Consider the following 144,179-nt stretch of genomic DNA (forward strand, 5'->3'; position numbering starts at 1 on the left):
AAGAAAGTGGTCCAGTTTCATTCTTCTGCATGTGGCTGTTCATTTTTCCCAACACCATTTGTTAAAGAGACTGTCTTTTCCCCACTGAATATTCTTTCCTGCTTTGTTGAAGACTAGCTGACCATATACTTGTGGGTCTATTTCTGGGTTTTCTAGTCTGTTCCATTGATCTATGTGTCTATTTTTTTTTTTTTTTTGCCACCATCATACTGTTTTAATTATTACAGCTTGTAATATAACTTAAAGTCCAGATATGATACCTCCAGGTTTGCTTTTATTTTTCAAGATTGTTTTGGCTATTTGGGGTCTTTTTGTGGTTCCATATAAATTTTAGGATTGTTTGTTGTAGTTCTGTGAAAAATGCCATTGGTATTTTGGTAAGGATTGTGTTAATTGTGTAGATTGCTTTGGGGAGTATAGACATTTTAACAATATCTGTTCTTCCAATCCATGAGTATGGAATGTCTTTCCATTTCTTTGTGTCTTCCTCCATTTCTTTCATCAGTGTTTTACAGTTTTCAGAGTACAGGTCTTTCACCTCTTTGGTTAGGTTTATTTCTAGGTATCTTATCAAGTTTGGTGCAGTTGCAAATGGGATTGTTTTCTTAATATCTCTTTCTGCTGCTTCCTTATTAGTGTATAGAAATGCAACAGATTACTATACATTGATTTTGTATCCTGCAACTTTACTGAATTCATTTATCAGTTCCACCAGTATTTTGGTGGAGTCTTGAGTTTTCTATATGTAGCAGCATGTCATCTACAAATAGTGGAAGTTTTACTTTTTCCTTACTGATTTATATGCTTTTTTTCCCCTTTTTGTTGTCTGATTGTTGTGGCTAGGACTTCCAGTACCATGTTGAATGAAAGTGCTGAGAGTGGACATCCTTGTCTTGTCTGACCTTAGGGGAAAACCTCTGTTTTTTTACCATTGAGTATGATGTTTGCTGTGGGTTTTTTATATATGGCCTTTATTTTGTTGAGGTATGTTCTTTCTAAATCTACCTTGAGGGTTTAATTTTTTAATTTTATTTATTTATTTGAGAGAGCGAACCTGAGTGTGTGTGCACAAGCAGGGGGAGTGGCAGAGGGAGAGGGAGAAGCAGGGAGCCCAATGCTGTGCTGGTACAGGGCTCAATCCCAGTACCCTGGTATCATGCATGACCTGAGCTGAAGGCAGATGCTTAACTGACTGAGCCACCCAGGCACCCCTTGAGGGCTTCTATCATGAATGGATTTTGTACATCGTCAAATGTTTTTCCTGAGTCTATTGAAATGACCATAGGGTTCTTATCCTTTCTTTTATCAATGTGATGCATCACATTGATTGATTTGCAACGTTGAACCACCCTTGTAACCCAGGAATAAATCCCACTTGATCATGGTGAATATTGGATTTGGTTTGCTAGTATTTTGCTGAGGATTTTTGAAATTATGTTCATCAGGGATATTGGCCTGTAGTTCTCTCTCTCTCTCTCTTTTTTTTTTTTGGTGTGTGTTTGTAGTATCTATACTGGTTTGGTATCAGGGTAATGCTAACCTCATAGAATGAATTTGCATAGAATGAATAGCTTTAATCAGGTGTAATTTATATCCAATGACATTCACTCACCAGAATTGTCTGGTTCTATGAATTTCATTATACATGTACCATCCTTAAACCTGCACCATGATTAAGATATAGAACATTTCTTTTCTATTTTTGGAATAGTTAGAGAAGAATAGGTATTAATTCTTCTTTAAATGTTTGGTAGAATTCACCTGTGAAGTCATCTGGTCCTGGATTTTTGTTTGTTAGGAGTTTTTGATTACTGATTCAATTTACTTATTGGTTATTGGTCTGTTCAAATTTTCTATTTCTTCCTGCTTCAGTTTTGGTGGTTTCTATGTTTCTAGGAATTGATCCATTTCTTCTTGGTTGTCCAACTTGTTGGCATATAGTTTTCATAATCTTCTTGTATAATTGTTTGTATTTCTGTGATTTTATTTATTTGAATCTTTTCTCTTTTTTTTCTTGATAAGTCTGGCTAGAAGTTTATCAATTTTATTGATTATTTTTCAAAGAAGCAGCTCCTGGTTTCATTGATCCATTCTATTCTTCTTCTTTTTTTTTAATTTCTATATAATTTATTTCTACTCTAAGAAATTATTATTTCCTTCCTCCTGCTGGTTTTAGGTTTTGTTTGTTGTTCTTTTTCTAGCTCCTCTAGGTGTAAGGCTAGGTTGGTTTTGAGATTTTTCTTGCTTCATGACGTGGGGCTGTGTTGCTATAAACTTTGCTCTTAGAACGGCTTATACTGCATCTCAGAGGTTTGAGACCATTGTATGTTCATTGTCATTTATGTCCATGTACTTTTTAATTTCTTCTTTGATTTCCTGGTTGACCCATTCATTGTTCAGCAGTGTGTTATTTAACCTCCAGGTATCTGTGGTTTTTCCAGACTTTTTCTTGTGGTTGTTTTCTAGTTTCATAGCCTTGTGGTATGAAAAGATGCAGAGTATGACCGCTCTTACTGAACTTGTTGAGGCTTGTTTTGTGGCTTAACATGTGATTTATTCTGGAGAATGTTCCATGTGCACTTGAATGTGCATTTTGCTGTTTTAGGATGAAATGTTCTGAATATATCTGTTAAGTCCTTCTAGTTCAGTGTGTCATTCAAAGCCATTGTTTCCTTGTTGATTTTCTGTTTAGATGATCTATCCATTGATGTGAGTAGGGTGTTATTGTCCCCTACTATTATTGTATTATTGATTAGTTCCTTTATGTTTTTTATTAACCATTTTATGTATTTGGTTAATGACTTAAACTTCTTAACCCAATCTAATTTTCTGCTTTTAGTGCTGCCATAGTAGAGAGAAAAGATAGGATCATTTATTGTGATAAGTAGTGTCATTTAGGCCAACATTTGCTATTTTGCTTTATATATTGGAAGGGTTTTCTTTCTGTTTAAATTTTTAAACTTAGCTTTAATCAGGTGTAATTTATATCCAATGACATTCATTCACCAGAATTGTCTGGTTCTATGAATTTCATTATACATGTACCATCCTTAAACCTGCACCATGATTAAGATATAGAACATTTCTCTGATCCCAGAAAGTGCCTCCCTCTTCCTCTGCAGTCAAGCTCTGGTCCTATCCCAGCCCCAGCCCACCACTGATGTGCCCTGTACAATTGATTTTGCCTTTTGTACAATTTCATATAAATGGCTTGAGAGAGCAAGGGAAAGAAGCTGGCTCTGGGTTTTTATTGTGGTTGTTGGGTGGGGCTGTTGTGAGAATTCTTGCCAGAGGGCAGGGGTTTGTGTGGTTTAAATCTTGCGCTGGATCCAAAGGAGGGAGCACCTGCTCTTTCTGACCAGCTTGTCAGGATGTGGCACACAAAGGAAGGAGAGGTGAGGCCTAAAAGCTGTGGGCAAACATCAAAACTGGAGCCTGACTCTTTATTATAGCTACAAATTCAGTTTTAGAGGAGTAGGGTCCTCTAAATGTTTGGAAGCTTTCCTGGAGAAGGTAATGTCAGAGATAACATGATTATTAAGAAAGGAGAATTTTTTTATTCATTTATTATTTATTGTTTGTGTCTGCTCATAAATACATTGTACTTATAGAAAATGGAAAAAATACAGGAAAGTATAAAACAGAAATTAAAGTTCACTTATAACCTCATCATCCTAAAATAATCTCGGTTAACCAGTTAACACTTTTGCCATCCCTTCCTCTAAGAATTATTTTGATAATTAAAAAAAGTAAATTATCAAAAAAATTAAAACAAATTTTTTTCTGGTGTACTTTTCAGCACATTTACCCTTTTCTCATCGAAGTTGTGGTATAGTTGTTATTTTCAAACTTTTTAATAGAAAAGTTGACATTTCTTTTTTTAAGATTTATTTATTTATTTGAGAGAGAGAGAGAGAGAGCATGCTCACACATGCAAGCAGGGGGAGGGGCAGAGGGAGAAGGAGAGAGAGGGGGGAGAGAAGCAGACTCCCCGCTGAGCGCGGAGCCTGATACAAGGCTCCATCTCATGACCCTGAGATCATGACCTGAGCTGAAGTCAAGAGTTGGCTGCTTAACTGCCTGAGCCACCCAGGTGCCTTAAAAAGTTAACATTTCTATCCAACTCTGCTTACTGTCTCTGGTGATGCTTTTAACCTATTTTCCTGTTTTTATAAACATGGCAGATCTGAACCTACTGTATTTTTTAAAAGTTTGCAAATTTAAAAGTGTGTTTCTTTGTTAGAAAAGTGTTAATTTGGGCGCCTGGGTGGCTCAGTTGGTTAAGCGACTGCCTTCGGCTCAGGTCATGATCCCGGGGTCCTGGGATCGAGTCCCGCATCGGGCTTCCGGCTCAGCGGGAAGCCTGCTTCTCCCTCTCCCACTCCCCCTGCTTGTGTTCCTGCTCTCACTGTCTCTGTCTCTGTCAAATAAATAAATAAAATCTCTAAAAAATAATAAAAAATAAAAAAAATAAAAAATAATAAAAAAAAAGAAAAGTGTTAATTTTACCACATCTATTTTCATTTTGCTGCCAAGAAACCGCTGGGATTCCAACTTGCCCTTTCCCATTCAGTACCTCTACTGGAGCTCAGAATCACCGAAGGACTGAACAGTCCTACACAGCGCCCCAGGGAATGCACTGTGCATTTGGATATCCACATTCTCTCACCACTTTCATCTTTCAGGTGCGTAAAGAACTTGTCAGATTTGAAGGGAAGACCACAAACTTTCATGTTTCAAAGATTTCAAACAGGCTTAGCGATGATGCTTCTAACAGCTGACAGAGTAGGCTCTGTTTATCCCTGTTAATGCTCCCCTTTTCAAATTCCTTCCTGGTATACCTCAAGGTATTTTCATTGTGACCACTCAGGGGCAAATAGGAAAAAGAATTCCCTGTCACATCTTGCCTATCACCTATCCTTCCTTGGTCATATCTATTTTCCTGAATTCTATTTAGTGAATATCAAGCCACAGAGTTCAACTGTAAAATGAATGAAGTTAGCTCTATCATAATGCAAAAGCAGGCATGGTCTTGGGTTTTGCAAAGAGAAATGTCAAATGTGCAAGGACTCCAGTTCTCAAGGTGGTTCCCCGTAAATCCCCTTGTGGCTTATCAGTGAAGGCAGACGGTGTTCATGGAAACTCTGTGACATGTTGCCCCTTCATATACATCAGAGACCTCTGTTTAAAGTATATTGTATAAATGTATGCAGACTGACGGGTTTTTTTTAAAGGGAGAAATTATGGACTCTGGAATCATCAAGCCGAATATTTTTAGATATTTATGTAGCACACAAAGCCTAAAACATTTACTATTGGCCCTTTACAGAAAAAAATTGTTAATTCCTGCCCTAGTCATCCACGTTCACATAGAGAGAACTGTTGATGCCAGTATTTGTTAAAAATTGGTGGTTAATGTGACATTATAAGTAAATTTTTGGTAGTTACGGACTCGTAAAATAATAAGATTATACCCATTCAAAAATGTCTAGGAACGGGGAATATCATTCCAGGGCAAGACATTGAAATTATATGGTACAAAAAATGAAGCAGGTGACTTTGAAAGAAGGCATGTGGGGTTGATGTTTAACTTATTCTTAAGGCCTCCTGTACCCTAAACTATATTGTGAGAAAAATGAGCATAAATTCTATATACCATTCGGGTAATATACAAATAAGTTTAAATTCATCAACAGATGTTAAGTGACCTTGGCTCTGTGCTCTGTATACAAAGATATATATAAAATAATATTCACCAACATTTATGGAACTCTTACTATGTGCCAAATGATATTCTAAGCACTTTATCTGATTTATCTAATTTAATTCTGTAGCAGCCCTATGAAGTAGGTACTATAAGCATTATCTCATTTTAAAAAGGAAATCCCATGGCTTCAGCAGGTTCAATAACTTGCCCAAGGCTATGCAACCGTAGAGATTCAGGGTCAGGACATGAAACCACGCAGTGTAACTAAAAGCTCAGAGACTTAACTGCTCTGTATACCACTTCCCCAGAGATTCCAGTCCTGTGGGATAAATGCTCTGATCAGGGATAATAAAACACCGTGGGGAGGGTGGGGTTATGGGCAAGGGCTTCCCAGAGAGCTGAGTCTGGAATGACAAGATTTGGTGGTAATGGGAAGACACATTTCAACCTTCTCAAGTAATTCTTAGCTTCAGACCTAAAGACTTTTGGGCCACAGACTTATCTCTACCTAACCTCCGAACAAATCCTATTCAAATTGGAAGGTATATTGGGAGCATAGTAGGCTTCCTCTCCCCGCCCTTTCTGTCCTAAGCCTGTGTTAGAGATGACTCTTCCTCCCCCCCACTTCTCAAGTACGCCTTCCATTCTGAAGAGGGCTGCATCCCTACTTCCTCGTTTTGTGTCTCCATTATATGCTGTTGTACCCACCGTGTTTTTACCTTTCCCCCTTCCCAATATGAGTAACAGGTTGCTCCCAAGGCCCTATTATCACAAATAACATTGCAAGGAACATCGTTATAGACCCTCATGAGAGTTTTTGGGGGATACACACACTGGAGTAGAATTGCTGAATGCTTGAACCAAACTCTGCCCTGCCCCCCAGCAAGGCATGAAGGCTTCTGTATACCAATTAATAGCAATATATAGCATAGGTATCAAACTTGACATTTTATTTACTTGGCGAGGTAATACTTGGCATTCTCTAGCTGATTCTTCACTTTGGCGTCAATGTAGCCAAGCTAAAAACCACAAGTCAGATAGTTCATCATTACCTATGGCTGCAGGCCCAGATGCTCAGCTTGGAACTGCCTAGACACCTGCAGCTCTCCATTCTTATAATCAGCTTAGCACTTATTTATTATGTTAATGTCAGCGTTTAGGCCTCTGTGCTTACCATTGTGCAGCAGGGCCTCCAAGGTACTGAGTGAATGTCTTTCATGTCCCTAGGGCTTTTCACCACCGCCTGTGTAGGGGTACTTAGTATAAGGTTGTTGACTCAAACAGAGAACAGAGGACAAAGAACTAACTTGCAAAGAAAGATGATTCTATTTGTAGCAGATGGAATTAAAGGTCAATTTAATTGGTAGTGAGACATTATGTGCACTTGTCCTTCAGCAGAATCTAGAACTTTGGATTTAAAGCAAAAGAGATAGTTTGGGGATGGAGCTGAGGATCAGTGGATTGCGTGGGATAGAAGGGTATTGAGTGGGTGAGGGAGCACAGGTTTATTTGGCAATCAGGGAAGGATGGTGGCTGCGAAATTGGGGCCAGAGGGGAGGCTCCGTAAGACAGGCTTACCAGCAGGAAGGGCATCAGTGCAGTGTTATCAAAACTACAGGAGGTAGGGATGAGAGGAGGGACCAGTGTCCCATAGGGCAGGCAGTAGGCTCAAAATGAGACTAAGCAGGGCTGCTGGGTCTGAAAATTCGTATTTCACTGGTATCTTTGATAAAGCTCATTAATTTGTGCTAATATTAAGAAACGTGTGACCTTTTCTCCTACTTACCTATAGAGAATATTTTGAACTTCCTTTTGTCTTAACTGTTGTACGACACTTGAGATAGCTATATTAAAGGGGGCGCCTGGGTGGCTCAGTTGGTTAAGCGACTGCCTTCGGCTCAGGTCATGATCCTGGAGTCCCTAGATCGAGTCCTGCATCGGGCTCCCTGCTCAGCAGGGAGTCTGCTTCTCCCTCTGACCCTCACCCCTCTCATGCTCTCTCTCTCATTCTTTCTCTCAAATAAATAAATAAAATCTTTAAAAAAAAAAAAAAAAGAGAGAGGGGCGCCTGGGTGGCTCAGTTGGTTAAGCGACTGCCTTCGGCTCAGGTCATGATCCTGGAGTCCCTGGATCGAGTCCCGCATAGGGCTCCCTGCTCGGCAGGGAGCCTGCTTCTGCCTCTGACCCTCCCCCCTCTCATGTGCTCTCTCTCATTCTCTCTGTCTCAAATAAATAAATAAAATCTTTAAAAAAAAAAAAAAGAGATAGCTATATTAAAGGGAAATTTGGAATGCAATATTATTATAGGGAAAATGGAATTTTACTAAAAGAAGTCATGTTAAAATATTTGGCTTATAGATTACTCTGTACTTTGTGAGGCCCCTTTTTAAAAAAAAAAAAAACAAAACATTAACTAATCCCCTGTTTCACAATAGCACGTAAGAGTTCCTTTGGAAGTGTAAGAGCTCTGTGTGTTTTGAAGAAAGGCACAGTGGTATTTTCTAGCACAGGCTAACCTTGATACCACTTGTGTTAGAGAAATCTGCCTTATCTGAAATTCCATAGGCACTAGAAGATATACAGGCATAAATTCCTGTAGGGTTGCACAATTTATTGTTATATTCTTATTTATCACCTAGTGTTCTCCTCATAGACTTCCCATTTTTTAATGGACATACTGAGATTTTTGTCAAAAAAACTTAAACACTTTCTCCATTAATCTCATAGAACTTGTTGGAGAACAGTTTTTTCAAAGATCCTAAATTTCAGTGTCTTTGGAAAAAGCTACTTTATAGCTTTTATATTTTATAAATCTTTCATGGTATTTTTTGTAAGTTATTCCCCTTCTACCTACCAAAAGCATAATCTTTCAGAACTTTTTGGAAAGAAAAAAAAATTGCCTTAAGTCATTTTCACTATTTCTATGTATAGAATTAAATTAATGCAATAAAATTTAAAGAACAGACTCTTCCTTTCATGTAGCTTTGGTGCTCATTTCTTTTATTTCCTTTGTGCCTGAAGTTTATGTCCCTCTGTGCTCACAGTGACTTGTAAATCGTCTTTCCTTGTCTATGCCACTCATCTCGGGCCCTGGAAAAAAGATTTTTGAGTCCTGTGATTTCCTTTCCTGCAGCGCTTTCAGGGTGATAGGTTATATTAAGGAATTTCAATTAGAATGTAAGTTGGGTTATCTGGAACTCTATCAAGTATAATCATCTTTTCCTTGTCTCTCTACCATCAAGACTAATACTTTTTTTACTAATACAGCAATTGATGCTCATAGTTATAACCCCAAGGTACCACATTGCCTTCTGAATCAAGGTTGCCAGGATGGTTGTGGTAGGTATTTTATTTATAATAATCCATTAAAAATTTATAATCCTGGGGCGCCTGGGTGGCTCAGTTGTTAAGCGTCTGCCTTCAGCTCAGGTCATGATCCCAGGGCCCTGGGATCGAGCCCCACATCGCATCAGTCCCCCTGCTCCGCAGGAAGCCTGCTTCTCCCTCTCCCATCCCCCCTGCTTGTGTTCCCTCTCTCGCTGTCTCTCTTTCTGTCAAATAAATAAATAAAATCTTTTAAAAAAAAAAGTATAATCCTGTACTACAAAGTTTTTTATTAGTCAGATCATTTGATTAAGTAGATCAATTCTTTCTTTGTTTTATGCCAGATAACAGATAGACTGTCCAGCTTCTAAGTTTGATTGTCCCAGTTTCTCAGTCTCTTTCTTTATATGTAAATCCTGTATTGCATTTTACTCTTTGTTCTTCTCTTAAGTCCAGGTTTGCTCAAAGCAAATGCTCCACCAGCTCTGCCCCTGCACCTGAGCATCTCAACGCAGCTGAAGGAGAACACACAGTCCTGCTGACTGGTCTCGTTACATTGATGACCATCAGCCTCAAATAGGACCCCAGGATTGCCAGCATCCCTGCAGTATTTCTCTAGTCAAGTCACACTCCCATGCTCTAGCATGACTGAGTCTACACCATTTCTTAGCTCCCCTGCCTTCCTCCCCTGTCTTATCAGATGACCTTGCCTTCCGTCATCAATCAGAACTTCCACATCCCCTCACCACCAAATCTACTCACCTCCCTGCATCCGTCCCCACAGACGCTGCTTTCGCACCTCTAATGAATAAAGTGAACCAGCTGGGCTCCCCTTCAAGGCCAGACTCTCCACTCATGGATTCCTTCCCCTCCCCCCCAGCCACCCAAGGGCTCTGTTCCAGCATCTGCTGCTTCCCCTCTTGCTGGACCATTTTCTCCGTAGCCCCGCATTGTAGCAATGTCTCCTGTCACTGAGCAAGACCTTCCTCTACCAGGTATCCTGCTCTAGCCCTAGCCCCATTTGTCAGCTCCCTTACAGTTACACCTCTGAAGCTGCTGTTTACCTTGCCACCTCTACTTTCTTCCCTCAGTCTCTCTGGAGCCCACTTTGGCTGACACTGTTCCCAACAAACCAGAAACCGGCCTCTCAACCTGAGTCGGTTTTAGTTCCCACCTCTCTGGATCCCTCAGCAGCCCTGGACACAGTCACTCATTCCTTTCTCGCAATGGCTTTATTCACAGCTCCCAGAGCCACATCTCACTGGCTTCTCTCCTGGGGCTCCTCAGAGTCTCTTCCAGATTCTCCATGTTGGGGGGGCCCTAGATTTTCATCCTCCACTTTCCTTAATCCAGTCTCATTTCATGACTTTAAATACCAACTACAGGCCAAAATGGCCCATTTGCATTGCTTCCCTACTCTTCTCCCCTAGCGACAACTCCCCCCCCCACACACACAACTCCACTTAGATGTGTTAGGTCTCTGAAACTCCATGTGTCCAGACGAAGAGTCTTGCTTCCTCTCCACCACCACTCCCAGACTCACTGCTCTGTCTTCTCCATTTCAGAATGTGGCAACTCATTCTCTTAGTTGCTCATGTCAAAAATTCAGGAGTCAGCCTTGGTTCCTCTCTTTTTCACAGTCCACATCCACCAAGTACTATCAGAATATCACAAAGTCTGAACACTTCTGATCATGTTTGCCCAGGTAGTAGCCTAGCCCAAGGCCTTGCTGGACCCCCTGAAGTAGCTTCCTGCATGGCCTCACCTCCTCTGCTCTTGGTCCCTGTGGTCTCTACTCCACCGAGCAGCCAAAGTAGTCTGTTAAATCACTAACAGCTCAAGGTCCCCTGCTCAGAACCCTCTAGTGGCTCTCCATCACTTTGAAACAATCTCCAATGTCCTTGTGGTGATTTGGTCCTATCTCTCTTTCTATTCCAGTGGCCACCACTCTCCCCCACTTTCACTTTGCTCTAGTACACAGACCTTCTTGCTTCTCCCCAAATGCAGTATGCTTGGCTGCCTCAGTACCTTTGCATTTGTGGTGCCCTCTACCCTGAACACTCCTTCCTCCAGGTATTTCAGGGTATTTTTTCTTCCTTTCTATATTTTTCTTCATATTATTTATCTTCATCTGAAATATAGAGCTATTGTTTTAAGCTTCGTGAGGATGGACACTCTGTCTCTCTTAGGTACTGCTGTATCTCCAAGCTTAGAATGGCGCTTGATACACAACAGGCATTTAAGAAATATTAAATGACAAACAAAATAGTGTTATAAGGTACTTTTCTAACTTTTAAACTCTAGTTCTGCCCTACTGGTACACTGAACATGGACTGTATATAAAGCTGCTTTCAACAGTTCTGGTTCCAGTCCTTGACAAATCTGACCTCGACATAATATCTCTGATCTCTGTCACTGTCATTGCCCATCTCACCCTCTGAGAGATGGTAAGTGTTGTGTTTTAATTACAATAGGCCATCTTGTGTCTGTCTGCAGGGTTGCAGGTCGTCCCACAGGACGGTGTGGAGTTTGCATCACCTATGTATTTGCTTAACTTGTTATTATGGACATTTGAAAAAATGTAAATAGAAAAGAAAATAATATAATGAGCCAAATGTACTATCAACCAGCGTCAACAATGAGCTCATGGTTAGTCTTGTTTCATGTATTGTCACATCTTACCTTTCCAGATTATTTTGAAACAAATTCCAGGCTTAATATCATTTCATTTCTAAAATTTTCATCTCTATAGGATGTCTACATTTAAAAAAAAAAAAAAAGGAAAACGCACATAACTACAGTACCGATATCACACCTAAAAATTATCAATAATTTCTTAATATCAACAAATTTTTAGTCAGTGTTCACATTTTTCTCATTTTCATATAACAACATTTAACTGTGCTTACTTGAATCAGGTTCCAGAAAAAAAAAATTCCATATTTTAAAATTGGCTGATTTGCTTATTTCCCGTGTCAAATCCTCTCTGTCTTTCTCTCTCTCTCTCAATTCCTCTCCCCACCCCAACCCTATGCTGCCATTTTTGTTCAAGGAAACTGGTCATTTTTTTTCTGCAGAGTCTCCCTCAATCTGAATTTTGCTGATTGCATCTCCCACATTTTCATGTGGTGCATTTCTTATAAATCAGTAGATGTAGAGGCTCTGATCAGAATCAGGCTCCATATCACTTTTGGCAAGACTACTTCATAGATAGTGTCTACTTCCAATAGGAACTAATAATAATGTGTGAATGTCACTCTTTTAGTGATGTTGTCAGCCATTGACATTACAGAGCTTCTGTTTATGTGGATTTTATCTACTGATATTTTGTGTTAGAAATTAAAACTCAGAAAACTTTAAAATAGTTATTTGTTTAAAATAACAATAATAAACCCTTACATGTTAGCACAAATGACATCATTTCAAGGGAAATAACTACATTTTCCAAAATAAAAAGTTTGTAAGAAAGGGAGCATTGTTTTACATTTTTACAAATCTCTTTAATGTCTAGTTTAATAAAAAAGAAGACAATATTCTTCTCTCTGCTTCTGTATTCAATCTGTTGCGATATGTTGCTTTAGTTGACGTACATAAAAAAATCTAACATCACAAAGATGTGTTGTTGGAAGTTGAAGGATTATTTTAATACCCTTTTCAGATAATTGTAGATATTCTTCTTAGACACTATACCAAAATTTGACAAATGGCCATTTTCTAAAGGTTAGTTACAGTGTGAAATCTGAAACCATGTCAATGAGCTTTTCATATTCTGTTATATTAAAATCCACTGGTTTATCTTGTTCTTTTCATAGATCTCTTACCATGCATGATTTTGTGACAATATTTGGAAAATATTGAGTCACTGATATATGTAGATCTTCTAAATGTGGACATATTTCATTATTTGATATCCAAAAAATTCATATATAACCATTGATTTTTTTTTAAAGCCTGTAAGTATTGGGAAGCTCTCCAAACTTATGGTGGCAAATTCAAGTTTCCCAAATTTAAATTTTTATTGGAAAGCCTAAATCTAACCATTGGCCACAGAGTCATTGTCTTGACAACCACTTGTCATTCCTTAAAGTGAAAATAGTGTTCCATGGCTAGTTCAGCTGGCAACTCAAACAATCACACAAGTGGTTTTCAAGGCAATGACCATCAGAGATAGTATTGAGCCTAAGTGCTCTATTTATGTTTCCCATTTTATTACATGGAATACTTTTTTAAATACTCAAAGTCAAGATTTAATACAATTAATAATTTTTACTGCTTCATTAGGAAATTCTTAAATGAAACTGGCTTATTTTCTTCTTGTAGTGTGTGGTAGTAGAGCATGCAGACTATTAGTATCATTTGTGCCACTTCCTTGATAGGTAGGTGCTGAGGCACCAGTAGTTTTGCCCACTGTTACATTTGGTACCATCAGTGTAAATATTAAGACAGTGAAAAAGGTCAATAATGTCTTCATATTGCCATGAAAATAATACTGAATTTCTGGTGCCCCTAAAAGCGTCTCAGGGAATCTTTGAGATTTACTGGTAAATACATTATTTTATTAGCAGTTACATTAGTGATATTCTACATTTTCATAGCTGGGATGCTCTATGAAGAAATTTCCCCCCATTAATTATTTTGTTTCCTGAGGTACAGATCCCATAGGAAAAGCAGGAAACTAGATTCATTCCCTTTATGTACCAGTTTTTAAAATAATGAAGTGCTTCTCTAACATCCTCTAAAGGCTACCAACTAGGGTTTTATTAAAATATCATAGGAACTTATGAATTTAAACATATTTGATCAGTTTTAATTCATTACACTTATGATCATGATTGATAATGCTCAAATTATTCCATCTTTGGTGCGAGCTTATTCAGTTGGTTCCTGAGTCCTTTTGGCATGTCTAGCAGTCTTTGATAGATACTTTGCCTTCTGATATGACAAAACTCTCCAGAATAATCTTAATCATTTCCTTCCCCAAATCCGGAGTCAGGCTTTTGTTGTTGTTGTTGTTTTGTTTTGTTTTGATTTTCATGCATTTCTTTAAAGAACCATTGTTCCTTTTAGCTAGAAACAGTATTAGAAAACACAGTTTGGGTTTTAGAGGTCTCATTACTATAGGGTCAGTTTTTTTCTAAACCATTTTGTAGACAGAGCTAAGAAAATATTTTTGGTTTTTTTTGTTTTTTTTTTTTTTAAGATAAAATACATCATATTGACATTGTAGATTAAAATTTAGGACTACAGAGTTCTTTGGGGTTTTTTTAATTTATTGATCTTATAACTCTATCTCCTTTCAGTCGTGCCAAAAATATTGGATCTCAACACCAGAAATTACTCATTTGATTTATGCCACATTATACACATAACAATCTCTGCATAATAATTCAAATACTACCAACAACAGTCTCATAACTGAAAACAATTTACTATCTTTGCTGTTCTTTTTCCCTCAGGGTAATCCCATCAGACATGCATGGTCAAATTACTACTTTTAAAAGACTCCTGGATAGCTCCAGTCTATGTAGTTATACCACTACAAACCAAACAATTTCATTTATTTTGTTTTATTTCTAATTTGTGGAGGTTACCTTTTAAAATTTAATTTTATGATTATGTTTCATGGTTTCACAGTCAAATCTATGAAACAAAATTATTTAAAGTCTAAGTCCTATTCCTATCCCTTCTACCCTTTTCATCCATCTCTACTTGGGTAACCATTTCTGAAATTATAGGGCATATATTCATGCCTCGTCTTCCTTAAATAAAGAGTAGCATACTATAAGTACTTTCCTCCATCTTGCTTCCCCCCCTCCCCCAAATAGTGATATATCCTGGAGATCGCTCTGTGCTAGTATGTGGAGATAGCCTTCATTCTTTTTAACAGTTGCCAACTACTTCACTGTGTTAACTTATTCCATAGCTTATTCCATCAGTCCCTTATTGATGGACATTTGGCCTGGTTCCAAAATTTAGCTAATAAAAACAGTGCTGGGATGAATAGTCTTATCCATAAATAATTAAAAACATTTTTTTACTAATATTATTTTGGGGCCAGATTCATAAAAGTAGGACTGCTAAATTGAAGGGTAAATGAACATGAGATTTGCTGGACATTGTCAAATCTCCCTCCATTGGGGTTGTGCTGTTTTTTGTTGTTGTTGTTGTTTTGTTTTGTTTTCATCTCTCCACCCACCATTTTATCCTCCACTTTGAGATGCCGGCCCTGGGACTCAGCACACCACATTTCTGCTGTACCAGCAGGCACCCTGTCGAGTTTTGGTAACAGTGTGGTAGAAGTAGACTGCGAGGCAGGAAAAAGGAGGAGAGACTTGCAGCCTCTTCCTGTCAGAGTCACCCCCAAACAGTTTTTCATCCAGTAAGGATAGGATACAACTTCTAACTTTCTATACTCCTAGAAGCCTCTCTGAGGTTTCCGCCCCAGCCAGTCTCTAATCCATCCTAGAAATCTAGGCTCTGTGGGGCCTTCTTTGAACTCCTGGGGTACCTGCATCAGCCAGACAGTGCCCTTTCCTCAAATGTCTGATCCTAGCTTGCGGGGTCCTTTCTCCTAACAAATCAGGTAGCACAGCTTCCTCCTAACCAATCAGGCAGCACGCCTTTCTTAGGATTCTGGGTTCCAGTTTAGCAGGGTTTCCCCTCCAAGTTTCTGCATTCTAACCATCCCAACCTCTTTCCTTGGTTTCCTCAACTTTTAGGGATAATAGCTACTTCCCGGAGTTACTACATAATGATACTGCAGGGTTTACTTTTTGTCTTTTAGATTCAATACTTGGTTAACAGTTCTCTTTTAATTAGATAATGTGAACTTTATTTTTCTGAGTCCAACTAACATAGAAGCTTTACCATCTTGCATTTTTACTCTCAATCTGTGAGAATGTCTGTTTCTCTACAGCCTTGGCAACAGAGTTTGTTCCTAAACTTTCAGGTTTTTGCTACTCTATTAGGTAAGCCATGGTTTCTCAGTATAGTTTGAATGTGCTTTTCTTTTATTGGGAGAAGGTAGAGAATAGGTCAAATGAATATCCATTTGCATTATTATTCAGAATTGTCTGTCACATTTTCTCATAGGTCTTCTGCCTTTTTCCTTCTCTATTTTTAGATTTTTTTTTTTATATTAAGTGTATCAGTCCTTGATTGTCATCTAAGTTCTAAATATTTTTCCACAGGGTGTCATTTGTCTTTTTACTTTGCTAATGACAGTTGATTTTTTCATTTTTATTTTGTTTGCCATGCAAGTATTTTTTATATTTATGTAATCAAAGGTATTAGTCTTTTCCCCATTGCTTCTGGAAATTGAAGCAAAATTAAGAAAGTTTTCCCCATGCCTGGGTTATAGAGGAATATACTTATGTTAAGTTTCTGATCCATTTGGAATTTCTCCTGGTGTACAATATAAAGAATGTGTCATTTGTATTGTTTTCTGGGCAGGTCCCTGAAGACCCCCTTTCTTTGCTCATGACACTAGCAAGCTCTCTGAGGTCAGAACACCCTGACTAAGAGCATGCTACCAAGACCATGACCATCCAAAGGGGGCGGGGCTCACTCAGACAAGAGAGCTGAACAACCCCAAGAGAGAATCTGAAACATGACTTTGGTGAAACGGATAAACTGAAAAGTTTTAAAGATGTAGTTAGAACATCTACTATTTCTAGATTTGTCAACCATTCTTTTAGGAATGGGGCTTTGCTATTCTAAGGATCTGATGCTCCACTCAGGTTTTATGGTGACATATTCATAAATAAAAGTCTGAGATTTCATACACATATCACAAGTGATCTCAAAGGTCGGAGTTTCAAAACTGCAAAGAACACTACCTATCTCCAAAGCTGGAAAAGTGACAAGAAGTTCTAATTATGTGCCAATTTCTTGTAAGTCGAGAATTTAAGAGTTTTAGAGTATATATTCCAATAGCAAATTTTTTTTAAAAAAATTTATTTTTCAGTACTCTCTACACTTGATATGGGGCTCAAATTCACAACCCCAAGATCAAGAATCACATGCTCTGCCGACTGAGCCAGCCAGATGTCCCCCAATAGCAAATTTAAATCAAATAAGAAGGAATAAAGATTTAAAAAAACACGCACACATGAAATTATTTTGCCTCCAAAGAGATGACCTACAACCTCCCAGTCATCTGGAACCAAGTGTATATCAGGAAGTAGTCTCCATCAAATTGTTTGTCCTAAGTCCTGAATGGAAGGCAACTGTTAGATGGGGACAACTAATATTTTTTCAGTTTGTACACCTGGTCATAAATGGAGTGATTCCATTGTTGTGATTCCATAAATAACTTGCACTTGTCTGAAAGAGCTTTTATCAATATCATTTCACTTGTATGAGATTCTCCAACCTAACTTTAAGGTAATTTTGCTGACTTAGATTAAAAAAAAGAAGAAGAAGAAATAAAATCCTAAGAGCTGCCTATTGTTATCTAACAAAATACTCCACCTATCATTTTTACCTTAGGAGACATTGGACTAATACTTTCCCCCTCTTTGTGGGTGCATTTAAAAAAAAAACTAGACTGTTTGGGGATTACCAGAGATAAGAGGATAAGAATTTTTAAAAATGAATCTCATTTTATTGTCTATCACTATGAGCTTCTTGCTTGGCTCTCTTTCTGTGAGTGACCTCCCGGTCTCTGACTTTGTGAACACTTTTTCTTTTTACCCTTTGTTCCTTCCTTAAAGAAAAAAAGGCCTGTTATAATAGAAATGAATAATCTAATGGTATCCAGCTGCTACTCCCCACAGCTAGGCTCCTTGTCTCTCCTTCTTGCATATACGTGTTGTCACACACAAGTATAATGTATACAGCTCAGACATCTTAACAGACGCCTCTACCCAGCCTGCCCTGAATGTAGTTGCCAACCCAACACCTCACTCCCGGTCACTGGAGAACAGATTGCCCGTTACATCACTCAAGTGGATTGTTCTCATTTCTCCCTATGGCTTATGTTCCTTCTGGATGCTTTTGAGCTCGTAGTTGGGGAGAGGCGAAACATATTCTGCATTTTAAGATTAATAGTATATATAGTCGACTTTTACAAGCCTAGCACACCCTAGGGACTGACGTTTAATAGATGTTAATGGAATTTAATTTTTACACACCCTATGTGAGAACATTTATCTTTGAAATAAAATGCTGTGAAACCTTACGTGGCACCATGAAAATTTCAAAGCACATTATTTTTTACTCTATATCCTTAAATCAAGTTACAGAGTCTGAGCAAAGTGGAAAAGCTGTTTCTTGATATTTAGAATTTAAAACCTGAATATAATTATCATTAATTTATTACACTGAGAGTATCAATAGGCATTTTGCCAGACTTATTACCAACACAAAACAATTCTAAAATGGTGCCTAAAAAGAAAGTTTTTTCACAACCTACTTTTCCATTGATTTTCATTAGGCGAGAAGTTCTTTCTGCAATAAATAAATGAATAAATAAATAAATCTGGCCCCAAACAAATTAAATAATTAACAGCATGATGAATGTTGCATAAATTTCTATGTAAGGAAAAAAACCTCTAATAAAGCAATACCACTCAAAAGTACTTGTAAAATTGTAGGTACTTGACAGTGCGTGTTGAGTACATTAATTTGTTCTAAGGCTATGCCTAGGAGCATAATAGCCACTTGTTTTTAAAGTACATTTTTGTCTGGATGTGAAATATAGTTTAATTTTAGATTTTGGTTAATGTTATAATTCATAGAATTTGGATAATTAATTAAAGATATTAGAAAATGTCACCTTTGTAATCTTCCTAATTCATGAACTAATATATAAAAAAAACTATCCATTTATTCTCTACATATTTAAAATGCTGAAATCTCTCCAGTTCCAAGTAATGAAGAAAACTCTTCTCTTTTTACTTCAGTGACTGGCACTGGAATGCCAACCTAATAAACATTTGATGAGTAAATGAATGATTTTGACAGGAGCCAGGCACTTACAGAAAAAATGAGGTAATATAGCAACCTTGCAAAGAGCATATGAGGAAACAGATCTGGTTCTTATCCTGCTTCTGTCATGGGCTAGCTGTGTGATCTTAGGTAAGTAACTTGACCTTCTTGAGCCTTGACCTCCTCCACGTAAATGGGGATGTCTGAGATAATCTCGAAGGGCCTCCTACCCCTCAAACCCTAGTTTGAGATCTTAAAATTAGCCAATCATTCTTGCCAGTTTGACTTTGGACTTTAGCCATAGGTAGAGACACATTTAGGCTAAAAAACCTCTGCATTTGAAATCACATGTAGTAGCCTCTAGAACTAAATCTGTTTAGGTTCACTATGCTAAGGCAAGTAGTAGGACAGGAGCCCGGGTGCCTGGGTGGCTCAGTAGGTTAAGGGTCTGCCTTCGGCTCTGGTCATGATCTCAGTGTCCTGGGGTCGAGTCTCACATCGGGCTCTCTGCTCAGTGGGGAGTCTGCTTCTCCCTCTCACTTTGTGTTCTCCCTCTCTCTCTCAAATAAATAAATCAAATCTTAAAAAAAAAAAAAAAAAAAGACAGAAGCCTGAGGGTTCACACATAAGAGATGTGAGCAAGTGTAGGAGACAAGAGAAGTAGAAGGATATCTAGAAAAGGCATCATAGTTCACAAGTCTCCAGATAACAGGTTTTCTTAGAGGTAACAGCAAGTTTTATTTATGACTGATTAACAACTGATTAATTTATAAAAGGCTTCGCTTCCAACGAGAGCACCAGAATGCTTTATTTCCTAATTGGATGGTGACTTTGCCCATAAATAAAAGAGAATCACTGCTTCCTGTTGGGGAGACAGTTTGACATGGCAGGTTTGTTCTTGTCTCTGTCCTGATTTACTGTATGACCTCGTGCCAGTCATTTATCTTCCCCCAAACCAGTTTTACTAATTACAAAATGGAAATAAAAATACTTGCTGCCTTCACAGAGGATTAATGAGACAAGGTGAATGTCTCAGCTCCCAGGGGGTAAAAGGCTGTAGATAAGTAAGTAGAGAACTGCTAAGTAGAAGTGCAGGACTTTCCACACCACTTGGGAAAGAAAAAAATCCACAACAATAAAACCCTGGAGCTTTAAGTTTCCTAGTCTAAAAAAGGGGGGGGGGCGCCCCTCTTACAAATGGTCCAATTTTCCCTCCAGCATACACTGGAGCCTGGGAAGGTCAGCCGCCAGGAGACAGGCGCGGAATTCATTCCTCCAGAGTTCTAACCCTTGCTCCATCGTGAACAGGAACATCCTGGGGGGGAAATTAGTGCTCTGCTTCCTCAATGTCTTCTTCTGTAAGATACTGGTTATCATACTATGTAGAGACATGGAGACACAACTACAGATGCCTGACATACAGTGAGTTCCAAATAAATACCTCTTCTGTCTTCAGCAGCATAATTCAAACTGCTGGAATATTTTCCTCCTCAAAATCACAGGTTCTGATGAAAGACCGTTGGGGAATAAAGGTAGACGTGATGTAACATCTCTGATTTAAAAGGGGCGCGGGGAACTAATATAAAGCTTTGATTCAGCTCACTTTCTTATGCTGAATAAAATGTGTTTGGACAACGCCTTAAAATTCGCCAGCGCGACCGCAAGGGGGCACTGTGAGTCTGCTTTGTCGTGGGAGAGGCGCCCTCAGCGCGGGGCGGAAAGGGCTGGACGCTTCTAGCATCCCAGCGCCCAGGAGAAACGCACCCCGTAGCTCGGGCTCCGGAAGGAGTGGCCTTGATGACCCAGCCGGGGCGGGGGACGAGGGGGCTACAGGTAGCCCGACAGCTCTACGCGCTCGTTCCCCTCCCACTCCGCAACAGGTTCCTTCCTGGCAGGTTCTTCCTGGCGGCTAGCTGTTCTTGATGGGGGATCCGCTAGTGCCTGAGCTTGGGAAGCCAGACACCCTTCCTCTGCCACCCCCCAAACTGTAGGGAACATTTGGGGTGTACCTGCGTCGGGTGTTTTGCTAAGCAAAAGGGGTCAAAGCTGTTTGTCGTTTGGTTCTTTAAGGGGTCTGTGTCCCTAAAGGGGTTAAGCTCTTCTGATTTAGGAAAAGAGGACCTCCTCTCCCTAAAACCAAAAAAAAAAAAAAAAAAAAAAAAAAAGGCCAACTGCGCGGTTCTGGAAACGACTTTGAAATCACCAGTTGTCTGTGGCCAAGGTCCGGGCCAGCGGATGGCACTCCCCACCGGGACTCCTTCAGGAACAGCGCCCAATTTAGGTCCTGAAATACCTCAGCTGCGAAGTTGAATCGCCCTTCTGCGAAAGGGGAGAAGACGGTGAACTTGCCCCACCAGGTACCTGGACCAAAATTCTCTCAGCCCCAAGAAGAGTCAGATGATTAAGGAAATTTAGGCCATGTACTCGATCTGTCCCCCTGCCGCTCGGGTCCCCACCCCCAGGCGTTTCCCCAGCCAGGCACCGGCAAGACGGAGAAACTCGATTGATCCCGTTCCCTAGAGAGAAGGTGCCGCGGGCAGAGATGTCCGAGCGTCTCCTCTAAAGCGAGCTGGGTGGTGGAGCATCCATGTCCCCGCGATCCCGGGCGGGAGGAGTGAGCTCTGCTTCCCAGGCTCCGGGACGGAGCGCCTGGAAGCGACCCTGGGGACAGCTGCCCGGCGAGCTCGGGCAGAATTCACGGTGGGCGGACCGGCGTGGAAGCACAGTGGAGACTAGGGTGAAAGAACCCGGCCGATAGTAGGGTGGGGGGCCGGGTGGAACGCGCCAGCCGAGGGGAAAGTGTGACCCATCCCAAACTTTCGCAGACTCTGGGGCCCTACGAAGGAAGAGCCAGGCAGAAGCACCAGCTTCTTCCACCGCCCGGCGCGCCCAGCTGCAGCGAGAAGGGGCGGCACGCAGCGCCGGCTGGACGCGGGCGGTCCCCTGGTCGCGCCCACCCGCCGGGCTCAAGTGCCCCCGCGCGGGGCTCGGGGCCGGCCTGCACAGAAGCAGCCAGACCGCTCGGCCTGCGCGGCGGCTCCGAGGAAGGGGCTGCAACTCGGCTTGGGCCAGGAGGAGGGACACTTGGCCTCGCAGCCTCGCCCGACCAGGTCGGGGGGGGACGTGCCCTGGGGCGGCGAGCGAGCCCGCCGGCTGAAGTCGGGGAGGCTCGGGAAGAAGTGAGCGCAGAGATGTCCACGCGCTAGATGATTCGGATTAAAAAGAAATGTACAAAGCGATCCAAGGCCACCGCGCGAGCCCGGCCGCTTAGAAGCCACCCCCCTGCGCACCAGGACGGCGGCGACTGGCACTCGCGAAGACGAGGCGCTCCCGGGCGGCCGCGGGTCTGCGCGGAAGAGCCGCCTCCTCAGCGTGGGGCGCGCATTCAGACGCCGGCGGCGGCCAGAAGCCGAGATGTGGCGCGCGGCTCCCGGCCGGCCCCGGCCGGGCAAACTCCGGGCGCGCCCCGCGCGCCGCTGACCCCGCGCGAGTCCAAGGGCTGTGCCGGCCCCGCCCGCCTCCGCCCCCTCCCGCGCCCGTGCGCGCCCCTCCCCGCGGCGGCGGCGGCGGCGGCGGCGGCGGCGGCGCATCCAGGGGCGGCGCGGAGAGGCTAGCCCAGCCGCCAGTGCCTGCGAGCTCCAGGCTGCTTGGGGACTTCACTTCGCCGCTTCTCCGCTTCTCCCTCCCGGGGCTTCTCCTGGTGGCTCCCTGGCTCCGGCCCTCTCCTTTCCTCTGTACGGAAAACTTCGCTGCTATTTTTTTCCCCTTGGAGGAGAGGATTAAAAGTTCCCAGAACTGGTGCCGCCCGTGCGGCTCGGGCGCTGGGACGGTGCTCGCCGGTGGGGCTCGGGTCCCACCATGTGCACCAACATAGTTTACGAGTGGCTGAAAGCGCTGCAGCTCCCGCAGTACGCGGAGTCCTTCGTGGATAACGGCTACGATGATCTGGAGGTGTGCAAGCAGATCGGGGACCCGGACCTGGACGCCATCGGGGTGCTGTTGCCCGCGCACCGCCGCCGCATCCTGGAGGCCGTGCGCCGGCTGCGGGAGCAGGACGCCGCCGCCGCCGGCCTCTACTTCACGCTCGAGCCGCAGCCGCCGCCCGCGCCGCCCGCGGTCGCCGTCCCCACCGGCCGCCGGGGGGAGCCGTGTGGCAGCCCGGCCCCGGGCACCCGCGGGGACCCCCGCGGCCAGACGACCGCCCCCCGCAGCAGGGAGCTGGTGAGCTACCCCAGACTGAAGCTGAAGATCATGATCAGGGACAAGCTCGTCCGCGACGGCATCCACCTGAGCAAGCCCCCGTACTCCCGCAAGGTAAGCGGGCGCCGCCCGGACCGCGCGGGGCGCGCGGCGCGCGGCGGGAGGGGACTCGGCCCCACCGCTGCGGCCCGTTCCCGGTGACGACGGGGAGGCGAGGATGCTTTGGGTATTTGGGATTCTCTACTCTGTTCTTTCTGCATTCGCTCTTTATTCCTTCTTTCCTGGTGTCACCAGCGGTTGGTAAGACGAGATCCCACACCCCGATGTCAGTTCTAAACTAGGACCAAGTCTCCGCTTAGTGCCTGGTGCTCTCCTGTCAAGACCTGGATGAGCGGCCCTTCTCCAGGAGCAGAGGGCAGCTCCTGATACCCCCGGGAGTAGTAATTAGGTCGGAAGGGTACCAGAATGTCAATGCCACGTGGGTTCCCTCTCTTTTTGAGAAACGTCCAAAGGGAAATTAGCTAACTCTTTAAAGAGTGGGAAATCACGCCCTGTTGCTCTCAGTTCCATACAGTCGAATGCCTTCACTGCTGCACATTTGAAAAGTGAACCACTGACATGGCCATTCTGGGGGAAAAGTTAAATGTCAGTCCTTGGGATGAGTTTCTTCAACTTAAGTGCAGAGAGGGAATCGGTGCTAAAGACATTGGAGGTAATGGGGCCAGTGAGGGTGTTCTGCTGAGGTCTTTGCTGGGTCATCAGTTTAGTTTACTCTTAATCCAGATGAGACGAAGGAGGTACAACTAAGGGTTCTAGAAAGTCCGAGTGGACTCCTGTTTGGGAGGAGAGAGCACAGCCCAAGGAAGTGTGATTTTCAGTGGCCAGTGAGGAATCCCCAGGGAGACATCACAGGGAAGGAGCTGGGAGGTTATGGAAAGGACCATGTGCGGAAAGCTGAAATATGGACTTGGGCGTGGAATAATTAAGTAACAGAAAGTCTTGTTTTCGTACAAGGTCTGTCCCTCCAGCCGAGTATTCAGTTTAGGTTTCTGGAGCCATCCAAGTAGAGGGTCCTGCCTTGAAAGGGAGAAGTAGGCAGCACAGGTACTCCCCAAGCCTGCGTGGAGTTACCCAAGAAAAGGAGCCCCTCAGCTGGAAATCATGTAGAGAAGCCCAGAGGGAAAAGGTGGTGAAGAAGCTGCAGCTGGGGGTGGGGGTGGGGGACAGCTGTAAACAGCACCTGAACAGAGAAATATGGGTTATCTAAATGTTTTGTGCTCATCTTAGTCACTTGAGTTGCTTTATATTTTTAAGTAAAGATCATGATGTCTGGATTTAAGGAAGGGCAAGCGAAAACTTTCTTAAAAAGTGGATAGGTAGATGGGAATGAAGGGTTTAATATTGTCCGTAGGTTATCTTGCAAGAAAGATAGGCAATTCAGATAACGTGCTTGGGAGTATAAATTTGTTTTATAAGGCAGGTCTGAAGGACAGTTTGCCTCAAATTAAACACATATTTCGGTTACCCACGCTGTGTTACCGATGTGTGCCCTAGACAGAGGAATAGAGAGGAAAGCACACTTTTCCCAGGCAGGTAGCATTAGTCCTGTTTGGTGTGGATAGATGGACTGGACCATTAGTATAAAGGCTCATTCCTGGAGATAGCGGGTCAGAGGAGTTCAGTCGGGTCAGACTTTTCAATTTACATCCCAGGAAGTGAATTGGGTGTGAGCTGAGAAGATGTGAGCACGTGGGCACGCAGTGAGGGTGAAGGTCAGGGTCTGGCCAGAAAGGGCTACCGAGAATAAGGTGTGTCCCTAGGGCTTGCTTATTCTTCAGGAACAGAGCTGCGTCCAGACAAGAGGGTAGAGGAGAGGGTGGGTTGGAGGGGAGAGTGGTGTGCAGGAAGTATCATATTTTGGTTCTGATACTTAAAAACACAGGCATAGATATCAAACTTTAGAGGCTGAGAAAGATTCTTGTGTGGACATGAAATGTGTGGGTGTAGGTTTCGGACCTAGATCAGTGTGGGATATGGTAGTGCGTTTGAGCAAGTGTGATTTACAGAAGACAGTTTCACCTTATGTCGTAATACTGTTTACTTTCCGTGTAAATGATTACTTCAGTCAACTCCTATATAAATCCTCTAACAATGTTTGAGAATGAAGATACATCCCATTCACTTCCCATACACATTTAATTCTGGTTCTTGAACTGATGAAAGAACAGAGTGGGGGCAGAAGTGGTTTTGTACCTCCATTGATACTCCGCCTGTGAACCAGAAAAACAGAGATGACAAATTAAATTGTAAAGAAAAAGTTCTATTCCTGTATTTTTATATATTTGTTACAAGAAAAACACACAATAGGAACTGAAATATAATGACTGTATCCCAAACGGAGCATCTCAGTGTATAGTGCCAGATCACGCTGGTCATTCTGAATTTGTTGCTTATGTGTACATTGCCTCTAAAGTTTTGGGTTTTAAATTATTTGAGAATTGTCTTCTGACGCAGCTAGTTTCTGTGCAGATAGCGCTAGGACTTTTCTTTAAAATGTGATCCATGTTATAATATCTCCAGGTTCCTTGGCTCTGTCATGATCAGAATGCGTAGGTGTTCATTATGTGCATTTGGGATTCTGCTTATTGGAGCGAGCCTCACGTCTCCTTTATAGTCCTTTGCATCATTGATCCCTGTGATTTTTTTTTTTTTTTTTTTTTTTGGTATATTGGTAAGAATGTAAGATGGCTTGAAAGCGAGTTTATACCATGGATGGTCAAGGCAGGAATAGCAAATCTTTTATAGAGGAAAATAAATTGAGGAGTTTTCCTAAGAATACCAGAAAGGGCTTCAGGATTGTAGGATTTGCTTCAGGAACAGTTAATGTTTGGGGTGCTGTTCTGGCTTCATCTTACCAACTGCTGCCACCTTCCCCTCTTAGGTGAGTTGCAGTGTAAGTAAAAGGTAAGTTTCTCTTTGTTTCCCAAAGACAGTAATTAAAATATAAGTTCAAAGTAAGTTTCCCTTTGTTTTTCCAAAGAAAGTAATTAAAATGTAAGTTCAAAGTAAGTTTCCCTTTGTTTTCCAAAGCAAGTCTGCAGCTTTGGAAAACCAGGAGCCTGGAAAGAACACTGCTTGAAATCAAAAAGCATTGGAGGAGTCCCTCTTCTGTCCTGTATTTAACTTCTGTGACTGCTGTGATTTCTGCCTTAGTGGGATGGGATATGTTCTCATAGGGTGGGACTTAGATATAGCTTTATACATGAGATCTCAGTACTTCACCAGGCTTCCCTACAAGCCCCTAGGCTCCAGGTTGCTGTGCTTGGCAAGATGCAGAAGCCCTGCCCTCAGGGAAGACCTAAAGGGGAACAAACAGTCATACTAAAGTGTGATGATTACTTCGGTGGGGAGCGCAGAATGCCATGGACAGGTGCATCCAACTTCATTTGCAGGGAGGTGGGTCGGGGCAGGCTTTCCAGAACTGGCGTTTGGTCAGAGAACCAAAGGTTGGGAGGGTTTGGCCTGAGGAAGAGCAGGGTCCTAAGGGGAAGAATGTTCTAGACAGAACAGTATGTGCAAAGGCCCGGAAGGCAGGAAGTTGAGCATGCAAGAGGGCAACAGGAATTGAAGGGAATTCAGTCTGGCTGGAGCACAGAATGCTCGGAGGAAAAGGCAAGAGATGGAGAGACAGGCAGTGGCTGGTTCTGAATGGCCTTGAACTCCTATTTAGGAATTTGGAGTGTATCTTGAGAGGGGGGCTATTGATGGATCCTGAGCAGAGACAGGGTGAACAATTAGGTTGTTGCAGAGTGTGGGGAGATTTGCTGGTGGCAGGGACTGGGTGGTGACAGTGGGGGAGGAGCAGTGGAGGTAACTGATGACTCTCTGGCTGCCAGGGGTGCGAGGGGAGAGCTTGGGGTGACCTGCAGATTTCTGGGTTAGGATTACGATGCTGTTCCCTGACGAGGTAGGGGACCCGAAAGAAGAGCACGTTTAGGGAGAAAGATTTTGCCTTCGGGTATAAACATACAGAGCATTTTCACTCCCTTAAAAATCCTCCTGTGCTCCACCTATTCAAACTCCCCCAAAACCCCTGGCAACCACTGATCTTTCTCCTGTTTCAATAGATTTGTCTTTTCTAGAACATCCCACCGTTGGAAGCATATAGTATGCGGTTCTTTCAGATTAGCTTCTTTCCCTTGGCGATGTGCATTTAAGGTTCTTGCATGTTTCCTTCTGGCTTGACAGCTCATTTCTCTGAGTGCTGAATAACATTCCATTGTCTGGATGTACCACTGACAGCCTTCTAATGAAGTACGGCTGAGAAGACAGAACTAAGGCAATGGAGAAGGGAGACTAAGTCAGGGAAGGGTTTTGCGGGATTATGTTTTTTTTTTTTTTTTTTTTTTTTAAGGTTGAGAGGAGATGAAACATGTCTGAGTGTTGGTGGTGAGGAACCAGAGATAGGGAGGCGTCCCACAGGTCAAGGTCTTGGAGGAGGTGGGAGGGAATTGCGCCGAAAGCACTGGAAGGAGAAGGTGGATTTGCTTTGAGGGGGAGGGGGTGCCTCCTCCATAGTAGGAGAGAGCAGAGGAAGGATGGCTGAGGTGGGGGTGACATTGAGGAGCCCTCGTTTGTCTGTTTGACCATCTGATACCAGTGAGGAGGGGTAAAGTGGAGGGATTAGAGGTTTATGGAGAAGGTTGTGTTCATATGCAGATATTGGGTGCTCTGATCTGGTGCTTATGGCTCTGCATAAACATAAACATCACACAGTAGTGTTTATAGGGTATACGTAAGTGCACGAATGGAGATGGCGCCCTTGTTGTTCATATGTACGGGGTGCAGGTGACAGGCTGTGCATGAGCTTGTGCTGGGTGGGAATGCTAGAGGGCTATAAAGGTATTCTGTTCACTAGCAGACTGGGCAAAGCCAAAAGCAGCCCTTAGGGTGGATAGTGGATGGGGCAGGCTTCTCGACTTTTTCACTTGAAACGTATCTCCTTGCCATACATTACCAGTTAACACTGTTTGAGTTAGTATAACCTTATTTAATAACACTGTAAGAGTGTTAGGCCTCATTTCCACCTCCGCGTGAATCTAATTATGTGACAAGACTCCCGTGGTAATAGGTCTGGGAATGGGTGTTCGGGAGACACAGGATGAAGGAATATGGAGACAGAGGTGGCACGAGGGCTTCTATGTCTGTGCCAGGGTGAGGATATAGAAGTATTTAGAAAAACAGAAGTTGGGGAAGAAAACTTTTGAGTTTTGCCGTGGGTTCTGGCAGAGCTGAAATGACAATAAATATTCCTCCCCCAGAATTCCTCTGCCTTCAGGGAGTTATCAGGGACAGATAGGAAGCTGGCAAAGTTCAGTTCTCCCAACTCAAATCATCCTCAAGCATCCTCAGCCTAGGCAAATGAAGATCCTTCTAGGCTTTTGTGGTTCTTAGTCCCTGATTGGAACATGGTGGAAAGAAAGGGCCTGGAAAGAGGCGACTTTCCTCATGCTCTTTGTAGTTGACTTTCTGGAGAGTTTCCAACATGCAGACTCTTAGCCCATCCACCTACTTCTGGAACACTGGGCACCATGTGCCCATGTTGGTTTACAGCCTCCAGAATTGCCAGGAGAAATTGGAAACTGGCCCCTGTCCACCGAGGGCAGAGAGAGACCAGAGAGAGAGGCAGACCAGGCCAGGCTGACAGGTGGCAGGTTTGGTAAGCAAGGGAACTGACGTGGGAGGCTTGTTTGGGGCGGCTGCACAGTGAAGAGCTCTCTGCACCTGCCTGCCAGAATCTTAAAGGTTTATAGAGAGGTTTTAACCGGGTATAGTCCCGATTGTCATTCAGATGATCTCGGTATCACATTAGGCTCTCAAGGCTGCGTTCTCGAAGTGCCTCCCCCTGTGGGAACAGTGGGAGTAATACTCATTCCAAGGATAGGGGAGGAGGTGAGGAGCCCCTGATGGCTAGGGTCCAGCTCTTGGGTCAACTGGTCCCCTCACTGACCTTCTTCAACAGCTAGACCCTTGCATAACCACAGCGAACCAGACAGACAAATCAGACAGATGAACCAGACAGATGTGGTTCCTGCTTACAGTTAATGGATGTGTATGCGGAGGGCCTAACCCCGCATCTGATGTACAGGAGGAGTGTCATATAAAAGTTGAATGTAGGATGTGAAGGTGATCTGGCTGCAACATGTCACCCCATTGATCGCCAGGGTTGATTCGGTCGCTCTGGCTGGTGAGGTGGGTGTCCCCTCCCCCACTCACTGCTCCGCGTGCGTCCCTCCTAAAGCCACCCGCACTTGGTCTAAGAGGATGACCTTTCCTGATAGATAAAGGAGAACCGTTCTTTGGTCGAGTGTATACAAAAAGCTGCACTCCCCTGCTAGAACCTCCAAACAAGCTCTCAAGGTCCATTTGTAGGAGAAAGTAGGGTACTCAAGCTTCCAAGACTCCAGACACATCCAAATGAGGCGCTGCACCTGGCAGTCTGCCCTTCGAAACAAACAAAACAATTGAATGTTGTTTCTACAGATGCCGAGGATTGGTGAATTTTGCACTTGTGTTTGTTTCAAATGTTAAAAAAAGATCAACTTCGGTCAAAACTGGAATGAAGATTACCAGTGATAAAATTTAAAATCAAAGTATGTTTATTCATTAAGTATTATCGAAGAACTGGGAATGAAAATGCTAGTTGGGCAGGTCATTTAATAAGCAGACCTCTGGGGGGCGCCTGGGTGGCTCAGTCAGTTAAGTGGCTGCCTTCAGGTCAGGTCACGATCCCAGGGTCTTGGGATCGAGCCCCGCATCGGACTCCCGGCTCACAGGGGAGTCTGATTCTCCTTCTCCCTCTGCCCCTCCCTCCTGCTCATGCTCGCTCGCTCTCTCCCCCCTCCTCTCTCTCTGTCAAATAAAAGAATATAAGTAAAATCTTAAAGCAGACCTCTGAAGCAGGGCCAGAACTGGGGTGCAAGATTTAAGAAGGTGCTCCTCGTCGGGAGTGTGCAAGTCTGGGCCCTGCTCGTGGGCCGGCTGCCATTGACGCAATAAATCCATCATCGTGAACTGTCAGGTATTCGCGGGCATTGCCAACAGCCCTCCGATCACACACTAGCAGTCCCTTGCCACGCGTCAGCCCTGTCGGCAGCAGCCGTGTGCTGTGGGCGGAAACGGGCCAGGCTCCCCCACGAGGCCGGCATGCTTTTCTGTGCATTATGGCAGCTCGGGGAGCTCCTCCAGGTGGGACAGCTCTGTGCATCCGGACGAGTCCCGTCTGCCGACCCCGTGCGGCGGCAGTGAAGAGCCCAGTCTCTTCACCTGGGTATACTGCGGGATGCAGGTCCCAGCTCTGCTCCATGCTAGGGCACCTCGGGCCCCTCTGCCCAAAGCGGACAACGCTAGGGACTGCTTTATAAGGTCCTTATGGAGATGAGATGAGCTGGGAACTTCCTAGGCTATAATTTGTATCAGATCCCTGGGGCTACTGTCCTCACGTACCATGAGGTAGGTATATAAAACAACAGAAACGTATTCTCTCACAGTTCTGGAGGCTGCAAGTTGCAACTTAAGGTGTTGGTAGGGTCTTGCGCCAAGATGCCAAGGGTCTGCACTGTGATTTACCAGTAGGGGCCACCAAAACCTCCAAAGGCCATCTCTGTATCTGCACCTGCCACTTCAGGCACCCCGGGGTCTGCTGGGACGTATGGTCCACGTGGCCGCACGGCTGTTACAGAGCCTTCTCTGGTTCTGGGCCGCACTCAAAACTAGCAGCTTTTCTAGTGTCTTGGTAAATGGGCTGGGGTAGCACATCCCAATGAGGGATAGGTTGCCTCCAAAGTCCAAAGAGGCCCATTTAGGCGTTGTGCCTCTTTTTTGGGTTGGGGGGGGCAGATTCAACAACTTATCCTCACTTAGGAAAGGGTATCTCAATATGGTCCCCACCACAGGATCCCTGAAAATTTCATCGAGGTAGAAGACCCCTCAGCTTGTGTCAGATGTCTCACCTTCTGACATGCAAAGTCCTTACCATTAAGTCTAGCGTAGTTGTTACTTCTTGTTCACTAGGTCCAAGCAGCATAATGTCAATGTAATGAACCAGTGAAAGGGAAAGGTGATCAAGAAGCCTCTGAACTAAATTATGACATAGGCTGGAGAGTTGATATACCCCCTGGAGGTAGGACAGTGAAGGTATGCTGCTGGCCTTGCTTGGTGCATATTGAGACATCGAGGAAATAGCACTGGCCAGATATACAACCTGGCTCATGGTAAGTGCTCACCTGTGTTAGCTCCTATTACGCCATACCTAATCGTGTTCAGATATTTCAGCCTCCATCAGAGTAGTCTTACATCAGCTTTGTATAGAAAAGTCCATTGGCTCAGGTTTCATTCCTGATGATAGGGGTGTTTAGTAATTAATCAGTGGCAGATTTTTTTTTTTTTAAGATTTTATTTATTTGACAGAGAGAGAGCACACAAGCAGGGGGAGTGGCAGAGGGAGAGGGAAAAGCAGGCTCCCTACTGAGCAGGGAGCCCAGTGTGGGGCTGGATCCCATGACCCTGGGATCATGAGCGGAGCCAAAAGCCAACGCTTAACTGACACAGCCTGAACCCAGGTGCCCCAGTCAGTGGCAGATTTTTACTACAAATGATGCCCAGTCATTTCTTGCCAGAGGATACAATAATGAAAATAATTTTTAAAAATAAAAAAATAAATAAAAATATAAACACTTCAGAATTTAAACATTCAAAATTATGTTGTAATCTTCAAAACAGTCACTTGGTAGATCACAGCGTTTCCGTTACTCAAAACATTTCTGAAGGTCTAGTGCCTGCAGAACACTCTTTAGAACATAGTGGGGACGAGTCTTCATTCTTCTAAGGTAGACCTGGTTTGGGGTAAACACCTAAAGTGATTTGGAATCAAATCTGAGAATTATGACTAATGACAGTCAATAAAATATGAAATGGAAGACAGAATCTGACAAGAAAATGGATATTTTTTTCTTGGTATGACTTCTAAAGTGGTTTTAAGTTTTGTGATATTTATCACTCTTTTCCTACTTTTGAATCCTTGAAAATAGGCTCTTACTGTGTATTTACGTCATCCGTATGGAATGCCTCAACAAAACACAAAAGTCAATTCCCTACGTATCTGCAAAGAGTAAGGCACTAGTCATGGACTCTCCCAATAGATAATTAGTGTAAAGGTGCTTATGGCCCTATAGGGCAGGACTTAAGTAAACTGGGCATAGATATTAGTAAACTGCAGCACTCGATGGGTTAATCTGGATTTGGGTGGTCTCTTGGTGTTCTTACAGCTTTTCCTTTGCTTCTTCTGCTGTTCTTAGAAAGCTCTGCTCTACGCTGCCTTCTCAAGTCTTAGAGAAGTCAGAGTCCTCATTTCCCCTCTCACGCTTGAGTGAAAAAAGATGCTAAAGGCAGGAATACCAGTGTTACGAATGCCCTCATGAACCTTGTATGCACTTCAGTAGTTGTCTAAGGTATATATGACAAAGAAAGAAGAATTAAGTTTTGATAAAAATGCCATTCTTTTTAGATTATAGAACTGCTCAGATTTCAGTTCATTGGAAGTATGTTCTGAAATGAATTTTCTTAAAATAAGGTGAGTCAGATGACATGGACTTGACCAGAGCTGGTCCTCGAAATAGGTCCTAACAACATTGCCCATAGCGAGGACAAGTTCACCAGAAACCATGATAGTCATAGCCTCTCAAGGGTATAGCCTGTTTAGAGTTAGAAGCAGCATTGAGTTCTTGTCTTATTACTGCTACTGCCTGAGCTTGAGTTGATGGTTTTTTAACAGTTATTTTCTAAGTTTTATGAAAAAATGTTATTTCAGATCAACTGCCGATTCGGACTTGGAAGGCCTGGGAGGGATAGGAAGGAAATTCTCGTTTTCAGTCAATATAAAAGCTATTAAGGGTAAATAACCGTGGGTCATGCCAAAAGGCATTAAGGATACAATCTGTCTTACATAGAGACTAAATGACATCTAATAGTTTAAAGAGATTTCATTACTGCTGCTAATTGAAATAAATGGTCTGATGAGCTCCAAAAACTTTACTGTTGGGTTTCCATAAAGTTATAAATACAAACGGAATAAGACCTACTTCATTTGGAACATGTTTGAAAGATAAAGAAGACAATTGGTATGTATTTTTTGTTTGCCCAAATCATAACAAATAGCACTTCTAAGTTTTAAGATGTTTTCCCTAGAACTTATAATTCTATAATAAGACTAGAGGTATACCTACTCTGTTTGACATGCAGAGTGTATAATTTTTAATACCCCCCTTCTATTTGACAATATTTTCTTAAGTAATGGTCATGGGATAAAATACAATAAATATTTTCTTGATTACTTCTTTAGTTTTAAAGCAATTAACAATGAAAATAAGGAATACATTTTAATATTAAAGTATTCAAACTTAGTAAACGTATTTTATCTATGACATAAAATTTGCACTTAACCAAACTAAAGTATCATACTTTGCAGTTTGTGCTGTCTCACTGTTTTTGAATTTTCAACACAAATAAAAACTCAAAGTGGTCACAAAAGAATAATAAAACTGAAGTACTTCAAGTTTTGTTTGTTTTTTGTAAATCATGGTTCTGTCATTGTTTATTTCAAACCTACTGTTTACTAGGAATATATTATACTATAAGAAAGATGTGACAACTTTCACAAACTTATTCTAGGAAAGGACTCTTGTAAACCAAGTCTGTGGGTTGGTGCCAACTGTGTAACCATGAGTTCTCTGAATTAACTCTCGTGCAGAACACAGTGCTTATTAAAAGGACAGGTAATAACAAGATAATTAGAAGTGAATACACATACCATTAAAACTCTGCAGTAAGTAACTACAGCATCCACAATTTAGACCAATGATTTTTTTTAGGGAGGAGGGTCTTACCAGTCATGTTATTTAGAGTTGTCTGTAGGGCATGTTTATAATTAAAAGGCTTATTTTGTTTTTAGGGACCTTTTTATTGCCTGCAACTGGGGTGAACCATTTCCTCTGCCCTGCCCTGGAAGACATAAAGAAATGTGATCATTTTAGTTTAAGAAAAGCTATTTCTTCTGTAAAGTGGTGCTGACATCTCTCTCACAGGGTTGTAGAATGAATGAAATGGGATCATATTTATCAAGTGGTTTCATAAGTTCTAAAACAACTTTATAGATTTAAGGTATTCTTATTGATAGTGGATAAGTCATTATGCTTATCATAAAACTTTGAAAACATTTCTGACTGAAAATCAATCATACTGAATTGAGCAAATTTGGAGAACACTGAAGCAGATCTAGAAGAAATTGAAAATGGTCTACATTACAATTTCTAATGCTTCAATGTATTTTTTTAAAAATAATTTATACGTAAGAATATTTGTTTTGTGCATGTGCACAAATCTCGTAGTATACTGTTAGTGAGTAAGGGGAAGAAGGCTGTTCCTAAGTCTCAAGTATCACTTGAAAAATGATTTTAGGGGTGCCTGGGTGGCTCAGTCATTAAGCGTCTGCCTTCAGCTCAGGTCATGATCCCAGGGTCCTCGGATGGAGAAGCGCATTGGGCTCCCTGCTCCTTGGGAGGCCTGCTTCTCCCTCTCCCACACCCGCTGCTTGTGTTCCCTCTCTCACTGTGTCTCTCTCTGTCAAATAAATAAATAAAATCTTAAAAAAAAAAAAGAAAAATGATTTTAATACTAAGACATAGTCTATCTTAGTTTAGCACCACAATCTAACTTCTAATCATTTCTTATTGGGTTGAAACCTTACCCATATTATTATTGATTATTATAATTTTTTATCATTTGAAAATGTCATGTTTGAGGAATAGTATTTCATCATTCTTTGAATTAGATTTCTTAGATTACCAGGTTACATAATTTCATATTTGTGGCTTTTAATATTTATAATTATGTATTGCCTGTTCATGGTGCTTGCCTGTTTTTTTCCTGTGGTCTCAGTCTACTCCCAGTTGCTTTGCAAGAGCTCTTTATAGATTAAAGAAAATAATCATGATTGCATAGAGGTTGCAGAGATTTTTCCCAGAGTGTGGTTTACCTTAGAATTTTGTTTTGGGTTTTTTGTATGCACCGAATTTTAAAACCCTTATATATTCTACCTTATCAATAATTTTAGCAATTTCTTTCAGACTGGAGGAATAAAAAGGTACAAAGTCAGAATTGTTTGAATTATTTTTTACCATTTACTTGGACAAGTTATTTAATCATTCTAAACCTGAGTTGTCTCATCTATAAAATGAGTGTAATATTACCTACTTCTTAACCTTATGATTATTACGTTCTTCTCAGGACGAAGATCTTATCTTAGATTGTTAGTTCACATCCTTAGCATTCTGTTGAGGCTAAATGTTCTTTTTTAATTTCTTTAAATCACCACAACAGATGTAATTTGTTTGCCTGCTATCACCATCAAGAATATTTTGCTCAATGGGGCGCCTGGTGGCTCAGTCGTTAAGCGGCTGCCTTCGGCTCAGGTCATGATCCCAGAGTCCTGGGATCGAGCCCCACATCGGGCTCCCCGCTCGGCGGGAGGCTTGCTTCTCCCTCTCCCACTCCCCCTGCTTGTGTTCCTGCTCTCGCTGTCTCTGTCTCTGTCAAATAAATAAATAAAATCTTTTAAAAAAATATTTTGCTCAATTTATCGTTTGCTTTTTAGGTTTTCCTTTTTTTAAAATAGAGAAATAGAGTTAATCTCTATTTTTGTGATCACTTTTATCCTTATAAATCCCTTTCTTGAGTCCAAAATCAGTTCATATTTACCTATATCTCCCATTATTCTTTTCTTGTTTGTTTCATTTCTGCATTTCGCTCTCTCACCCACCTGAAAATTTATTTTGGCACATGGCATAAGGTAGAGCTCTAATGCTCTACGTAATCATACATGACAGTTATGTGCTTTACAGGAACTCCAGCTTCTATTTCTGCATCTTGTCTTATTCCAAAATTTAACGGAAATGCTGCAGGTATTTTGCTGTTACACTGCCACTGGCTGTCAGTCTAAGATACTCCTCATGATGTTAAAAAATCACCTTCGTTTTTCTAATTTTGTGGGAATTTTTACTGGGAATGGATATCTGATTCTAGTAAATATCTTTTCAACGACTTAAAAGTAACTGAGAGCGCTCTTCTTCCTGGGCTTAATGGTGCAGTACTGAGTTAAGAGACTTCCTAATAGTGCACCATCCTTACGTCGCTGAGATGCAGGAAATTGTGAAGCGATGTCTTCCGAAGCAACCAGAGTTTGAGAGGAGGGATCATGTCGTCTTACTCCCAGTGTATGATGACATTCTTTTACATTCCATATCTTTTCTCTCATGAACAACGGTTGACATTTACCTGCAGTTTGGTAACCCCTCCGACGGTTATTGTCATGACATTATTACATGGACTTTGTGCCCGTAGCTTTGTGGGAGTTGTGGTCTCTGGCTACATAAGCACAGGAGGTGGCCACAGTGGGGAGACGTGGGACGAGCAGCGCAGACCTGTGGCTCAGTAGGTCGCAACCACATAGCTGTGAAGACTAGATCTACTCCATCTTCTGGTTTGTGTAGACACTTTATGTTTGAACCACAGGGTAGAGACTCTGAGGACGGTGTGTGTGGGGGGGGTTTAACTCAAATCCTTATTGATTTTACTGTTTTTGAAGAGTTCTCCCCTTGTCTATTCACCGGCCCCCCCACCCCGACACAAGGCACCTGCTCCCTTCCTGCGCCCCCCCACCCCCGCCCACACCAGGCCTTTTAGTGTGAAATACAAATGAAGGCTGCTTGCCAGATGCCATGTTAAATTGAAAACCCTTATAAAAGAAATTTCTGTGGCATTCATTTTAATTTGAGTCTTTGACTTTGCATAGAAACAACAGCCCCATGTGTAACAAAGATACAATGGGAAGATGCAATAAGAAATATTGTAACAAGTCCTTGATTTACATTTAAACATTCCTTGACAGGTCAAATAGAAGGATTTTTTTGAAAGGTCATTGAAGCAAGAATTAACAGTGCAGTACAGGAATGTAATGTTTCTGGAGAAAATACCTCTATCAGGTGCTGAATTCAGCTGGGTTTGCAGAAATGGAGGCACCCAGCACTTCCCAAGCTAGCCATCAATCTCACAATAAAGATAGAGCCACTTTAAAGTAACCATGTATCAACACAGAATGGAACACTGCTATGTGATGAAATGCTCCTCTGGGAAATTCTTGATTGACAAAAGTAGTGCTGCATTAAGTAATAGCAATATTTTCATGGCCAGAAAGTAATAAAGCTATAGATAATATTTATGAAGAGAAAATATTTTACATAAAGAACTGCCACACAATCTCAAGACTTGCTTCCTGTGGTATCCTGCTCAGGCGAAAAGTAGCTCTACCTAAATGTGAAAGAAAAAAACTGGTAATTTGATAAGTTGTTAATTGCATCCAAGGTTGGTGCTCTAGTCTGTGACATTTATAAGTCATCTCAAGAAAAGATGATATTAGGTGCTATCTGGGATCACATAAATCCACTGTATCTCTGCTTGATTAGGTTTATATAGTGGGAGAAAATTCAAGAAATGCGTATTGCATCCATTATAGATTAGAGTTGTGCCAAAGGGTATGCAAAGTAATTTTACTCTTTTGAGATCTACTTCATTACTGAGAGGTGGTAGAGAGTTGGAGTTAGGTCGGTGGCATTAACTTTGAGTTTTATTGCTGTGTCATTTTCAATCAGAGTTTTTCTTTTTTTTTTTTTCTTAAGATTTTATTTATTTATTTGAGACAGAGAATGAGATAGAGCATGAGAGGGTCAGAGGGAGAAGCAGACTCCCCGCCGAGCAGGAAGCCCGATGTGGGACTCGATCCAGGGACTCCAGGATCATGACCTGAGCCGAAGGCAGTCGCCCAACCGACTGAGCCACCCAGGCGCCCTCAATCAGAGTTTTTACTGCCACTTCTTGACACAGCAGTTTGGACCAGTGTATATTATCTCTGTTAATATGACCCGTTATACTGATATACTTATCTTGAAAATGGTGGTGAACCGAATCCTGTGATCTTTTTCTGATCATTTATTAAAACACTAAGACAGTAACATGCTTTGCCTACTGAACCCTATCAGTCCCTCTCTCTGACAGGAAGTACAACATTCTTTGTCACCCCCAGTATTGTGGGATGAACATGCTAAATTATATTAAAAATGATTTCTGAGGAAAGAGGGGGAGTGATGTTGTTCCTCTGAAGGCAGGAAAATGGAAAAAAGCAAGAGGTCCTAAGGTAGTGAATTCAATCCATACTCTGAAAACCTTTTCATTGTGCTTTGATTTCATTAATTGTGAAAATTAGATTTATTCTTAATCCAACCATATGGTCATTAGTTATGGATATTTTGATTTTACTCTTCACATCTGGAGGAGACTTCTTATTTAAACCTCCTCCCTCATTCTCCCCGTGGAGTTCAGAAAGCTAAAACATAATCTTCCATCCTACCTTACTTGTTCAGTCAGACTTCCCCAACTTAGGATAAGCTTCTTGCTGTTGGTAACTTTTTCAGATAGAACATAAAGAAACAGCTTTGAAATACACACTAATAATAATGACTGATCATGGTCGCTATTTATTATTTTTGTTGAGTGCTTTACCATAGCATTTCATTCAGTCCTCATTACAACCCTCTGTGGTCATGTTTTTGGCATCTCCGATTTACAGATGAGGAAAATGAGGCCTAAAGAGCTTATGTAACTTGTCCAAAGTCACAGCTAGCACATCTTATCTGGAAACCAGGTGTACTGACCCCAGGGCCCATCATCATCATCACTGTGCCATTCTGCCTCAAACCTTGCTTTGGGGATTTGGCAGCTGTCTTTCAGTTGGTGAAAAACAGCTGTGGGGTAGGGAGTGGGTATGTCTTGAGATTTTTATTTTTTTAAACTTAATGGCATACCGATTAGTGTAGATTTCAAAGACGTTATGCTAGAATGAATCCATGTTTTATATCTGATTTAAGTCAAAGAGAATTCCTTCATTCTTTCAACATGTATTACAAATAGTCATCAACAGAAGGAGACTGGAAAGAAGGTCATATGTAGATTAAGTCACACCAATTTGGTGAAAAAAGTTCCTGTTAAACTTGGGTATCCAGCGTCTTGTCCTGTATTCTCTTATAGGATGACAAAGTGATTAGCAACCATCAACTGTGTGTGATTGCTGCTTGTGTTGCAGGGTGCAAACAAATACTGGTTCTCTGTGGTTCAGCTCCTCAGGAGTTTTTACCATTTTAATGTCTTTGCTAACTCCATACCTTGCAACTTTAGTTTAAGATAACTTCTTAATATCTAAAGCTTTCTATCTTTTAGATGGAGAGGAGAATAATATGGGAACCAGGCATTTAACTGAGTGGTTCTTTTTCTTACACAGACTACTTCTAGAAGCTAATTGGGGTTGCTTCCTTAGCCTCCAGCAGTTTTTCAGTATCTATAATGGCATATTTGGTGTTTGAGGTAAGATTTGGAAACAGTTGAAAGTCATTTTGATAGATGATAGCTCGTGTGTAGTCCTGTTTTTAGTGCCACATCCCAAACAGGCAAAGAAAAATAAAACAAAAATATGGTTACAAAGTGATAAGGCTAGTTTTCTTAGAAGTGGGCATTTCCAGGGGGAGGTGGTTCATTAATATCTTGATCATGTAGGTGGTTTCACTGTTGTAATAAGCATAGTCTCCCAACAAAAAGTACTTTTAGAGATACTTTTTTGGCAAATAAGTCTTGATTTGTTTGCTTAAAAAAACTACTTAACCTTTTGTAATAAGTATCTCCTTTGAATGGTCTTATTTTGCTATTAAAATTGAGAATAAATATTTGAAATTCAGTGGCTAGCAAATATAAACCTGGGACACACGTTCCCTTCTAGGCCTTAATTGTGAGAGGGGGAGTAACCCTGTTCTGAAGAATTAGTTGCCATATTGTACAGTTCCAGTAAGATGGAGGCCCATGTTACATCTATGAACATCATGTGGGTTTTAGTGGAACTGTGTCTAGGATATCTTTAGATCATCTGAGTGTGAACAAAAAGGTCATATGCTGAATAGTGGCTTCATTGTGTTGGGAAGAAAGGAAAGGGGAGTTTCAAAATAATGAGAAAGTATTTGGTTAGACTGTAATGTTCTATAGAATCAATAATTCCTATAGGATCCTTGTTTTAAATGATCTTGAACTCTGTAATTCTCCTTTCGCATAGGGTGTAGAAAGCCATAAGAAGACATTGCTCCCACTTTAACCTACAATATGTTGCCTTTTTCATCCCATCAAAGACCTGAGGTCTAAAAGGGGCAGGTGATCCAAATTCCAAGGAGAGAAGGGACACATCGTTGTTTTATCTTTGGCAGAGCCCAGGTGAGGGAGGGTTAGCAACCATTAAAACAAATATAAGGAAAACAACTAAAAATTTTTTGTGACTTTTTAAAGGCCAAGTATGGGCTGGCATGATCATTTCAAATTTTTAGGAACCCCAGACATAACGAGGGTCTGTATCCACTTATCAGCTCTTGACCACAGGCCTCCATTAGATGCTCATGAAAGAGATTAGAAGTGGAGTAGGAAGCCAGAGAGAGCCCCTCAGTGGCACAGACTGACTCATGATGACAACTACCTTTGGGAGGTAGGCACACAATCTGCTAGTGTCCCAGAACTTCTGTCATAGGACACAGAGGCTGTCACAGACAGGGGGCGGGCAAGAAACCTGCCCAGACACCTGGATCCAGGCAAAGGTTGTCAGCTGTTGGGATTGCAATAGAAAACATGCTATTGCACCCTGCATTGACACTAGATAAATCCCATCTGTACCAGGGGAGGGGTGAGAAATCACTTATGCCTGGGATCTGAACTGATATACCCAGTGATCTGCTGTAACTGGGGAGGAGCGGGCTTGAGCCCAACACCCACCAACAATACTAGGTAGAGACTGGCTGTCATTCATGCTTGAATGAGGTAAGAATGCTGAGAAAGCCTTACTGCTGAAGCTCAGGTCCATGAGGTCTATCAAAGACAGAGGCTGCAGCAGAATAAAGAAAACCTCTCTGACCCAACTATGTGACTTGCATGGAGTAAAAATCTAAAGCTGAGGGAAGGACATGGGCACTGGGAGAGGCCCCCTCTGTGCTATAAGTGTGGAGGAGGAACACTAAGAAAAACCCTCTGTCACTCCAGGCTTCACACAAAACACAAGCTGGTATCCACTGCTAGATGAATTCATGGCGTTTGCTGAACTGAAGATTACTATAGCAACCACGAAATCCAAAGCTACCTCAACTACTTTTATTTTGACTCAACCACTCACAAAAATAGCCTGACAGCAGAAGGGATATGCCCATTCCAGAAGTAAATTCAGTTTACCTCAGTCTTGGCTGTCCATTTACATATGGTGTTTTGTATTTAATAAAAAAATTACAAGACATGCAAAAGAAAAAGGAAACAAACAAACAAACAAAAAAACAACAGTTGACCTACCAAGAGAAAAAGCAGTCAATAGAACTAGACCCAGGAATGGCTAGGATGTTGAAACTGCCAGACAGAAACTTAAACAATGGCTATGAATTATAAAGAAGTATACCCTACTAATGTGAGATGTTAATAGTAGGAGAAACTGGGTGAGGGATTATAAGGGAATCCTCTGTACTATCTTTTCAATTAAATCTAAAACTGTTTTGAAAAATAAAGTTTATTTTAAAACTTTTGTTAAGGGATACGTTTAAAATATATAGTTAAGGAAATAAAAGGTCAAGCCAGAGACCTGGAGAAAGAATTTGCTAAAGCACATATCTGATAAAGGACTGGTAACTAAAATATATGGAGAACTCTTACAGTTTACTAATAGGAAGAAAACCAGGTCCACAGGAAAATGGACAAACATTTGGACCTTCATCAAAGAAGATTCATGGATCTCAGTTGTGCACAAGACACTCAACATCATTAGTCATTAGAGAAACATAAATTAAAACCACAATGAGATATCATTAGAATCACTAGAATTAAAAAGCCTGTTAAAACTAAGTACTGTTAAGAATAGAAAGCAAGTGGAACTCTCACACGTTTCTAGTGTGGTTGCAGGATGATCCGACCACTTTGGAAAACAGTTTGGGACCTTCTTATAAAGGTGAACATAAACTTACCTAGGCAACCAAGCTGCCCCACTCATGGCTGTCTACCCAAGAGACACTAAAATAGATGTCGCTACAAAGACTTGATGTGTATATACATTGCAGTTTTACTTAAAACAGCCCCAAACTGGAAACGACTCAAACCTCCATCTACTTGTGAATGGAAAAACAGATTGTCATATTGCCATACTATGAAATACTATGGAGCAAAAAAGGGGAACAAATCACTGATATTTACCTAATGTGGATGAACCTCAAAAGCATTGTGCAAAATGAAAGAAGCTAGACACAAAAGAATACATGGGATATGAGTCCAGTTACAAGATATTCTAGAAAAGACAAAACTGTAGTAACAGAAAAGATCTGTTGATTGCCATGGGCTAGGCTAGAGAGAGGGGACTGACTGCAGAAGGGCAGGTGGAAAATTTTTGAGCTGTAAATGTTATATATCTTGATTGTGATTATGGTTACATGAATATATACATTTGTCAAATCTCATTGAGATAAAACCAGCAAATTACTGTGTGCAAATTATGTCAACAAACCCGTCCAAAACATACTATGAAAATATATAGTAGGCTTTCAGAAAATGATTTAAAATGGAATTTTAAAAACTTTGACAATCTCGGATAATGCTGTCCTCTCTGAGTGACCTCGAATAAGTGACTTCACTTATTAGTGCTTTATTTTCCTATCTATAAAATGAGATACCAGTCCTACATCTTGGTTGAATTTTTTTGAGAGCATTAATTAAATAGTACACTTACAGGCCTTAGAAAAATTCCCAGAATTTGGCAAGTACTCAAATGATGCTCTCTGTGATGATGTGGATGTTGCTTTATAGCTTCTGTGTGTATGAGTGGGCTGAGTGAGATGCCGGGGCTCCCTGCGTTGTTGATGACCTGAGCTAAAAACTTAGATGCATGTTAGTATTTTACTTCAAAATTGATGTTTGCTTGTACCATTGCATAGAATCACTTCTGCAATCATTCAAAGTTCAAATTAAAAAAAAGCGTTTTTAAAAAATTTTTTATTAAGCACTCTTTGTATGTCAGACAGTGTGTTAAGAGGTGGAATTACCTTAAATAAGACTCAGTCTGTGCCCTCGGGAAGTTATTGTGAAGACAGACCAAGCAGTAGGGGATTATAATGCACAGACTGTGATAAACAGCATGGGTAGGCGTGGGAGCATGTAATGGGAGTCTATGGGATAGGCATCTGATCTGGAGGAAAGATTTTATGGGGGAGGTGACGATGTGGCTGAACCCTAAGGAGTGTGTGTTGGAGGCAAGTTGGCTATCAGTTTGGCCTGTTTGGATTGGGAATACATTTTTTAAAGTCCATGGAACATTAAAACAAAAGGGAAAAAACAAAAACCCTAAAGAAGCCCCCTGAATCTGTGTAAATAGTATTTCATCTCTTACTCAGTTGATATACAAAGTACAGGTAGCTAGAGGTTCCAAGGGATATGACTCTAACTTTCCCATTTGTGACTTGGCATTGTTGTTAGTCACAGTGGAAAGGTCAAACTTAAACCACAGCCATCAACCTCCTAAAGAGAGCCGTTAAGATTTTAATTGAGGTGTGAACCACCATGGTTGGTTCCTATGGAGGCAAAATCAGCCAGTCCCTGTGTCACAGTCTGATGAAGACAGAAACATCTGCCAGACTGTGTTAGAGAGAAGCACTGGTGACTGTCAGTGTCCCTGAATGTGCTCCACAAATTCTGCTTCTTGGCAGGATCCATCTGTTGATACGCTTCTCTACAGGTAGAAGAAAACACGATGGAGAAAGCCGGCATGCCTTCTGGAAAGCTAGATGGTTTTATGATGGCGATAACACATCAATCTCTAAACCAATCTTAAGTTCCCAACAAGCAGATACAGGTCCAACCTTCTGGCCGTTATTCTTGGATATACCACAGAGACCGCACCTGGCTGCTTTTTGACATTTCATTTGTGTCACCTACACACCACACTCTTCAAATGGCCTGCTAGAAATGAATTCCTGGGGCAGAGTTCAAGTGTGATGATATAGGCTTGGTGCAGTTCAGCTGAAAAGCATGAACAATTGCAGAAAGAATGGGGGACAGTGTTTTGCAGAGAAAACATTGTAAACTTAGAAGTGTTTAGGCTTAGGGGCATTTGGGTGGCTCAGTTGGTTAAGCCTCTACCTTTGGCTCAGGTCCTGATCCTGGGGTCCTGGGGTGGAGCCCCAAGTTAGGCTCCCCGCTCAGTGGGGAGTCTGCTTCTCCCTCTCCCTCTGCCCCTACCCCGATTCATGTTCTCCCTCTCTCTCTCAAATAAATAAAATCTTAAGAAAAAAAGGGAAATGTTTAGGCTTAGATTTGGGGAGTTTCATATTTTTGTCTAGTTCTGCACCTTAGCATATTACTGCTTATTCTTAATTAATATTACTAATTACATTCAGCAAATACTTATTGACCACAAAGGTTAGGTGTTACATAGGGAGTTTAAAGATAACTAAAGTATAATTATGTCCTAATGGAATTTATAATCTGGAGGGGGATCTTTATCAGTTTCAGTATCTAGACACATGGGTGCACACACACAAATACATTCACAGATCCATACATAATAAATATGTAATTAAGTAAGTATACATAACATTTTAATATGGAGTGAATGCCAAAGTGAGATATAGACAGAATTCTATGGGAGCACCAGCGAGAAGACTATTTGTTTTGATTGGGGGTTTGGAGGAACTTTGGAGAACAACTAGAAAGGGAGGGATCAGTAGGATTTCACTAGGCAGAGCCACAGTGTGGGCTAGGAACTAGAAGCTGAGGGAACTGGATTGAGTTCTACAAGGATCTTGTCTGTTTTTTTTTTTTTTTTATTTTTGTCTATTTTTATAATATATTTGGTACCTTGCTGCAAGTATTTGTTGAACGAATGAATACAGGAGACAGCATAAACAAGTCTCGGAGTAAAGAAAGTATATGATATGGATTGGTGAGTGGTCCACCGTGGGTGGTAGTAGGTTGGGGGCCAGTGGTTATATGGTGTAGAGTGAAGCATATGGTTGGGCTGAATTATTGAGGAATGTTCCTGTGGTGCTAGGGGTTTAGAATTTTCTCCACTCACTGGGACCTGTCAGATATATTTGACCTGGAGAGTTACTTCATCCTACTTATTTTACCAAGCTCCTTCATACTTTTCATGTCCTTTGAATTCTTTCCCGTTCTCTCCTCGGGAGTTCCTAATCTCTTTTTTTTTCACAGATACCCCATTTATTGTGTCCCACCCCACCCACCATCTTCTGGCTTTGGTTTATAAAACTTTGGTACGTTGCTCCAGTGGTAATCAAAGTTTTTATTGGTCAAGAACATGTACTCAAGAAGAGGGTATCCTGCAAAGGTTGAATGTGGATTTACTTGCTGACCGTATTAGTCTGCTAGGGCAGCCATAACAAAATACCATAGTCTAGGTTGCATAAGCAACAGAAATTTATTTTCTCCTTGTTCTGGAGGCTGGAAGTCTGAGATCAAGGTATCAGCAGATCTGGTTTCTTGAGGTCTCTCTCCTCAGTTATGGATGACCATTTTCTTGCTCTGTACTCACATGGTTGCCCCTCAGTCTGTGTGGTCTGTGTCCTAATCTCCTAATTTCTTCTTTTTAGAAAGATGCTAGACATATTGTATTAGGACCTACCCATATGACCTTATTTTACCATAAGTACCTATTTAAGGCCATGTCTCCAATACAGTCACATTCTGAGGCACCAGGTCTTAGGATCGCAACCTATTAATTTTGGAGGGGACACAATTCAGCCCATTACAGTGACCCAGTGAGTTAATTTCATGCTGTATCACCGGGCAAGAAGTCATGAGGTTGGGTTTTAAGCCAGTGGGGGTTACCTATGGTTGGAATCTGAGCTTGAATCTAAGACTTAAGGGGGCTAGTTGCTCAGAAATTGATGAAACTAGATTGTTGCCTAGTGAAGGTGGTCCCTTCTGAAAACCCCAGTCTCTACCAAATCCAGGAGCAGTCTATTATACTAGTATGAAGTAAGTTTGGAAATGATGAACACAAATGCATAGCATAGTTGTATGACATCTGCTAGAGAATAACCAACTAAACAAGTATGATTCATGGGATCTCAGGCTCTCTAGTCAGATGCCCCCGGCTCCATCACTTTTGATCTGTATGACCTCGGGCAGGTGGCTTAACCCTTCTCTGCCACTCTTCACTTATCTTTAAATCGAAGATAATAATGCTTTCTACCTCATAGGATTGTTCTGAGTATTAAATGAGAAAATCCACAGTGCATAATACATAGTAAGCACTCAGTAAATTAACTAATCTAATATGTATTCAGTGTTGGCTATTAAAGACAAAATGGTAGATCTGTTCACAATCATGTTAGCTATAGAACTATAGCAAAGTATTAATCTTTGGCAGTTACGTTGATGCAAATTGAAGAAATAATTTTTCTCAAGTTGTCAATCATATATTCTAGGTGTTTAAAAAATATCATAACTATTCCTCTAGTTTATTTTGTAAGGCTATTCTATAGCCTTATCAAATAAAGTATACTTTTTATTCCTGTATACACCCCAGTAATATTCAAGAATACTTTCCTCCACCTTAACCCAACAGTTTGATGAATAGCAATTTAAATGTAATTTAGGTGGATTTATCTTCTAGAATTGAACATTTTATTCTCTTAATGGTATAAACTTTAACTGTCTTATGAGGTGTTAACTTTGTATCAAAGTTAACTTCTTTGTGTCAAGATGGAGTGTTTGGAAGCCATTATTGCTTCACTGCAGATAACTCTTAGGAAGTCTGACAAGAGTTTCCTATAAAGAAGGGGTAGCATTCGTAGAAAATGCTGAATAAATTCATCAGTAATGATTTTATTGGACCTTTTGTGCTTTCTGCCTATTCCATCTCTACCTTGAATAAAACAATTTATCAGTGCTTTCCTTACCATTTTGCTAGTATTAATGCTCATTTTAGAATATTTTGAAGTATCCAATAAAACCAAATTGGGCACTTAGAGGGGCACCTGGGTAGCTCAGTCAGTTAAGCGGCTGCCTTTGGCTCAGGTCATGATCCCAGGGTCCTGGGATGGAGCCCTGCATTGGGCTCCCTGCTCCACGGGAAGCCTGCTTCTCCCTCTCCCACTCCCCCTACTTGTGTTCCCTCTCTCCTGTCTCTCTCTCTGTCAAATAAATAAATAAAATCTTAAAAAAAAAAAACAAAACCAAATTGGGCACTTAGAAACACTTTGTAATATAAGGCTGTTTGCATATTGTCATAAACTAATTCTTTCAGGGTTTGCCAGTTTATACAATGCACATGGTAGCTGAAATATGATTTATCTTGCCCCGTTTAAAGGAATAAAGTTAGTAAAAAAAAAAAAAAGGTTTATTAGAGTTGGGTTGAGAGGACATTTAAAAATATATACCGTTGGGATTTTTCAGCATTTTTTCTTACTGTGGTCTTTTTTTTCCTTTGAAGTGGTTTAGTTTTTACATATACGGGGAAGATATTTTTCCAATATTTAGGTTCTGTTCAAAAAACTACAGACAGACCTATCAAGCATATTAAGAAGTTTTGCTGCAGGAAGGGAAATCTTTGTTGTTTGTATTCGAGAGTTCTCTCTAGTCAGAATTAACCTTAGAATTTTAATTATAGGGCGCCTGGGTGGCTCAGTCGGTGAAGCGACTGCCTTCGGCTCAGGTCATGATCCTGGAGTCCCGGGATCGAGTCCCGCATCGGGCTCCCTGCTCGGCGGGGAGTCTGCTTCTCCCTCTGGCCCTCCTCCCTCTCATGCTCTCTGTCTCAAATAAATAAATAAAATCTTTAAAAAAAAAAAAAGAATTTTAATTATACATAGCGGCGTCATGGACAGGAATCGCATTAATACCAGCGGAGGAATGTTTGTTGGTGATGCAGTCACTTACTACCGTGCCGTGTGCACACGCGCGCACGCGCACGCACACACGCACGCACGCGCACGCACGCGCCCTGACTTGTCGGCATTTACCTGGGAGCAGGGCCTGTGTGCAGTGGGAGGAGGCAGGTGCAGACAGCTTTTTCTAAGTGATAGGGCATGTCAGCTCTCATTTCCTTTCCGTAGGGAAGTCCAAAGTGAAGCAGCCCACGGTGCCCTGTGGCGCAGGCAACTCCTTCCTCTAGCTGGGATCTTCCACGCATGCCATGGAGCCCCAGCCCCTGCCTCCTCAACCACAACTGGCTTGCGGTTTTGTTTTTGTTTTGTTTTAAAATCCCTGTGGTTATTATTGAGGATCGCGTAATCAATTTAATAAGCAGAACAGCCAGTGAGATGCAAACCTTGCAGACCAAGGCCTTGCTGTGAATGCCGAGAAGGACCAACTGAAAGGCAGAGAGTAGGCGTGCCAAGTGTTTGGGTGGAGGTGAGGTCTTAGTGAGGTGCAGGCCAGCCCAGTGGTTCCCAAACACTGGGAGAAGCGTCAGGTTCTGGGCTCGGAGCCCTGGGCGTTTTGCATCATCAGCCTTCTTTGCAGTTTTCTGCTATGTGATGTCTTAATCTGTTATTCCGAGAACTACAAAGTCATGGCACACAGATCCAAGTTAATCCAAGTTAACCTCTGAACTTGGCCTACTTTCATCCAGAATTAGTCTTATTTAAAATTGTAAACTGTCTTGACTACGGCACATTAAATAGTGCTCTGTTTATAACACATGGGCCTTTTTTCTTTTCCTGCTGTAGATCATTTCTGGCTTGAGAAGGCTATGTAAGAAAACCAGAATATATATTTCAATTATCCCAGACATTGAAACTTTGAGGGATTTAAAAATAATTTTCTTTCTTTCTTCCTTTCTTTCTCTCTCTCTCTCTTCTTTCCTTCCTTCCTTCCGTCCTTCAATTTTAGAGCTCAAAGAGGATCTTTAGGCTCTAAAATGCTCAATTCATTTTGTTCTAATGTCTTAGAAAAATAATTCTTGTTTATGTGAATAAAGTTCAGTCCACATGTGAGATCTACACTAAAGTCATAATAGTCAGTTATGATCATGTAAATTAGAGGAGTGAATTTGGCCAAGCATTTGTAATATTCTGCCTGAAATTGCAGGTAATTATAATCTTAGATTATTAGCAGGATAATTGCTTTTTTAAGTCTTCTTAGTTCCTTAAGATGTGAAGGCAGGCCCAGGTCTCCTTCATCTCTTCAGTTTCAAGGCCAGACACCATGCCTGATACTTGGCAGACACCCCATGAGTGTCACACTGAGTGGAATGTATACTAAGAGGACACTTGTGTCCGTTTTCATCTTGCTCGTTAGTGTGAACAAACATATCAACCAATATTCATGTCACAACTATTCTCATTATCATAGAGGTTGGCTTCTAATACAAGAGTTCAGCCCAGATCAACAAAAGCACTCTGTGGGAATCAGTTGGCGATATGGATTTCACAATAAAGGGTATTCTGTAGTTTATTATATGTTTTGTCAAATGTGTGTTACACACCCTTTATATCAGTAAAATTTGTAAGTATGTGAACATGTATGTGTGCGTATACCCCCTCCCTCAGCAAGTCAGTTTTCAAATATTTAGCAGTGCCCCACTGAGGAGGTCTTATTATTATAGTTACTTCTAGGATTTTGGGTCGTAAAGGTTAACTTTCGTTCTTCTGAGCTGAAATTCAAAGGAGCGATCTTATTTTATTCTCCTTGCTGTATGCATCTGCAGTAGAGCTTGGCCCCAGGAATGGTCAGGCCTCGGGCAGGGAAGGAATCCAGCAGCACTGCCAGAGGCAAGTTTGTCCCGTTCATAGCTCAGACGCCAGTGTAAGAGCCCACATCCAGCCACTGAGCCCAGTGGTGGAGCCAGGTCTTACGGAGATGAAGCTTGTAAATTGAGGGAGCCCTGTTTAAGGAACAGAGTACGCAGTGAGGCACACGGCCTGAGAGAACCCAGGTAAGAAGCCCTGAGGCTTCAACTTCATGACAGATCTGACTTTGATCAAGGAAACAGAGCATTTAAGAGACCAAGCTTGCAGACCGAGATGGGAAGACAGACCAGCAGGATTCTCAGGAACATCAGTGGTGGCAAAAGACTGTGAGGGAGTCACAGTGAATCCAGCAGGAGGGAGGGCCCTTATTGCAGAAACAGAACCAGTAGAGAGAGAAAGAAAGGTAAGAAGAGAGATTGACTGATTGATTTTAAGAAATAGGCTCACATCACTGTGGGGGCTGGCAAGTCTGAAATCTGCAGGGCAGGCCAGCAAGCTGGAGGCCCAGGGAAGAGGTGATATTTAAGTTTTGTCTCCAAATGCTGTCCAGAGGCAGAATCCCTCCCTTTTCCCTCTTCAGTCTTTGCTCTTCAGGCCTTCAACTAATTGGATAAGGCCCACCCATATGCAAAAAATACCTTCACAGCAACATCTCCACTGTTTTTTGACCAAAAACCTGGGCACCATAGTCAAGCCAAGTTGATACATAGAATTAACCATCACAAGCCTGAGGGCAAGTTCTCTGCCTAGACCATGACAAAGGGCTAGGGGGGCAGCTCAGCTCCTGCCACACTGTGGAGGTGCCCTGCTGCCCCCAGAATGGAGGAGAAGGACTGTAGGCGGAGTATGGTGGTCAGGTCCCTGCTCTGCCATTGGCTACTTTAATTTTGGGTCCTGAGGGAGATGAGCCCTTTTACTTTTCCAGCCTGGGTTTTGTGCTATGTAAAATGAGAGCATTTGCAGAGACATGCATGTCAGAGGTGAAAAGACTGGACTTTTCAGTTTGTTTGTGTTTTTTTTCCCGTAGATAAGTTTTTTGAGGCAGAATCTCACAAGGAATCTCAACCTTGAAAACAGAGTTAGAAGGAGCTTGTCTGAGTGACTGGTGAGGACAAGCAACAGGAACCACCTTCTCTCCCCCTTTCACTGCCCCCCCCCCCCACCTCCAGCAGGTGTGAGAATCATCGATTTTGATTCTAACCCTGATCTCCCATCCAGGTTCTTTAAGCCAATGAACCAGTGTCCCAAGATCATAGAATGACAAAAGCAAGATTTGAAGTCACATTGCTTCTGGCTGCAAAATTGTTTTTCTCCATTGAAAGGTATAGTTTGCCCTCGCTTGCATTGCTTTGCTTTAACACATGCATACATTTTAACATCTAGAAACATTTTTGCAGTTTCAAATGAGAACTCATGGCAGAGAAGCCTGCTCTGGAGAAAGTTCTAATGCAGCGAAATCTGAATTAAAGACATTAATTGAACTTATATGGAAGCAAGAAAATTTTAATTTTTAAAAGTTACTCTCTACATCTTTGTACTGGTGTTGGTGTGTTTGATTTCTTTGGAGCCAAATTGGGTCTAATGACCAGAATACACAATAGTTAGGTCTAAATAACTTGAGAAAGGATACTTAGTTCTGAAATTATGCAAGTGTTAGTAGTAGTATGGACATTTTTTTTTAATATTTTGATACAAAGATATGGTCTCTGTTGATGAACTTATAATTGACGAGGAAAGAGAGAAATTTGTGAAATATTAAATGCATAAGTCAAAAGAGAGCTTAAGGCAGCAAGGACGGGGCATCAGGATGGTTGTTAAATGAAAAGTTTAGAATAAGGAGAATGGGCGTCATCTGACTGTCAGTTGGTAGAGCATGTGACTCTTGATCTCGGGGTTGTGAGTTCAAGCCCCATGTTGGGTGTGGAGATAATTAAAAAATAAAAAATCTTTAGAATAAGGAGAATGAATTTTTTAGGATTGGGGAGATCTAGGCATTATAACAGAAAGTGTGGAATTTGAGTCAGAGGTAGATTTGAGTGGGGAGGTGCAGTGGAGGCAAGCTGCAGAGTATAAAATGTAAGCACACCTGCAGAGTGGGATGGGAATGTTCAAAGGAGTGAAATCCTCTCTTTCTAAAAGTAATAGGAAAGGAATATTTAAAATTCAGATACTTAAAGGAGATTAAGACCCTTAAGATGCCAGCATACTGTGAATAGAAAATTATAAGACATATAATTTACAGAAAGACTCCCTATGGTGGCACAACCTTGTTATAAGGAAATTGTTGGTTTTTCAGGGCTGTAACCTCTATTGTGGACATCAGGCAAATTAGTAAGAGTCAATATATAGAAAATTTGATGTTAATAGGATGTTTACATTGTGTGTTCAGCCAGGTGATGTAAATAGTAAATATCTGCATACCTATATTCACGTGAACTTGAATACATATGGAACATAAAAGAGGCAGTTATTACATCATTAGCCATTAATCTTACACAGAAAGTTAGGTGCATAGTATTTTCACCCCTCACAATGGCTAGTGGTCCATCCTGTGTTCATTTCTCATATGCACACAGATAATGTTGCCATTATTACCCTTTCATGAATTTAGTGACATACCTTTGTCATTTTTAGTAAGGAGATTAATGCTGATGTTGCAGGGTCTGTTATAATCCCCGTTGTCCCATCGGGGGAGTGTTTCATTGGCTGAAGGTGGGTGTGGCACTAATTAATATTTTTTTGTGGATGGTGTATTCTATTTTATTTTTCTACTCTTTTTTTTTTCTTGGCATATTATGGTTTGCTCAAGAAATGTAAAATCCTGAATGATTAGGAAAGCATCCACAGAGTTTTGCTTCAGAACCGACCTCCCAGATTTAGCAGTGTAAAATGCTCTTACTTATTGCTCTAGATAAAGCAAATGCTTTCAAAGTTAATTCTGAATAGCTGAAATTCTTTGGCAACAAAATAATTCTGAATACTAGTAGAAAATTTATGGATTTCAATTAGAGTTTGTAGGGTATCATAATTCCAGTTTTATATTCCATTCAGTTCAGTGTTTTGGATTTTTAATGGGGCTAGTGCAGTAATAATAAAAGTGATTCAGAATGCACCCAGTAATTACAGAGATTTGCTGTTGCCTTTGCATTAAAAATGATGATGATTTATGCTCAGTGAAATTGCGGTCTATGGTTCTATTTAGGGTATTCTTGCTATTAAGCTACTTATTAGTTATGGTCAGTGATTTAAAGCTTGAGAACTACATTAGAGGGCTGTAAAATTATTTATTCTTTAATAGATAATAGTAAATTTGAAACAGACGTTAGGTTAATTATAATCTTGTACATTAAAGAATATGTATTAGCCCTTTGTCACTTCCTAGGTCTTTTGAAATTCATTTCAAGTAAGTGGAGAAATGGGTGATTGGGTTGGACAGCCTGGTGTATTCACTTCTGCTTCCTGGTGTATAAATAGTTAACACTTTTCTGAATGTTAAGGAAGAATTTTTACTTCTCATTGTGAGTCCTCCTCCCTGCGAAACAAATGCTTGTGTTCATTTTAAACTCGTCCTTGTTCCTGGTTTACGTTGCTGAAATTAATCTGAAAAGATCAAAGAGGTAGGCCCCTCTCCGGATTGGGGGGGTGGGAGCCATGGGAGACAACGAGGTAGTTAAGGATGAGCTCACTTTCTTTCTTTCTTTTTTTTTTTTTTATTTATTCATTTGACAGACACACAGCAAGAGAGGGAACACAAGCAGGGGGGAGTGGGAGAGGGAGAAGCAGACACCCCGCGGAGCAGGGAGCCCGACGCGGGGCTCGATCCCAGGACCCTGGGATTATGACGTGGGCCGAAGGCAGATGCTTAACGACTGAGCCACCCACGCACCCCTGGATGAGCTCACTTTCATTTGGCATTGCAAGGAGTTCATCATTGTTTCTATTGTTATTCCATTATTCCTATCTTTAATAATTCTTGTAAATGTGTAAATTTATGTATGTGTATACACCTGTGTCAATTTACACACATATATACAAAAGATCAGGATTTATATGGTTCTCATTATAGTCCTATGTAAGACAGAAATCATCCAGTGTAAATATCAGATGTGTCAGAATATGAATCTCTTGTTACAGTAATCAAATATGATATTCAAATTCCTGTGTTAACATTCTTGTGTAATGCTTGAGTGTTGTACCAAATCAAGAAAAAGTCTAAGGTAAAGAGACTCTGTCTAGACCTGTTAAATCGAATCAAGTGAGAAAATATACGTGTATTATTCGGGGTGAGTTAAGACAGTAGTCTTCCCCTTACCTGTGGCTTTGCTTTCTGCGGTTTCAGTTACCCAAGGTTAACCACGGTCTGGAGGCAGTTGATCCTCCTTCGGACGTAGCTTCGGGAGGTCAGTAGCCACTTAACAGCTGTGTCACAGTGCCTTTGTCATGCCCCTCACTTCGCCTCCTCACGCAGGCATTGTAGCATCTCACTTCATCACAAGATGAGTGAGCACAGTAGAATAAGGTCCCATGAGAGAGAGGGGGAGACCACATCCCCATAATGGATAGAGGCACTGCTGTATTATTAAGCTATGCCGTAATAAGAAAATACCCCTCCTCTCCCCCCAAATCTCAAAACCTGAATATAACCAATACTTATTTCTGGCTCCTGCAAAGTCCAGTGTATGTTGGTGGAGGCTTTTTTCCATGCGGTGATTCCGAGATCCAGGCTCCCTCCATCTCCTGACCTATCACCTCAACACATGGCCTCTTCGGGGACAAGAGAACTGGATATTGACTCACGATCTTGTTTTAAAAGTGTGGCCTGGAGATGACTTCTGTTATCTCTACTTCCATCCCATTGGCCAGAAGGCCATCAGATGCCTCCCGCCTATTTGTAGGGGACCCTGAGCACGATAGCCTTTCTTTGTGCCAAGAAAAGGGAAGATAAGAGGGTATTAGGTGAACACTCAGCGTTTCCCCTGCTGCATTGTGTAAATGCTTTTGAACTCTTTGCATGTAATCATGTGAATTTATAATTGGAAAAATGCCATAAAGGCATGACAAAGATGTCATGGTAAACGATGTCAGGATCTCCCCTCTCTCCTCCACCCCATGTGCTAAGAATTGGAAAGAAAATCAGTTGGTTGTGTCCAAATCCCTATCACCTGTGGTTTGGTGCATTTTAGTTTATCCTGTTGCTCTACCCCTTTCCTTCCTTGAGGGTAGTCGGTGGGCCGGGCAGAAGTGTAGCACGCAACTGGGCAGGTAGAATGATACAATGTTTTCCATTGGTCTGTTCTGCTTTGGATTCTGGTTTTCCATCACTGACCCTCCTCCTCTTTTCTCCCAGAGAATTCCCTTCCTTTTAGTTGAATGAACTGTACCCATCCTGAAGGCTGGACAAGTCATGCAGCTGTTTATCAGTAGAACACTTCAGCTGATAAATCTGGATATTAGTTTCCTATTGCTGTGTGACCAATTACCACAAACTTAAAGGCTAAAAATAACACACTTTTATTATCCCAGAGTTCTGTAGATCAACAGTTCTGCAAGCTGCACTGGGTTCTCTGCCCAGGATCTTATAAGGCCAGTCAAGGTAGCAGCCAGCCTGGGCCCCTCTCTGGAAGATTTGGGGGAGAATCTGTTTCTAAGCTTAGTTAAGTTGTTGAGAGAATTCAGTTCCTTGCAGCGGTAGATCCAAGGTCCCCATTTTTTTTTTTTTTTTTTTTTTTTTTTGCTGGCTGTTAAGCGTGGACCACTCGGCATCGAGAGGCTAAGTGCTTTTCTTTTCAGGTAGCCTCTCCATCTTCAAGCCAGTGGTGGTGGCTCGGGGGCCTTCTTGGGCTCAATCTCTCTGACTTCCTCTCTTCCAGCCAGAAAAACACTGTGCTTTGAAAACACTAGGATTAGATTAGGCCAACCCGAAGCATCTGCCTTTTGTCTTATAATGTAACCTAATCATGGGAGTGACCTCCCATGTATGCACAGGGTCCACCCATACTTGGAAAGGAGGGCACTGGACAAAGGCATGGGTCATCGGAGTCCTTCTTAGAATTCTGTGTCCTCTTATGTGTTTTGCCCAGGGGAGGTTAGAAAGGACGTTTTTGTTTAGCAGAACCTGTATTTTTGCCCAACTACTGTTTTGAAAGGTAAGAAATCTTTCTACAACAAGAATTAGATGCGGGCTGGGGAAGGGGGTGGGGGGGGGTTTATGAGGAGAGAGGATGAATTTTCTTTCAAAGGCTTTGTGATATACAGAAAATACTTAAAAAGCAACTTAATTTAGATAATGGGCACATAAAAAACGCACTTGCTTAATTTTTAAATTAAGAACACGATAATCATAAAATTGCATTTAATAAATACAACAAGAAAAAATAGAGTAATGGCCAATTAAGTGAGAGCTTTGGTGGGGAATGGGAAGTGGAGAGAAAGCACAGAAGGTAAAATTCATTCAAGGATCTTAATAGAGTAACAATAGCCCTTATGGGATAATGCTGCTAACTCCTTCTGAAAACCATGTTGTGATTTTATGTAAATGATTTCATAATTTTCTTACATACTGCCTGCTCAGAGAGAACATCATTTAACAGCTTGGCACCCCAGACCTCACTACTGTGTCACTGCTTTATTATATTTACAGACATGTCGCAATTTGTAATCATCTTGTTTATTTGCATGTCTAAATGTCTAACCTCTGCTCTCCCTACCTTTCCCTAAAGGGCACACTCTGTGAGGGGTGGAGGGGGGGACGTTGGATGCCTCTGATTTCCCAGCCCAGTGGCTAGAACTATGCCGTGCATGTGGTGGGCACTCAGCGTGGACTGAATAAATACAGGAATGCAGTGGTTTGCCCCCTTTTCCTCATTGGCCTGTGAGGTGGATCAAGTTAGGGGAAGACCTGGAGGGTTACATTTTTCTTTCCCAAATATGGACTCCCTTTATTTCATTGAGGCCCATCTAACCTTTTCCCTCTTGGTCATTTCATCTGACACAATTCTGATGTTTCTTGAGTGTCTGCCAAGAACTTGATGTCTCTGGTCAGCAGGCTGGTAGATAAGCGCTCTAAGATGCAAACTCACAGTAATACTTCTTCATAAAGTAAGCTGGACTTTGTCTTGTCAGTGGAGTGCTAACCTAGCTATTTAAAATTGTCTCATTGTTTAGGCTAGGTTGTTAAATTTGAAAAAAAAAAGATATTTTCTGTGAAATATATATGCTTTTCAGGGAACTTGAATATAAAGTTATAGCCATAATGTTTCCTACCAACTTTGCCCTGAAAAGGGAATATGGATAACTGAGGCCTAGTCTCAGCTCTGTCATTAAGCTGCTCAGAAGTCACTTCATTTGTGATTTCTGAGAGCTGACCCATCTCAGCCTCTATGAAATGAAAAAAAAAAAAAAATTTATGGCATAAGAAGTCGAGGATTTCTAATGCTTCCCCCTGAGGAATCACCCATCCTCTTTTTCCCCTCTCTCTCTCATTGGTAAAAAATGTGCTTTCTTTGATTGGGACTTAGCATTTCTAAATACTGGCTGGCCATATGCTCGAAGAAAAGATGGTGTGTAAGAGAATTTGCATAGGGTTCCCTGAAGTGGTTTCCTCCTCCTACCTCTGGCTTTTCTCCCATGAAAATGAAAGCAGAGTATGAGAGATTGTATTACTCTACTCTAAATCATCCCCCCCCCCCCCCGCCCCACAGGAGTATTACATACTCCAGCCCTCTGAACTGGGCACAGGCATATGACCTGTTTGGGTCAATGAAAGGTGAGTAGAAGGTGGATCTCTTGTAGGCAGAAGCTTTACAAAGCAGTGCATGGTTCACAAATGTAATCTTTCTGGCCTGGAGCGAAGAACATGGTACAGAACCATAGCAGGCCCACATTGGATTTGTGGCATGGCTGAAAAATAAGCCTTTGTTGTTGTAAGCCATGGAAATGGTGGGGTCATTTTATCGTAGCGTAACTGGCCCCACCTGACTGATACACGTGCCTGATACTTGTGTGCGCCAGTTCCCATCATCTTGGCCTGAGTGTGCATTCCAGGCACTGCTAAGCAAGCAGTTCTGCCCAGGCTTCTGCTAGCAGCACTTTGGTGCAGCCTGACGGCTCAGTGGCTGAAGCCTGAGCATCTTCCTGTATGTCCAGGGACTCCTCTGGTTTTGTCATGCACTGCTGTGGGAGCTGACTCAGGACTCATGTGTAGAGACAGGAATTGCAGGGAAATGAACACCCACGAGGCAAACCTTGACAAACGACCAATAAACTCTGCGGGATGAACGTTTCCCTCTTTCTTCTCAACATGCATGGTTCTGAGATGCATTTCCATTGCAGAACTGAACCTAAGCGGCCTGCTCCATGATGAATCCTCCTGTTGGCTTTCCTTCCTTTATTTCCCTTTCCCCTGGCTCTTCTACTCTCCGGGAATCACATTCCCAAATAAACTACCAGCTTGCAAGCCTTTGTGTCAGGCTCTGTTTGGTGGGGGAACAGGACTCCTCACCCGTCAGACCTTCATTTAATCGAACCAATCAGAACACTGTCCACCACCGGCTTGAATTATTTAAGTAATTCAGCAGTGTAAAGGGTTATACTGTGCATTTATAGAGACTTGCAAGGCACAAACACTTTGTTACTCAGCCTGGAAGTTATTGTTAGATTTGCTGATCCAAAAATAAGACCTTCCCCTCCCCCCAGATTAACCTCTTGTTATTAGTTCTCAGTCCACCCAGGTGCCGTAACATGCAGGTCTTGGTTGGGAGGAATCCGTGTTTTTTTGAGACTTGGTGATTTGTGGAATAGCATATCGTGAGGCAAATGTTTAAGTGGTAAAACAGAGTTAAGGTTTGGGGGTCTCTCTTGTTCTCGGGGGGCCGTATTGCCCTTCAGCCTGGGTTCAGTCCCCTGATGGTGCCCTGTGGGACATTTGTCTGGCATCAGGAGAAATATCACCTTGTTTAGGAATCAAACTGGCCAGGTTTCCCATAGCATGTTGGCTGTTTCCTCTTGGCCTCCTTATCAGCCTATTCCTTATAAATCTTAAAATTACAGCCTGATAGAACCAGAGGCTATCTTAAAATCATCTAACCAAATAGGTCAGAAAACAAGTCCATAGAGGTTAAGGAAAATGATCCATTTTGGTTGGGGGGTGGGGAGAAATGGAGGGGAATATAATCTTGCCTGTTAAGAAGATACCATTCTTGGGGCGCCTGGGTGGCTCAGTCGTTAAGCATCTGCCTTCGGCTCAGGTCATGATCCCAGAGTCCTGGGATCGAGCCCCACATCGGGCTCCCTGCTCTGCGGGAGGCCTGCTTCTCCCTCTCCCACTCCCCCTGCTTGTGTTCCCTCTCTCACTATCTCTCTCTCTGTCAAATAAATAAATAAAATCTTTAAAGAAAAAAAAGATACCATTCTTTTTTTTGACATAATTAAATTCTTGATTGTGATGCTCTTAAATGAACCATGAAAATCCAAGCACTTACAATGCAAGTGTGATTTTTAACTAAGGCTTTTTTTCCCCCCAATCTGAATGTTAAGGTGGCAGATGCATAACTAATCTTAGCTGAATCTATATTAAGAAATCAGCAAGGTGTCTTTATTTAACTTTCATGATCTGTGAATATAATGTAGTGTTAAATAGCATGATTTTGCACATTATGTCCTAAAATAAAAAAACAACTCCTCCTTTAAAGTGATAGCAAAATGCAGTAATGTGAAAGGTTATTTTCCATTTGGTCTCAAAGAGAATGAGCAGCACATAAGAAAAGAAGCTGTTCCTAAACATGATTTCAGCAGATGTGTATGTCTATTTTAAATACTGTTTTTATCTGGGGGACAAAATTCAGCTCTTGGACTTGCATTCCGGGTCATGTAGGGGAAACTCCTATCAGCAAAGGGGGAGAGGGAATACTAAAATCCCCTGTTATCCTGGTTTTGAGTTTTCTGAAAAATATCCAATCCATTGAGCCTCTGTGTTTTTGCTTGGGGATGTTTCCATGGAACTGTATTAGTTCCAGGAAATTTGGGTCCTTTCTATTATCTCTGGAAACAGGCACGGTTCCTGCAGAAACTACATGGGATTATCTGTTTCTCTGTTGAACGTCTTTGCTGCAGTGGGTTGGATTCCTGAAGGAGTAAACAATGAAAAATTGTAAGGCCCAACTGTGGCAGATTGTGTGGAGAGGAAAGCAAGCTATTCTGATTTAAGACATAAAAAATGTTGCCCTTTTCCCTTCTTGAAATACTGCTCTATAGTCTTGCCTGGCATATGGTAACTGAGGCAAGAATGTGGCGACCACCAGTGTTATACTGAAGTTGGGTTTCTGGGGTTTGACTTTCCTTTGGTTCGCCAATTTTCATTCTAATATATTTGAATCTTCTCAAGAATGCGATTTTAGTTTCTAATGATTCTAAGTGGCTCCTGATTCGAAGAACGCACACCCTTGAGGAATTAATACAAGAGTCTTGGGACCTCTTTGGGTACCAAACATTCTCAGTGGATCTCTACATAAATAATATGTTTTGTTTAGATGTATTTGAAGGTGTTCTTAAATTCTTGGTCACTTTTAAAGCAATATTTTTTCTCAAAAGGTAGTAGGAAACTAAGAAAAATATAACAGTAAGATTACTCTTTTTTTATTCACATGCCTTGTGTGTGGGGGGTATTATGTTTTTAAAATAATTAAAGATGTCTTTATGCTTGAACAAGCTAAGAACTACTACTATGGTAGTTATGTTCTATAGGGCATGCTTCACAAAGCTAAATGAAATATTTAAAAGTTAATGGCTAGACAGTGCTTAAAGCATACACATTATTCATGATTTATTCTAATAACATTTGTGGATGACTAACTTAATGCCACCACACATCCATTCTGTTTTTTTCCTGGAGATGTGCCTAAGTATCTGTGCCTCCTTAGGGGTGGGTTTATATGACTCGGTGATTAAATGGAGAAATAGAATTCCATGCCTTTTATGAGGTAGGTGTTAGAAAAAACACCCAGGCACTTATATGGGCTTACATTGTGCCAGATACTGTTCTGAAATCATCTTAAAATATTAGTTTGTTTAATGCTTATAACAATACTCTGAGCTTTAGGTACTGTTGTTCCCATTTTATAGATGGGAAACTGAAGCACAGAGTGGTTAGGTTCTGTGCCCAAGGCCACCCATCCAGGAAGTTAGCAAACCTGGGGTTTCATTTCAGGTTCTGACTCTGGTCCTGCACTATTTCCCTCCCCTACCCCCACCCCGCTCCCACAGAAGATGTCACTTCTTTCCTGGAAGAAAGGGAAAGATGGCTACTGAGGAATACCTGAAGGGCAGGCTGGTTTGGTTTGAGGTAGGATACTCTCATGTGTTCTCCATTCCCCATCCCTAACCCTCAACATCACACACACACACACACACACATACACAGCCACCTGGGCTTGCTGGACACAGAGACATTAGGCTACCTTGTACTATAACTGTGAGGTCCTTTGATCTGGGCTTTGTTCCCAAACCTTCTGCAACTATCACTTCACATAGCAAGTATGTTGTGGTAAAAGACCTCCAGTGTATGATGGAACTCAGTCCTGTTGACATATTCTGCTGCGTCAGGTAACCCGTTTATATGTGTCTTCAGAGTTCATTTGGACAAGGCCAGCATCTTGAGGATTATTCCGATGACTTTATAAGTCCTGTTCCTTTAAAGCAATCAGCTGATGGTCACGGAGACTCTGAATGATGGCATCAGAGCATGTGGCCTTTGTGAGATATTTGAAAGCATCCCTCTTTTCCTTTGCCAAAACCAGAGGAGAGGTAGAGCAATAGCAAACCGCACAGATGCCCTGGGTAGTCCTTCCTTCTGGCTGCCACTAAACATGCAAATATGCTTTGCAAGGAATTGCTAAAGAGGATTATGACAATTGCCTTGCTTCCCTGCCCATTCCAATTTGGCAGGTGAGGTCAGGGCCCAGTGGACGGCACGCTTCAGTGTTCGGGAAGCCGGGATGGGATGCCAGGAGACCGCAGTTATTTTGATGCGGCAGGCTGGCTGTATTCACGATTGCCCAAGTCACTTCAAAAGCTCTTGTGGTGAAAGCTGGCAGGCACAGTCCCTTAGAGACGCCCCCCCCCCCCCACCCCCTCGGGCCAGTTATCTTTGCCATCTCTCTCACCAGACAGGAGAGGAAAGTCAACTTGCTTTCATGGCAGGAAGGCTCCGGTCTTTCCAGTTTCATGGCGCTGAGGCCAATGAGGAGCCAGGGGGATAAAAACGGAGCAATTATTAGGAAGGAGCTTTTATTTCAAAGGGCGGATTTCGATTCCAGATTGCTGAGTTGGTCAGAGATTTGCCGGTGCTGATTTTGTGATATCTGCCTTGTCTCTTGCATCTGTAAGTGGTATAGAACAGTGGTTCTCAAAGTGTGGCCCACAGACCCCAAGGGGTCTCCGAGACCCTTTTAGGTGTCTGCGAGGTAATAATTATTTCAAAGCAACACTGTGACCATCTTTGTCCTTTTCACCTTGTACCAGTAACACAAAAGCAAGAGTGAGTAAAAATGCTGGCACATTAGTGCCAATCAAGGCAGGGGCACCAAGCAGTATTATTAGGGTTTATTGTGTTCCTTGCCTATACGTACCCCCAAAAAGCCCTTTTTCCTTAAAATGTCTTTGATGAAGCCATAGAAATTAACAAGTTTATTAAATCACACTCTCTGAGTACATTTTTTTTTTAAATATTCCGTGTAACAAAAGGAGAACTGTTTGATGGCAAAGTGCCCCAAAATAGTACCGTGTTGATATATTGATTACTTTGAATTAAAGTTCCATAAGAAACAGCTGATGCAAGAAGGATGCTCTGAGTGTCCTTTGTCTCTCTGAAAGCAGAAAATAAATCTCCATGTGAATGGTCCCCTCTCTGTGGCAGGAGGAAAAGAGCCATCCTTATCACCAGAGATTGGGAGTTCAAGGCCAAGAGGCTCTATAAACAAACCTTGTTACTTCTTTACTAAGTTTCTACCCTAAGCCCAAACTTCTTTCCTTGTCAATTCTTTACACATTTATTGTTTCTTTGTCTAAAAGGTATAAAAGCTGCCTGCTTTTGTCACTTCTTTGGGTCTCATATCTTTGGGGCCTTCATACACACAAAATTAAGTTAAATTAGTTTTTCTCTCGTTAGTCTCTCTTTTATTACAGGGGGTTTCTCAGCCAAGAACCTAGAGGGTAGGGGGAAATTTATTTTCTCTCCCCTCGATACCTATAAAGGCTTCTTCTGCAGATGCAAGTGTGCGTGAACCTTGTCTCTTTGCAAACCACATCTGACTTGGGTATTTAGCAGACAGTTTCTTGAAGAATATTTGTTGTTAATGATAAAATTTGAATATTCAAATAAAAATTCCCTTTTGGAAAACCTGTATCTGTTATAGTGAGGTTGACAGTTTCCCAGTACCTGAAGGCTTTTTTTGGTGACACGGGCAGTGACATTAACAAATTTGCTTTTTTGATATCGAATAATGCAATGTGTTAACGTTTGGAAGATCTGCGTAACCCGGGACCCCTCCATTTTCCAAATGACCAATGCATGATGTGGGAAAATCATATGTGGGAAGAGATCCATTAATAGAAAATAGACCAGGGATGTTAATGTAGGAGACAGAGTACAAAAAGTTCATTGATGTGGTTTCAGATTTCACACTGCAACTGACTTTCAAGTTGCTTGACAACTATCTGTTGTCAAGTTTTGCATGTCATCAAAAATAATACCTACAATTATCTTTCTAAAACTATGAAAATAATCTTCCTTTTTCTGATGACACATCTGTGTGATGCTAGATTTTGTGTAGATACTTCACCTAAAAAAACATTGCCACAGATCAAATGTGGAAGACGTGAGAATCCAGTAGTCTGTCAAACCAGCCATTAAAGAAGTATCCAAAATGTAAAATAATGCCATGCTTCTTATTAATTTGGGGGGAGGGGAATGTATTTTTCATAAAAATCTTACATAGGTTAACATGTAATGCATTTACTGTTTTTATTTTTAAATGAATTAAATATTTTAAACATTTCTCAGTTATCTCAAATACAGTAAACATCAATAGTTATACGCCATAAACAAAAGCTCTTTGGAATCCTCAATGGTTTTTTTTTAATTATTATTATTTTTTTTGATGTAGTGTTCCATGATTCATTGTTTGTGTATAACACCCAGCTCCATTCAATACGTGCCCTCTTTAATACCCATCACCAGGCTAAACCATCCCCCCAACCCCTCCCTTCTAGAACCCTCAGTTTGTTTCTCAGAGTCCATAGTCTCTCATGGTTCGTCTCCCACTCCGATTTCCCCCCCTTCCTACTATCTTTTTTTTTTTTTAAACATATAATGTATTATTTGTTTCAGAGGTACAGGTCTGTGATTCATCAGTCTTAAACAATTCACAGTGCTCACCATAGCACATACCATCCCCCCAATGTCTATCACCCAGCCACCCCATCCCTCCCACCCCCCACCACTCCAGCAACCCTCAGTTTGTTTCCTGAGATTAAGAATTCTTCATATCAGTGAGATCATATGATACATGTCTTTCTCTGATTGACTTATTTCGCTCAGCATAATACCCTCCAGTTCCATCCACGTCATTGTAAATGGCAAGATTTCATTCCTTTTGATGGCTGCATAATATTCCATTGTGTGTGTGTGTGTGTGTGTGTGTGTGTATACATACCACATCTTCTTTTACCATTCATATGTCGATGGACATCTTGGCTCTTTCCATAGTTTGGCTATTGTGGACATTGCTGCTGTAAACATCGGGGTGCACGTACCCCTTCGGATCCCTACATTTGTATCTTTGGGGTAAATACCCAGTAGTGCAATTGCTGGGTTGTACGGTAGCTCTATTTTCAACTTTTTGAGTTGCTTTCCCACCAACAGTGTAGGAGGGTTCCCCTTTCTCCGCATCCCCGCCAACATCTGTCATTTCCTGACTTGTTATTTTTAGCCATTCTGACTGGTGTGAAGTGGTATCTCATTGAGGTTTTTTTTTTTTTTTTTAAAGATTTTATTTATTTTTTAGAGAGCAAGCGAGAGGGAAACAGCATGAGATGGGAGAGGGTCAAAGGGAGAAGCAGGCTCCCTGCTGAGCCGGGAGCCCGATGTGGGACTCGATCCCAGGACCCTGGGATCATGACCTGAGCCGAAGGCAGATGCTGAACCATCTGAGCCACCCAGGCGCCCTCATTGAGGTTTTGATTTGGATTTCCCTGATGCCGAGTGATGTTGAGCACTTTTTCATGTGTCTGTTGGCCATTTGGATGTCTTCTTTGGAAAAATATCTGTTCATGTCTTCTGCCCATTTCTTGGTTGGATCATTTGTTCTTTGGGTGTTGAGTTTGATAAGTTCTTTATAGATTTTGGATACTAGCCCTTTATCTGATATGTCATTTGCAAATATCTTCTCCCATTCTGTCAGTTGTCTTTTGGTTTTGTTTGACTGTTTCCTTTGCTGTGCAAAAGCTTTTTATCTTGATCAAGTCCCAATAGTTCATTTTTGCCCTTGCTTCCCTTGCCTTTGGTGATGTTTCTAGGAAGAAGTTGCTGCGGCTGAGGTTGAAGAGGTTGCTGCCTGTGTTCTCCTCTAGGATTTTGATGGACTCCTGTCTCACATTTAGGTCTTTCCTCCATTTTGAGTCTCTTTTTGTGTGTGATGTAAGAAAATGGTCCAGTTTCATTCTGCTGCATGTGGCTGTCCAATTTTTCCAACACCATTTGTTGAAGAGACTGTCTTTTTTCCATTGGACATTCTTTCCTGCTTTGTCGAAGATTAGTTGATCATAGAGTTGAGGGTCCATTTCTGGGCTCTCTATTCTGTTCCATTGATCTATGTGTCTGTTTTTGTGCCAGTACCATACTGTTTTGATGACAGCTTTGTAATAGAGCTTGAAGTCCGGAATTGTGATGCCGCCAGCTTTGCTTTTCTTTTTCAACATTCCTCTGGCTTTTCTGGTTCCATACAAATTTTAGGATTATTTGTTCCATTTCTTTGAAAAAAGTGGATGGTATTTTGATAGGGATTGCATTGAATGTGTAGATTGCTCTAGGTAGCATTGACATCTTCACAATATTTGTTCTTCCAATCCATGAGCATGGAACGTTTTTCCATTTCTTTGTGTCTTCCTCAGTTTCTTTCCTGAGTATTTTATAGTTTTCTGAGTACAGATTCTTTGCCTCTTTGGTTAATTTGTTCCTAGGTATCTTATGGTTTTGGGTGCAATTGTAAATGGGATCAACTCCTTAATTTGTCTTTCTTCTGTCTTGTTGTTGGTGTGTAGGAATGCCACTGATTTCTGTGCATTAATTTTAAATCCTGCCACTTTACTGAATTCCTGTATGAGTTCTAGCAGTTTGGGGGTGGAGTCTTTTGGGTTTTCCACATAAAGTATCATATCATCTGCAAAGAGTGAGAGTTTGACTTCTTCTTTGCCAATTCGGATGCCTTTTATTTCTTTTTGTTGTCTGATTGCTGTGGCTAGGACTTCTAGTACTATGTTGAATAGCAGGGGTGATAGTGCACATCCCTGCCATGTTCCTGACCTTAGGGGGAAAGGTTTCAGTTGTTCCCCATTGAGAATGATATTCACTGTGGGTTTTTCATAGATGGCTTTTATGGTATTTAGGTATGTACCCTCGATCCCTATACTCTGAAGAGTTTTGATCAAGAAAGGATGCTGTACTTTGTCAAATGCTTTTTCTGCATCTATTGAGAGGATCATATGGTTCTTGTTCTTTCTTTTATTAATGTATTGTATCACATTGATTGATTTGCAGATATTGAACCAACCTTGCAGCCCAGGGATAAATCCCACTTGGTCATGGTGAATAATCCTTTTAATGTACTGCTGGATCCTATTGGCTAGTATTTTGGTGAGAATTTTTGCATCCATGTTCATCAAGGATATTGGTCTGTAATTCTCCTTTTTGATGGGGTCTTTGTCTGGTTTTGGGATCAAGGTAATGGTGGCCTCATAAAACGAGTTTGGAAGTTTTCCTTCCATTTCTATTTTTTGGAACAGTTTCAGAAGAATAGGTATTATGTTTGGTAGAATTCCCCTGGGAAGCCATCTGGCCCTGGGCTCTTGTTTTTGGGAGTTTTTTGATGACTGCTTCAATTTCCTTAGTGGTTATGGGTCTGTTCAGGTTTTCTAGTTCTTCCTGGTTCAGTTTTGGTAGTTGATACATCTCTAGGAATGCATCCATTTCTTCCAGATTATCTAATTTGCTGGCATAGAGTTGCTCATAATATGTTCTCATAATTGTTCGTATTTCTTTGGTGTTGGTTGTGATCTCTCCTCTTTCATTCATGATTTTATTTATTTGGGTCATTTCTCTTTTCTTTTTGATAAGTCTAGCCAGGGGTTTATCAATCTTATTAATTCTTTCAAAGAACCAGCTCCTAGTTTCACTGATCTGTTCTACTGTTCTTTTGGTTTCTATTTCATTGATTTCTGCTCTGATCTTTACTATTTCTCTTCTCCTGCTGGGTTTAGGCTTTATTTGCTGTTCTTCCTCCAGCTCCTTTAGGTGTAGATTTAGGTTGTGTCTTTGAGACTTTTCTTCTTTCTTGAGAAAGGCTTGTATTGCTATATACTTTCCTCTCAGGACCGCCCTTGCTGCATCCCAAAGATTTTGAGCAGTTGTGTTTTCATTTTCATTTGTTTCCATGAATTTTTTTTTATTCTTCTTTAATTTTCTGGTTGACCCATTCATTCTTTAGTATGATGCTCTTTAGCCTACATGTATTTGAGTTCTTTCTGACTTTCCTCTTGTGATTGAGTTCTAGTTTCAAAGCATTGTGGTCTGAAAATATGCAGGGAATGATCCCAGTCTTTTGGTACCCGTTGAGACCTGATTTGTGACCTAGGATGTGATCTATTCTGGAGAATGTTCCATGGGCACTAGAGAAGAATGTGTATTCTGCTGCTTTGGGATGGAATGTTCTCAAAATATCTGTGAAGTCCATTTGGTCCAGTGTGTCATTTAAAGTCTTTATTTCCTTGTTGATCTTTTGCTTAGATGATCTGTCCATTTCAGTGAGGGAAGTGTTAAAGTCCCCCACTATTATTGTATTGTTGTCAATGTGTTTCTTTGCTTTTGTTATTAATTGCCTTATATAATTGGCTGCTCCTATGTTAGGGGCATAGATATTTACAATTTTTAGATCTTTTTGTTGGATAGAACCTTTAAGTAGGAGATAGTGTCCTTCCTCATCTCTTATTATAGTCTTTGGTTTAAAATCTAATTTGTCTGATAAAAGGATTGCCACCCCAGCTTTTCTTTTGGTGTCTATTAGCATGGTAAATGGTTTTCCACTACCTCACTTTCAATCTGGGGGTGTGTTTGGGTCTAAAATGAGTCTCTTGCAGACAGCATATCGATGGGTCTTGTTTTTTTATCCAGTCTGATACCTTGTGTCTTTTGATTGGGGCATTTAGCCCATTTACATTCAGGGTAACTATTGAAAGATATGAATTTAGTGGCATTGTATTGCCTGTAAGGTGACTGTTACTGTATATTGTCTCTGTTCCTTTCTGGTGTATGTTACTTTTAGGCTCTCTCTTTGCTTAGAGGACCCCTTTCAATATTTCTTGTAGGACTGGTTTCGTGTTTACAAATTCCTTTAGTTTTTGTTTGTCCTGGAAGCTTTTTATCTCTCCTTCTCTTTTCAATGACAGCCTAGCTGGATATAGTATTCTTGGCTGCTTGTTTAGTGGTCTGAATATATCATGCCAGTCCTTTCTGGCCTGCCAGGTCTCTGTGGATAGGTCTGTTGCCAATCTAATGTTTCTACCATTGTAGGTCAAAGATCTCTTCTCCCATGCTGCTTTCAGGATTTTCTCTTTGTCTCTGAGACTCGTAAGTTTTTCTGTTAGAGGTTGGGGTATTGACCTATTTTTATTGATTTTGAGGGGGGGGGTCTCTGTGCCTCCTGGATTTTGATGCCTGTTTCCTTCCCCAAATTAGGGAAGTTCTCTGCTATAATTTGCTCCAATATACCTTCTGACCCTCTCTCTCTTTCTTCTTCTTCTGGGATCCCAATTATTCTAATATTGTTTCTAATATATTGTTTCATCTTATGGTATCACTTATCTCTCGAAGTCTGCCCTTGTGATCCAGTAGTTGTTTATCTCTCTTTTTCTCAGCTTCTTTATGGAAGACCATCATTTGGTCTTCTATGTCACTAATTCTCTCTTCTGCCTCATTTATCCTAGCAGTTAGAGCCTCCATTTTTGATTGCACCTCATTAATAGCCTTTTTGATTTCGACTTGGTTAGATTTTAGTTCTTTTATTTCTCCAGAAAGGGTTTCTCTAATATCTTCCATGCTTCTTTCAAGCCCAGCTAGTATCTTTAAAATTGTCATTCTGAACTCTAGTTCTGACATCTTACTAATGTCTGTATTGATTAAGTCCCTGGCAGTCGGTACTGCCTCTTGTTCTTTTTTTTTGAGGTGATTTTTTCCATCTTGTCATTTTGTCCAGAGGAGAATAGATGAATCAGAGAACAAAATGCTAACAGGGTAACAATGACCCCAGAAAAATATACACTAAACAAATCAGAAGAGACCCGAAACTGGGGGAAAAGAAAGAGAAAGAAAGAAAAAAGAAAAGAAAAAAGAAAAAAAAGGATATGATCAATGTGATCAGGCTGGTGAATAGATCAGTGCCACACACTAGATTTGGGGCATATTTTGGTCTGTTAGAAGAAAGTGCCTCCCAAAATTTTAAAGAAAGAAAAGCTTATATATGTACAAAAATAAGGGTAAATATGATGAAGGGATGGAATATGACTGTAAAGATCAAAGATGAAAATTATGAAAGATTTTATAAAAGGAATTGATAAGAAGTTGGTTGAAAAAAGAAAGAAGAGAAATTAAAAAAAAAAAAAAGAGAGAGAATGTGATAAGGCAGGAGACTAGAACAAAGCCACACCCTAGAGATTTAGGGTATATTTTGGTATGTTATAAGAAACTCTATCCCAAAATTTTAAAGAGGGAACAACTTATATATATACCAAAAATAAGGTTAACTACAATGAAGGGATAGAATATGACTCTTCCAGAAAGTGGTCACTTTTCTGTTCAGAGAGTTGCTGCTATTCTTTTCTTTGATCTCCTGTTGAGTTCGTAGGTGTTTAGAATGGTTTGATCCCTATCTAGCTGAATTCCTGGGACCAGACGAAATTTAGGTCTCCTACTTCGCCGCCATCTTGCTCTCCTCCTCCTCAATGGTTTTTTAAATTGCAAATGGATCCTAGAACCAAATGTTCTGAGAACTGCTAATATAGAATATTGTAGTGTTTTCCAGCTAAAGAGTTCTGAGCTGTCAGAGGAGTCAAAAGTCTTGTAGGTTAGGAATAGTGATTGTTTCATCATATATCTTTAAATGTTTTGATGAGGGGCACCTGGGGGGCTCAGTTGGTTAAGTGTCTGCCTTTGGCTCAGGTCATAATCCTGGGGCCCTGGGATCGAGCCCCACATCGGGCTCCACGCTTGGCGGGAAGCCTGCTTCTCCCTCTCCCTCTCTCTCTGCTTGTGTTCCCTCTCTCACTATGTCTCTCTCTGTCGAATAAATAAAATCTTGAAAAAAAATGTATTGATGAAAATTATTTAACTATCTTTCCCTTTAAATGAAAACCTCGTAGAGATCAAATATGCTTACCTTGCACATTAAATTCTCATTCATCAATAACTGATATCAAAACAGAAAAACATGGGCAATTATATTCAATTTGAACTTACTAGAATTACAAATATCCACATACATAGTGTGTTATTAGTAGAGAAATGGTTGCAAATAGCCACTGAAACCTTCTCTTGTCCTGTAATTTAAAGCAAATCATAAATATTCAAATAAATAATAAAAAAGTCTTGGACATTAAGCAAAAGGAAAGCAACCATTTCAAATTCTGATTATTTTCTATTTTTTTTTTTTTAAGATTTTATTTATTTATTTGAGACAGAGAGAATGAGAGAGAGAGAGCACATGAGAGGGGGGAGGGTCAGAGAGAGAAGCAGACTCCCTGCCGAGCAGGGAGCCCGATGCGGGACTTGATCCCGGGACTCCAGGATCATGACCTGAGCCGAAGGCAGTCGCTTAACCAACTGAGCCACCCAGGCGCCCTATTTTCTATTTTTGATGCTGTACCAAACAATGGTTAAATCTCAGTCTGCTCTTTAATATATACGGAGTCCATGTATAAACACGGTGTATAGTTTTTAATGTATTTTTTGTAAGTCCTATTTTTCTTACATAATTAATTTAAATACTTTGTATCATTTATTTAACATGAAGAAGTAAAATTTTCCTTATATATTATGAATGACATTAAATATAACATCTAAGTAAGCAATCTGCACAGCGTTTAATATTCTGAATAAAAATACCTTTTGCCTAAAGTCACATTTGCATGTAATGCCAAAAACAATGAAGTGATTAAGAATATTCCTGAGAACATTTGAGAAATTATGTATTTCTGCAAAAGGGTTCTCTATTAGTTTCTGAGAACTGCTATGAAATGCCAGAAATAGAGTGGCTTAAATCAACAGAAGTTTATTCTCTCATTGTTCTGGAGTCCAGAAGAATGACATCAAGGTCATGGTGGGGCCATGCTCCCTGCAAAGCCTCTAGGAGAGAATCCGTCCTCACCCCTTCTGGCTTCAGGTGGCTCCTGGTGTGACTTGGTTTATGGCTGCGGAAGTCTGTTCTCTGCCTCTGTCTTCACATGAGCTTCTCCTCTGATGTCGCTCTGTGTACTATCCTCATCTTAAAAGGACACAGTGACTGGATGTAGGGTCCACCCTAAATCCAGGATGATTATATCTTGCGAGCCCGAACTTTCTGTAGAGGCCATATTTCTCAGTTCATGGTCTGAGTGATGTGAACTTTGGGGAACACTATTCATTTATTACACATTCCTAATCAAAAGTGATGGGGAGTTCAGACATACTTTGATAAGGGGAGGCTTTGCTGTTGGACAGACCCCATCTGCCACCAATGAGCTTTTTGACCCTGCCAGGTTATCTACACTTTAAAGCCTCAGATTCCTCATCTATAAAACTGGGTCCATGTTAGGCATCACATTGGCTTATGATGAGAAGTAATGGAGATCATGCCTAATGTTCTCAGCACAGTGCCTGGCACGGAGGAAAGTCACTCAATAAATATTAGTAGTTGCTCACTGTTGCCAGGACAGGAAGGTAATAATAATCATAGTATTTACTATAAACATACTGTTAAGGGCAACTATATTGGTGTTAATTGTAAAAGGGTTAGCAGATTATAGCTAATGGTGTCTTCAAAGACCATCAGTACATAATCATGGATGATTTTACTGTGACATGGTAGATGAGAGAGAGAGACAGGAGAGAGAGACAGAGAGATGAGAACCCTTAAAAGAGCAGCTCTTGAGTTTGGTTAGAGACAGATATTACTGTAGACTGAATATGTTCTCCAAAATTCCTGTGCTGAAACCTAATAACCAGTATGATGGTATTTGGAGGTGGGGCCTTTGGGAGGTCATTGGGTGATGAGGGTAAAGCACCTATGATGGGATGGGTGCCTTTATAAAAGGTCCCCCATAAAGTTCCCTCACCCCTTCTGCCATGTGAGGCCATGGCAAGAAGATGGTGTCTGTGAACCAAGAAGAGGGCCTTCACCAGATACTGAATCTGTGGGCGCCTTGCTCTTGCACTTTCTAGCCTCCAGAAGTGTGAGAAATTTCTTTTGTTTATGAACTACCCAGTCTCTGGTATTCTGTCCTATCGGCCCACTCGGACTGAAACAGTCATCAACAGGACTTTCATCAAGAGACCCACCAAAGGGGCGACTGGGTGACTTAGTCAGCTAAGCGTCTGCTTTCAGCTCAGGTCATGATCCTGGGGTCCTGGAATCCAGCCCCGCTTCGGGCTCCCTGCTCAGCGGGAAGCCTGCTTCTCCTTCTTCCTCTGCCTGCCGCTCCCCCTGCTTGTGTTCTCCCCCCCTTTCTCTCTCTCTGTCAAATAAATAAATAAAATCTAAAAAAAAAAGACCCACCAAATGTGTTTGGAAGAGCTGCACTGGAGGACAGAATGCTGATATTCAGCACATTCTAGCATTTATCCTTATTTCTGTTCTGGATTTGTATCACTCATTTCTAGGCCTGTGTCTTGATCACTATTTGGGGTGATATTTGGAGACTTTGAAGCATAAACAGAAAAATTCTAAAAGCCTGTTTTACTCTAATTCCATATATAGTCCAATCCCGCTGAGCCTGCCCTCCTGCAGCTATCATGCTGACCCCATGTCACAGTCCCCCTGGTGGCTGTCTCCGACTTCTCCCCTCTCCTTACAGCCCTACCCTTGCCCCCTCACCCCTTGCTCCTCAGATAGCCTTGGCTTGGTCCTTCCTGAGAACTAGTAGTCCGTCTGCACGTGAGCGCCTTCCCTTGCTGTCCTTCCCATCAGAATGTACTGGCATCTTTGCCCATCTGTTCTTTCCCTCTATTTCTGATGAGTGACCCCTCTCCCCTCTAAGACTAATCCCTCCCCTGGGTATCTACTCTTATCCCAAGTAATAATTTTGATCCATAATTATCCTTTTGTTTTCGGGCATTTGGTCTCTCTCCATGGAATCCTTCTACTCAGTCTGTAAATATGCCTAAGCTCCCTCTTTGTTCTTAAAAACACTGTCCCCTCCAGCCACCATTTCTCCTTCTTTAACTATACTAGTCAACCTCTTCAAAGTGCAGTGACCTAGCCCCAGCTGCATGTTGTGATAGCTGTTAATGATTATAAAATTATTGAAAGAACAATACAGAACTCCCAATAGTTAAATCTTGATAATTTCTTCCTGGTAGAGATAAGATGTGGCTCCATCTCTAAGCAGTGAGAAGGTCTAGAGCCTCTGCACCTAGTCTCTGGGACGTGCTACCACCCTGCAGACCACAACCCTGGGGGTTGTTCTCAGTGTGGGAATTTAGCATATTCAGAATATTCGGTGATGAGTCTCACAAAGTGCTTTTAAGAAATTGGGAATTTGGGCACCTGGGTGGCTCAGATGGTTAAGCGTCTGCCTTCGGCTCAGGTCATGATCTCAGGGTCCTGGGATCGAGTCCCGCATCGGGCTCCCTGCTCCTTGGGAGCCTGCTTCTCCCTCTGCCTCTCTCTCTCTCTGTCTCTCATGAATAAATAAATAAAAATCTTTAAAAAAAAAAAAAAGAAAAAGAAATTGGGAATTTACGTAGCTGTTCTGTTGGAAAAATTATAAAATCGGTAATGCCCTGAGGATAGGATAAACAAAGACACTTTTGTGTTTTAACCTCTGAATTTGTTCCTGAGAGTTTGCTGACTAATAAGCAGGTAAGAAAATTTCAAGCCTCTCTGGCATACTTCCCATTTTCTGAAAACCTGCGGATAAGTCCTGAATGAAGGTTAGAACCCATGTGGGTCCAGTGGAGGAAGTGAGAAGCATGCTTGTGCAGTTTATTGTATCCCACTGAATTTTTTCCAGGGGCTAGATGGTAAATCGGTTCTTCACAAGGACACACCACAGATGAAGACAGACAGGAGAACTGTACAGAAGAGTTTATATAGCATTTGGGTGTTGGTGTTTAAAGTCAAAAAAGAAAATATACGTAGATCATTCTGGAGTAGGTCAAACATTTTTTTCGTCTTGGACAAAAGTCCCTGGGAAATCTGCCCTCTAAGACTCCTTTAGCAGAAAAAGGACATGGATGCCAGCTAATTTTATAACATCAGAGTGCATCCTCTAGCTTATTGGGGTCTGGGAGGCAGCCTTGGCCTTCCCTAAGGGACCCTCAGAAGCCTTTTGAGGAACTGAAAGGTGACCGTTAAGATTCATACTGGTAGAGTGGATATATATTGAAAAGTTTTTCTCTGTTGGATAGGCAAAGGAAAATATACTCCCAGCTGACTTGCTAGACTAATATTTTCCAATAGGAACTTATTTTACTGACAAATTATATGTAAAAATTATACTGTGGATGATTCAATCAATCAGCAGTAGTAGTGTATGCAACTATGTGTGTGTGTGTGTGCATGTGTGTGTGTGTGTGTATTCCCATTGGAGATACAAAGAAGTATGAAATGTGGTTTCTGCCCTTGGAGAAGTTTACAGTTAAAATGAGGCTGAATTTAAGCCCTCTCTCTCTAAAGGAAATTCTAACCTCTCTCTAAAGCAAATTCTAACCATTCCATAATGAGAGACAATGTGATGTGGCTGAATGTTGGTAAGCTTAGCTTGAGAAAGTCATGACCTAAAAAACCCTTTCTATCTTGTCACCGGACCACCCATAGATTCAGCTTCGTGCCCCTTGTGTCATCCAGAAGGAGAGAAGGTAGTATTTGTACCATGAAGAGATGTGGCTTTTCCCTATAAGACAGTTGTCCGCACCCCCACCCCCCATTGTAAGGAACTATGTGGGCTATTAATGTACACTCATTAGTTCTGTGTGTTTATCCCAGCAACCAAATGTAGAGATTTTCTGTCTCTTGATTCTATATCTGCAATGGAGCTATATCCTTTAGAATAATAACACAACAGAGAAATAATTTTTATATGGGGTAGCTTCCATATAACTCTGATTGTCTTTAATTAGGGGGGAAAAATCACAAGCTAAAAAGAGTAACAGACTTGAAATCACTTAAAACTCAGAACAATCAACTGAGAAAAAAATGTAATCTCATAAATCTTCATTTTTAACCACAGGACAAGAGTCTCTTTATTCATTCAATAACTTTTGCTGCCCCTCTCTGTTTCTCAGATTGGAACTGTAACATAGATGAGAATTGCCAAATATCTGTGAAATGAAAGACTTTCCCCCTACCCTTCCCATTCCCCATAAGAGCCTAAAACAAATAAAACTGAGAAAGTCACAGTTCAGTTCAAGAATTAGATTTATGTGGCTCTAATGTAAGAACTCTGATTGAGACTGGTCTTGATCAAAGGCAGGTAGGGGGAGAATTAGGCCAACTAAGACACCTTTTTTTGGTTTGTTTCAGCAGTGTTTCCCTAGAAATAGGGAGATATAATTTGGCACATTACAAGCAAATGACTGGCTTTCATTTTTCACATAGTAATAGCAAAACTCCAGGAGCATTAATAGAAACAAAAATATAACCTGCTATTTATTGTACCCGAGGTTGGCTTTCATGATTTTCGAGAAAGGACCAGAGTTGAGACAATGCCATGCATGATTTTTTTGTCAACCTAGCCCTGTCTCCAAAGAAGCCGATAGACACATATAAGCAGATTATTCTTTTTCTTGGTGTAGTGAAGAAAGAGTAGGCATATGCCAGATAATTTAGGGGGGAAGGGAAATACGAAAAAAGCGTGGTGGGGGGAGAGCAGCTCTGCGAAATGAGGCCAGACTGGTGATGCCTGTGTGCTGTCCTCATCTTAAAAGGATACAGTGACTGGATGTAGGCGTTACAGCCGCTTTCTCCTTAAAGCTGGCCAGAACTTTAGAAGTCTGTTCATTTCTATTTGACACGAGGAGTGGGATCTCGCAGCAGGAGCAGGGATGCCACGATGCATGTCGTCTGCCGGAGCAGGAAGCCGCGTTTGTAACGGGGAGCTCCGCGATGTTCCCTTGCGAGCGTGAAGGCACCGTGTTGGGCTAAGCCTGGCTCTCCGTGGCGGCTCGCGTCGGGAAACTCTCCGTGACCCGGTGGCAGCAATCCCGTTTGTCTGCCTCCTAGCTTCTCCCCCAAAGAACGGAAAATAGCAAACTGCAAGGCTGGGCTTGTTTAACGAATGTGATTTGTTTTTGTTGAACCAAAGGCACAGGAGGTTTCGGAGGCTGTCAGCGTGATGCTAGATTTGTGAATGATGCCGTGCTCCACATCTTGGAGGCGTTTAATACGGCGGGTGCCTGAGCTTGCAGGTGATAACCTGTCCAAAGGCATTTTCTTTACTTTCAGAGGTTCCTTGAATAAAAATGACCTTTAAAAGGTAGGTGAGGCCATCTCTCTGACTTGCAGAGCTGTATCTAGCATGGGCAGGCATGTGAGAATCTTCCGTTCTAATAAGAATGTCCTCACCATGCGGCCTCCTCCTTCCCTCTGTGACTCTTCCTTGAGCCTGGCTGTGGTCCGCCCACCATCTCAGAAACCTGTAACTCTGTAACCTGAGGCACTTTCTGCTTTTTCAGTTTGAAATGCATTCTCTTGCACTATATAGTCAATATAGTTTTTGGTGGAATGCCTTTTCATTCATTCACCTGTTTCAGCATTAGAAACCAAACTGTCTTGGGGTGCTTGGGTGGCTCAGTGGGTGAAACCTCTGACTCTTGATTTTGGCTCAGGTCATGATCTCAGGGGTGTGGGATCGAGTACTGCATCAGGCTCTGCACTCAGTGTGGAGTCTCTCTCTCTCTCTCTCTCTCTCTCTCTCTCCCCCTCTTCCTCTGCCCCTCCCCTTGCTTGTATGCCCTTTCTGTTTCTCTCAAATAAATAAATAAATAAATAAATAAATAAATAAATAAATCGTAAAAAAATAGTCTTACCTTCTTTATATTAGCGTGACTTCCCTCCTCTACAAACTTCCCCACCAAAAAAGTTAGTTTGTCAAAACAGATTGAACATTACTTTTCCACAGTTTGTAACAGAAGGCGATTTAAATAGAGGCATTGGCTTAGATATGAGTTTATTCGAGGGACTATTTGCATTTAATAATTAGTGGTACAATATTATTATTTAGTAATATAGAAAAAAAAAAAAAGGCCCAGAAAGAGCTTGATTCCCTGGAGAAAGAAACTTCCTGAACATGGATAGTAGCACTCTTTCTCCATTTAGATGTAATTGTTGGATGATATTATCCAAACTAATTAATAGTGACACATTAGTTAACATATTGCCATCAGCAGGTGGCTATTTGAGCAGGGATGAAAATGGCATGTGCTAAAACAAATTGTTGTACTCTAGAGAAATGTGCAGAATTATTTTTTAAAAGAGTTTTTTAATGATGTGTGCAACATGATTTTTTTTTTTTTTTTTACTTAATGCAGCTTTGAGAGATGAAACTGGGGGTAAGGCTGGAGAGATAGAGACTGAGAAAAACAAAATAAAAGACAACAAAATTGATTCAACCTTTACCAAAAGCTTTTTGAATTGATAAACAAAACGAAACAAGTCAACAGTTGAATCCAAGTGGCACAGTCGGTCTGTCAGATCAGAAATCACACAGAAGACTCGGGGGCCCTCCTTCTTCCTTTGCGCTGTCTCTCTTTCTTCCTCCCCTCTGTCTATTGTAGATCTGTCAGGGGATTTGGGGCAGACGGCGACGTATGGGCAGGAAACTGTAATCTGTGGCTGGCTTTCAGTTTCAGAGGCATCACTGTGACAATGAAGGGGTTAAAACTGTCAACACCTATCAGAGTTCGGCGATAATTAGTGTAATAGCAGTCCCAGAACATTGGCACAGATGACCACACCACAGTAGATGAATTCTACTGGGGTCCTGCTTCGTAGAGAATCCTTCATCTCTTCCAGCTCAGGCACAGCTATGTTTTTTAAATGCCTATGTGAAGAAAGCTACTGTTTGTGCATACGGATGATTCTGGGTAAAGATGATTGTGAATCTTTTTTATTTCAGAAAGCGCTTTTTGAATTAGCACTTGCAGATACAAGTTGCATAGATCTCTACCCTCTGAGCACCAGATGGGTGGCCTGTAGAATGTCTCCAAGTGTGTCGACTGTTACTCTGTTATGAAGGATGCTCAAGGGTGGTAGGGAGTGGTGTGATTTAGGGAGACAAACTGTTGCAAGATATACTTTCATTATTATTTTTTTTTTTTTTACCTGTTCTTACAAGAAACTAAAAGGAAAAACAGAACGTTTTTAAACAAGACAGCCTGGAGAAGAATAAAATACATTTTTCATTTAGTAGCTTCAAGGAAAAAATGGATAGATAAAAAGCAGAGACTTAAAGGTATTTTTTCAGGGACACCTGGGTGACTCAGTCAGTTAAGCCTTCAGCTCAGGTCATGATCTCAGGGTCCTGGGATCGAGCCCCGCATCAGGCTCCTTCCTCAGCGGGGAGCCTGCTTCTCCCTCTGCCTGCCGCTCCCCCTGCTTGTTCTCTCTCTCTCTCTCTCTCTGACAAATAAATAAATAAAATCTTTTAAAAAGATATTTTTTTCAGAAGTCCATGTGGTAACCAGAAAAGGAAAATTGTGACTTAAAAATAGGAGCAGCAGTTGGTAGAGCATGTGACTCTTGATCTCAGGGTCGTGAATTCGAGCCCCACATTGGGAGTCGCGTTTACTTAAAAAAAAAATAGGAGCAGGAATCCATGATGGACTAGGGGAAGAATGGGTAAAGGAGAACCTCAATAACCCCGATATGTTCAAATCCACAGGTCCCAATGGCTGGCATCCTAGAGTACTTAATGAATTGGCCGAAGTCATCACAGAACCGCTAGATATCATTTTTGAGAACTCGTGGAGGACTCATGAGGTGCCTGAAGACTGGAAATGGGCATATTTAGAACCTTCTTTCACAAAGGGAAATGGATGATGACCCTGGAAATACTCATCAGCTTAACTTTTTTCTTGGAAAAATTCTGGAATAATCAACTTAGTACACTGGGTAACTAACTTATAATAGCTAGAAACGAGGCAGTGAAACATCATACATAAAGAAGTACTGAGTCTGGTTTTGAGATCAGGTCTCGTGCCTATTTTGGGGATCCTCCCCTCCATTCTCTGAATTCTTGATGAAAATAAATGAGGTTGGCCGAGGCATTTGGGTGATAACTAATTTTAAGTGTAATACAAGACAAAAAGCGGGTTTCTGGCATTAGCTCATCATTACATCATTTCCATAGGAGCCTTTAACTTGAGAATTAGGAGCTTTAATTTAATATTTTAGGATACATCTTTTTTTTTTTTTTTTCACTTCATAATGGGACCATGTTTTTATGGGCTGAGATATTTTATATAATTCTCTATAGAATAGTTTGGTGATGGAATTTCCTTATTTTAAGGTGCTTTCATAGTTATTTCGTATATAGGTAGGATCATAAAGCTGATGAATTTGAGGAACATCAGCAAGGGGAGAGAGTTTTTTCTAATTTCTCATGTTTAATTTAACCTGGCTGAAGTGTAGTGTTAGCACCAGGAAGGGTGTCTTGCTCTCACTGTCAACTGAGCAAGATCTGCTGTGTAACTTGATCTCTAGTTTTTCTCACTCCCTGGGGACTGTCTTGGCCAGTGCTGTGCCGGATCCCACTCACCCCCCCCCCCCCCGCCAAGATTCTGATGTCAGGCCCGTGGGAGCAGGGAAGTTGGCAGTGGCAGCGACCATTACAAACCTTACATAACCACAGCCCAAAAGGAGAGTAGGTTAGAGTGGGGGAAGGAAATCAAGACACATCTGGAGTCTTTCTAATTCTTACTGTTCTTGCCTTTGGCTGCGGGTAGTTTTATTTCCTGCTTAGAAAATACAACCAAGTTGATGGGACCAAACACTTAATTGAAAGGAAATTATCAAAGAAGGTCCAAGTCTGCCACAGGCTTCGGGGGCAGGCAGCTTCTGAGAGCCCATGAGCCGTCAGTCCTGTTACAGAATCTTTCCTGCACTACTTGGAAGTACACAGGATCTGCTAAAGTTTGCCTCAGCATTGTGATGCTCAAGAGTAGGAAACTCTCAAAGGAAAAGCAGTTTATGTGCATTTTCTTCCTGGTGCATGCCGGTCCCCAGGTGAGCAGTTAAGGTCTCCAAGGGCAATTTTATTACAATACTGCTTTAAAAATCTAAGGTTTACATAGTTTATCTACTTCTAGAGATTAATTTCGATACTGTAAAATCAGTCTCATTCTTAAATGCAAATGCAAGGAAATTAAGCTTGTGAGCATGTATAAATTGTCCTTTAAACTATATGTAGCTTGCAGATAAGTAAGGATTAGACTCCAATCAACCTTTCATCATTTTTCTTTTTCCCAAGTGAACCAGAGTCTTTCAAATTTCCAAGCTAGATTTTTCTTAAGGAGTGGGGGGTCTGGATAGATTACAGATCGAATTTATTGTGATAATAAATGGCTTCCTGTTCAAGACCTCATTTCCAGATGCAGCATCTGAGGCAGATTTATTTCACAGATGTGCATTTCCATGCATTTGTTGAACTGTTGCTAGAAAGAACCCAATGTCTGAAAAATCTATTATTTCACCATTGGCATTATAATGTAATCTACTGCAACCAAAAAAAAGGGACTATGGTCATTTCAAGTTTTATTTTCTACTTGTGTAATGTCTAACTTCAGTTAGCTTGCTGAATTTAAATTTCTTGGTGTCTGCTATTGGAATTTGAAAATAATGATATCCTACTTAAGTTAAGAGTCACAATCTAGAATAGTGAGAAAGCCAAAGGACTTGAAAGACTTCTTACCTAAAGCCAGAGAGAGAAAGCTTTAAGCAGAGAGGTATTAAAGGAACCCCTAATTCTTTTGCATTAAATCAAGGTCAGGTAAGAGCTTAGAATATAAGAGAAAGGAAGTAGTCTTACCATGAATTGTATCTGAAGACAGTTACTCTTAGGATGAGTAATTTTTTTATAGTATTCTAAAATTTTATCTAACATTCATAATATCCTTAATAGGTAAAGGTAAAGGAAGTAGCTAAGGAACAAGTATGTTATCAGAACTAGAGGAGTATCTTGATTTGTATTTCCTAGAACTTCAAGAGACATTAAGTAGAGATTTTTACTTCATAACACTGAGGAATTTGGAGGAGTATAGCAAAATTTTTCTTCAGTTCATCTTTTAACAAAATTTTGGGGGTGAGGAAAGAAAGATTTTCTTTACATAAAATATTTCTTGGTTCAGGCAATGCAAGGGCTCCTTCCCACCAAGGGAATTGAAGCAAATTAGAATAGCTGTACTCAAGCAGTTTCTCAGTCCCAAGAAATTTACAGCATCTTGGTGGTGTGAAATCAATGACAAAAACAGTAAGCCTTGAGTCCTGGCTTCCGGATCTAAGTCCAAATTTTGGAATCATGTCGATTGCCTCTTCAGGTAGTGAATCTGTTTAGAACATAAGCTATAATGTAGCATGGGGAATGGTCTTGAACAGTTGTTGAACTCATCAAAAGCTTTTTATCCTTGCCCATTAAACGGGGAAAATGAATACTTCCTATAGTTCTGCATCAAACTACATCAAACAGCCACAGAGTTCTTGGCCTGGTGCTTGACACATAGTAGGTGCCACGCGCCTTCCTCCCTTCCCTTCTTTACCATGACCTTCTTTCTTTCCTCCTACATGAAAGAGATTACCTTAAAACTGACTAGAAAACTCAAGCATAAATTGACGTGTCGTTATTGCTGCCTTAAACCCACTAAATAAAGCCCCTTTGCTTTCTTGTAGAAAGGATAGAAAGGTTACAGTGGCCACTTTCAGCAGGAGTTCGCTAAATGTTTATTGGAAGGCAGCTATGCTCACCACTATACCACCAACGCTCTAAATGTTTATTGGTTGAATGAAAGGAATGTGATTTTTAAAAACAATGAGCAAATGTGTAAAGCCAGCACTTTTCAAGGCTGGGGAAATAGTCGCACAGATACATATGAAGGTATTTCTTCAACTTTCTTCTTTCTTACAGCTTTAGATTGATAAAACTTGGTGTACAAATTAGTGAGTAGCATATGTGCATTTTCATCGGATTTTATGACTGTGATTTACAAATTAGGAGTGCAAGTCGGCATTCCCGCATAGGTTCTTCTGCAATAAATCCAGCCAAGATACCAAGTGGATGATGGTGGATCAGCAAACTTTTCTATGTGAAGAGAAACCAGATGTACCAGTGACTAGGAAGCACCTGCCAGAAAACTGAGATGAGCATATCTGGATTGTTCTCTGTGAAGAGTCGAGCACCGTAAACAGGTTCCTTGCATGGGCATTGAAGAATAACAAAAAGAGAGGTTAAAGAGAATTACATTTTTAGACAAAATATTTGATTCATAAAACTTTTTACATGTAATATTAAATTAGGTATCAAAACACCATGTTCAGGCCGGTAGAAGATTTCTGAATTTCAAGTAAATAAAGGATAAAGAATAGAATAATATGTCCAGAGACATATACAAGACATGAGCAAGAATCTGACGAAATTGCCAGTTCTCTGTTCAGACCAAGGGCCAAGTTCAGGGGATTCTTAGAAGTCAGCTGACAACTTGTGCTTTGAATAAAGCTATACTAGATGCCATATGAAACAAAGTAAGTTGTGCAGAGCAAAGCAAATCAGCTAGGTTTTCTCTTCTAGAATCTTCTAATTTTACTCTTAGCAGTCTCTGTGGTCATCGGTTAGATATTCCTACATCATATGTTTTACACTATTAGATTCTTTGGAAAATACTCTTTAGCTTCATATTATTAATCTCTAAGAATATAAAATCAAACTTCTACTCCAGGATCACTGTTTTAGATATGTCCGTGAAAGGCAAACAAAAGAAAGCAAAACAAAACAAAACAAAAAACCCACAGTAGTTCAGAAAAATGAATAACATAACTTTCTTTCTTTTTGCTTACCAACACAGAAATTTTCCTTTAAGTTGTTTAAATGGCTGCAATGACGTTTTGTTTTTTTTATTGTTGCTGTTAAAAGATAACTTTTAGAGGAAAATGGGAGGTTAAATTCCACATTAAGAGCTGGGTGGTATTTTTTTTTGACAATTTGGCCAGCATTTCTTCCATTGGAACAAAAGAAAGTCAACTTTTCAGCATTAAGATGAGATGTGTCTTTTATAGAAGCATTCTGTATCATGCCCTTTGTCTGATGAATTTTCCTTTATTGCTCCGAAAATAAAATGCTGAATTGAATATCTTGAGGGCAAAGTGGTATAGTAATTGGGGCAAATGGTAGAAATTCTATTGCAGTTGTTGCCCTGTTCTCTAAGCTTGAGACTATTCTGAGATACTCTTTGGGTTCCTAAAGTCATCATTAATGGAAAAGTTCTGCCTTACAGAGACGTGTGCATAGGTCCAAATAATTAACATGTGTACATCTAAGTAGCCGAGCACAGATTCATTCTAAATAAAAGCTGCAGTTTGGTTTTTTGTAAATGTAATTGCAACTGACACCTTTTCCCCCCCTTTCATTAATTGTTTTTAAAAGGGACTATATGAGAAGGCTCTATTAAAAGCTTACTTGGAACAGTATTACGAACATCGTACTCCCATGCAGCGCTGTGATTTGCAAACATATGTCCGCTCTTCAATAAATGTTACGGCTTTCACAGCGGTTCCACCTTGGCCTCTTTTGTGATCGTTTTCCATTCCGATGAATGGCATAGAGTATGTGTGTTGTTTAAATTGACGATGTATAAATGTTTATAGTAATGGAGCATTATGGTTAACATGGGAAATCAGAGTTCCAACTTGAAAGAAAGGAGAAGGCAAGTCTCCCCACACTTCATGCAAAATGCAAATAAATCATTACGATGTGTGCTTGGATGCTTTCATGTGATTGTTACATGTGTATGTTGTGGCTTTCTCCTCTCCAGCCCACCCCACTTCTGACTAAAAAGTCCTCCCGAGGGTGATAGGCTGTAATTTTGTGCCAGTAATTGCTGCTCGCCAGAGCGGGAGGTGGGGGTGGTGAGATATATTAGGTGATAGGCGGGGTCACATGTGGAGTTTCTGCCGTGGCTCCCGCAGCCTTGAATATCCATCACTCAAACGTGGTTGTGATTTGTCTACAGATAAGCGGCATCTCAGGGGTCACTAGATCTGGAATCTACTGGATTCACATGCTGGCCTCACCACTTTCTGGCTTCTGGACCTTGAGCAAATGGAATAAATAAATATTGACCTTAGCACAATAATTAGCCCAGGCTAATCAGCCCCCCAAAATTAATTCAAAACAGTTTTGTAGTAATGTTGCGGGTTCTGCGTAAATGGCATCCCGTATGATATGTTTGGTGATGACGAAAGGTTGTTTTTACTTTCACCGAATTCAAGGTGAGCAGAACATAAATTTAAAGCAAGAAAGATGTAGAGTAAATATTAGGAAGAAATATGTACAAGTGAGGACTTTAGAAGTAAAAAGGTACCCTGGGAAACATAATCTGATTCAGAAATTGTGTAGTTAAGACACTGAGCGGCCAAGAGTTTGTGGCGTGCCCGCAATCACACGCTGGATTGTGACAGACTCTCTAAATCCCGGCTTTTTGTCTCAGATTCTAGAAAGTATACCGAACGGGATTTGTGGCATTTTTCAAAAGAGACCCATCTTTCTGGTCCGGCCTTAATTTCAACTTAGATCCATGGTTTTCGAGTCACAGCCTCAGAAGGCTGATTCATACCCTGAAACTCCAAGCAGCCCGGGGGCTCTGCACGAGCCCACAGCACACGCTGAAAACCTCCGCTTTCAGCCTGGAGATCTGATGCTTTAAGTCTTCCTTGATCTATCAAGCATATTTAGAAAAGTCAATGATATTGGCAGGCAGCACTAAAATGTATTTTTTAAAATGGGGAGTTGCATGCATGAAGTAGAGAGAGGAGTGTTTGATAAGGAATGGGATGGTTTATATCATTAATAAAATCACTTCACATAAGGCAGCTTTTAAAGTCTTTCATCTGAATCTGGAAAATGAATACCTTCCAGTCTCATTCCAGACCATATGCTGCTCCACTGAGGATTTTTTAATTTTAAAAGAGGACTCTTGAACAATTTTAAATGAAAAACTTAACCTTTTCCCCCTCCTAGAGTTACCCTGAGGACAGAGTGTATTCGTGTAATTATGGACACTTTTTTGGCCAACCTCCTCCACTTTAAAATATATCCATGTACCATTAACAGGATGTCTGCATAATGTCATCTGTTTCCCTGTTGAATAATGAGCACCGATTGCAAACTGTATATAGTCAGAGTGCATTCTTTCACATCCGTTGAGCTCCATCAATTTAACTTCAACTTTGGAAATTAACCAATCTACATAACCACCTTTATAAAAATAGCCATTCTGAGTGAAGAGTATACATTTAATTTTTTTTTTTTTTTTTAGTATACATTTAATTTTTTCTAAAGTCTGACCTATAAATCAGAAGCCCTCAAGGCAGGCTCGGCTTTCCTGGTGAGTAGCTGTCTGGTCATGCACTTTTACACCTTCGGGGCTGTCCTGTTTGTGAATGTGACCAGTGCACAGCATTGTCTAGACACACCCGGGAAAGGCTTGGGCAACCGAATCTGAGTAACTTCACCTTCTCCAGAAGAAAATCACAGAGTGCTACGGTCTGGTTTTTACTGTGACTCACACGAGGCCCTGAGCCCATGTGGTTTGCCCCCACTCATTTGGTTCCCCACTTAGTCCTTCCCTAATTCCTGGTGCATTTTCTGACACATTGCAGGCACTCTGTAATATTGTTGAATGAGTGAAGGACTAAGTGAACTTTCTCACATGCCTGAGGAAGCCGAACCCTGAAGTTGTGTGAGTTGGTTCTAGCAGGGCATTTCCTGGTTTCAGAGAACCCGGAGGAATGCTGTGGCCTTTCTCTTTGTGCTTTTCATCTCAAAACCCTGCCAACCAGGTTTCTCTTGATCAGAATATCACCTTGGGACATGGTTGTGTTGTTAGTCAGGTCCTCTGACTTTTCTGTTGTCTTTTGTATAAAACTATAAATGCAAATAATTTATAAAATAGAAGTTTACATACTCATGTAGGTTTTCTTTTACAGGATTGTATTAAATGTAATTTGTGAAGGCACATGAAAATACTAAAATGATACACTTATTTGAATTACAATTTTCTTTTGGCCATATTTTCCTCATCTGAATTGTGAGAGGGATTTCATCTATTCCTGCAATTAAAGCTAATAAAATAGCAATCAATTCCTGTAATTAAAACTAATCAAACTATGATTAATGTATTTATGGCATACATGCTGGCAGATGGTAATGCTGCCTGACAAAATACAAACATATTTGGATACACTCCCTACACAAACATTAACTTCTCTCTTTGATTGCATTTTAGATACACTCCCTTTTAGATATTTTTAATATAAATATATGAACCCATGATTTTGTCCCTGGAAATACTTATTTCTTCTTAAAGAAATAATTCCACTTTCTAACCAAAGCAATGGCAAAAAAAGAGTGGAGAAATGAAGAAATGTCTGTCCAAGGTGTTCAGACCTGGGTTGGAATCCCACAGGGCTGCTGAGTGTTGCCATGATGGCTTGACATGAGGAAACTGGCAAGCGTGTGGTGATTACATGCCTTGTCTTTCTTTAGTTCTGCTGATATGCATGCCTTATCCGAACTCCCAGAATCTGGAATGCAAATCCCAACCCCCACCACCTGGCGTAGTGACCTTAGACAGGTTACTAAATCCTTTCCAGTCTGTTTCACCACCAGAAAAGTGAGGTTGATAACACCCCCTCGAAGAAGTCTTGTGGAAGTTGAACACACTAACAAGTAAGATAACCCAGAGGGTCTTATATAAGTTGGAGCAACAGGAGTTCTTCCCACATATCAGCTAGGCAATATGGGCAGGTTGGAAGGGGAGGGATGGGGCAGAGGGGACAGGTTTGGGACTCATGAGCTTGATTTGTTTTCAAGATATGTTAGGAAAAAAGCTGACCTTCCTGAATGGATTACAAAACAACAATATTAAAAAGTAGAGTTGCCAATGCTTAAAAAGACATTTAATGTGTGCCCGGGGCTGTTTAAGATACTTTACATGTATTTTTCTCATTTAATCTTCAAAATAACCCTGTGAGGGAGAGGCCATCATTCTTTCCATTCTACAGATGAGGAAGCTGAGGTGAAAATGGGTTTTGTTGATTGACCCAAGGCCATGCAGCCATTAATCAGGGAAGCTGGAACTTGAATCTCAACAGTATAACTTTAAGACTGTCCTCTTTCTTTTTTTTTTAAGATGTTTATTTATTTGAGAGAGAGGGAAAGAGAGAGAGAGCAGGAGCGGGAGGAGGGGTAAGGGCAAGGGAGAAGCAGACTCCCCACTGAGCAGGGAGCCCATTGTGGGATTCCATCCCAGGACCCTGAGCTCACGGACCTGAGCCAAAGGCAGATGCTTAACCCACTGAGCCACCCAGGTGCCCCAAGCCTGTTCTCTTAACATGTATTTCCGTTTTATGGGGCCAAATTCAATATGGGACCAAACATAAGGATCACAAATTAAGAAGTAGGAGAGGGCACTAGAAGTCCTAGCCTCAGCAATCAGACAACAAAAAGAAGTAAAAGGCATCCAAATCGGCAAAGAAGTCAAACTCTCACTCTTTGCAGATGATAGGATACTTTATGTGGAATACCCAAAAGACTCCACCCCAAAACTACTAGAACTCATACAGGAATTCAGCAAAGTGGCAGGATATAAAATCAATGCACAGAAATCAGTTGCATTTCTATACACCAACAACAAGATAGAAGAAAGAGAAATTAAAGAGTCGATCCCATTTACAGTTGCACCCAAAACCATAAGATACCTAGGAATAAATTAACCAAAGAGGCAAAGAATCTGTACTCAGAAAACTATAAAATACTCATGAAAGAAATTGAGGAAGACACAAAGAAACGGAAAAACGTTCCATGCTCAAGGATTGGAAGAACAAATATTGTGAAGATGTCAATGCTACCTAGAGCAATCTACACATTTAATGCAATCCCTATCAAAATACCATCCACTTTTTTCAAAGAAATGGAACAAATAATCCTAAAATTTGTATGGAACCAGAAAAGCCAGAGGAATGTTGAAAAAGAAAAGCAAAGCTGGTGGAATCACAATTCCGGATTTCAAGCTCTGCTACAAAGCTGTCATCATCAAAACAGTATGGTACTGGCACAAAAACAGACACATAGATCAATGGAACAGAATAGAGAGCCCAGAAATGGACCCTCAACTCTATGATCAACTTATCTTCAACAAAGCAGGAAAGAATGTCCAATGGAAAAAAGACAGTCTCTTCAACAAATGGTGTTGGGAAAATTGGACAGCACATGCAGCAGAATGAAACTGGACCATTTCCTAACACCACACACAAAAAGAGACTCAAAATGGATGAAAGACCAAAATGTGAGACAGGAATCCTTCAAAATCCTTGAATGAGAACACAGGCAGCAACCTCTTTGACCTCAGCCGCAGCAACTTCTTCCTAGAAACATCACCAAAGGCAAGGGAAGCAAGGGCAAAAATGAACTATTGGGACTTCATCAAGATAAAAAGCTTTTGCACAGCAAAGGAAACAGTCAACACAACCAAAAGACAGCGGACAGAATGGGAGAAGATATTTGCAAATGACATATCAGATAAAGGGCTAGTATCCAAAATCTATAAAGAACTTATCAAACTCAACACCCAAAGAACAAATAATCCAATCAAGAAATGGGCAGAAGACATGAACAGACAGTTTTCCAAAGAAGACATCCAAATGGCCAATAGACACATGAAAAAGTGCTCAACGTCACTTGGCATCAGGGAAATCCAAATCAAAACCTGAATGAGATACCACCTCACACTAGTCATAATGGCTAAAATTCACAAGTCCGGAAACGACAGATGTTGGCGGTGATGCGGAGAAAGGGGAACCCTCCTACACTGTTGGTGGGAATGCAAGCTGGTGCAGCCACTCTGGAAAACAGTATGGAAGTTCCTCAAAAAGTTAAAAATAGAGCTACCGTATGACCCAGCAATTGCACTACTTGGTATTTACCCCAGATACAAATGTAGTGATCCGAATGGGCACATGTACCCCAATGTTTATAGCAGCGATGTCCACAATAGCCAAATTATGGAAAGAACCTAGATGTTCATTAACAGATGAATGGATAAAGATGTAGTGTATATATACAATGGAATATTATGCAGCCATCAAAAAATGAAATCTTGCCATTTGCAACAACATGGATGGAACTAGAAGGTATTATGCTAAATGAAATAAGTCAATCAGAGAAAGACAAGTATCATATGATCTCACTGATATAAGGAATTTGAGAAACAAGACAGAGGATCATAGGGGAGGGGAGGGAAAAATGAAACAAGACGAAACCAGAGAGGGAGACAAACCATAAGAGACTCTTAATCTCAGGAAACAAACTGAGGGTTGCCGGAGCAGAGGTGGGGTGGGAGGGATGAGGTGGCTGGGTGATGGACACTGGGGAGGGTATGTGCTATGGTGAGCACTGATAAATTGTGTAAGACTGATGAATCACAGACCTGTACCCCTGAAACAAATAATACATTATTTGTTAATAAAGAAAAAAAATAAGTAAAAAAAAATTAAATAAAAATTTTAAAAAAAGAAGTAGGAGAGGACAGATTGACAAGGGTAGGGTTTGTCCTAAAAGAGGGCTTGAGAGGTCAGCAGAGCATGAAATATATTCCATTCCATCAAGTCTAAGAGACCCTAGAGGGCAAAACCACCAGTGAGCATGAAGAATGCTTCCAATTCAACTCTTATACAACATGGTTTTCAATTAGGATTCTTGTTTTCAACTTCTCGAAAGAACTATCTTAGATGTATTTATATACAGGTGTTTATGATTTATCACTCAGACATACATAAAAATAAAAGAACACTAAGTAAACGTGAGGTAATCCTATGATTTGTTTTAGGCAGAGTCTTCTGAATCACTTTCGACTCCAGTCCCTCTCATCCCTGCTCCTGTGGTCCCCAAGGTGTCACCATCTGGCCAGCAGGACCACTGCTAATGCAGTGGTCCCAGAGCATCTCCTCATCTCTGGATCTCATCCAAACCCTTCTGTGAGTTTGGATGCTGGCGTTTTCCAGGTCTTACCTGAAGTTGTCTGCAGGTTTTCAGGCAGGAACTCATTCTTTCTTCAAATGGTCGTGACGTGGTTTGTTAGCTGCAATGTTGTGGGCTTGCAGCTCAGCCGTCCTGCCACCAGGAATGGCAGTCACATTTGCCACCATAATGGCAGCCATTTTGCCACCATAATGGCAGCCACATTTGCCACCATAATGGCAGCCACATTTGCACACGTACACGCATGGTAACAACATCACTGGCTGTCAGTCAAATTCAACTATATTTCTCCACCTCTTGTTCTCCACCCTGGTTTCACATGTGTTTAGATGTAAAAATGTGTGCATTCAAATCCATGAAATACGCTTGCCTGTCAAGTTACAAGGAAGTTGGGGCCACCCATCTCATTTTACCTTCTGTCCTTCTACTTTGTTGATAATTATGTAGTAGTACTTTTGTCTCCAACCACCTTGGACTCAGAATAAGAATTTGTTTTGTTTCTTTTTGTGGGTGAGTTTGTGCTAGCATTATCCTCCAGTGGGTCTCTGACATGATTTATCCCTTAGACACATATTACATATTGGTAATACTTGGCTCACTGTATTCTGTCTTTCATGGAGATCCCTGGCTTGTGGAGAGTCTTTAAACAATGATTTAAATATTATTTTATAGAATTTAGCCCCTTGCCCCAGCAAATGATAATAATTTATTTTGGTATTTTAATTAAAAAAATTATATTTGAGTATAGTTGACACACGGTGTTACATTAGTTTCAGGTGATTCAACATAGTGATTCAATTTCTCTGTATGTATGCAATGCTCAGCACAAGTGTAGCTACCATCTGTCACCATACAATGGTTTTTTAATATCATTGGCTATCTTCCTTATGCTGTGCCTTTACTCCTGTGACTTATTCATTCCATAATTGGAAGCCTGTATCTTTCAGTCTCCTCCAACTGTTTTGCCCATAACTTAACCCCTTCCCTCTGGCAATTGTCAGTTTGTTCTCTGTGCTTTATAGGCTTGATTCTGTTTTTTATTTGTTTATTCATTTGTTTTTTAGATTCTACCTATGAGTGAAATCATATGGTATTCGTCTTTCTCAGTATGACTTATTTCATTTAGCATAATACCCTCTAAGTCTATCCATATTTTTGTAAATGTCAAGATCTCATTTTTATGGCTGTGTAATATTCCTCTGTCTGTGTGTGTGTGTGCATGCTCACGCATGTGCGCATGCATGCATGTGTTAGGTATTTTAATTTTTAATAATGATGCCTGATCACAGAGCACCAGTATACCTGCCCAGTGTTGGAAGCAGGAATTAATTGTCACTAATGCTTTAGGGTAAGAGAAACTCTATAATGTAATTAGAATTCCAAGGGACAGCTAAAAATTTATTATTTGGCCTTTAAATATTGGAATCCTTGTTAAGGTATTTGAAGTTTCTAAATGTCTTCAGGAGTGAGGCTCCCATTCCTTGTGCTCAGAGTATGTGTGGTATAGTGGAAAGAGGGTGGGCCCTTAAGACCAGTAAGAAAGAAATTCTATACTCCTCACTACTAGGTGGCCTTGGTTAAAAAAAAAAAAAAAATACTAAGTACATTCACAAGTCAGAGCAAGTTCTATACACATTTCATGTATTACTGTTACTACCCCATTTTACAGGTAAGGAACTAAGGCTCAAAGTATAAATCCCGTATAAGTTGACTTCACCTCTGTTATCCTAGGTGTCTTTATAATTGTAAGAGGTAGACTTGCCATGGGTATCAGCAATATTATAGATATAGCATATTGCATATATCAGGTGCTGGAAATGGAAACCAATTTTTATCACACTGATTTTAAATTACTTTTTCTTCTTCCCTTCTCTAATGAGTATTAAATTGCCATTTGAAATTGCCTTATAGATTCCAAGAGGAAAATTAACGTTTTGGAATTTTTGAAAACCCCCCACCCCCAATCAATATCTGTTACACAAATTGAATCTCCCTGTTTTGTCTTAAATGATTGATAATGTTTAAAAGTTGTTTTTTTTTTTTTCATGGAACACTACATCAAAAACTAATGATGTAATATATGGTGATTAACATAACATAATAAAAAAAGAAAAAAAACAAGTAATGAAAGAGAAAAAAAATAAAAGTTTTTTTGTTTTGTTTTTTTTTTAATTAGAAAAACCAGTAGGCAGATTCATACCAATGCCTAATACTTCCTACTGCCTGGAAATATTCTCCATGATGACTAAACTAAAGGAATTTAGTGGCCAAATATTTTTTAGTGGACCTCTGAGTGAGACAACCTAATATATTCTGTACTTTTAAAAATCATAATCATCCAGTTGGATACATAACAAACCATAACTTCTAATAGTCTGATCTGAATAGAATCCCAGTGTCTGCATTAGACATATTCCCTTTGGAAGATTATTACATTGCCTTCACTAAATACAAAATAGGGTAATACTTATATATGTATTAAGACAAAGAAGTTCATTCAATAATTTGATGGATATAATTGATGAAGGTAGAGTTTTGAGAAACATTAGAATTGCTGCCTCAAACTATGGAGCCCTTCCTCCCTCCCTCCCTCCCTCCTTTTCTTCCTTCCTTCCTTCCTTCCTTTTTTTTTCCTCTTTCTTTCTTAGAACTGACAACAAAATGAATTAACTATATCTCTTTTAGCCCACAAGTCCTATTCATCTGCTTTTATTTTTCCATGCTTTAATCTCCTTCCAAGTACATTCCAAGAATAATTAAATATATTTTCTGAAAATCTTGGCAATTTCCTGGATTCAAGAGGTGTGAGGAAAGGTTTGGCACAAAAGTGATTTTTGAATGAAAAATTAAAGCCACACTTACATTTAAAATCCCCAGAGACAGCATTGATATAAACCAAAGTAGCCATTTTCAGTAAAGAAAATAGCCAGGTTGTATGTAATTTTGATGAATGAGTTAGAAAACAGGTGTAACAGCTGAATGTGTATGTAAATCTAATGGTTTGTGTTTTTATTATCATAAGCCACAGTGTAATCTCAACTAATAATTAGAAAAAAATAAACCAATGAGGGCTATAGTCTAGCATTGACTGCACTATTTCAGAAGGCCAATCTACCAGAATAATAGATCTTATATTAAAGCAGTGTTAGGAATAAGGCAAAGCCTTTGACCGTGTCACATACAATTGGGTGAAGTTGAAGCACTGTACAAAGCCTGTTCCATGGAGTAAATTTATATACAAACAAGAGAATAAGAAAGGACAAGAAAGAGCCGTGCCTGTCAGGCATTTATTACCCTATTGCTTCATAAGATTTTATTTTATTTTTTTTTAAGATTTTATTTATTTGACAGAGAGAGACACAGCAAGAGAGGGAACACAAGCAGGGGGAGTGGGAGAGGGAGAAGCTGACTTCCTGCTGAACAGGGAGCCCGATGCGAGGCTCGATCCCAGGATCCTGGGATCATGACCTGAGCCAAAGGCAGATGCTTAACAGACTGAGCCACCCAGGTGCCCCAAGATTTTATTTTATTTCATTTTATTTTTTATTTTTTAAAATATTTTATTTACTTGACAGGGAGAGACACAGCGAGAGAGGGAACACAAGCAGGGGGAGTGGGAGAGGGAGAAGCAGGCTTCCTGCCAAGCAGGGAGCCCGATGCGGGACTCAATCCCAGGACCCTGGGATCATGACCTGAGCCGAAGGCAGATGCTTAATGACTGAGCCACCCGAGCGCCCCCCCTAGATTTTATTTTTAAGTAATCTTTACACCCAGTATGGAACTCAAACTTACAACCCTGAGATCGAGAGTCTCATGCTCTACTGACTGAGACAGCCAGGCACCCCAAGTTTTTAAAATCTTTCCTTTGAATCTTTTGAAGATTTTATTTATTTATTTGACAGAGAGAGAGAGAGAGCGTGCGCGTGTGCAGGGGGAGGGGCAGACTCCCCCACTGAGCAGGAAGCTTGACATGGGGTTCAATCCCAGGACCCTGGGACCTTTGGATCTTTTGACTCAAGTTAATAGTTGCTTAAGGTTTAATTTTTTTTTAAGAGAGAGAGAGAGTGTGAGTGGGGTCGGGGAGGGGCAGAGGGAGAAAGAGAATCCCAAGCAGCCTCCACACCTACGTGGAATCGGACACGGTGCTTGATCTCACCACTCTGAGATCATTACCTGAGTGGAAATCAACAGATGTTTAACCAGCTGAGCCACCCAGGTGCCCCACAGTTTAATTATCTTGATACTATGCAGCTTAGTTGTGTTGTTAGCATAATGTTTTGGGTCTATTTATACATAATTTATGTGGCTTCAAAAATAGTAAATAATACGGAGCAACAAATACACTGTGCACATTTCCATTCCCAGTTTCCCAAAGAATGCTTTTAAGTTAGGAGGGTAACTTGCTCTGGGCAATATTCCTCTTTGCTCACCTTGGACAGGCTGAGAGAGCTTTTAAAGCATATCAGTTGTAAAAAAATTATATGAGAATAAATGTCTGTATAATAAAGGATGAGTTTATTCTTTGCATGATTCAAAAATAATTCTGAAGCATTATCTAGTTATAGGAAAAAATCTAGTTTAATCTTTCCCTTGATGGTAAAATTGGTTATAGTACACATGGCAAATGATAAAATATTAACAGGTTGTGGCCCACATTTTGTAGTAAAAATGCTTCCAAAAATTTGGGAGTTAATAATCATAGGAAAACATATGGCAGAGATTGAAAGTTATTTGTGGGTAATAATCATTCATATCTTATACATAGCATCAAGAATAATGTTTGCAAAATGAAAACAAATAAACGAGTCTATACTTACTACAGATGATAACACAGTGCATCAGTGGAAAGGGAGGAGTTGGATGTGGGTTTGAATTGCTTTCTGCCACCTGAATCATGTGGACTTAGGCAAGTTACCCCACCTATCTGAGGCTTATATGAACTATTTGTGTAGTGCTTTGCATACAGTAGATGCCCAATAAATGGTTGCATTTGTTATCATAATTCATTTTCATATTTCATGCTATTAAGACTATGTGATGGACCAAGGCCCAACGAACTTCTAAATGATCAGTTTGAGAAGAAATTATTGGGCAGTGTGCCCTGCTGGTACCGTACTGGTCTCCAAGGGCACCCAAGGAGGAATGAACAAAAAATTTACCATGTGTAGGAGGAGACAGATGTGCGGAGAACTCAAGCTCTATCAAAACACAATGACGCTCGTGCCAACCAAATCCCTAGTACTCACGGCAGAAGGAAAGAGAAGATGCATAGAATGTTGGTGAACAGTCTTCCAAGATGGGTGGACTGTGATTATGGGGGCTGGGAGTGGACTGAAGGAGGGAGGGAATCCTAGATAGGGGAACCGCATGGGCAAAGGCCTCAGGGATAGAATTGCATGGTGTTTTGTGGCAGAAGGGACATGGGCCAGGGGCTCTGGAGTCTATGATAAGTGGGTGAGTAAAAGGGAAGATACATCTCTCATAGCTTGGAAACAGGCCTCCGATTCTTTAATCATACTAAGAGGACATACTTAATTTTATAGGCTGGGCATTATTAAACTTTTCTTTTCTTGAGGTATAGGACTGATGGCATTCTCATGCCCAAAGTATTTTCATGTGACAGGTATGTATAGAGTCCTACTTGCGCCAGACACTGTTCTGAGTGCTAGGAAAAACTAGACCTCAATCCTGCCATCGTGGAGATTGCATTTCTAATGACATATAGATGCGGGCCACTTAGTGCTGGCTACTACTTTCTCTTTCACTCAAGAAGACACATCAGGATGCAAATCCATGACAGTCTGGTTACGATAGAAGAGCTGAATGCATAAAATTGCCAATCACACACACTCTGCCTCCTTAGGTATACTTGTCAGCAGATTATCCATACACTCAAAAGCACTACATATGTGACTACTGAGCATTTGGAATGTGGCTAGTGCAACTGCAGAGTGCAATTTTAAATTACATTTAATTAAATTAATTTTAATCTAAATAGATTTGTTTTTAAAGATTTTATTTATTTATTTAAGAGAGAGAGTCAGAGATAATGACCGAGAGCACGAGTGGGGAGGAGAGGGAGAAGCAGACTCCTGGCTGAGCAGGGAGCTCGACTCGGGGCTCGATCCCAGGACCCTGGGATCATGACCTGAGCTAAAGGCAGACGCTCAACCGACTGAGCTACCCAGGTACCCCAATTTAAACAGATTTTTGTAGCTAGTGGTAACATATTAGCACAGATCTAAATGTTCATTAAAAATACCCAATTTTGTATTCTTTTTTTCCTTGCAATCATCTATCTGGCAAATTCTTACATTTAATTTTTCTACTTTTTAAAGTATCTGGCTTTTTTTTTTTTTTGCAACAAATCTATGATTTTTTTTTTTTTAATTCTCACCTAGATCTAGGAGCAAGAAAGTGGCAAACTGATCACCCTTGGTCTCCATATGACTTTCTAATCATAGCAGCAGGGAGGAAAGAGATGCCATCATGGGGGTAAAACTCCACTGTGGCTTTTTATTTTAATCTACCTCTTGCCATTCTCTAGTCAAGGAAAAGAACAGTTTCTTTTCCCTCTCTCTCCAAACAGGCTGCCTGAGGATAAGAACTGCGAGAGAGAAGAGGTAGCTCTGTTTAGACGGAAGTGTACCCTGAAAAGTAATATGGCTCCCCATCACTGACTCCAGGTCGTTAATGGCTGTGGGGTGAAGGAGAGGGAGGGGTCATCTATGACCTGGCAGTCAGCTCCGTGAATGGTGCGTTCGTTCATGAATGGTGCACAGGAGAAGGAATCTGTTTGCCAGGAAAGGGAGGTGATGAGCTCCATTTTGGCCACATTGAGTGTGAGGTCCTCATGGTGAGAAGTGTGGTTAGAAGTGGGCTATATGTCTCCACCTTTGGAGAATGATCTGTTCCGGAGATAAATATTTGGGGGTAATTGGCATGTGCAAATTCAAGCCGCAGGAATGGATAAGATGGTTCGGGGATGGTGTGCAGAGAGAAAAGAGGAAAGGATGAGTGACACAACATAGCCATCGCATCAACGTTTATGTGATGGGTGAGGAGTAGGAGCTTTGAACAGGGAGGAAAAATCCAAGAGAAGATATTCATCAAAAACAGAAGAAAAGACAATCCTATGAAGAGGAATATTGGATGGTGTCACGTGCAGCAGAAAGGTGAAGGGAAGATAAGAAATGAAGAATATCCAGTAGATTAAGCTCCGTGACATGGAAAGCACAGACTCTGGGGAGAAGAGGTGACATGGCTTTGAGGGCTGGGAGGTCGGTGAGGAAAAGAGACAGTAAGTAGAGTCAACCTCTTAGAAAATGTTGGCCATGGAGGGGAAGGAGTTGGAATAGCCACAGCTGGAGAAGGCGAGAGACAGGTGGAGAGGTTTGTGGATTTTGTTTTGAAGGCAGGTTAGATTTGGATCAAGTTGAGGAGTCCACAGAGAGTGGTGGAAGATCCAATGCAAGAAAGAGAGTGAGGAGATCGTCCAGAGATGGCTCCTGAGAAGGGGTGGTTGGGGTCCAAGAACAGGTGGAGGGGAGACATGGACCTTGGGCAGAGGCAGGGATGCCTTTCAGTTTAAGGTGGAAAGGACTAGTGTGCCTGCAGGTTAAGTTAATGGGCTCAGCAGATGGTAGCTGAGGGGCAGAGACAGGTGCTCCTTGCTGGCTTTGCCAAACCTAGTTTTATCTCGAAAATTCTACATCTTTCTTAAGTGACCTTTATGTGAGGATAGAGCTAATATAAATATGCTCATAAAAAGGGCCATGGTGCAAATCAGCTGTGCTTCCGAAGTTGGTACTGGGCTTTGGGAAAGTTGCCCTGTCCCCCCGTCCCCGGCACGACTTTCAGCAGCAGAGCAGTTTCAAAGCTCTAGAACAGGTGTCCCTCTTGACTAAATTAAGAGCAGGAAGCAAGCACAGTAATCATTTTGGCTTTTCCTCTCTGCAGTTTACATTGCAAGCGTGTGGTTTTAATTTTTATAAATCTATGAAAACACCTCCTTGCATTTCTAAGGTGCAGAAGCCCTACCCTGGGAGTGAGGCTGCAGGTTGGATCAGCACTGCATCCAGAGGCGAAGCGTTAGCAGCACCTGTTTGGGCGAAAAGGGTCCACAGTCCCTGCCTGCCTGCCCTCGTATGCAACGGAAACAGTCTTTGCAGGTGCTAGAAAACACACTGGCTTCCGGCCTTTGGGCTGTGTTGTGTTGGGATCTGGGTGGCATCGGCCCCTGAGAAAATTTTGTTATGCAAAAGGAACGTAGGACTAAACAATAAAATACCTAATGATTTCTTAAAGTAACATAGCCCTTCATTAAATAGGACCAGGATGTATAAAATCCATATCGAGTTTCAAACACAAACCTTTCATTGCACGACTATTCCTCCAATATGAAACTGAACAGCTGCTTCTCCAGATGCCACAGCAGGGCTCTGAGGGAATAGTTGCTAAATCCAATACCATAGTCAGCTAGATATTGAAAGAAATACTGCAAGGTGTCTCTGGTCTAATCAGCAAGCCTCGGTGAACTAAAATTTAAACATGTGGCATGGAATTAATGTGAGAATTCGAATTATAATCTCAACAAGGGAAATGTAATTGCTATGCTTTGGAGCTTACCACGTTCTAATTTTTATTATTTAAAACCTATTAAGGATCCATGACAAGAAATTCTTTGTTTGTCCTACAATCAGTTGTCATCGTGACAGCCAATTGTTTTGAGAGAGAAAGTACAAAATTATTATTTATGAGAAAGAGCTGACACACACAATCCATATATTTAGATGACTTTAATATGCCTGGGCCAGCATATTAAATCATATGCATAACTACTTGAAAGATAGATCCAGAAGGTTATAGGTAATTTTTATGCAGGAACCATCAGCCCTATACTGAAATGAAAAAGTGCTCATAAACTAGTCCATAACCTATTGCCATTCTGCATCATAGAGTGGTAAAAGGAAGAGCAGGAGAAATTTATGAAAGGTTCTCTTGCTCTAGAATGAATTACTTGATAATTATGTTAAAAAGTAGAATTAAAACACACACACACACACACACATACTCATTTACCTAGAAGAAATATATATATTAGGGGGAAGAAAACCCACTTGATTCTTTTGACAAATGGAAAATAAGTCTCTTAAATATTCTTCTAAAGTCTTTACTCAAAAATACTTCAAAGAGTATATAATTTTAGTAAAAATATATATGTAGTCTGTACATGTAGGAACATACTGGAAGGTCAAATGGCCATATGTTAACATTTCTAATTTCTGATTGGTATGGTTATGGGCATTTTTATTATTTTTCTTTTATTGATGATTAACAGCACTGAGGATGTATTGCTTCATGATCACTAAAACACAACGCACCAAAAAACCCCTCAGTGTTTCATACCCATTTATGGAGTGTTCATAACCATCATTCAGACATTCTTAACAAAGGATTTCCTTTTATTTCTCAAAGAACTGTCCTTTGTCTTTACATTATATTAATAAAGGAATTCTTTAATCTCTCTAATTTGATCTACTGTTTCTTTAATTCTCTGTCATCATGTTCCTCATCTTAGGATGCCAAAGACCCTAGCGCTAGTCCTGGACAGTGCTCACTTAGACCAGAACTGCCCTGAGCCCATGTCCTCCACCTGCATTTGCAGCCCAGCCAAGGCTGCTCTCGTCTGGCCCATTCCTGGCCTACATCCTTTCTGCTTATTTCTGGATAATGAGGCACAGGGATCAGGCCAGGCAGTGTGGGAACATGGCTTTGGGTGGCATTTGCTCCCCTGATCCTACATAACATCTTATCATTGATGAATTAATATATACATTGTAGTTATATACATGATTTTTTAGTGGAATATATACCCTCTTGGAACAAGTGAATGAGGACACATAATTTGCTTTAGAGGGTTTCAGGCTGCTAATTAAATTAGCTCTGCAAGTGCCTAGCAAGATGTAACTTGGGTGTTTTCCTTGGCAGACTTTATATCAGCTATAAATCCTTTATTAGAAAACATGATCTAGGGGCACCTGGGTCGCTCAGTTGGTTAAGCGACCAACTCTGGGTTTCAGCTCAGGTCAGGTTCTCAGGGTCGTGGGATTAGGCTGTAATGGGCTCCACATCAGCAGAGAGTCTGAGATTCTCTCTTCCTCTCCCTCTGCCCCTCCCACCCCCTCATGCTCTCTCTCTCTCTCTCTCTCTCAAATAAACAAATCTTCAAAAAAAGAAAAGAAAGAAAACGTGACAGAAAGAAGGAGCTTGAGACAAAATCGTTGTTGATTTCACAAAAGTGGCTGTTGGTAAAAGTAGATATAACCAATCAGTGGTTTTTAATACATCAAGGATACATAAATGTCTGATTCTATTACAAGTATTTGGGGGATTTAGGAGCTTCTCCAAAATGCTCTTGTCCGTGTTCACTCTATATGCTTCGCTCCCAACCTCTGATGCCCCAGCCACTTGAACGAGCCATGCTTATTTATGGGAGGTGTACTGGTGTGGACAAAAGGTTGAGGACCATTGATGGTGATAGAAGAATCTGGAGAATGTCATGGCAACTAGATGGAGGACCTATTAATGGAGAGGGATGGAAGCCAGTAGAGGATTTTTAAACATTGACGGTTTCAAATGAAAAGCTCTAGAGATAACTCCAAATGCCGCTGTAAATATTATCAGAGGGAACAGAGGCGGGAGGGGGAAGGTTGATGGAGTTATAGCATGAACATTTTCCCAGTGATTGTTAAGTCAGAAAACATGCCCCCAAAGTCAATAATTAATCTCACCAAAGAGAATAAGATTTTGCTCTTAAGGGCTGTGATGGGCTCACCACTGCCTCTTAGAAACTTTATGCAACTGGCAAGAACTGCGAAATGAGGAGGCAGCGAGGTACTCTTTTCAGTGGGTGCATTAAGTCTCTCAGGCCACTAGGAATTCATTTAATAAATTACTACTCTAGCATAAGAAATCGCTCTCTAATGGCCTGAAAAAAATATTCCAAAAGAGTAGCAATTTACTCCCGTCTTTGCAGGGAGAACCGGCCCCACGTACAGTTTTAAGAACGTGCCATTTCTTTGTCATTTGAAGGATTCTTATTTGGGGGCTTTATGAATTTCTAAAGGACTTTGATTTTCTTAAGTCCTAATGCCATCTCAGGTTGAGAGAGAAAATATATACATATGTTCACACCATGAATGCTAAAAACAGCTAGGGAGAAAGTAAAAAATTCAGTGTTGACATAAATCCTGTTGGAAAGACTGCAAAAAGATAAGGGTTGTAATTTAAATCAAATTTTCTTGGTGTCTCAGTTCAGAACAACATGGTCATGACAAAAAGAAATGGGTCACATCAAAGAATGGGGTGGGAAGTGAATATTAGCTCAGAGCCGAAATAGCGGTCGTCCTTAAGGATGGTCATCACATGGCGCCATGATTAATTAAGGTATCTGCCAGTCATATGGGCTTGAATCATTGCTTTAGAAAGGGCAGAAAGCCGCTCTATTTACACAGGGATCATCCGCTCATATTCAGAACGCTGTCGCTACTTCTCTTGGCAGCCTCTGACTTGTTGGCAAAATGTCTTCAATTATGGGCAAACTGCCTAGTCTCGTGTCATCACAAACCAATTTGTCGGGATGTGTGTATTTGGAAAGCTTTGGAAACAAATATTTTACTTATTTTTAAAGTGTGGGGGGAAACCCTGTGTACATACAGTCAAAAATACCAAATTTTATGAAATTTCACTCTCAGATATTTAATAAAAATGCTTATGCCTTCCACAAGGCAAACAAACTAGAGAAGAAATATCTGTGTTAATGTTGATGTTAAATAGCTCTGTGGGTGTTTACAGAGGGATTGTGGAATGGAGAGACTAAAATATTTCTGCCTGAACCCCACATTGAAATTCATCAACATTACCATGGTCTTTCTTTGAGCACTGCCTTGGTGTCTTTTTAAAAAATCATTGTTTCCAGGTGCCTGGGTGGCTCAGTCATTAAGCGTCTGCTTTCGGCTCAGGTCATGATCCCAGGGTCCTGGGATCGAGCCCCGCGTCGGGCTCCCTGCTCCACGGGAAACCTGCTTCTCCCTCTCCCTCTCCCGCTGCTTGTGTTCCCTCTCTCTCTGTGTCTCTCTCTGTCAAATAAATAAATAAAATCTTTAAAAAAAAATAAAAAATAAAAATCATTGTTTCCTCCCTACTTTGTGATAATAAGGGGGGTTAAAGTGTTAGCTAAGATAATTTCTGTTACGATAATATAAAGGTATAAATGATGTAAAGGTAAATATAACCATACAGGGAGTGTGGAAAAGAACCTATGGCAGCAAAAATAAAACAAAGGCCAATTAATGAAATAAAAGCTGAAATGAAGAAATACATTAACATTCTTCCGTTTTTCTTGCTCCTCGCCTTTCTCTTTCCCTGATATGCTCTAAGAAAAATTCTCGAGTTATGGGAACCAGTAAATAATTATTAGTACATAAATTATGTTGACATTAATTCTGTTGCTCCTCATCTATGGTTTTATATGTTATTTTAAGCTTTGAAGAAAACAGCTGCTTTCCTGTAAAGTTGATTGTAAAGTGAATGCCGATAAAACAAATGTGATTTTCCTATTAGATTTGGTCATGGAGTTTTAGAGTATTTGTCTGTTTGCGTGTTTACTTGTTTAATCCTTGTCTTCCCTGCTAGATTGTGACCTTCAAAAGGGTAAGGCCCATGACCTTTTCACTGCTATATTCCCAGCACTTGCAATAACAGTAAAATTCTTTTTTTTTTTTTTTTAAGATTTATTTATTTATTTGAGAGAGAGAGAGAGCAAAAGCAGGGGGAGGGGCAGAGGGAGAAAATCTCAAGCAGACTCTGTGCTGAGTGTGGAGCCTGACGCAGGGCTCAATCCCACGATCCCGAGACCATGACCTGAGCTGAAACCAAGAGTCAGCCGCTTACCGACTGAGCCACCAGGGACCCCAATGACTGTAAAATTCTTAAAATATTCTAAAAATATATTTTCAGTGACTCTTTAAGACCTGCTATTCAGAAAAAGTATCATCCAGTATAACACGTCTAACACTTTATAAAATATTTATTTAAGAGATCTATACTCACGTCATAATGAATATATTAGTATACCAACAGGGATCCACCTGCAGGCCACTGAATTTGCCATCAAGTTATACTTTTCCTTTTGCAGCATTTCAGGAGTTGGTAGGACTTCTCCAGTTCTGGGCTGTCCCTTCCACTGTCTGACAGTTTGCCTTTCCCAGTCTGCTGTAACGATTAATTTTTGTGCTCTTTAAGCTCCTAGAATGTATCCCCCCTCCTCTGTTTCATCTCTAAGTTTTTAATAACAAAGAGAGCTGGATTGTGAGGATTCATTTCCTCGAAGGACATTCTACAACCTGGAAACTTCCCATGTTTGAAGCTTTGCATTTTTCAAAGCGAATGTGGATCTGCTGTTTCTACTCTTTGAATTTAAACCTCCTAGATAGACTTCTTACAATGAGAGATACTGACTCTTACATGGGTTTACAAAACGGAAGCAAAGAAATTAAGATGAAATAAGCAATAATGTGGGGCGCTAGGGACAGAAGGATGAGGAGCAAAGACCAGGATAGAGTTGCTTTAAATTTCCCTCATTTTTATTCTTAAGAGGAATCACTGTATACTAATTAACAAATCTTGGTAGGAGCCTGAAAACATAGATATGTCTCTAATTTGTTTCAAGCATTTTGGATAAATATACAATATGAATAATATTGCCTGGTTTCACACAATCATTTCAGTTCCCCGAATAAAATGTTTCTTGCTCTGTGATGTGAATTTGAATAGATTTCATAGGATTCCTAAAACCTAGCTTTTTCAAGGTAATATTATTAATATTTCAAGGTAATATTATACTTTTGTTTGATAAGGATCATCTAACTTAAAGCAAATGGTGTATATTTTTCCCCCATGTGTCTTTTTATTCATTTCAACTATTAAGTCAACTCACAGACGTATAGGCATGATTTTCTCAGAGCCCTGTTGCATGACCATACCTCCTGTTCTGTGCTTGTTTCCTGGCATTATTATTTTTTTATTATTTTCAGTTAGCCACTGTATAGTACATAATTTGTTTTTGATGTAGTGTTCAATGATTCATTAGTTAAGTATAACACCCAGTGTTCATCACAGCTCGTGCCCTCCTCGATATGCATCACCCTGTTCCTCCTCCCCTCTGAAACCCCCAGATTGTTTCTCAGGGTCCATAGTCTCTCATGGTTCATCTCCCTCTCTGATTTCTTCCCCTTTGGATTTCCCTCCCTTCCCCTATTGTCCTCCATGCTATGGCTTATGTTCCACATATGAGTGAAACCATATGATAATTGTCTTTCTCTGCTTGACTTACTTCACTTAACATAATCCCCTCCAGTTCCATCCATGTCAATGCAAATGGTGGGTATTCATCGTTTCTGATGGCTGAGTAATATTCCATTGTATATATGAACCACATCTTTATCCATTCATCTGTTGAAGGGCATCTCAGCTCCTTCCACAGTTTGGCTGTTGTGGACATTGCTGCTATGAACATTGGGGTGCATATGGCCCTTCTTTTCACTACATCTGTGTCTTTGGGGTAAATACCCAGTAGTGCAATTGCTAGGTCATAGGGTAGCCCTATTCTTAACGTCTTGAGGAACCTCCATACTGTTTTCCAGAGTGGCTGCACCAACTTGCATTCCCACCAACAGTGTAAGAGGGTTCCCCTTTCTCTACATCCTCGCCAACACCTGTTGTTTCCTGTCTTGTTAATTTTTGCCATTCTAACTGGTGTAAGGTGGTATCTCATTGTGTCCTGGCGTTATTAATGGTGCCCATTTCACTTTGAAAAGTTTGGATGGTAACTTATATGGTCAGTTGATCTAGAAGGACTTTCAGAGCACCCGCCTCATACTTTGAACATTTCCCACTTTTCCCCACCTCTGCTTCTCAAACACCAAGCTTTCCTTTCTCATATATGCCACAGACACCAATATAGCGTGGCCATTATATCATGAGACATAAAGGACTGGGAGCTCGAGCCAGACATCCTGGGTCCAAATCCACTTTGGCCACTTGCTGGCTCTGTGAGCCTCTCCACTGACTGTGTCAGTGTTCCCATCTCTACCTGGGCTATCGATAACTCTTCTTAAAAAGGCAGTAAAGTGTAGCAGTTCCAAGTCTGGACTTCGACGCCCAGCCGCCTGGGTGTGAGTCCCAGCTCTGCCACAACTTGGGGCCATCGGCGCTTTAAAGAAGCTGACACGTAAAAAAGTTCTTCAAATAAAAGCCTGGCATGTCGAGAATTGGAAGGGATATGAGGGGAATTGTTGAGGTGATGATAATGTATATATTTCTAAAAATGTTTATTACTGAAATGTAGTTGACATACGATGTTATGTTAGTTTCAGGTGCACAACCTAGTGATTCAACAATTCCATACATAATAAGTAAATGAAAGCCTGGCACATGGAAAGTGCTCAGTAAGTGTTTGTAACTGTTATTAGCGCTCTGAGAATTAAACATGATATCAATGCAAGTGTCTGAGATCTCGTTATATTATTTGGTACTGGCCTGGCACGTCTCTGGTTTCTCTCTGTGCCTAATGCCAGCACTAATATATGCATCATAGATATTCTAAATATGTGTATACATGTGTATGTGTATATGGGCCCAGAATTAGACACTCTGAGCAGATATTGCTTTATATCTGCAAATAGATGGTTCAGAGCTGCCGAACTGCAGTTAAAACATCTAGCAAAATGCCAGCACATTTTGAATAAGATGCAAATATGAAATTCACTTGCTCTTAGGGGTGTATAAAGGCTTTGCTAAATTAGAAATGCAGAGAAGGGAGGTTTTATTTATCCTGTTTATTTGAAGTCAGAGCCAGAATCGTGATGGTTTAATGGTCCTAAATATTTCGCTGGGTTTTTCCAGGAGAGAGCGATTGCATTTATTTCTTGAACAGCCCATAGCTGTTTCTACACATGAACTGGGAGAAATGTTATTTCTTTAGCATTCCTCGAGGATGGTGTAACTCCAGTGGAATATAAGCTCCTTCGGGGAATGAAGGACCAGACGGGCCTGTGACCCTCCTGTGCCTGGCGTAGGTCCTGCACCTGTCAGCGCTAGTGAGTGTTTGCTGAATTGAAGGGGGTCGCACCCCACCAGAGGGGGTCAGTCACTGCTGGATTTCAGTTTCCTTTCTTTCCACTTCTTGTTTACTAGGGACAAAGTTTAGTAATAAGTTTTCTTGGGGTGCCTGGGTGGCCCAGTTGGTTGAGCCGACTCATGATTTTAGCTCAGGTCATGATCTCGGGGTCCTGGGATCGAGCCCCATGTCAGGCTCTGTCTGCTTGAGGATTTGCTCTCGCCTCTCCCTCTGCTCCCCTGCCAACAAATAAATAAATCTTAAAAAAAGAAGTTTTCTTGACCTCACTAGGTGACACTTTAAGCAAAGTTTTCAACTTTTCTTTGTTCCAGCTTACATTTTATGGCTTGTAACATAAGGATCAATATTCTAGCACACATTGACTTCAGTCATATACCATGTGCCGCTCAGTTTTCCTTTGAAATGGGGATTTTCCATTAACTTAGAAATAGGAGATCGTCACTAATTTGGCTTACGGTACTTAGAATAAAGTTATAAAGATTGCTGTGACATTTTTGGAAAATGACAAGCTGTGACAAGCATTAGCACCCACATTTATGGGTCCCCTCTTCTTCCTGGGGCAGCACATACTCCAGAACTCTGAGAAGGGGGTCTTCTGTCTACAAGGTCCCTTTGATTTCTCCCTGCCCTGTGGAGGTCAGCCTTAGGGCCATTGGGAAAAGCAGGTCAGACGTTGGACTGAGAAGTAGTAGTCCTTTCTCTTTACGTCCTGGAGAGCCTCACCTGTTCTATTCAAGGAGATGTCCAAGATGTCCAGATATTTCCTAAACAAAGCCCAACCTTGGCTAATACAAATATGTCCTCTCCTCCGGTTGCTGTGTTTTGCTCTTGTTTGAAGACAAAATACTTTCCTCCCCCTGCCCCCCCGCCCCGTACAAATGCAGAAGCATCGACAATAGGGTAGGGTCAGGCATAGGAAGGAGTGGGTCCCGGCTGCATGGGAATGCAAGAGAGGCCCCTGGCATGGTCTCAGGCATTCAGGGAAGGCTCCCAGAGGAGGCAGCATGCAGGTTAAATTGTCAGCACCTCCAGAACCAGGAGATTGGTTCCTGGTGATTTAAAGAATGAAGTCCAGATACTCAAAGCTCCACTCAATCCATTCCCCATCCATATTTCTAGACCTTTTTCTTACTCTGCCCCCATCCAACCTTCCATGCCTATCACCATTCCCCTTGGTCTCCAAACACTTTGGGTCCTATCGATGTCTGCCTTCTTCTTCTCTGACTCATAAAGTCCTCGCCCTCGCTCAGGTCCAAGATTGCCAATCTACAATGCATAGAGCAAACACAGGTTACCACTTCCGTTCTCTTTTTTCAAATCGACTTGAAGTTCCTGGAAGACCGGATCCATGTGTTAATAATACCCAGCACCATGGGTACAAAGTGATTGATGATGATGAACTTGAGTTAGCTGCTAAGCACTGGGCAAAATGTTTAACTTTTCTGCACAGCAGAGTGCTCATTTGGAAAGCAGAGCTAATAATATCCATATTGAAAGATTCCTTGAGGAACAAGAGAACGTGTGGCAGGTACCCGCCTGGTATGTGGCATTGAGTGGGCATTCGGGGGTGGTTATAATAGCTGTTAGCATGACTGATGTTTCTCATGCTGTATTCGGGATTTGTAACACCAAGCCCATGTTAAGATCTTGAACCTCCTTCAGGCAGAGGTAGAACCAAAGCCTCCTGAAGCAGGATGAGACCTTCTATATCATGTGGTCTACACAGTTGATTTTTTTAAAAATTACATAGTAGAGTCCTGGGATTCTATCTGGTGAGTAAGGGTTTGGGGTGTTTTGTGTTGGTGTCCACGTGCCAGGGAAAATAAGTTGTGGTCGAGGAGAACGACTTTGCTAGGTCACGCCGGACATTAGTGGCCAGGACTGAATTTAGCACCCATGCATTTGTCATTCATTCATTCATTCATTCACTCACTCATTCATTCATTCATTTTATTGAATATTGACAGCCTACTCGATATCACGCTGAAAAATATCCAGATTTATAGTGGCAAACAAAATAGACCTGGCTCCCCTGCCCTCACAGAGCTTGCGGTCTTGTGGAGAGGCAGATGATATATGAATAAATATTTCTTTTTTTCTTTTTTTAAAAAAGATTTTATTTATTTATTTGACAGAGAGAAAGAGAGAGGAAAGAGAGAGAGAGAACAAACAGGGGGAGTGGCAGGCAGAGGGAGAGGGAGAGGGAGAATCAGACTCCCCACTGAGCAGGGAGTCCAATGCGGGGCTTGATCCCAGGACCCTGAGATCACGACCTGAGCCGAAGGCAGACGCTTAACTGTCTGAGCCACCCAGGCGCCCCACGAATAAATATTTAAATAAATGTATGATCACTACACTGAAGCAAAAGGATAGGAAGACTGAGGAGAAAAGGTGGAGAACCTCCTTTTGACTGAGGGACCAAAAAATCCTTGTATACAAAAAGTAATGATTTAATGGCGTCTATATTAGTACTATAAAATATTTGGTCAATTCATGTGGTATATTCTTCATAGCTAATGAGTTTGACATTAGCTAATAGCTAATGCCCAGCTTTGCACAGATGTGTTGGGTAGCATGCATTTACAGTGGGCTAAATGCAGCATTTTTCAGGCTACTTGTATGTGAAGGTTTTTCACAGACACTGACATGACTTGAACATGGATTTCAAAATAACTGCAAAATCATGCAAATAATGAATCATGGAACACTACATCAAAAAAATAAATTAATTAAAAAAAATCATGCATAGGCATTGGACCCCACTGTGCTCTCTTCTCCGTAAACATCTCTTGCATTTACTTTCCTTCTCCAAGACTGAAGTCCGAGAGAACGCATCCATTGTAGGAGCTCTACTTGGTCTTTATGCAAACGGATTCCCAGGAAAGGAAAGTAAAAAGCAATAGGAGCAAAAGAGTAAAGCGCAAACATGAGCGCTTCCATTTCCCATCCTTAATTAGTCCGTTTGTACATTGTCTCTACACTTTGATCTTTTTTTTCTTCCCTCTCTTGATCATTTTTGCTCATTTTTTTGCTTGTTAAGACTCCATCGGAGGTTAGGTAAGAGCAGAAAGAGGAGAACGCAATAGACTCTTTTCCTTTTTATTAACAGCTCCTATAAAAAATTTGGTGGCCGAGAAGATTGAAGGTAAAATGAGATTATAATGACATTTATGAATAATGCCACTGACTTTAATTATGCCAAGTTCTGAGCAGCAGGGATCATTGAGACTGAGTTCATTTGACAAGTTTTCATCTAATCTAGTATGTTACAAAAGCAGGTTTTGATAAATAGCCATTTCCACTTTAAGGTATATAATTAGATTTTGTAACATTATTATGATGACCAGTTTTTTTTTAATAGTGAAAGCAGAAAGATACTAGGTGGGAGGATGGGGCAGGGGGGAGTTCTGAGCCCATCCTAACAACAGCCTTATCTCTGAACACATAACTGTAAACAGTCTCCACCAACAATTGGTGAATGGTGAATCAGAAGTGGTCACCAGCTGATGCGTCTCCCAACTTTGGCCACGTAAGGTAAGTTGGGGTTCAGTCCGATGGTGTTCAGATAATTCACAAGCTTGAAACACCATCTGAAGCCTCAGAGGAAAATGGAAATAACTTCAGTGTCCTTTTGTGTTTTGTTTTTTAAAGATTTTATTTATTTATTCATGAGAGACAGAGAGAGAGAGAAGCAGAGGGAGAAGCAGGCTCCCAAGGAGCAGGGAGCCCGATGCGGGACTCGATCCCAGGACCCTGGGATCATGACCTGAGCCGAAGGCAGACGCTTAACCGTCTGAGCCACCCAGGCGCCCCAGTGTCCTTTTGTTAAGTATCCGACTGTGCTTTCCTTAGGAGTTGGTGGTGTGTGCACCTTAAATGGGACAGTTCTGTTTACCGGAATATCCACTCAACTGGTACATCCGTTCTCTATCCCCTGCAGGGAAACAGAACTTATTCTGCTTGCCAAAAGCTACAGAAGAAAAGCTTGGTGAAGCTATTAATTTTATATGGTAGAATAATTTTCATGAACTGCCTTAGAACTTGGTCTACCTGTGAAGACCATCGCATAATGTCATCTTGAGAGTTGATCTAGCTCTGAGACTCACTCCATCTTGAGCAGCCCCTTAAAATATTCCCAATATATTTGGAATGCTTACACACACTGTGAAACCTGCTTTTCATAATATAACAGTAATAAGTATTACTATTATTAGCACAGTGCAAAGAGCTTTGTATCCAAGAAACAACTTAATGCTCACATGAGGGAGGTACTATTATTTCCCCCATTTTAACCCTTTGCAGCTTGGAATAACTTTCCCGAGAGTTGGCCAGTGGGGTCCAGTCTCCAAAGCAGGTCTCTAGCGTACCCTTTATTCCCTTGCTGTTCTGACACCCTTAGAATAAATATGCTCTGGGCTAGGTGCTCCCCACTTCCCACCCATCTTTAGTAGTGGTGAGCTTCACTACTAAATCTTAATTTGTGGGCAATGCATTCGTACTCTTCATGCCTCTGATTTCCTATCCAGAAAGTGACAACTGCCCTTTATATAGCTCAGTATTATTATTTTATCATCATGACACAGATGAATGTGATACAGACTTACAGCAGTATAGTTTTTGCTGGCCAGGGATATTGAAGGCAAATATATTTGGACTATATCCGGCATACATTGTGTGTGCAGCCGTGAGTCCTTCTGTGTTTGCCAGATTCCCAGTTAGGTAAGATACTCAAGGCCGTGTAAAAATAACTAAAAGTTATCTAAAGAACCAGATTATTTTAGTATTTCTTGTATCTTCATTAACCTTTTCCTTCTTGCTAGGATTATGTACTTGATTTTTCTCTCGGTATGGTTTCTTTCTTAAGTGGCCCCTCTGCTTTGTCAAACAGTACATGATCACATAGTTGGATTTTATTGATTCATGACTGTGTCTTTATCTCAGTATATTTGGTACTATAAACTTTTTCTTCTAAAATATTTTCAAGTTTGTTTGTTTTTATTTATTTATTTATTTATTTGTTTATTTTTAATATTTATTTGACACAGAGAGAGAGACAACGAGAGAGGGAACACAAGCAGGGGGAGTGGGAGAGGGAGAAGCAGGCTTCCCGCTGAGCAGGGAGCCCGATGCGGGGCTCGATTCCAGGACCCTGGGATCATGACCTGAGCCGAAGGCAGACGCTTAACGACTGAGCCACCCAGGCATCCCTAAAATATTTTCAAGTTTTTAAATCTAATATGCTCTGAAAAAAATTGATTAAAAATGCAAAAAATTGCATTTTTTTTTAAACTACTGGTATTTAATTGTGGTAATAATTGCTACACTGGCAAAATTTTGGTGTGTATGTGTATGCAAATGGTAATTGGAGACTAATGTCCATTTTCTAAACATAAATTTTCCAGAGAAATGGAATTATTATTTGCTGCTAAGAATGTCACTTAAAAATACTATTTGAATAATGAGTTATCAAACACTCCATTGTTTCTTTCCCCAATTATTAGGGAGCTGCTACCCCAAACTCCTTAAAGTTACAAGAATGATTTATAAACATCATTTAGATTTACTATGGTCACTTACATTTCATAAAATAATATTTATTTACAAGCATAATTTTTTTATTTACTTGCCAAACATGCCATTTACTAATATCGGTACATTTCTGCTTTATCTGTTAGGTCCTATGGCCGAAGGGTCTGTCTGCCTTTATTTCATTTTGAAAAATGTCATGCAGACCAGCCATATCAGTTGGTGGTGATCTTTCTTTTTTTTTTTTTTTAAAGATTTTATTTATTTATTCACGAGAGACAGAGAGAGAGAGAGAGAGAGAGAGAAGCAGAGGGAGAAACAGGCTCCCAAGGAGCAGGGAGCCCGATGTGGGACTCGATCCCGGGACCCTGGGATCATGACCTGAGCCGAAGGCAGCCGCATAACGACTGAGCCACCCAGGCGCCCCAGGTGGTGATCTTTCTTTACGTTTATTAAGAGCCTTATTTCTGGGAAATAACTTACTTTTTGGTGCCACATGCTTCAAGTTTCAAATAAATACCATCTGAAGACTTTCCCTTTCGTGCCCTAAGGGCTGGTGGGGCTGGGCTGTGATGGTGGTGGTGAGGGGGTGGAGGTGAGGGGGTGAGAGGTGTGACCCAACCAAAAGATCACCTGGATTCTTGATGTCATCAGTGGCCTGGATGCCACTGTCTAGTTAGCCGGTAAGTAATGGAGAAGGATATTTATCACACAGATGGTTCTTTACAGAATCAGCATTCTCTCAACTGTAAGCTTGTTGATTTTTAGGATTAATTAGTAGGGTTCTTAATCCAAACAATTAAATTCTCTCCTAAGAGTACAGCTGTCTGATTAATTAATCTATTAATTAATCAGTGGCTTCTCCAGATGTCTGTTGAGATACTGTCCCTTGAGCCACTGCTGAGATGTGTTTTCAGACCATGAATTAATCCCTTTCACTTATTCAACTTTACAGTAAAAGGAGACTATTTATTAAGAGAGCTTGTTGTGGGTTTGCTGTGAGCAAAAATCTATTTGTAATTATTTCAGGTATCTTTCTCACTCACGTATGTGACACACTTCTGTGTCATGAATTGATAACGTTTGATAAAATCTTAATAGCTTCTCAGATGCATTTCCTCTCACCATTCTGGAAAGTGTACTTACAAATTAAACATTTCAGCTCAAAAGAGAAGAGTCATCACATTCTAAAACATGATTTATTTATTTCAATAAAGCAAGAAAATTATACCAATATTTCTAGTCATATAAATTTCATGACCTGTTCGAGAGCCACTGTTTTCGAAAGGCAGAACTTTGTGTGGCAAACTCTTTCTTCCTGCATCTTGCTTCAAGCTCATGTGGGACTCCAGGTCCCCTGAACAAGTCCTTCTGTGGTGATATTTGGGAACCCCCAGGAAGTCATTGTCTAGTAGGTTAAGAAGTGATTTCCTCCTCTGGGAGGAAATCTGGTCACCTAAATACCGCAGACATAGAACGACCTTCTCTCTCCCCTGCAGGCCACCCAGCACTTCAGCCTTACTTAGCCAGTCCTTCTTTTGATAGCTGTCTTCTTCCTGGAGCCATATTACTTTGGCTGGATTATGCCAAGCTCTTCAGCAGAGCCTCACCACTCCACTGATACAGTAGAGTCCTTGAGGTGACGAAGCTGCAAGGTATTCTTTTGAAAAGTGAGAAGAATGATTCTCTCCCCACTCTTTGTGTGTGTGTGTGTGTGTGTGTGTATGTGCCAATATAATATAGCAGAACACAACATCAATTTTACAATCAGAAAGACCTGAATTTGAGTCATTCATCAAGCCAATGTCTACATAGATTAAACAAGAGGATGGTGATGATGATACTGACTTCACAGAGTAGTTCTGAGATACTGCACTTGAAAGACTGAATGTAATCCAGGCTTCTCCTTCAGGAACCCAGCCCTTGGATCTCTCAGCAGAGTTAAGAACACTTCTGTACATCAGATGTATACATTCATTCATTCATTCATTCACTCATCAGTTGGTACTTACTATGCACTCATTATGTGTCCAAGACTGTATTGACTTATGTCTTGAAGGTGTGTTCCAAGCACATAGGATGGAGAAGAAGACAGGAGAGAAGAAAAAGCTCTGGGCAACAGTTGAGGCTATGAACCCATTTGAACTCACCAACATGATCGTGTGCACTTTAAAAAGACAAGAGTGGAGCATGAACCTCTGGGGAACAGAAACCATTAAAGGGAGAGCAGAAGGACAGTTGTCAGTACTGAACATGGAGGAGGTGTGATCAGTGGAGTGGGAGGAGAACCAGGAGAGGGAGAAGAGCCACAGTGGGTGGTGTCACAGAAGACAATGGAGGCGTACCAAGGAGCAAGTGGACAATGTGACAAGTGGATCTAAGTATCTCTTGGCTTGGGCAAGGCTAAGACATCGGTGACCTTGATGGAGTCATGGCAAAAAATGCCAAATTGCCATTGGTGGGGAGTGAAGAGGAAGGAGAAAATATAGATTTCTTGAAAAAAGCATGGGTTTGAAGGGAAGAAGGCAATAAAGGAGGCAAGAAGTTTTAAGGCAGGTTCACTTTTTAAGATGGAGGAGACTGAACATGTTGTGATATGTTCCAGATAGTTTTACTTGACAAAACAATTTAAAATTTGCAGTGAAATGAAGTTTCAAAAACTATAAAAATGGAAGTTAATCTGTCACTTCCATTTTAATTATTAAAGTTAGGCATAAATTCTAGTATAATATAGCTCTAGTGTTTGTCAGAAATGGAGGAGAGATGCATTATTTGAATTTTTTTAATGCTCTTTTTTCCAGATTAAACCTGATATTTTGACTAGTGAAATACTTTGGACGAAGAAGAACCAATCCAAACACTTTCTTGTGAACATCTCTGATGCCTCAACATTCAGTTCAGTTGTTTCCTTCCCAAGTAAGCACTCAAAGCAATGAGAACCAGACCCATTGTCAGATCGCATTTCAGTCAGTTTCTCTCATCACAGGAAATTTGTAAAAATGAGCACATCTTTGCCTGACTGCTTGGTAAAACTGAAAATCCCACCACATACATCAAGCTAGGCCTGGACTATTTCTTTCAGTCATTTGTTTAAAGGCCTTATTTCCATGTATTTTACTAGACTGGCCTGACCTGTGAGGCAACAACGGATGATGAACCCAGGGGGCCTCCCGATCCTTCCCCCTGCTTGGGTTTTTTTGAAGTCTTCTATTTTTTGGAGGGAGAGCCACTCCGATTAGCAGAGAGTGGAAGTAAAGTGACAAGGGGATATGGACTCTTCCTCTTCACAGTATGGCTAGAAGTGGTGCTACGGAGTCACCTCTGGGGTCCTTGAGAAGCTCTCTTAAGGCAGGGAGAGCCCGGGGGAATGGCCCCTCTTGGATGCTCCATCTAGCAGTGGACTGTAATGAGTTTTGCAGTGATTCTCCATGATCCCTCCTTTCTAGGTCTCTCTGCTTTCACTCCAACCCTGCTTTGCAGAGTTCATCTATGAGTCAGTGTGTTCCTGCATGGGAATGAACCAAGAGTTTATAGCTGGGGTTGCCAAACTTTTCTTTCTTTCTTTCTTTTTTGTTTTTTTTCTTGGATTCAGACAGATTCGCTATTCCTTGATAGATAAAGGAAGTAACAGAACTGAGAGATGATTAGCCCCCCATTTCCTTCTTTTTGGGGAGTTTCACTTGGAATTCTTCCACCCCACACCTTCCTCCCCCCACACCTCCCATCTAGCTCAAAGCACTCCCTGCCCTCAGGTTTGTCTCTCTTTCTCTTTAATTTCAACATTAGATGAATAAACATATCTATTCTCGGAGTACATTACTTTCCCCCACTTTCCTTCTCCTCATTTAGAATCCTATGTTTTGACATGATTTATCATGGGTTGTCACCCCTGATGATTAGAAAAGGCACTAATGAGATAGAGCTTGTCAAGACTTGATCACAGGGTCTCTATGTTCTGTGGGATGGTAATAGGACACCTTCGAGAGACTTGGAGAAAACAGAAAGTGTGAGAACAAATTATGGATTCTTGTGGATGAGGGCAGAGGTGAGGTGAGGCTCCTCCAAATCAGAATTCCTTAAGGAAATCAAATACTACCACAGCAGCTCTGTTCTTGACAGAACTGTTCTCTGTAAACAGTTCACCCAGTGATAAAGGTGAAATGCTAAAACTTAAAACAAGCTATTCACAAGACCAGAATTTTCAAAAATAGATGTGGGTGTTTCTTGCTGTGAAGATTGTTTTATTTGTATGATAAACATAACGTGAAAAACCGACAGATCGATCAGTTTTCCATAGGTTTCATGTGGAATGCATGAGCTAACCCCAGACAGATGAGACTGAATTTACGGGCTCCTCTGACAGGATTTCTTGTTTAAGATCCAGCTCTTATTCTGGATCATTGTGGTGTAGCTATCAAGTTGGCAGCAGTTCATTAGGAAATGAGTATCCAAAAATAAACACATCGGGAAATCCATCAGGTTTCTGCCATATGAATTTACAGATTCTAGATTTACAATATTGTACATACACTGAATGCCATAAATTGGAAATCTTCTGTTGGTCTGCATGCAACTATTTTGTTCAGATGCTTAGATAATCAGGGTTCTTTTTGTATCCAGAACAACTTCTCTAACTCAGTTAAGAACTTACTTTAGTGTAAAGCTTATATTCAACCATAACTTGTAATGTATTATTAAAAAAGATACCATTGGACATGTGTCTGTTTAATACCGTTTTTAGAGAGAACTTCAGTACATCCAAGGACACACTCCAAACTTTCACAATTGAACACACGTCCACATTTTATGAACATAAATTTACCTTAGATTATAATCCTCAATCTTTGTCATAAATCAGAAAACTCATTAGGAAGGTATACAATTTTTTAAATTAAATAATTAAGCTAACGCACTGTTTTTGTCTTGCGTTACTGTTATCCTGGTCTCATACGGTACTAAAGGATTAATCATGGTCTGTTGCTGGTCGACCAGTGGATTTGACATAGCTAACTCCACCGTGAATGCGATTATGCATTTCAGAATTTTCACGAAGAAGCAGCTGCCAGAAGGAACATGTGCTAGGGAGTGTTCATATTTTATGAAAACTATCTTGGTCCCTTGCCTCCTTCCCTTGAATTAGCACTCAATTATCCTAAAGGAAGAGGCTGAAGACTCAGCAGAGCTGGAAGATAACCTCCAATCTCGTTAGCCCAGCAGCAGCTGCCCGGATTTGCTCGCACCAAATTGCAAGCACCTCGTTTCATTTGTGCTGTCTTACTTTGTAAAAGACACAAATGTATTTTACATTTTTAAAACGTCTTAGCACAGATTGAGTGCTACATAACAGCCTGAAAACTGGTAAAAATCTCTCACTTAGGAAATATCTTTCATACCCATTTGAGATTGGACAGGCTAAAGGCTGCATGCTCTCTCTCTCTCTCTCTTTTTTTCCCTTAACTTCTGGACTGGAAAGGATGACAGTACCATTAATTCTGTAGTTGTTTTTTAATTATACTAACCTATTTTTTTTTAAATTATGGAGATAGTCAATTAGGTCATATTTGGGAGGTGTGTCTTCCCAATGTTTGAAGGGATTCTTGTGGAAACAAGCATAATCACAAAAAATTGTCACCCAGTAGAATAAGAATAGTTCCAGAATAAGGTAAATTATTAGGTAATTAAAAATAGAGAAAGAGAAGAGAAATATTTGGTCACAGATACTGAAACAAAATGGTGTGGCTGGGGCTGTGGGGGGTTCTGAAATCATGTGATTGAGCAGAACTACTGGAAAAGAGGCTACATTATTTGAGGCTGATAAGCATCAACCAGATTGCATGTAATGGAAATACATTTTCTAAGTATGAAACAAGTTACGGTGCTATAATTTTAAAGTCACATAAATGTAAAGATGAAATTGAAAGATAAGACTTCTTAAGTTCAAGATTCACATTCTTTAAAAAAGAAACTGATCTTATGTTTCTTCCTGGGGAATTACATCAGATATGTTAACTGAAGTGATTTCTAGGTGATTACAACAGAAATTAAATTGAGTTTTAGGGAGGAAAAGATCGTAGGTTATTAATAAAACAGAGTCTCTTGTCAGCATAATTTTAGGCCCACTGATACATGACCCAGGCAATGTAATATTTTTAGTGCTCTATACAATCATTCTTTTGTGTGTGGAGGTCTATATATAGATGTTAATATAAATTTATATTGACAAACGTAGAGGTATTGTTCATTAGGTTTCTGGTTTTAGCCTGTCTTTTTTTTATTAGAGTCAGGAAATCCCCAAAGGCAATCCTGACTTTAAAACTACGGGAATCCAGGGGCGCCTGGGTGGTTCAGTTGGTTTAGCGTCTGCCTTTGGCTCAGGTTGTGATCTCCGGGTCCTGGGATCAAGTTCCCCATCAGGCTCCCTGCTCAGTGGGGAGTCTGCTCTCTCCCTCTGCCTCTCCCCATGTTCTCTCTCTCTCAAATAAATAAATAAATAAATAAATAAATAAATAAATAAAATCTTTAAAAAAATTTAAAAAAATCTACAGGAATCGAAATCAAGATCTCAAAGATCTGCAACTCCTGTGTTAATTGCCACATTATTCACAATAGCCAAGATATGGAAACAACTTAAGTGTCCATCAGTGGATGAATGGATAAACAAAATGTGGTAGATACATCCAATGGAGTATTATTCAACTTTAAAAAAGGGGGAAATCCTACAGTATGTGACAAAACGGATGAAGCTGGAGGACCTCATGCTAGGTGAACTGGGTGGATCCCAGAAGGTCAAAAACTGCACGATTCCACTCATGTGTGGTATCTAAGATAGTCTCATACTCATGGAAGCAGAGATTAGAGCCGTGGTTGCTGGAGCTGGACAGAGGGAGAAATGGCAGCCGCTAATCCATGGGTATAAAATTTCAACCATGCAAAATGAAGACGTTCTAGATCTGTTGTTCAACATCATAACTATAGTTAAAAATAGTGTATTGTAAACTTAAAACTTTGTTAAAAGGATAGGACTCAAGTTAAATGTTCTTACTACAATAATTAAAAAAAAAAAAAAACCGTGCAGGAATCAATGTTTCAAATTTGCTCTAGTTAGAAACTGACAATAATATGTAGATTGAGTTGAGGGAATAATGAACGCTCTCATACCCCCATGGCTGAGTGTCTCCATTGCTGTCTGCTCTTTGGCGCTTTGGGGACCCAGCAGGAGTGTATGACTTACTGTGTCACAAAACTAGTTATGTGGAAAGCCAGGTCTGGGATACAGGTTTCCCAATTCCCTGGCCAATATCTTTCCACTAAGCTGTTGTACAAAGATTTCCGGTAAATGGACACTAGGCGTATTTATGAATGGAGCAAACCCATTTGATATGATAAACTACCTTGCTGGGAGGTGGAGGTTTCGATTTTCCTGTGTTTACAAAGGAATTGAAAGCTGGACAGTAGCTTATGAAGTTGTATGTATATATATCATTAGGCCTTAGTTTTCCATAGTGGCTAGATTAAAATGCACAGGTTTAAATTTAACAGCTTTGGTTCTTAATCTGGGGTATACACTTAATATTAGAAAATAATGTTTTGTTTCTAACATGAAGATGGACAACTGGAGAAATTTTGGTGGCTTAATGAAACCACCAAAGTGACTTATGCCAGACTGACAAAATTGCTTTTTACATAAATACGGACCCACTGGTTTTTCACTACATGATGCTTAAATCTCTGCATCTCAACTTAATGCTTGTGATAGTGCTTAGATCATTTTTAATACTGCCCTTAATTTTTCCTACTATAAAGTCCTGGTAGTTCCTGGTGAATAGAGTTTAAAAAGACAACACAAGTGTTCAGCAGTTGGTATGATATTGTGAGGAAATTATGCCCTTTTCCCCCCACCAAGTAAATCTGAGCCAGGAGATAGTTTCCCTGTTAGGTTAAGTGCTATGTAATTACAAAATTATTTTGTATTAAAATTAAAAGAGGGGGGAGAGACAGTTGGGAAATTTGGGGAGTTTTGAAACAAAGGAGACTCTACCAGCAGTATTAGATGGGGATCCAATTTCAATTCTGGTTTTCAAGAAGGGAACTAGTTTTGACTCGTCTTGCCTTGAAGTGCCAAGGATCCTTTACTCAGCTTGGTTGGAAGAATTCTTTTGATCCTCTGACACGTTGACTTAATTAAGCTTCAGCGTCATGGAATTTGTGAGCCAAGTTTGGCAGATTAACCGAATGAATTCACCTAGTACATAATTGCCTTAAGGATAGCTTCCCATGTAGGTCTACAATAACTTTTGTCCACGTGTGCTGATGTTAGGAAAATATCAGGCTATATCTTATTGGAAGACTGGAGCATGGAGAGTAGGAAAGTTATTTAAGCAAGCAAGCAAACAAATTTATAATGGGGAACTTAAAATGTTTTGCTAGAACTTCTGAAGCTCTAAACTGTGGTCAATGATTTATATCTTGTGTGGGATAAAACAGACCCTTGACTGCTAAAATATGGTCTGGTTGCATTTCCACATTTAAGATTTCTCTGACACTATCTTGCTGTCACTCTCAGGGTTAGGTCAATGTCCTGCTCTTATTGCTGTTTTTAGCAGCATTTTTAATTTTATAAAATGTATTGGTAGGAATGGATGGTGAAGAATCTGTAAATCATCTTTGCACTTTTAATCCCATTCTGGAAACCAAAGAATCATGTAAGCTACTTGAAATAGAAATATTTTGTCAGATTTTTTCTTAATAAAGCAACTTATAGAAAATGGGGTGAACATGAAGGATGTTTTAAAAAATATTAACTCATTTTTAAAAATCTGTTAAAATTCATTAAAATCAACCATTTACCCCTTTATGTTTTCTTAAATTCAACAGAATTTATAATAATTAGATTGCAACATTTTGCAACTTTATCAAGCAATAATCTAAGATGGAATGATGAGTTGAACCCCCAAAATTAAAAAAATTAATTAATAAGATTGTATCTGGTTCTGGGCAAACATACTTTATTTTATTTTATTTTAAAGATTTTATTTATTTATTTGAGAGAGAGAGAGAATGAGAGACAGAGAGCACGAGAGGGAAGAGGGCAGAGGGAGAAGCAGACCCCCTGACGAGCAGGGAGCCCGATGTGGGACTTGATCCCGGGACTCCAGGATCATGACCTGAGCTGAAGGCAGTCGCTTAACCAACTGAGCCACCCAGGCGCCCTGGGCAGACATACTTTAAAAGGAGAAAAATAAATTCTTCTTTTGAAAAGAGAAGCCAGAATGGTAAAGGGAAGAAAATTTTTTTCCCATGAGGGATGTTTGAGGCACAAGAATATTTATCATAGAGAAGACTCGAGTTGGTCTAAGGCTATGTCTTCCACATAGTACATACACAGCTAATACTTATTGAATGTCTGAATGAATCACAGGGTTCAAATACTAGGGGTATCATCCTGTGAAAGCGGAATTAGATTGTTTGGTCTCATAGATGGAATTATGACCCACTTTGCTGAATACAAGGAAGAACTTTCTACCTCCCAGCTATTTAAAGGAGGATGGACATCCTCTCGGATGGGTCTGCTGCCTGGCATGGACTGGATGGGTCTTTGGTGTGGGTGCTTTGGGGAGGACTCAAGAAATGTATGGAAGGTTGGGTCAGGTGACTTTGGTGGCTCCTTTTGATTCTGACATGCTGTAAAGCAATCTTTTTTGTTTTTCTTGGATTCCTACTCCATATCCTCATTCTGTTGTGGGAAATGTTGAGGATTTAATAATGCCCCGGACTTATTAAATCAAGACCAAAAGCCATGAGTGAGAGAAGGCAGGCTTGATGGTTCAAGGTGGGTCTTCCATCACAAAACTCTGTGCATTTCTGGCACAAGGGGCATATGTTGACCCTGCATTTTAGTTTTTAGAATTATTCTTATTAACTCTGATGGAATTTTGCAATTCCTTTTGAAATAGAAAGCAATTACTTTTTTTTCTTTTTTTTAATTTTATTATGTTATGTTAGTCACCATACAATACATCATTAGTTTTGATGTAGTGATCCATGATCCATTGTTTTCATATAACACCCAGTGCTCCATGCAATATGTGCCCTCCTTAATACCCATCACTGGGCTAACCCATCCCCCCACCTCCCTCCCCTCTAAAATCCTGTTTGTTTCTCAGAATCCATAGTCTCTCAGGGTTCATCTCTCCCTCCGATTTCCCTCCCTTCATTTTCCCTTCCTTCTCCTAATGTCCTCCATGCTATTCCTTATGTTCCACAAATAAGTGAAACCATATGATAATTGACTTTCTCTGCTTGACTTATTTCCCTTAGCATAATCCCCTGCAGTCCCATCCATGTTGATGTAAAAGTTGGGTATTCATTGTTTCTGATGGCTGAGTAATATTCCATCATTAGCCATCAGGGAAATTCAAATCAAAACCACATTGAGATATCACCTTACACCAGTTAGAATGGCAAAAATGGACATGGAAAGAAACAACAACTGTTGGAGAGGTTGTGGAGAAAGGGGAACCCTCTTACACTGTTGGTGGAAATGCAAGTTGGTACAGCCACTTTGGAAAACAGTGTGGAGGTTCCTCAAAAAGTTAAAAATAGAGCTACCCTATGACCCAGCAATTGCACTCCTGGGTATTTACCCCAAAGACACAGATGTAGTGAAAAGAAGGGCCATGTGCACCCCAATGTTCATAGCAGCAATGTCTGCAATAGCCAAACTGTGGAAAGAGCCGAGATGCCCCTCAAGAGATGAATGGATAAAGAAGATGTGGTCCATATATACAATGGAATATTACTCATAAAGCAATTACTTTTTAAAGGAAGCTTGTTTTCCTATATCAAACAGGTGAGAGCTATCTTTAACAGCTATTATTTTTTTAAACTCTCATTATGGGTTTCACAATGTTCCCCCAAAATTCATATGCTGAAGTCCTAATCCCTAGTACCTCTGAATGTAACTTACTTGGAAATAGAGGTTTTCAGAATGAGGGGTCCTTTGGGTAGGCCCAATCCAATCTGACTGGTATCCTTATAAAAAGGGGAAATTTGGAGACAGACACACATACAGGGAGAATGTCGCATGAACATGAAGATGGCCACCTACAAGCCAAGGAGAGAGGCCGGGAACAGATCCCTCCCTCACAGTTGCAGAAGGAACCTACCCTGTCAACACCTTGATCTTGGCCTTGTAGCCTCCAGAACTATGAGACAATAAATCTCAGGCCACTCAGTTTGTGCTACTTTGTTATGGCAGCCCTAGCAAACTAATACACTCTTTAAAAGACTTTACATATCTATCAGGTTGCTAAAAGGAGAACATATTTAGTAGATCAGAGGAAACAGTTGCCTCATATAAAACATTTTCTTTGGTGCACATGGGCTTAATTTTCCTAGCAGTCCAGTTCAAGTCCACACAACTTGTGGCTTTTGTTGCTTTCATTAAACAGTTGGGAGACGAGCCATCAACAAAGCATGAAGATCCCACATTATGTTGTATGCTGTGCTCTGTAAACGGTGAACATAATTTTCTCACTTATGAGATACTTTCCATGCTGGGCACATACCTCTTGTTACACATTCTACATTGCACGTGTTCTGGATTTCCATTTCCATTTATATGTGAAAAATATCTGGACTGGCTGCTAAACACACAGGGAAAGGAAGGAAATGGATAATTTACCTGAAGCATTTAGCCCGTTTCAACTTTTATTATTCCGATACCCCATTGGAGTAAAAAGAGGAGAAAAATGTCGCCTTTAAACAGACTTTATTCAAGACATGCCTGGCTTTGGTGCAGTGACTACACTCCTGGGAGTAGTTGTCGTGCTGGGTGATGCTGTGTGTAAGCAGACCTCCAGGGGTATGATTCCTAGCCGTCTCTCTCCCCACCACCATCTGTTGTGCAATATATTTCCTGCAAAATCGTATTCAAGCGTGGAATTGAAATTTGTATCATTACCAGCCGGTAGTTTACTACGAGTAAGACACTTGCCGGACATGTCAAAAGAACATCAGAATAGCTTCTTTGAAATTCAAATCACCTGCTACTCCTTTCGATCAGACCTGTACACACTCTCTTAGAGCATCAGGGTCAGCCTCCGTCTTTAAAGATTGACCGATGTTCTTGAATCAGTGATCTCGGTGAGGGTTTGGCCTTCATATCCCTCACTGTTGCAGAAGGTTTGACCAGGATTTTGGGTTGGGCCCAGAAGGATGGTCTGGGATGGGTGACCAATTGGAGAGAGACTGAGTCAGGAAGAACCAGTGGGGGGTCAATTAAAAGCCAGAATTCTTTATAAGAAGGTAAGCCTAGTTCTGGGAATGGCTAGATACATTCTCCTGTATGGGAAGTGAGAGAAGAGAGAGAGAATGGATTAATGTGGAAACTGGTCAGAAATAACCAGGGAGAGTGAGGGGCAACTGCTGTGACCTCCAGTGGGGTTTTCCATAATGCAAAATGGGAAGGGTGCTTTGGACTCCGCTGAAGATTTAGAATTGAGCCAGATAGTCCTCAGCTTTTCTGCTGGTTGAAATCTTTAGTTAAGAGGAACAGACTCCCCTAAGTCACCTGAAGTAGTACAGTCTGATTTTAAGGACTCACGGCAGGAATCTCACACAGGTCACCTAGAGCCCTGGGAACAGTCAGACATCTGAGCCCCATGGAGCTGAAAATATCACCTGGGGAGAAGATGCTTATCGTCAGGGCTCTCAGACAGCTGCAACTTCTATCTTCCCAGCGCCTCAGCACAACAGGTACCTGCTAATGTGCTGGCCACTGGTGTCGTTCACCTCTCTCTGATCCTGTTTTCCTACGCCTACCTTTTGGCTTTTACTCCCACCACCAATTTCTTACCTATCGCTGTTTGTCTCAAGTTCAAACTCTCACAAAGCAATGGAAGTATTGGTTTAGTTGGTTGGACCATCGCCTAAGTGCTATAGGGCCGAGCCAGTGACAGGACTCAGCGCTCTTTCCTCTTTTCCCAAGTCATTGCATTTAAAGTCTCAGCTTTTCTTGAAAGTTCATTATGTCCTGTAATCTGCTCCCTACTTCCCTGCATGCCCTAAAGTGGCCAGGAAAGTGCACAGGGAGGGCGTCTAGTTAATGGATCCTGTCCTGTGAATCTACAGCTTTCCTTCCTTATTGAGCTCCCGATTCTCCCATATGCCTTCTTATAAGGCGTAAGTGGGGAGAACAGCTGTGAACCCCCTCCTGGCTAGCCAAGCCCTTGGGCACTTACCTCGTTTCCCGCCAGGAATTATTCTTGACCCCTACCAACCCTCTTGGACTGACACACTTGAGTCAGTGATTTTCTCCTCCTGATACCCTGTTCAAGACCACCATCATCCGTTGTCTTGCCAGAAGGATAATGAAATTTATGGGAACTCAGTAGCTTGATATTCCATTAAATGAACATACAAAATAAAGAAAGCAAGGAGAAGGAGACTAAGAGAAACAGGGGGAGCTGGAAGAAATAAGGAAGTGAGGAGGAAGAAGAGCTAGAGGAGGAGGGGGAGAGATGGAGACAGCAGAGGAAAAAGAGGTGGCAGAAGAGGAAGGAGGGGAGGAACATCTTGAGAACAGGTCTTGGCCAAATAAACATTTTTCTCAATCAGTCGTCCCTGGCGGCACCCATTTACACTTATCCACTGAGTGCCCATCCATCTTTTCTCCTTTCTTTCTCCTGGCAAATCTCTGCGGAATGGGGGCACCACACCACAGGAAGCAGACTGGGACATGCTTGAGAACAGGAGAGGGACTGCTAATTTTGCCTGGGAAGATCAAGAAACGGGGGCTGGAGGAGATGGCATTGACTGAGGTCCATAAGATGGGCGGGTTGGTTAAGCAAATAGGTGACCCCCGAGCCTGACGGGACAGCCCATAAAATGATACACAGATCAAAGGAGAAACTACTGATTCAGGCAATAATGTGGAATAAGAGCAGGAACACTGTGCTGAGTCCAAGAAGCCAGACACAAGGAGCAGGAGACAGGCTTCCGACCCCGTTTCTATGAAGACGAAGAAGAGGCAAAAAGAATTTATGGTTTTAGAAGCTGAAAAGTGATCACCTAGGATTGGAGGGTAGTTTTGTGTGGGAAGGGACACAAGAGAACTTTGTGGGATGTTGTAAGTTTGTTCTGTGCCAATTTGGAGAGTGAGTAAATGAGAGTGTGCACATGCAAAAACTCATCAAGGTACACACTCCCGATTTTTGTACTTTACCATAAAAAAATACCCTGCAATTGAAAAGAAAAAAGCTGGGGTGCCTGGGTGGCTCAGTCAGGTAAGCCACGGACTCCATTTCAGTTCAGGTCATGATCTCAGAGTCCTGAGATCAAGCCCTCTGTTGGGCTTCGTGCTCAGCGGATTGAGGATTTCTCCCTCTCTTTCCCCATCTCTGCTCCTCCCCCAGCTTGTGTGCACTCTCTCTCTCTCTCTCCCTTTGCCCCTCCCTCGACTCATGCTTTCTCTTGCTCTCTCCCTCTCTCAAATGAATAAATAAAATCTGTTAAAAAAAAAAAAAGAAAAGGAAAAAGCAAAAGCTAAGTGGAAGAAAGTATATATGCAGAACAGTATATTTAAAATACTAACACAGGCAAACAAAGCCTACTAGACACTAGCCCTGATTTTACAATTTATATTTCTGTTTTTTAAAAGCTTGTTGAAATTTAAAATTAGGCTCTAATAACACCATGTGAATACATTATAGGTCTGATTTTAAGATGAGATTTAATAAATGTGTACCTTTAAATATTTATTAACTTAAAAATAGATCACAGGTAGTTTTTGTCTCATGCCTTTTTGGCATCTATTTGCTATGACTTGGGAAAAATATATTTTATCAAAAATAAATAAAATTAAGGGGCGCCTGGGTGGCTCAGTTGGTTAAGCGACTGCCTTCAGCTCAGGTCATGATCCTGGAGTCCTGGAATCAAGTCCCACATCGGGCTCCCTGCTCAGCAGGGGGTCTGCTTCTCCCTCTGATCCTCTTCCCTCTTGCGCTCTCTGTCTCTCATTCTCTCTGTCTCAAATAAAAAAAAAATCTTTAAAAAAATAAAAATAAAAAAATAAATAAAAGTAAGAAAAACTGAGATTTTATTTATTTGAGGGGGAAAGTACCCACTATTTTATTCATGACTGTGAACTTGTTTCTAAAAGCCCTCCAGAAATAGCTGAACAATTTGCTGTGCATACTCTACTAGCAAAATAAATGTTCAGTTCTTTGAAATATGCCTGAAGTGAGTGTTCATATAAACAGACCTTCCTTAACTGAGTGATATGAAAATATTGGCTGGAATGATTCATACTTTTTTGTGAGCCAAAATGTATGCATGAGTATTGTTTGAATAAATAAATTATGTTAACCACAGTTTGAAATATACCAAAGACATCAAGTTTCTTTATGGTAACTTTGCTATTCTGGACCAGGGGTCATGACTTTCATCTTGGCTTTTATGCTGTTAAGAGAAAATGCTGCAGGGGGCCCAGGAAGTTGGTCATAAGGCGGAGTTAAGTTCAGACGCCACTCTGAGGCTCAGTATCCTCATCTGTAGAAGCCTATCTAGTTGTATCTGCCTCAATGTGTAGCCATGTGGAGTGAGTGATAGGACACTGAAAGCCCAAGGTCTGGCGTAAATAGTTGCCCAATAAGTGCTTCCCTCCTCCTCCCTCTTTTCCTGGGGATTCTCTGGTCGCTGCCATCTTCTGTTAGGCGGGAGCACCTTACAAAGTTCTGTTCACTTGCTAGCTGGTAATTTGACAATAAGGAAGAAGAGAGGGAGTGATCTTTGGTTCAGATTATTTTTCCCCTTGTTCTAGGTCTTAAGAAATACATTCTAGTTGGACAGAGCAGGTTGAAATTAGGAGATAAAAGTGTCTTGCCTGTGAATTTGAACTAGTAGGATCTGCCTGGTTGAGCCTCTTCTCTACCTGTGGATCTCTCTGTTACAGGAGGGGTTTGCCGATAGCCTTTCTCTAGGTGCACCTTATACCTGCTACAAAAGGATGCAATCCTCTGGTTGGGAGATTTGCACAGGCTTATGGAAACCTGAAGGGATATTAAGAAAAATTAATGGTATGTCTTGAGGAGCACATGGGAAATAGGAGCTTCAGGAAGAACAGGATCTCTTGGGAAGGTTGGGAGGTCCGCCCTGGTCGCCATGCCACCGGGCCCCACAGGACTGCAGAGATGCCCCGGGAAAAGCAACTTTTCTGATTCATTGGCCTTTGGAATTGGTTTGTGACTTATAAACTCAACTCAGAATATAATTATGTCATTTTCCTCTTCACAAATGTGGCATCCTCTCGAATCTAAGCTGCAGGGATAGCTTTATGAAATGAAATTGCTCCATAGTGCTTTCAATGGAAATTGCTGCATCAGCTACATGGTAGTGTCTATTCTGGAAGCTAATTGAAATTGCTCTGGCAGATGCCGGAAACAAATGCTGGGTAACATTCCCTTATGGGGGTCACTTTCTCCACTGTGTCACATGTTACACTTGTTACACTGGCCTGTATTCTAAAAAAGAGCACAGGGCTGGGAGAAAGGAGATTTTGCCCCTGCCTTCCCTACAGTCCACACTTACAGGGGCATTCCAGTTCTGTCTGTGATGGGCATGTGCCCAGTACAGAACAATACAGTACTTGTGTCTCTTCACTGCCACCCAGGTTTGTTGACACAAATTCAATGTGAGAGTGTTTAAAAGACAAAACTTATGGGGCAAGTGAGTCATTTAACTTTGAATATTGATTTTGTCATTATATCCATATTTATTTAGTCTCTTATTCAACAAACATTTCATGAGTGCCTGATAATGGTTAAATTTTACTGAATGCTTAGAATATGCCAAAACACTCTTTTTGTGTTTTAACTGATTTAATCCTCACAGTAACCCTATAACCTCTGTTTTAGGGGTAAGAAGATGGATATAACAGAGGCATCTGAGTGCTCTGAATATGCTGGGCACTGCTGGATGTTAGGAGCACACAGATCAATAAGATACAGCTGAAGTGCAATGACATTAAAGTCCAGTTGAAGGGGGGATGGGAATAGAGAAATTGGCCTCTGTTTAAGCCTCAAGGTGGACAAATGGCTGAATGCTGGGGGAGCCCTATGGAGGGACACCTGGTAGCACTTCAGACTGCGTGCTGGGGGGTGGGACAGATTCCAAGATGATGGGAGGGAGGTGGGACTAAATAGAGCCTGGGGCATCGACTGGGCAGCTGGCTTGGAAGCCAGCTGGACCTACAAGAGTTTTGAAAGCAGTTAAGATATCAGAAGTCAATGTAAAGCAAGTTATCAGGAACTGAACACACAGAGCAAGGTGAGGTCAGAGACTCAGGGAGACAGTCCACCCCAAACAGCCAGATGTGAGGAGACAAAGAGCACTAACTCTCAATCCTTAATAGAAGCCCATGATCTAGTCAGCTTTAATTTCTGCTGAAGCTCAGAACCAATTACCCACTTGACCAATGTAGGGCATCTCCTGACTACAGAAAGGATATATATTTTTTTAAGATTTTATTTATTTGACAGCGAGAGAGGAAACACAAGCAGCGGGAGTGGGAGAGGGAGAAGCAGGCTTCCCGCGGAGCAGGGAGCCCGATGCGGGGCTCGATCCCAGGACCCTGGGATCATGACCTGAGCTGAAGGCAGACGCTTAATGACTGAGCCACCCAGGCGCCCCTACAGAAAGGATATTTGAAGAAACCATCCAAGCTTGTTCTTAGGAGCATTGCATTTCTCACTAGGTCATTTGAACATACCCAGTTACCTATGGGATTCATCTCTTCGTAGGATTGTGTTCCTTTGGTATATTCGGATGGTTCACTGATGTTTTTAAGTTACTTCATCTTTTGAGAAGAATGTGTCTCTACCTAGGTAGTTGAAACTCTTAGCAAAAAAAAAAAAAATATATATATATATACATATATATATATATAGTAAAATGAGAGATAGGCTTTCAAACCATTCAGAAATAACACCCTCTCCATCCTTATTCAAAAGAAATAGGAAATAGGAAATCTAAAGTCGAAAAAATAATAGAAAAGCACAATGTCCTTGAAATGAAGTACTCAAGTAGAACACTGAGTTTATACTGAATTTCCTAGTAGCCAAGCTAAAAAGGGAAATGCATTGGGTTATTTAGTTCTGATATCCTGACAGAAAAGAAGCACACACTTTGATCTGGAGAGAAACTTTCCTGACCCCTATACATGACAGGTGCATTACTCCTAAGGAAATAGTTAAGATGCTCCTTGCTACTCCTACAGTCACAAATTAATACAAGAAGAGATCCTTGATTTCTGTCTCTAAATAAATGAATTGGAGGGGGAATTTGTACCATTTATGCTTCACTGTGATTTCTAAGAGTGAGAAGAATTGCCCCTTCAGAAGTTCCTGAGAAACACAGCCAACAGTCGGGAGAAACCTGTTCGCAGCGTCAGGAGGTAGAGGTGCTCTCGAGAGTGTTTGGACCACAGTCATTGTGATCCAGTGCCTCTGGCCTGCCTCCCACAGCGGAGCTAGGCTATCTGACAAAGGAAGATGCCATCTAGTGGTGATTACCCCTAAATGACTGACACCCAGGTCCTTTGGAGTCCGTAAGTCCCTGCAGATGTGCCCAGTAGATCTATTACAGAAGGTCTCTTGGAGTCCTAGGAGACTGAGGGAAGCTTCAGCTGCGTTCTTTGCTGGCTAATGGTCTAGTGATACGTTAGTACCATTTGAGTTGTTATGGATTCTACATGAAGTATAACGTATTTGATCAAAATCCGTGGAATGTTGGTGTTTCGTCCTTGGAACCATGTATAACCCTTACTGCAAAGAGTGAAGACCCTGCTCTTCCTCATCACCAGGCAGCCCTGTGGATCTCATTCCTTCCTTCTTCCACTTCAGCAACTCAGAGCACTAGTCTGCATAGTTCGCTTGTTCCTTCCCTTCTCTGTGACTTTATGGCCCTTCTCCTGCCCGTGATATGCCTCACAAATTCCAGCCTGAGCCTTACCCCTGGAGGACACCTTCACCACCAACTTTGACCACGTCTCTCCTTAGCTCCAGTCTCGGAACAAAGATCACAGTTCACAGCATTTACTGTGCCCCAATTATAGGCAGAGCTTGGGCAGGAATTCCACCTGCAAGGAATTCACGGTATGGGGGAAATGAGACACAGGCGTACTTAATTCAGCTTCAAGACCGAAGTAGTAAATGTCGTAAGAGCTGTAAGATCCTTCCAGCAGGACCTAGAGAGACTCCATGAAGGAGACTGTGTTCCTGCTGCGGGGGCTCCCTTACGGGTGTGCTGGGGATAGGATGCTGCTGAACTAAGCCACCATCCCCTTAGCAGAAAGCCGGCGGGAGGACGGGGCCAGCCAGAGGTCACCAGTGGCTCTGTTCACCTCGCAGGCCCTACAAGTAGCATCGTTTCCCACGGTGTCCTGAAGTGAAGATGGTGAGTACACTTTCTTAAAGACGGGTTAGATTTGGACGTTGAGATTGTGTGTGTGAGGGGGAATTCAGGGGGAGACAAGGTTGGAAGAAGGAACCATGTACTTTTTTTTTTTTTATTTATCTGAGAGAATGGGAGACAGACAGCACGAGAGGGAAGAGGGTCAGAGGGAGAAGCAGACTCCCCGCCGAGCAGGGAGCCCGATGCGGGACTCGATCCCGGGACTCCAGGATCATGACCTGAGCCGAAGGCAGTCACTTAACCAACTGAGCCACCCAGGCGCCCCTACATTTCTATGTTTGTAGGTGTTTGTGGGTGCGTGTGTGTTGGGGAGAGCCCATGGGCAATAAGGCTGAAAAATGGATCGGAGAGCCGTCACACGGGGTCTTATATGCCAGGCTACTGACCTTGAATTTTCTTCTGGAATCTGGGTGGTTGGTGAAGGTTCATGTGTAGCAGAGTAATACAACGTGAGTGAGGCTTCTTATGTACTTCTATGTACTTCTTGGGTTAAAAAGGGGAGAGAGGCTGGGAAAGGAAATTCTAGGGAAAGATCTAGAATTGTTAAATTCTAAATTGTTAAATTGTGAATTGTTAAAGGCACCAGGAATGTTTTTCTGTCTCTCCTCCTGGTGTAGACTGGCTTTCTTCACTTCATAGGCCATAGAGCAGGAAGGTGACCCAGCAACACCTCTTGTTCGGGAGACCAACCAGAAATGAGTACAGTCGTTTGGTCACAATCTCACATTCTTGGGTAGATTGTCTGCCCTGGTTTAATTAGCTGCCCAGGACTGTGAGATTCTGGTTTACAAGCATGGCAGCTGTGCATGTGCGGATGTGGGGAGAGGGGGCAGGGGGCAATCAAGAGAGATCATTATGAGCTGCGTAGACTCCTCAGAAGATGCCTACTACTCTTACTGCTTATTTAGCTATTATTTCCAGTAAGTCCTCACACACAATAGGATTAATGAATAGTTAGCCACATAGGACAAATGTTAATAATCATTCACATACTGAGAGACTTTGACACGAGAACCGTATGTCCGGTTTTGAGGACCTCTGCTATGCTATTGAACTGTAGCTAATATTAAATTAGCCTTATAAGGGGCGCCTGGGTGGCTCAGTTGGTTAAGCGACTGCCTTCGGCTCAGGTCATGATCCTGGAGTCCCGGGATCGAGTCCCACGTCAGGCTCCCTGCTCAGCGGGGAGTCTGCTTCTCCCTCTGACCCTCCTCCCTCTCATGCTCTCTGTCTCTCATTCTCTCTGTCTCAAATAAATAAATAAAATCTTAAAAAAAAAAAAAAAAAAAAAAAAAAAAAAAAATTAGCCTTATAAGAGGTGGAATAGGGTAGATGGAGTAATCTGATATTACCTTTGCCATTTCCATGATATATTTTCCCATTAGAACATTTTCATTGAAGAAAATAATATAACTCAGCAGCTACTTGCAACAGTTCTTCCCCAAGACCGAATATATTGTGAAAAAATAAGCTTTTGCTCATCGTAACTCTGCGTTATGCCTAGTGTATCTGAAAACTTAAGATCTCAAAGGGCCATTAAATTTAAGTAAGATTGAACACATCAGAGAAATGAAGAATTGGCAAATGGTGAATGCCAGTTAAGATGTTTCAATTAGACTGAAATTTAGCCAAGGGCCTTATACATTTGTTTTTTATTGTATTTATTTCCTGGGTACATTTATTTTACATTCCAAATTTCTGTAATTCTAAAATCAAAGGGAGAAAATCTAAACCCCTCCAGTTAAAGCTCATAAGGAACCTAAAATTGAAGCTTGGCCAGCAGGCCTAGCAGTGGGTCCTGGCTGGGCCACGCACGCCTCCCCACCCCCCAGGATGTGTGGGGGTTCTCCAGAAACACAGGCTCATCTCCCTGGAGCATCAGTTTTGCTTAATGTGAAGTAATTAAAAACATTATTTTCATGTTAAAGCAAACAGAGGAAGATTATGGAAAGAATTCAAGAAGAGCTTGATTTCTTTAATTAGTTTTTTGTTTTGTTTTATTAAAAACTGCCTGTTTAGGGCAGTTCTCCTCTGGCTGGGCATCTAATCATTGTGGGGAAGGGGGCGGGGTATTGTTGGAAGACAGAGTGAAGATCAAGTCCGGAGACCAAGAAAAGTGAGTAACTTCTTTCCAGACCAGTTATTCCATTGGCAAGGGTTTTAGGTGGGGGCTGGGGTGTCCATGTGACTGTCAGTGACCATCCCTTGCCTGCCAAGGGCTCAGGGTCTCCTGGGACTATAGGCTCAGTTGCTAATGTTCTGTGGTTAAGAGGGATGCAGTGCACCCATTGTTTGGGCTTTTAGTCATTGTGAGAAATGCTGTTTTCCTGTTTTATGTTTTCCCGATGTTCGAATCACTCAGTATTAGAGCTGGAAAGGGCTTGTGGCTCAGCAAGTCGACCTTTCTTTCCCTCTGTAGAATTCAGCCTGGCTGAAAGAACTAAATTTAATAGGGGAGTTACTGAAATGACTTTCCTCAGTTATTAATTCACACATTTATTATTTATTCAGCTAGGAATCTGGTTTTCCAAACTCCCATTCTTCTTTTGAGAAAATAAAACTATAGAGGGAAATGTTAAGGCTCAGAACAGCCTTAGCTCCTTCATATCTGGAGCCTTATCCCAAACCTCTGGCAAACTACAGCCCTCCTCAAAGCTGACTTTTAGACAGCTCAGGAGCTAAGAATTTTTTAGGGGTCATTAAAACAAAAACAAAGATGAATAGGTGACAAAGATTATATGTGGCCTTCAAAGTCTGAAATATTTACTCTTTGGTTCTTTACTGAAAAAGTTTGCAGATCCCTAAGGCACAGTGGCCAACCACAGGAACTCCAAATCCAGTCCCAACTTGCTCATGGAACTCCACTTCAGTTCCAGGCAGCAGGGTACTCGGCTCCAGACGGTCACAAATGATCAAACCAGTCACCACAATCCTGTTTGTATTTCCTAGCCTATTTAGGAATTAAAAGTAGCCATGTGACTTAGTTCTGACCTATGAGACCTGGAAGTCTTCTGATTGGGAAAAAGGTAGTGGTTTCAGGAAAGCTTTTGCTTTTCTGACATATTCGATAGCACCTATTTCACTTCTTTGACTGTGATGTGATGGCTGGAGTTGCAGCAGCTCTCTTGTTACCACAAGGAGATGGCCAAGAGGACTGCAGTGTCATTGGCCTAAACATTGAACCAATACCAACAACCAACCATCTCAAGACGTCTTGCTGCATTTAAGAAAATTAAACCCATGTTTACTGAAGCCACTGCAATTGTTTTGTTACTTGCAGTCAAATATCTTCCTATTGATAGAGGTATTAGCCAGTCTCAAAAATGTCAATTGCTTCCAGTTTTTATTCTAGGAAATATTTTCTAGTCAACCAAGAGTTACTGGAGGTCTTCTATATTTTCATTTGTAATTGTCTCACCTCATTACTTACTCTGATATAGATTTAGCTTTTGTAATTAGTATTGCTTTTATGCATTTTAGATAAACTACATAACCTTGGAAAATTGCACTTTTAGTTTCCAGATTTTTAGAATGGCAATAATAATAGTACCTACCTCATAAGGTGCTTTTGGGGAATAAAAAAATAATGTTTGCACTTAGCACTTAGCAGAGGGCTTGGTACATAATTTGTGCTAATAGATGTGAGTCATTGTTGCTGTTGTTTTGTTGTTGTAATTCTGCTTGTCTTCCTCTTCCTCTTTCTCTTTCTTCTGGATTTCTGGTAAAGGTTATATATGGAACTCCATCCCTTTACTAATGGCACAAAAGCAATAGCCTTGGAACTATCAGGAAATATTTACCTAAGAGGAGAGACTTTAACTTGAAATTCAGTGTTGGAAATAACCTAAAGAATTCTCATTCGTGGATGTAATTTTAATTTGCATATCAATATTGGAGCGATTTGGAGTACAAAAGATAGCAGAAGCGTTTTCTTTCAGCTTTCCAAAGTTACCTGGATAAATTGGATAACAATATTGAGAAATGCACCTCATGACCGACTGAAGGCTCTTGCTTATGTTTAACACAGTTTGATGATTTGAAAGGCTCCGTGTTGTATGTCACCCGAGTGATATACATTTTATGTAGGAATTTTTTTATCATACCAATTTATATTTCTCATAAAGAATCCTTGGGGTTTTGACAGGGAAGAGAATCTATTTAGTAAAATTAGGGACAGGGGAAAAAAAGTACCTCTTTTTTAAACGATGCTTCAAAAGGAGGAATATTTCTATTGCAATAAATTATTTTTTGATTGCCTCTATACCTCTCCCTGCTCCATATCCCCATTCTGAATGGCATCATTAAACAGTGCCCGATGTGAATATTAATGTGAGTCAGGAAAAGGCTGCCAGCCACACACAATGCATTCAAATGTTGGCTTTACATAATTATCCTTCCTTTTTCCTGTGTTCTTTATGATGCCCGGTCTAGATTTTGCAGTGCTATCTAGTAAATCTGCGCAAAAATTTCTTTGTATTTGGATGACAGCCTGAAGTATTGCCAGCCTTGTACCTAAATGAAATTTGGCTCAAACAAAAGCAAGCTACTGGCAAGAATGAAATTTTACTAGAGTTTTAAAGACACTATTCACATTCATCTGTTTTACTTCTTTTCTATACAGATGTCCCTTGGCACTAGGTCATTGTTCTACATCTTTGAAAAGTGCAGAAGGATTAATAATCATGGCCACCCTATCTTAATGCCTCAGATTTGTTCAAAATAGTTACTGAATACTGAAGGAGAAGCCTAGAAAAAAATGTCTTTAGTCTGGGAAAACATATGGTTCTTCACAAAGGCAAATATTATTGAGGACCAGTAGATATTGTTGATAGATTTGCATGTTGCTTGTTTCCTGAATGTTATGAAGTTTCTTGAATCTACTCATAAGCTTTAGGTAAGGGAGAATAAGGTCCCAAATAGAAGTTTAGAAGAGAGTTTTCGGTTTCTTTAAATGACTCCAACCCCTTGGTATGAATTATACTCTAACATACAGAACAAATGTAAATCCTATATATAGACCATTACTGATCATTTCTAAGGATTGTGGGGAAAAATGATCATTTCTCAAATTCTGTCATTTGGCAAGTGTGGCCCTAATTTTCAAAAATAATAAACTTAGTGCTCATTCCAGCCCAGTATAAGAGAGTTCCTTAAACATATTTTGAGAATTAAAAAATAAATAAAAGGAGAAGCAGTGGATGACTAGGAGCCAACATGGATTTGCTAAGATTATTTGCTTTTATGGTAGGATTACAGGAGTGCTAGTGAGGGAAGATCAGTACAATCTCACTGAATTTCAAAAGATGTTTGTCAAAGGATCTCATGATGTACTCATAGGAAATAGAGAAATTTGGTCTAAATCACTGGTTTTCAAAGGTTCATTTGAACACAGATTTTTTTTTTTTCCAAACAGAAGATCATGATAAAAGCAATATGTGAGAAAAACAGTTGGCTTAGGGAGAGGGGAGAGCACCCTCTCTTTGCTCTTTGACCCCCTGTAGCCCATAGAACTCACAACTCTCTTTGGAGAACAGGTGGAAAACTACTGACTAATTTTATAACATCTTTGTTTGGGTTCATTAATTGATTGAATGACCATATTCAACAGTGCTCCTTGTTCTATTGATGACATTCTAGAATGCATTCTCCAGTGGAATGTTGCAGAGCTTCCTCCTCTGTTTCTCATGTTTTTCATTTTCTAAATGTCTTGGGTGAAGATAAAGATGTCGGTGCTGATCATATTCCTGAATATGAAACTAGGGAAAATATTAATGTGATGAAAAGCAAAATCAGGCTCTAATTGGGTCTCCATGGGGTAGAATGACAAGGAAGTCCAAAAGGATGAAATTTAATGGGAATAGATGAAAAGCCTTGCATTTAGGTTATTAAAACCAGTCATATATGTACGAAACAGAGGATATAATTTAGCAGCAGGTATGAGAAGGGCTTGAGGGTTCCAGTTGATTTTAAAGCAAATAGTAGGGAAGAAGAGTAAAAGGCTATCCAGGACAGGGCAACATATCTCCTATTTTTGTGGTCAGAGCCAATGTGAGCTGTGGTATTCATTATGATAATAACAGTTTTTAAGCACTTGCTCTGTGTCATGGTGTTATCTACTTTTACTTTGTGTGTGGACTGTTATCCCTGTTTCTGACTACATGGTTTCTTCTTCTGGGGGTACATCAAGAATCTCCTCCCTGTGCCACCTCTCCTCCATTTTAACCATCAGCAGTGATGTGCTCTGAAATATCTAAGTCCAACTCCTATCCACTAGAGAGTTTTTAATGAGTCATGATCCTTGGGTTTTCTTAAGAACCAAACTGCCCAATTTTCCACCCATTCATTACACAAGAGGAACCCAAGGGTCGGGAGGATTCAGACCACAGGCTTGGTGAGTGTCCTGTGACAACAGATTGTCTTGGGCTATTTGTTCACTTCTAACCTAGTACCGAGTGATAAAATTTGCAAGTGTCTGTAAATGGCTAATGTGCTTTTGAAAATAATAGACCTAGAAATAATAGTCTTTGCAAATTGATGCTATGACAGATATTAGATTAGTTCCCCTATTTGAGCATCATGACTTAAAATTTTAACAGCGTGTTTAATACTAATTAAAATGTCCTATAGTTAATATAAGTTCTTCCTTCCTCCCTCCTTTCCACATTCTTTCCTTCTCGCCATCTTAACCTTCCTCCTCCTTCCTTCTTTTTTTTTTTTTTTTAAAGATTTTATTTATTTATTTGAGACAGAGAGAATGAGAGACAGAGAGCATGAGAGGGAGGAGGGTCAGAGGGAGAAGCAGACTCCCTGCCGAGCAGGGAGCCCGATACGGGACTCGATCCCGGGACTCCAGGATCATGACCTGAGCCGAAGGCAGTCACTTAACCAACTGAGCCACCCAGGCGCCCCTTCTTTCAATACATATTAAGTACTTTCTATGCCACAGGTACTGTGGAAGGAAAAGACTAAAACACAGTGTTCCTATGTAACCCTTAGATGAAGGGGGAAGTTGAATGAAGTGACAGAAGAAGTGGCATTCCTGGTTTGGGGATGCTCTCTTAAAAGAGACCACCTCGGGGTGCCTGGGTGGCTCAGTTGGTAAGCGTCGGACTCTTGGCTTTGGCTGGGGTCATGATCTCGGGGTGGTGGGTAAGCCCTGAGTCCGGCTCCATGCTCAGCATGGAGTCTGCTTGAGATGCTCTCCCTCTCCCTCTGCCCCTTCCCCCACTCACGCTCGTTTGCTCTCTCTCTCTAAATAATCTTTAAAAAAAAAATAAGAGACCATCTTATTCAACACCTAAGGCTTCATGAAGTTTCTCCCAAAATGTACCAAATATAGCATTTTTGAGGCAAAGTGCCTAATTGCTTACTTTAAAACTGTAGTAATTATTATAGATAAACTTTCACCAGGGTTACATGCTACTTGGTTCAAAAAGATGAGAAATTCCAGGTGGCACCTTCCACTGTCACCTCTCTGTAAGGTTTCCTGACCTGAGGCCTACAGTTTCTTATTCCTCTGTCACCAGGGGCAGAATAGCCTTTGACATTACTAGCTTTGGTGGTTGCTGAATGGAGTGGGAGTGACTGGGGACATCTTCTGCTCACACAGTGCAATCTGGCATTTTGTGGAGATAGCCTTAGGGAATAAGCATATACCCCCAAAGGCTGACAACTGCTATTTTTCCAAGTAAAGGAAAGTACTGGTATTGGTGTGGAAATAATTTCCTCTGGAGGCCAACATACACTGCCTCTATGCAAAGCAATGAACTTGATCTGGCAATTTATATATAATTTAAAAATTTCAGAAAATGAGTTTTTATAGCACTACGATAAGCTCAGCTTTTTCTTTCTTTCTTTTTTTTTTTTTTAAAGATTTTTTATTTATTTATTTGAGAGAGAGAATGAGATAGAGCGAGCATGAGAGGGGGGAGGGTCAGAGGGAGACGCAGACTCCCCGCCGAGCAGGGAGCCCGATGCGGGACTCGACCCCAGGACTCCAGGATCATGACCTGAGCCGAAGGCAGTTGTTTAACCAACTGAGCCACCCAGGCGCCCCAAGCTCAGCTTTTTCTTCTAATTCCTCCTTTTTTTCATGAATTCTCTCTTGTGTGCGTGTGCAAAAAAACTGTATCCATGTTCCTCTTTAAGAAAATAGTTTGAGTTGTACTCCATACCATACAAATCACACAAAGTATACAGTTCAATGATTTTTAGTATATTCAGAATTGTGTAACCACCACCACAATCAATTTTAGCACATTTTTATCACCTCATAAATAAACCCTGTATCCATTAATAGTCACCCCCCATTTCTCCCCAACTCCCATCCCTGCCGGCGCTCGGCAACTAGTAATTTACTTACTCTCTAGAAGATTTGCCTATTCTGGACATTGACTGTAAAGGGAATCATAAATATGGTCTTTTAGATCAATATATGGTCTTTTATGATGGGTTTCTTTCACTTGGTCTAATGGTATCAAGGTCTATCCATGTTGTAACATGTATCAGTATTTCATTCCTTTATATAGCTGAATAATATTCCATTGTGTGGATATACCACATTTCCATTCTTTCATTTTCTGGAGGCATTGAAGTTTTTATCTCGTCCATTGGATTATAAGGTCTTTTTTGTGTTTTTTGTGTTTGTTTGTTTGTTTGTTTTTTTGTGAGAGGGGGATAGGGGGAGAGGGAGAGGGAAAGAATCTCAACCTGAGCCAAAATCAAGAGTCAGACACTTAACCCAGGCGCCCCTTGGGTTAAGTGTATTTTAAGGAGAAGGATTTTTTTTCCCTTACTAAGGTCCTCTGCAATATAATACAAATATATTGTTTAATTGATGCTAAATAGAAGTAAATGTAGAAAAAAATAAGTTTGGCATCTTTTTAGCTTTGCCAGAGGGGAGATATGAAAGGGAAAGTTAGAGAAATGGTTAGGCATAATAAATGGAATGAGTATGAAATGAAAAAGGATAAAATAAAGAAGAGGAGCTAAGCCCCCACAGTGGGACACAGAGGACCTTGGAAAGAAGAAGGCTCAGATAGAGTTGGAGTAGCCAAATGGAGACACACAGGATACACAGAACCATTTTAGGAGCCAAAATTTTACAGTAATCACCACATATTACATTGAGAATTTTGGCAGAGACAACCATGTATGTAGTTATGATTGGTTGGTTTGTATAAATATCCTGAAATTGTTGAAATTTAAATTTAAAACCAGTTCATTGATGAATAACTGAAATTTTTTGTGACTTGTCACCATCCTCCTCCTCATCATCCCTATTATCACCACCCCCACCATCATCATCATCTGGACATTTATTTATTTTTTTTGAAAGATTTTATTTTTATTTATTTGAGAGAGAGAGAGAGCACAAGCAAGGGGAGCGGCAGGCAGAGGGAGAAGCAGGCTCCCCACTGAGCAAGGAGCCCAATGTGGGGCTCGATCCCAGGACCCTGGGATCATGACCTGAGCCAAAGGCAGTTCCTTAACCAACTGAGCCACCCAGGCACCCCTAGACATTTATTGGATGCATGTTAAAATGTACCCCAAATGGGTAAAACATTTTACATGGATTATTTTATTAGTCTTCCTAACAATTTTATGAGGTAGGACCTATTCATATCCTCAGTGTTACATATGAGAAAAGTGGGATATGAGGTTGGGATTTGAACTAGGATTGATTTACTCTGATGTCCTTATATTCTTTTAAAGTCATTTCTAATTGAGGGTCCCAAACATTTAGTCTTAATTCTGCCTTGATTTTATAGTTGTGATGGTTTAGATTATTAACCAATAAACCCACCTGACCTCCCCACCCCCAGCCCAGCTGCTCTCCTGTGGGTGGCATGTGCTTCCCACCCCATTAATTTGGGCTGATGTGACTGGCTTTAGCCAGTGGAATATTAAGAGACCTAATGTAAGCAGAGGACTTAAATGTGCTTGTACTCCTTGACTTGCCTTTCATGGACCAATGATCCACCACGAAAAGAGGATGTCCACATAGCCACTGCCCCTTCAGTCTGGGACCTAGAATGCATACATATGGAGCAGACGAGAGCCAACCTGCCTGGGGCCAAGCCCAGCTGACCTGCAACCTCGAAGCCCACTCAGATCTACTCAACTATGCAGATCTGTGAGCACGAGAATAAACATTTGACCTTGCAATCCACTGGGTTGGGGTCCTTTGTTATACAAACTGATTTCTGGCAATATTTTTACAGTAGAATCTGTGTGCTTTCACTCAGTTAGTAATTAATTCAACCAAGACTAATTTGATTGTCTACCATGTACCGGCCACTGTAGTAGGCGCTGGGCATACAGAGATGCATTGAGTAAATGAGTAAAGTCTTTGTTGTCTTAAGTTTGGGGTTTAGTCAGGAAAAATGATACGTCCATACATTATTAGAAGACAGGATGAAATCTGGCAAGGTGCCCAGCAGGTGGCTGCATCTGTGCTCTGGGAGTTCCGAGAAGAGCATAGCGTGGATGACTGGTGTATCTGGAAAGGCCGAGGGGCTATGAGAATGCAAGGAAATGTATGTAATATATAGGAGGACTTAATTCCTCTGAACCCCAAGAAATGGCTCTTTCCAGGAGGTTTTCGGTCATGTTTTAAGCAAATAGAGATGACACCCTTACCAAGAGTTGAGAAATTAGACATCCACCACCAAAAATTGAGAAATTAGAGTATCTCCTGAGTAATTCATTGCTATGAGCATGTGGTCAAAATGCGTGAAACTATATAGGAATGAAATTACAAAATCCCTTCATTTTCTTTTTATGTCAGCTGACCTGGATTATAAAAAATTAGATACCTTGTCACGATATTCCTGTGTCTGTGAAGAAAACACACACACACACAGCAACAACAACACTGTCTTGGGTAAATAGAGAGATATATCTTAGAATTACTCATCCCAGGCAGTAATCTTCCAGCCACGTGAAGACAGCAAAGAGAGAGAAGTGGTTGACAATCAGGTTGAAAGTGGGTGCTAGAAACCCATGGAGAACTGTTCAGCTAGCACAGAGCAACCCAAACCTGGCAGCCACCATTTTCTGGGGCCTCAAGAGACCAGGCAACAAGGCTCCAACTGCCAGGCCCTCCTCCTCTTAAACAGAGGGGAAATCCCACAGTCACAACAGAGGGAGTCCGGGAAGGGTGGGGGGTATTCAGACCCTGAGAGTCAAGGACAGAGTAAAATTATTTCAGCTCCAGATCCCTGTTGAACGTGTATCATCACAGGCAGGTAATGACTTTATGTCTTAAACCACAGCTTTTCTGTCTATACAGTGGATGATACCTCCCTACCTCCCTTGGGGTCACTTCAGGGATAGAATGAAATGCCGCTGGGGTGCCTGGGTGGCTTAGTCGGTTAAGTGTCTGCCTTCGACTCAGGTCATGATCCCTGGGGCCTGGGATCGAGCCCCGTGTCGGGCTCCCTGCTCAGCGGGGAGTCTGCTTCTCCCTCTCCCTGTCGTTCCCCCTGCTTGTGCGCTCTCTCTCTTTCTGTCGAATAAATAAATCTCAAAAAAAGGAAAGAAAGAAACACTGCCTGCAAGCATACTTAAATCCTAATGTGTTTGTTAGATGTAAGGGATGAAGGACTAGAAGGTGGCTGCCATCTTGAAACTCCCCAAAGTGCCCAGGTATTAACATCTTAGCAGAACTGGTTTTCTCATTGGTTGTCTTCTCAAATAGAAATGAAGTCTAACTGAAAACCACTCAGCTTTGTATACCTTTTCATTTTGAAAAAACAAAGACAAACCCTTAATCTCATCAACGTTTTTAGCTCACCTTTATTTACCCTAGTGGGGGGAAAAAAAAAGTAAAAATGATGAGGACATGAGGCCTTCTTGGTTTGTTATCACTCTTTGGCAGAGCAGCTGTTTCAGAAAAATGAATGGTGGCTCGTCATCAGAAGGCTTTCCTGTGGATGATTTAAGTGTCTTCCTTTTCATAGGCAAGTTCCGCTTTTTTTTTTCTTAAGCCAGTTTAATACTTTTGTTCAGTATCAGCCATTATTAATTTCTTTCATGCACATATTTTAAATTCCTCACATGACAGTTTTGAGAAACTAATGAAAATTAGAGTGTGTTAGCATATCACATTCCTACAGAGACCTGCTAATAC

General features: G+C 41.0%; 1 protein-coding gene across 2 annotated transcripts; it reads left to right on the forward strand.

The window, feature by feature from the left end:
• The first annotated feature begins 4,269 nt into the window (after positions 1-4,269).
• SAMD5 (sterile alpha motif domain containing 5) lies at positions 4,270-84,404 on the forward strand. Of its 2 annotated transcripts, none has more exons than XR_008505421.2 (3): positions 4,270-4,685; positions 79,489-80,831; positions 82,726-84,404. XR_008505421.2 is itself a non-coding variant. In XM_064598199.1 (3 exons), exons 1-2 carry the CDS (start codon positions 22,820-22,822, stop codon positions 79,549-79,551), a joined length of 519 nt encoding a protein of 172 aa, XP_064454269.1. In that variant the 5' UTR covers positions 22,596-22,819; the 3' UTR covers positions 79,552-80,831; positions 82,726-84,404. The 2 variants fall into 2 exon arrangements, 1 of the variants encoding a protein (XP_064454269.1); XM_064598199.1 differs by lacking the exon at positions 4,270-4,685 and adding an exon at positions 22,596-23,275.
• The last annotated feature ends 59,775 nt before the right edge of the window (positions 84,405-144,179 follow it).

This window comes from Mirounga angustirostris, unplaced genomic scaffold (genome assembly GCF_029215605.1).
Source record: "Mirounga angustirostris isolate CCGP_5_RB_7025 unplaced genomic scaffold, mMirAng1.0.hap1 SCAF_8, whole genome shotgun sequence".
NCBI classification, from domain to species: Eukaryota; Metazoa; Chordata; class Mammalia; order Carnivora; family Phocidae; genus Mirounga; species Mirounga angustirostris.

What these genes read in the sequence shown, in the direction of transcription:
- SAMD5 (XM_064598199.1), top strand. Translation starts at nt 22,820, where the DNA reads ATGTGCACCAACATAGTTTACGAGTGGCTGAAAGCGCTGCAGCTCCCG. An exon ending in AGCCCCCGTACTCCCGCAAG is followed by an intron (nt 23,276 to 79,488) that starts GTAAGCGGGCGC and finishes TCAAATCCACAG; the next exon opens with GTCCCAATGGCTGGCATCCT.